Below are 144,179 nucleotides of genomic sequence, written 5' to 3' on the forward strand. Positions count from 1 at the left end.
TGACTCATTTGTTGTTTGGCAGCATATTGTTAAATCTTCATGTGTTTATGTTTTTTTGCAGTTTTTTTTTTTTTTCCCCCTTGTGGTTGATTTCTAGTCTCACACTCTTGTCATGGAAAAGATAGTTAATATAATTTTAATCTTCCCAGTAGCTATAATTATTGAAAGTTATTTTGGTCACTATGTAATTTATCATGGAGAATGTTCCATGTGCACTTGAATATGTATTTTACTGTTTTTGAACAAAATGTTATATAGGGACTTTCTTGGTGGCTTAGTGTTAAAGAAGCTGCCTGCCAATTCAGGAGACATGGGCTTGATCTCTGGGTCAGGAAGATCCCTTGCAGAAGGAGATAGCAACGCAACCAGTATTCTTGCCTGAGAAATCTTACAGTGGGAAGAGCCTGGTAGGCTACAATCCAAGGTGTCACAAAAGACTCAGACATGACTTTGTCGTTTAGTCACAACGGCTGTTTTCTGTCTGGATGATCTGTCCATTTATGTAAGCAGGTGTTAGAGTCCCCTACTAATATTGTGTTACTGTTAATTTTTCTCTTTATATTTATTAATATTTGCTTCATTCAAGTCCACTGATGTTGGGTGAATATGTACTTCCAATTGTTTATATTCTTATTGGATTGTTCTTTTATCATTTTGTAATGCCTTTTTTTGTATCTTATTGTGTTATTTTTTAAGTCTACTTTATGTGATATGTTTTGCTAGTCTGACTTTTCATTTCCATTTCCATGGAATATCTTTTTCCATCCCACCACTTTTAGCTACTTTGTGTGTCTTTAAATATGAATTGACTCTCTAATGGTTTTTTATATTATATTCATTCAGCAATTCTGTTTTTTGTTTGGAGCATTTAGTTCATTGATATTAAATGTAATTATTGATAGGTATGTATATATTGCACTTTGTTAATAGTTTATTGGTTGCTTTTGTAGTTGTTTTTGTACATTGATTCTTTTGCTCTCTTCCTTTGTGATTTGATGACTATATTTAATGTGACATTTGAATTCCTTTTCCTTTTGTGTGTGTGTGTGTGTGTATCTTTTATAGAATGGTGGTTTGTGGTTACCATGAAGTTTATATATAGTAATCTATATATGGGTAATTATTTCATGTTACTGAGATCTCTCAAGGTTAAACATTTTGCTACCCTGCATTTTGCCTGTATTTCTCAAATTAATGTTTTAACATTGTATTTCATGTTTTGTTTTGTTTGTCCCATAACTATTGTGGATATATATAATTTTACTCCTTTTTCATTTAAACTTCCCACTAGCTTTATAAATGGTTGATCTAAAAAGTTAGCAAATAGCCTTACAGGAGTTCCCTTATATATAACTTGTTACTTTTCCTTTACTGATTTTAATACCCTCACTGTACCTTTGATTTTTGGTGTTTCAATCATAATGTGTCTTGGTTTGGTCCTCTTTGGGTTGATCTTGTTTGGAATTGTCTGTGCTTTCCAGACCTGGATGTCTATTTCTTTTCCCATGTATTTATCTATTATGCTTAAAACATATTTTCTGCCCCTTTTCCCTCTTTTCCTTTTGGGACACCTATAAATGTGAATGTTAATATAGTGGTATTTCCCAATAATCATTTAAACTATCCTCATTAAAAAAAAAATCCATTCAGCTTGAGTGGTTAGGTTGATTAATTAGATTTATATTGATTGATTCCAGTTTTCTAGTTCATTGATTCACTTATTCTTGTCATTTAATGTACTGCTAATTCTTTCTAGTGTATTTTTTATTTCAGTGACTATATTCTTCAGCTCTGTTTGGTTCTTTATATTTTTTGTTTGCTTAACTTGTCAGTATGTTCATCTGCTCTTCTCACAAGTCTTTTGAGCATCTTTATAATCTTTATTGAAGTCTTTATCAGGTAGATATCTCCAGTTCTCTTAGTTCTATGATTTTATCAAGACTTCTTGTTTTATTTGTTTGAAACATATCCCTCTTTCCTCTCATTTTGCTTAGTTCTGTTTTTATTTCTATCTATTTGGTAGTTTGATTACAGTCCCTCATCTTGGAAAAGTGGCTTTAAGTAAGAGATGCCTCATGAGGCCCAGTAGTGCACTCCACTTTGGTTACCAGAGCTATATGCGCTAGGGATGCCCTCTATGTGGGCTGTATGGACCCTTGTTTTGTGGTAGGTTGACTAATTTGGACATGATTCAGTAAGTGTAGCTAGATCCCAGTTGAGTTGGTTGCCAGGCTTTGCACAGTACAGAGGCTGTTATATGCTGGTGGCGGGGGCCACTGTCCAAAGGGTCATGTGGTTAATGCCAACCCTCTGATGGAAAGATCTGGGTTCTAGAATCTCTGACCATTGGTTCTGGGGCCCTGGTGCTAGTAGTATTGACCCACTGGCAGGTGGGAACCAGTTCTCAGCCATATAGTCATTGGTTTTAAGTTCCAGGGTGACTGAGAGTTCAGATGTTACATAGTATACTGCCTACTGGTGAGCAGAATTTTTCCCCACCCAGATAACTGCTTGGGTTGGAATGTTCCAGGATTGGGGCTGATTGGCCAGTGTATGGGGCCAGGTCCTACCACTAATAATCTAAGGGAGGTACTATATTTAAAAATGGTGCTTGGCAGCACCAGTGTCCTTGTGGTAGAATGAGCTCCCCAAAATGGCTGTTTATAACCTCTATGTCCCCATCATGAGTACCAGTTACCTACTTCTTCTTTTGGAAGCTAAGGTCAGTAAGTGGGACTGACTTAGGCTCCTTTAAAATGATTACTTCTACCTTGGGCTTTGGAGCTTGTGAGAGTTTGTGTGCATACTTTGAGAGTACAGTATATATTTCATATCCTTCTTGCTATACTTCAACACCAAACATTCTGAGTGCTTTATTCTTCCAGTGAAGGAGCACCAGGCTGGTATGTCCAATGTGGGGATCAAATTTTTGCTGTTTGGGCAGAACCTCTGAAGTTCAGATTAACCTCCTATTTGTGGGTCATCCATCTGTGGTTGAGGGTCTTGACTATTCCTCATCTCTGCCCCTCCTACTCATCTTATTGTGGTTGCTTCTTTAGATTTTTGGTTGCAGAAGATCTTCTACTTGCCTTCAGTTTGTTCCCATTGATAGTTTCTCTGTTAACAGTTATACTTTTGTATGCATGTAGGATGAGATGAGCTCATGATCTTCTTATTCTTCCATCTTGGCAACTTCCTTATCTCAATTTATTCTTCAAATATATTTTATAAACTTTAGGGAAATGATGCTCCCTCGGGTTAAGAAAAGCATATTTGCCATGAGCAAAAACAGTGTAAAGGCCAAAGTAGTAAAAGCCAAAAATATTTGAATGTGCCCAATGTTTTTGGGCTCCAAAATCACTGCAGATGGTGATTGAAGCCATGAAATTAAAAGAGGCTTACTCCTTGGAAGGAAAGTTATGACCAACCTAGATAGCATATTCCAAAGCAGAGACATTACTTAGCCAACAAGGGTCCGTCTAGTCAAGGCTATGGTTTTTCCAGTGGTCATGTATGAATGTGAGAGAGTTGGACTGTGAAGAAAGCTGAGCACTGAAGAATTGATGCTTTTGAACTGTGGTGTTGGATAAGACTCTTGAGAGTCCCTTGAACTGCAAGGAGATCCAACCAGTCCATTCTGAAGGAGATCAGCCCTGGGATTTCTTTGGAAGGAATGATGCTAAAGCTGAAGCTCCAGTACTTTGGCCACCTCATGCGAAGAGTTGACTCATTGGAAAATACTCTGATGCTGGGAGGGATTAGGGGCAAGAGGAGAAGGGGACAACAGAGGATGAGATGGCTGGATGGCATCACCGACTCAATGGACATGAATTTGAGTAGACTCCAGGAGTTGGTGATGGACAGGGAGGCCTGGCGTGCTGCGATTCATGGGGTAGCAAAGAGTTGGATGCGACTGAGAGTCTGAGCTGAACTGAACGTTTAATTTCTCAGTCTAAAATGTTGAAAGATTTGCAAATTTTCTTAGTGCTGGAGTGGATTGCCATTTCCTTCTCCAGGGTAATGGAGGTTAATGTTCATTTATTTTTTAACTCTAATATACTTTTTTTTCATATTATATTTTTATGTATTTCACAAAACAGCTATCTGATGAATGTATAGTCAAATACCTATCACTAGTAATATATATATATATATATATATATATATATATATATGTGTGTGTGTGTGTGTGTGTGTGTGTGTGTATATATCTTTAGAATTATTTTATTGAATCATAAATATACAACTGCTTCATAAATCCACACTTTGAACTTTAAAGAATAATGTTTTACCTCATTACAACCTAAACCTGGCTAATAGGTTTCGAAAACCTGAGGATTGGTATGTTTTAAACCCTCAAAGTTTACTAATCAGATATGGTATAAAGTTCAAGTTTCCCACATAAAATATATATACTTTAGGTATATTTCTTTCTCTTATAGTCCCTTACTGAGCAAAACTGAACAATCCATGTTTTCCCCAATTTAGGGTACATTTTTCAGGTCACTTTTACTTTACATGTTCTTTCTCTGTGTTTGATGTAATTTATAATAGACTAAATTCTACCTTTCAAACTCTATTCCTATATATTATCATATCTGCATTTGGGAATTTGAGCCTGGTATGTATTAGGCAAGTAAAATTAATTTTTTCCAGAAAAGAAAAGACTAATTAATTAAAAAATTAGATGGCAGTAAAATATGCCATTTGCTCATAGATAAAATAATTTCTTGAATTCCTCTTTAAAATTGTGTTAGATAGCATTTTTAAATAAGTTTAAAAAATTAAGCTTATAAAGAAGCTATACAGTATTTGTTTCATGAATTAGTAATTATCTAACACCCTTTTTGAATAATTTTATGAGCAATTTAATTTTTTAATTTTCACAGAATTATCTTGTGGTATTTCAATATTCATTTTATAGATGAAGAATTAGGTTCAAAATACTTAAATAATTTGTTCAGTGTCATACAGAGAAGCAACAAGGCAACATTGGAGCATAGTTCTGGGTTCCAAGCTAATAATCTTCTGGCATTTTTGATGATGTGCATTATTAGGTCCTGAGGACAAGCTTTAGGAACAGAAACAAAGAGCCCAGTAAAGAGCTGGTTCTTTCAGAATTTAATTTATAGCAAATTATTTTTGTGAATAAATTTTAATTAAACCAGACATTGATAATGATACTTAAAATTAGCTAAAATTTTTCATTGAGTTTATGTTTTGGTTGCTGTATTAAAAAAATCAATATTTTAAGGAAGTTATTCTAGCTAAACTCTATAGATAACCTCAGCATTGACTATTATATGCTTAAATACAGTATACTGTAGCTGGATTTTTATATGATAGTTTTTCAAGTTGAATACACTCATTTTGACCTCTAAGCCTCCTTCAAAACCAACATTTTATTGGCTTTATCTATGTTGATTTTTCAATTGAAAATAACATTCCATTCATATGAAAGTTCATTTGTTACAGCTTTCCATTTATAAGCCCCTGGGCCTTGATTTAATGTTATTTTCTTGCAGACACTAAAGTTTGTAGGTCAATCTTGAAGAATGAGGATAACCACAAATATAGCAGATGCCTCATAAAATTATCTTCTACTGCTTCTCTGTGACCTCTGTCAAGGAAATAACACTCAGATCTGTGTCAGCACAAACAGCTGTGGATGCTGCTGTTAGATAGCCATGACCTATCCTCCCAAGGGTAGTGCCCAACCAGGAGGGAACAGTGATTTTCACAGAGTCAATATTATTAATGCCAACATAAATCAGAAAATACTGCTTCAAATATAAAAATTAGATGCCATAGTTCATAAAAAGAAGCAAACTTCCCTTCTAGTAAATCAAACCAAGTTCTATGTAGATGTTTATGGAAATGATAATAATGACAATTGTGTAAGGATTTTTATATCCCTCAAAACTTCATTTATACTAAATGTGTAAATGGATATATAAATTACAGATTTCTTTTCCAGAGAAGTGCATTAGAAATCATAATTTTCTTTTCAGTTGGATGATCATTTTAGCAAAACTTCATAGTGTAGGGTGGTAGAAGTAACCATTACAGCTATTTTTATTGTTTCACTGATATCCACATCTTATCTTGCTAGACTAATTCTTTGGCAGTAAAGAAAATATAGAACTAGAAATTATATTTACATGGTTAAATATTTTTACTAAAATATAAATTCCCATTTAAAAATTTTCCATTTGATTAATTGCCTTTTCTATATATAAACTAATTTATGATTCACTTATATAGAAGTATATATAATAAACTACATAAATACATCCTATATAAAATGATAATGCATATTAAAATAAATATAAGTACAATAAATACACATAATTTACATTCATACGTACATGCTCTTGAATAAACTTTGGCTTATCTTTTATTTTCTAAATTGCTTTAACTTGACACTGAATGACATTTACCATAAAATGCAACCCAAGAAAGTGTTGAATAAAAAGAAAAAGGCCATATATGTTTAATTAGTATATTTGTACTTCAGTTTAAGCATAGCAAACTCCATAGATTCCCATAAGCTTAGGAATATAAATTAAAATAACCAAATAGTTTTGCACATTAAAATGTGTAGAAACATTTTGGTTGCTAGTTAGGATTAGCAGTTCTGTGAAAATGCAGTCTTAAACTATTCACAAGTTTTTTATTTGTGATTTTGCTCCCCAGATATCCAAGGAAGCAGAGAGACTCTTAAAACATAAACAAACAAAACAGACAAAAGCATAACTCTTGGAATTTTTAAAAGTTGTGAGGAGCAACTGGCAGTGTACAAATAAATACTATTTGATGTAAACAGTAACATTGTAAAGGAATCAGAAAAGATACAAGGATAATTAGAAAAAGCTGATATTTTAGATAAGACAGGATTTTTTTCTTAATAAGGAGACAAAAAAAAAAAAAAAAGTAGAATCTAGATAGAATCTAAGTAAGGGAATTGCAAATATCCCAAATGTGTTTGCTCCATGAGTTTGAGAATAACTAAGAGGCCAATGTAATTGCTGCAGAGTGAGCAAAAAGGATTAGAGCAGGAAATGAGGTAAGAGCTAGCAGCTGAGTTACCACCGTGAACTTTCAGCCCATTGCAGCACATTTTGTTCTAGGTGAGAGAGGAAACCATTGGAGAGACTAGAACAGAGGAGTGACATGGGAATTATTAGGTTTTATAGAATTTCTTCTACTTCTCTGGGGGAAAAATAATTTAAAAGGGGCAATGTAATGTTATAGAGACAAGTTTATAAGTCCTAGTAATAAACCAGCTGAAGAAATTGGAAGTGGAGGCAGGGATAACTTATATACCTGGTATGTTTTGATGATTTTGAAAGTGTAGCTGACATGAATTGCACTAGATTGAATATGAGGTGGAAAAGAACAAAACCTTTAGTATTATCTGCTTTCCCCATAGTTCATTTATCCTCTAGTAACTCTTGTTTATTCAAATTTTTACTACCTGAACTCTGTAACTCATTTCAAATAAAAGTATAGAGCCAGCCAAGCACAAATAGAAAATAAAATGCATAATCAGTTTTGTGCTTATTCTACTTTTCCCCCCACAATTATTAATAACTCAATATCCCCATATAATCTTTCTGATAGATATTTATTTTATGAAATTTGAGAAAATAAAAAATTATCTTTGACATTATTCCATGTCTCTTTTCAAATGTCATTAACTTTGAATCCTTTCCTTTCCTAAAAGAATGGAGCGCTCCTTTTTCTATACCTAGTTACACACAGTCTCTTCACAAAGGCCACCTTGTTTAATCATATCTACTGATCTAGGCAGTTAAACAGTATATCCCAGGCATTCTTCTGTTATATAAGCCATATAACTTAAGTTCATTTTTATTCACATTTTATAGATAAGAAAACTAAGCAAAAGAGTGGTTAATTAGTTTGGCCTAAAAACCCTAGTGAGAATAGATCAGAATTCACACCCTAGTAACCTGGATCTAGAGCTTGTTCTTTTAGCCTCCAAGCAATGGGACCTCATACATAACTCCTCTCCCAATTTTACTGCCTTTAAATTCCTCCAAGTCCTAGTTTTCTCGAGGAACACAAGCTTGGTGATGCTTTTTTTAAGTTAAGTTACATGAAGTAGTAGATTATGATTTTCCAATTAAAAAGCAAATTAACAAGTGGAAAAACAAAGGAAAAGCAGTGCAACGCTAATGCACTGCAATTCAATTAAAATGGATAAACTGTCAAAACACCATTCTACTTAAAAATAGCACAGGTTATTGGATAACACTTTTTTTTTTTTTAATTACATGTCTTAATGTCTTTGTTTATTTGCAAGGAAAAAGAGCTCTTTTCAGCAAAAAGTGAGACTATATTATCAGATCAGATCAGTCACCCAGTCGTGTATGACTCTTTGTGACCCCATGAATCGCAGCAAACCAGGCCTCCCTGTCCATCACCAACTCCCAGAGTTCACTCAGACTCACGTCCATCGAGTCAGTGATGCCATCCAGCCATCTCATCCTCTGTTGTCCCCTTCTCCTCTTGCCCCTAATCCCTCCCAGCATCAGAGTATTTTCCAATGAGTCAACTCTTCACATGAGGTGGCCAAAGTACTGGAGCTTCAGCTTTAGCATCATTCCTTCCAAAGAAATCCCAGGGCTGATCTCCTTCAGAATGGACTGGTTGGATCTCCTTGCAGTTCAAGGGACTCTCAAGAGTCTTCTCCAACACCACAGTTCAAAAGCATCAATTCTTTGGTGCTCAGCCTTCTTCACAGTCCCACTCTCACATGACCACAGGAAAAACCACAGCCTTGACTAGACGGACTCTTGTTGGCAAAGTAATGTCTCTGCTTTTGAATATGCTATCTAGGTTGGTCATAACTTTCCTTCCAAGGAGTAAGCGTCTTTTAATTTCATGGCTGCAGTTACCATCTGCAGTGATTTTGGAGCCCAGAAAAATAAAGTCTGACACTGTTTCCACTGTTTCCCCATCTATTTCCCATGAAGTGATGGGACCAGATGCCATGATCTTCGTTTTCTGAATGTTGAGTTTTAAGCCAACTTTTTCACTCTCCACTTTCACTTTCATCAAGAGGCTTTTTAGTTCCTCTTCACTTTCTGCCATAAGAGTGGTGTCATCTGCATATCTGAGGTTATTGATATTTCTCCCGGCAATCTTGATTCCAGATTGTGTTTCTTCCACTCCAGCGTTTCTCATGATGTACTCTGCATATAAGTTAAATAAGCAGGGTGACGATATACAGCCTTGACGAACTCCTTTTCCTATTTGGAACCAGTCTGTTGTTCCATGACCAGTTCTAACTGTTGTTTCCTGACCTGCATACAAATTTCTCAAGAGGCAGATCAGGTGGTCTGGTACTCCCATCTCTTGAAGAATTTTCCACAGTTTATTGTGATCCACACAGTCAAAGGCTTTGGCGTAGTCAATAAAGCAGAAATAGATACTTTTCTGGAACTCTCTTGCTTTTTCCATGATCCAGCGGATGTTGGCAATTTGATCTCTGGTTCCTCTGCCTTTTCTAAAACCAGCTTGAACATCAGGAAGTTCACAGTTCATGTATTGCTGAAGCCTGGCTTGGAGAATTTTGAGCATTACTTTACTAGCATGTGAGATGAGTGCAATTGTGTGGTAGTTTGAGCATTCTTTGGCATTGCCTTTCTTTGGGATTAGAATGAAAACTGACTTTTTCCAGTCCTGTGGCCACTGCTGAGTTTTTCAAATTTGCTGGCATATTGAACGCAGCACTTTCACAGCATCATCTTTTAGGATTTGGAATAGCTCAACTGGAATTCCATCACCTCCACTAACCTTGTTCGTAGTGATGCTTTCTAAGGCCCACTTGGCTTCACATTCCAGGATGTCTGGCTCTAGGTCAGTGATCACACCATCGTGATTATCTGGGTCATGAAGCTCTTTTTTGTACAGTTCTTCTGTGTATTCTTGCCATCTCCTCTTAATATCTTCTGCTTCTGTTAGGTCCATACCATTTCTGTCCTTTATCGAGCCCATCTTTGCATGAAATGTTCCTTTGGTATCTCTGATTTTCTTGAAGAGATCCCTAGTCTTTCCCATTCTGTTGTTTTCCTCTATTTCTTTGCATTGATTGCTGAAGAAGGCTTTCTTGTCTCTTCTTGCTATTCTTTGGAACTCTACCCCAATTTAAATAATGAAGAAGCACAGTCTTTTAGACCAGATGGGACACAGGAGTGTATACATGCTAAATTACATGTTTTTATATAGTAGTTTATTAGTGTTTCTGTTAAGATACCATAAAGGTAATTTAACAGAAAACAAATTGTGCACTTGGACTATCCTCCACAAAATGTGAAACTCTTAAGTGAATTCTTAACAAAACTCTTAAGTGAAATCACAAATGGTCACAAATGAAACAAGTGAAAAAAATAATAAAAATACTGCAAAATATAGACAGAAATTAAAGGCCTGCGAGACTACCTTCCTTATTAAAAGTGGTCAAATTGCAAAGAGCATCTTCATTTCATGTATTGAGAAATCTTCAAAAAATTTAATTATAAACAATTAAAACACAGAAAATGATATTGTAGATACTCATATATTATGACACAAACATAGCAGAAAAGTCTTCTTTAAATGCTTGAATCATATTTTCATTTTAATTAATCATTTCTAATCTGTCAAGTTGCTAGTTTATAGAAAGCCATTTATATATTATTGAAATACTGCATACTACACATATGTTTCATTTAGGCATTTAAACCATACACTCAATAAAATAACATAATTGTTTTCCAATAAATTAAAGTAACCTAAAATAGATAAAATTTAAGGATTATGATTGCTAATAAGCACTAAACAGAGTGGTTTATGTGACAAATAGTGGAGTCAATCAGACGGGTTTGATATTAATACTATATTCACTTTCTTTTTAAATTATTGTTTTCAATTAATTTTTATTGGAGTATCATTGCTTTACAATGCTGTTAGTTTCTGCTGGGCTGCAAGGTTAATCAGTTTTATGTATACATATATCCACTCTTTATCAGATTTCCTTTCTATTTAAGTCACCAGAAAGCGTTGGGTAGAGTTCCTTATGCTACCCAGTAGGTCCTCATTAGTTATCTACTTTATACATTACAGTGTAAATATGTCAATCACAATCTCTCAATTCACTCCGCTTCCCTATTTCTCCCTGTGGTTACCATAAATTTGTTCTTTATATCTGTGACTCTATTTCTGCTTTGCTTTCATTCCTTATGCAGAACAGTATGATGGTTCCTTAAAAAATTAAAAATAGAGCTACCAAATGAGACAGAAATTCCACTCCTAGGCATAAAACTGGAGAAAACTAGAATTCAAAAGGCTGCATGCACCCTGATGTTCATTGTAGCACTGATTACAATAGCCAGGGCATGGAAGTAGTATTATCTCTTTATCGATTACAGAAAATTGAATTTTTCTTTTAGACATGGATATGTAACCATTAATAGCCATATATAAATTCTTAAGTTTATATGGTCTCTGTAAATAATCAGCAAAAATTAATCATGGTCTATAAACTCCACTTTTATATTTTGGAGAAATATTCTGTGATCTAAGCTAGAGTGAGGCAAACATCTACAGCATTATGTTATTTCAACATCACTATCAGGTCTCTGTGCTGTGGAAAATTTCTAAAACAAGGCTGTTTATATATATATATATATATATATAGTATGTATGTGTATATATATATTTTATACATTCTTAACCATCTTAGCCATATATTATATATATATATATATATATATATAAACACACACACACACACACACATATATATATATATATATATATATATATATATTATGCATTCTTAACTGTCTGTGGCTCAGGCGGTTAAGAATATACCTGCAATGCTGGAGACCTGGGTTCGATCCCTAGGTTGGGAAGATCCCCAGAGGAGGGAATGGCAACCAACTCCTGTGTTCTTGCCTGGAGAATCCCTATGAACAGAGGAGTCTGGTGGGCTTCAGCTCATGGGGTTGCAAAGAGTCAGACATGACTGAGTAACTAAACACAGCACATATATAAATATATAAATAAAACATATATATATATATATATATATATATATATATATATTAAAACATCATTCAAGCCCTTTATTCACACTCAAAAGTATCATGAAAGTAACTCACACTTTAAAAGCATTGCTTTTATTTTTTGATGTTTTTATAAGATTATTTTTTCTGTTAAGCCTATTTTTTTGGATGCCCTTACTGAAAAATTTGATTTAGGACTATATTTACTTAGAGAATAAACCACCATATAATTAATTTTATTTGGGTGATTTTCAAGGAAGTATTTAGCTATGTTAGCAATATTAAACAAGGAAACAAAAACTGCACTAATAAAAAACAAAATAATTTTAAAATAATGTTCATTTAAATTTGTAATGAATTGCTTTTCTTTGACTAAATTTGTTTCAAAAAGTAGAGATGGATCTCACTCAGTAATATGATATGCCTATAAGCCCCATTCTACTAATATACCAATTTATTTATGTTTCTACTATGTGGCCAAGTAGAAGTTTGATTATTTGGCCAAGTACAAGTTTGATTATTGCTAGGAATCAGAGTCATGCAATAGAAACAAGAGTACTCTGCCTTGTAATGTTTCCTGTTGTCCTGTTCTGGTTTCCAATTATTTCTTCCATTTGGGATTAATCCCATAGTAAAATATAAAATCCTTGAAAAGTGTTTTTAAATGTGAATATGATAAACATAGAGCAAAGTAATAAATGAATAACACAATAATTCTATTGATATGAATCATATTGTTTGAAGGAACACGTCTAGGAATAACTGTCATCAAATGTTTTATTAAGGTGGTAAATAGAAATATTGAAAGCCTACATTTTAACAGTGTAATGTGAAACTGTACTAGATTTTTAATTCAGTGGCATGTTACTTGCATGTAGATGGTTGAATAATGTATGTGCATACAGCTATGCATGTGTGCATGAAGTTGCTTCAGTCATGTCTGACTCTTTGTGACCCCATGACTCTGTCCATGGGATTGTCTAGAGAAGTGACCCAGGCGTTCAACCTGACTCTCTTATGTCTCCTGAATTGGAGGTAGGTTCTTTACCACTGTGCCACCTTGGAAGCCCACAGGCATATTTTAGAGACGCTCCAAGTTTGGTTCTAGAACATCACAATAAAAGAAACATCACAATAAAGTGAATCACAAGAACATTTTGGTTTCTTGGTGTGCATGAAGTTGCTTCAGTCATGTCTGACTCTTTGTGACCCCATGACTCTGTCCATGGGATTCTCTAGAGAAGTGACCCAGGCGTTCAACCTGACTCTCTTATGTCTCCTGAATTGGAGGTAGGTTCTTTACCACTGTGCCACCTTGGAAGCCCACAGGCATATTTTAGAGACGCTCCAAGTTTGGTTCTAGAACATCACAATAAAAGAAACATCACAATAAAGTGAATCACAAGAACATTTTGGTTTCTTGGTGTATATAAAAGTTATGTATCCACTATACTGTAGTCTATTAAGTCTTCCAATTGCATTATGTCTAAAAAATTTACGTACCTTAATTTGAAATACTTTATTGCTAAAAAATACTAGCCATCATCCAAGCATTCAGCAAGTCACAATCTTCTTTTTTTGCTGAAGGGTCTTACCTTGATGTTGAAAGCTGCTGACTCATCAGAATGGTGGTTCCTGAAGTTTGGCTGTGGCAATTTCTTAAAATAAGACAATAGTGAAGTTTGTCTATTGACACTACCTTTGAAGAAGGATTTCTCTGTAGCGTACAATGTTGTTTAATACAGTTTACCCACAGTAGAATTTCTCTCAAAATTGTGTCAATTTCTTAACTGCTTATGCTTTATTAACAAAGTTTACATACTATTCAAAATTATTTTCATCCCAACAATCTTCACAACATCTTTGTCAGGAGTAGATTCCATTTCAAGAAACTACTTTCTTTGCTTATCCATGAGAATAAACTCCTCATCTTTGAAAGTTTTATCATGAGATTGTAGCAATTCAACTATATTATCAGGCTCCATTGCTACCTCTTATTCTCTTGGTATTTCCACCACATATCTGTATCCAAAGTCCCTTCAGTCATAGCTGACTCTTTGTGATCTTATGGACTATGGCTTGCCAGGCTCCTCTGTCCATGGTATTCTCCAAGCAAGAATACTGAAATATGTTGTCATGCTGTCCTCCAGGGTCTCTTCCCAACCCAGGGATCAAACCCACGTCTCTTGCATCTTCTGCATTGGCAGGCAGGTTCTTTACCACTAGCACCACCTGGGAAGCCCATTTCTACCACAACTATAATCAACTTCCCCCAATGAGGCCTTGAATCCCTTCATATTGTCCATGAGAGTTAGAATAAACTTTTTCAAACTTTTGTTAATGTTGGTATTTTGATCTCTTTTCACAAATTGCAAAAGTCCATGATGGCATCTAGAATGACAAATTCTTTCCAGAAGATTTTCACTTTAATTTGCCCTGGTCCATCAGAAGAATCACTATTTGTGGTTGCAACAGCCTTATGAAATGTGTTTTTTAATAATAAGACTTAAAAGTTGAATTACTCCTTGATCCCTGGGTTGCAGAATGGATGTTGTGTTAGCAGGTATGAAAACAACATTCATCTCATTGTATATGCCCATTAGGTAACCAGATGCATTGTTAATGACTAATATAACAATATTTTGAACAAAGTCTTTTCTTCTGAGCAGTAAATCTCAGCAATAGGCTTAAAATATTAAGTGTATCATGTTGTAAACAAAAGTGTTATCATCCAGGCTTTGTTGTTTCACCTATAAAACACATCAGAGTATATTTTTGGCAAAGTTCTTAGGTGCCCTAGGATTTTAAAAATGATAAATAATCTCTGGCTTCAACTTCAAGTCATCAACTGCATTAGCCCCTAAGAAGAGAGACAGTCTGTCCTTTGAAACTTTGAAGCCAGGCATTGACTTCTCTTCTGTAGCCATAAACATACCAGATGACATATTCTGCCAATAAAATGTTGTTTTGCATGCCTTGAAATGTTGTATAGTGAAGCCACCTTTATTAATTACCTTAGCTAGATGTTCTGGATAACTTGCTGCACCTTCTAGGTCAGTACTTGCTGCTTCACCTTGTGCTTTTATGTTATGGAGATGAGTTCTTTCCTTAAGCTTCATGAACCAATTTCTGCTAGCTTGAAGCTTTTCTTCTACAGCCTCTTCAATTCTCTCAGGCTTCCTAGAATTGAAGAGAATTAAGGCCTTGGTCTAGATTAGGTTTTGGCTTAAAGGAATGTTGCAGCAGGTTTGATCTTCTGTCTGGACCACTCTTAATTTCTCCAAATCAGCAATGAGACTGTTTTATTTTCTTTTCACTTGCATGTTCTTTGAAGTAGCACTCTTAATTTCTTTCAAGAACTTTCCCTTTGCAATTGCAACTTGACTGCTTGGCACAAGAGACCTAGCTTTCAGCCTACCTTTTGACATGCCTTCCTCAATAAGTTTAATCATTTCTAAATTTTGATTTAAGGTGATAGATGTGTGAGTCTTCTTTCACATGAACAGTTAAAAGCCGTTTTAGGATTATTCAGTTCAGCTCAGTTGCTCAGTCATTTCTGACTCTTTGCGACCCCATGGACTGCAGCTCATCAGGCTTCCCTGTCCATCACCAACTCCTGGAGCTTGCTCAAACTCATGTCCATAGAGTTAGTGATGCCATCCAACCATCTCATCCTCTGTCATCCCCTTCTCCTCCTGCCTTCAATCTTTCCCAGCATCAGGGTCTTTTCCAGTGAGTTGGCTCTTCACATCAGGTGGCCAAAGAATTGGAGCTTCAGCAACAGTCCTGCAAATGCATACTCAGCATTGATTTCCTTTAGGATTGACTGATTTGATCTTGCAGTCCGAGGGACTTTCAATAGTCTTCTCCAGCACCACAGTTCAAAAGCATCAACTTGGTGCTCTGCATTCTTTATGGTCCAACTTTCATGTCCATACTTGACTACCGGAAAAGCCATAGCTTTGAATGTACAGACCTTTGTTGCAAAGTAATGTCTGTTTTTTAATAAGTTGTCTAGGTTTGTCATAGCTTTTCATCCAAGGAGCAAGAGACTTTTAATTTCATGGCTGAAGTCACCATCTGCAGTGATTTTGGAGCCCAAGAAAATAAAGTCTGTCACTGTTTCTATTGTTTCCCCATCTATTTGCCATGAAGTGATGGAACCTGATGCCATGATCCTAGTCTTTTGAATGTTGAGTTTTAAGCCAGCTTTTTTATTCTCTTCTTTCACCTTCATCAAGAGGCTCTTCAGTTCCTCCTCACTTTCTGCCACAAAACAGATTAAAATATTCTAATAACCGACCCAGAGCTTTCTAGATCAAGAGACTATTCTGGAGTGTTCAGTAATTATATTAGTCAGCTCTTGATCAACACTACTAATTACCCATTAAGATTTTCCTTTTCAGCATTTGTGTACCTCAAAAATTAAATAAATATTCAGAATATTGTTTATTTAGCAAAAATTCTAGCAAAGCAGATGGTTATTTTCATAAAAGATAAATCCTTTTCTTCAAGAGAAATACCTCCACTCTCAAATTTAATCACTGATCATGAATTTGAGTTTTTGCTTTTCTTCCTTGGAAAAAGTTGTATTCTGGACATTCACACACAGCCAACTCTTGTGAATATGTTACTTTAACTGTGCTTCCACTACTAATCATGTATTCTCAGCTGACTTTCCCTATGTATTTTTATACAGAGAAGCTTTCTTAATGGGTTCATGTGTTGTCTCAGTTTATTTCTAGGTCAGAGGAAGAATTACTATTTGGGAAATTAGTTGACAGTACCAGACTGGGCTTCTCATGCTTTTACTTGTGTCCTGCCAAAAAAAAGAAAAAGAAAGAAAGAAAAGAACATTATCTGACTAGTCAAGAAATTTACATTGAAACTCTGGCTTTGCTGTATAATTAGGTTAAATCGTTAAACTTCTCTACCATTCAACTTCCTCTTGATCAAATATATCAGTATCTAAAGTCCTCTTATTTCTAAGAAATTAATCCTCTGTGACTATTCATTTAAAAATGGCTTATCAACATCTATCACAGTGATGAAGTCACATGAAAGTAGTGTACCTAATCATAACTATTCTCTGATAATTTTTCAGCTTAGTAAAGCTTAGGAGATATTTTTTGTTGTTGTTGTTTTGTTTTCCTTTGAAGGAAAACACATTACCATTGTATATTTACTACAGAAATTTATTAATTCACAAAATTTTGTAATGATATAGGAATTTTTAAGCTATTAGGTTTATATTTTCATGTTTATTCATATTTCACACTCTTAATTCATATTTCACACTCTTTATTCATATTTCACACTCTTAATAATTCTAATATAAAGTAGTTTTATAACTTCAAAATACACTGGTAAAATGCTTTAATTCCTTGGGGAACAAACTGGGCTTCCAGAGCAGCAGGAGCATCAGTAGGAGCAGCAGTATCACCTATGAACTTGTTGGATATGCAGAATCTTGGGCCCCAGATCCACTGAATCAGATTCTATATTTTAGTAAAATATTCATTTAATTCTATACATATTAAAATAAGGCTGCACAGTTTTTATTTGTAATCTAGTATAGCAGCCGAAAAATAAATTACTACTTAAAAGAAATACAAAATTACGTTGGTAAAGCCAACCTTAACCATATCTCATATCAGAACTTCCTATTCAGTGTACTGAAGTTCAACTCAGAAATACAATAGGTATGCAGATGTATTGATATCATTCAACTACGAGTAGGTAAACCAATTGCCACAGTCTAACATTTTATTTTTACCCTATATGCTTTCTAATTGCACTGTTGCAATTTTATCTATATCCTGAGAAAGGTTACATACTGCTCTATGCTATTTATGAATTATATTATTTTATACATTATGATAGTAAATTGACATATATTATTGAAGGCTGTTTTTTTATGTGTAGAAAAAAAAGCTAAGGAATATAAAGAGTACAAATGTGACTTATCTGTTCTTTTGGTGGGCTTGATGTGGCACAGAAAATATAAGATTCTTTTTTTTTCTCTAGTAGAATAACCTTAAAATTTCAGAAAATCACAAATATAATAAAAAATATTTAAAAAGAACTGATAGTTTGTAAAGAGATATAATGATGCAATTCACATGATAATTGAATTAATAAATTATAAACTCACACACTCATCTCTGAGTAATTGTCCCTGCCTTATTCTTAGGTCAGCTCTAATGTCAACATCTTCATGTGTTGTGTAAGAAGAAAAATTTAGACATTATGCATTATAGATAATCATGTGTAATTTTTAAAAAGAGAAAATTTCCTAACAAATAGGAGATGAGTAAAATATTTGACATGTATGTATATTTATAGAATGGAATTTTAACCAAAATCCTACCCTAATCGGTTAGTTCTGAATAAATTCATTGTCTTATTCATAGTTTAGACATTAAACACTGTTGGAAGAGCTTAAGTCTATACAATTTTCTAGAATTTCTGAAAGTGAGCAATAAACATAGAAAGTTTGACTAGTCAATGCACCATCATGTTTACAAAATGCAATGTTAAATTACACAACCTATACAACTCTAATACGTCTATTTATTCATTAAAAATTTATTTTCTACTGGAGCATAGTTAATTAACAATGCTGTGTTAGTTTCAGATGTAAAGCAAAATGATTCAATTATAAATACACACGTACTTATCATTTTTTTCAAATTCTTTTCTCAGGTTATTACAGAATAGGGAGCAGCATTCCTTGTGCTACACAGTAGGTCCTTGTTGGATATTTATTTTAAATATGGTGGTGTGTGGAGAAGGCAACAGCAACCCACTCCAGTACTCTTGCCTAGAAAATCCCATGGACGGAGGAGCCTGGGAGGCTGCAGTGCATGGGGTCTCTAAGACTTGGACACGACTGAGCGACTTCACTTTCACTTTTCACTTTCATGCATTGGAGAAGGAAATGGCAACCCACTCCAGTGTTCTATGCCTGGAGAATCCCAGGGATGGGAGAGCCTGGTGGGCTGCTGTCTATGGGGTCGCACAGAGACGGACACGACTGAAGCGATTTACCAGAGACAGCAGCAGCAGCATAGTGGTGTGTACATGTCAGTCTCAAATACTCCACCTATCCCTCCCCCGGTCTTTCTCTCTGCTAACCATAAGTTTCTTTCGTAAATCTGTGAGTCTCTTTGTATTTTGTAAATAAGTTTATTTGTATCATTTGTTTTTAAATCCTGCGTATAAGTGATACTATGTGATATTTGTCTTTCTCTATTGGATTTACTTCACTTAGTATGATAATCTTCAGTTCTAACCATGCTGCTGCAATTATCATTTCATTTTTGTGGTGCTAGTTGTAAAGAACCCACCAACAATGCAAGAGACATAAGAGATGAGAGTTCCATCCCTGGGTTGGGGAGATCCCCTGGAGGAAGGCATAACAACCCACTTCAGTACACTTGCCTAGAGAATCCCATGGATAGAAGAGTTTGGGAGACTATGGTCCATAGGGTCACAAAAAGTTCCACATGGCTGAAGTGACTTCGCACACACACACACACACACATTCTTTTTAAAGACTGAGTAATATTCAATTATATATATGTACTATAAAATGCACTGGTTATAACAAACACCCTCTTCCAACAACACAAGAAAAGACTCTGAACATGGACATCACCACATGGTCAACACCGAAATCAGACTGATTATATTCTTTGCAGCCAAAGATGGAAAAGCTCTATACAGTCAGCAAAAACAAGACCAGGAGCTGACTGTGGCTCGGACCATGAACTCCTTATTGTCAAATTCAGACGTAAATTCAAGAAAGTACGGAAAACAACTAGACCATTTAGGTATGACCTAAATCAAATCCCTTATGATTATACAGTGGAAGTGAGAAATAGATTTAGGGCCTAAATCTGATAGATAGAGTGCCTCATGAACTATGGAATGAGGTTCGTAACATTATACAGGAGACAGGGATCAAGACCATCCTCATGGAAAAGAAATGCAAAAAAGCAAAATGGCTGTCTGGGGAGGCCTTACAAATAGCTGTGAAAAGAAGAGAAGCAAAAAGCAAAGGAGAAAAAGAAAGATATAAGTGTATGAATGCAAAGTTCCAAAGAATAGCAAGAAGAGATAAGAAAGCTGTCCTCAGCGATCAATGCAAAGAAATAGAGGAAAACAACAGAATGGGAAAGACTAGAGATCTCTTCAAGAAAATCAGAGATACCAAAGGAACATTTTATGCAAAGATGGGCTCGATAAAGTTCAGAAATGGTATGGACCTAACAGAAGCAGAAGATATTAAGAAGAGGTGGCAAGAATACACAGAAGAACTGTACAAAAAAGAGCTTCACGACCTAGATAATCATGATGGTGTGATCACTGACCTAGAGCCAGACATCCTGGAATGTGAAGCCAAGTGGCCTTAGAAAGCATCACTACAAACAAGGCTAGTGGAGGTGATGGAATTCCAGCTGAGCTATTTCAAATCCTGAAAGATGATGCTGTGAAAGTGCTGCACTCAATATGCCAGCAAATTTGGAAAAGTCAGCAGTGGCCACAGGACTGGAAAAGGTCAGTTTTCATTCTAATCCCAAAGAAAGGCAATGCCAAAGAATGCTCAAACTACCGCACAATTGCACTCATCTCACACGCTAGTAAAGTAATGCTCAAAATTCTCCAAGCCAGGCTTCAGCAATACATGAACTGTGAACTACCTGATGTTCAAGCTGGTTTTAGAAAAGGCAGAGGAACCAGAGGTCAATTTGCCAACATCCGCTGGATCATGGAAAAAGCAAGAGAGTTCCAGAAAAGCATCTATTTCTGCTTTATTGACTACGCCAAAGCCTTTGATTGTGTGGATCACAATAAACTGTGGAAAATTCTTCAAGAGATGGGAGTACCAGACCACCTGATCTGCCTCTTGAGAAATCTGTATGCAGGTCAGGAAGCAACAGTTCGAACTGGACATGGAACAACAGACTGGTTCCAAATAGGAAAAGGAGTACATCAAGGCTGTATATTGTCACCCTGTTTATTTAACTTATATGCAGAGTACATCATGAGAAACGCTGGACTGGAAAAAACACAAGCTGAAATCAAGACTGCCGGGAGAAATATCAATAACCTCAGATATGCAGCTGACACCACCCTTATGGCAGAAAGTGAAGAGGAACTAAAAAGCCTCTTGCTGAAAGTGCAAGAGGAGAGTGAAAATGTTGGCTTAAAACTCAACATTCAGAAAACGAAGATCATGGCATCTGGTCCCATCACTTCATGGGAAATAGATGGGGAAACAGTGTCAGGCTTTATTTTTCTGGGCTCCAAAATCACTGCAGATGGTGACTGCAGCCATGAAATTAAAAGACACTTACTCCTTGGAAGGAAAGTTATGACCAACCTAGATAGCATATTCAAAAGCAGAGACATTACTTTGCCAACAAAGGTTCGTCTAGTCAAGGCTATGGTTTTCCCTGTGTCATGTATGGATGTGATAGTTGGACTGTGAAGAAGGCTGAGTGCCGAAGAATTGATGCTTTTGAACTGTGGTGTTTGAGAAGACTCTTGAGAGTCCCTTGGACTTCAAGGAGATCCAACCAGTCCATTCTGAAGGAGAGCAGCCCTGGGATTTCTTTGGAAGGAATGATGCTAAAGCTGAAACTCCAGTACTTTGGCCACCTCATGCGAAGAGTTGACTCATTGGAAAAGACTCTGATGCTGGGAGGGATTGGGGGCAGGAGGAGAAGGGGACGACAGAGGATGAGATGGCTGGATGGCATCACTGACTCGATGGACATGAGTCTGAGTGAACTCCGGGAGTTGGTGATGGACAGGGATATCTGGCGTGCTGCGATTCATGGGGTTGCAGAGTCGGACATGACTGAGTGACTGATCTGATCTGATCTAATCTGATATGTATATGTACCATGTCCTCATTCATTCCCCTGTTGATGGATACTATGTTGCTTCCACATTATGGCTATCATAAACTGTGCTGCAATAAGCAATGCGGTGCATGTGTCTATTTGAATCATGTTTTTCTCTGAATGCCCAGTAGTGGGACTACAAGTCTTTTTTCTCCTTGGGTAGATTTATTCCCAAATACCTTATTCTTTTGATGTGATGGCAAATGGGGTTGTTTACACAATTTCTTTTTCTGATCCTATGTTGTTAGTGTGTAGGAATGCAATAGATTTCTGTATATGAATTTTGTATCCTGAAACTTTACCAAATTGATTGATGAGAACTAGTATTTTTCTGGTGGCATCTTTGGAAATTTCTATGTATAGTATCATGTCATCTGCAAGCAGTGACAGTTTTACTTCTTTTCCAACTTGGATTACTAATAATTTTATTTCTTTTTCTTCTCTGATTGCCATAGCTAGGACTTCGAAAACTATGTTGAATGAAAGGGGAGAGATTGGGCATCCTTGTCTTGTTCCTGATCTTAGAAGAGATGCTTTCATTTTTGTATGATTTAGGTCATCTATTACCTTTATCATGTTAAGATGTTATTTCTATGCCCACATTCTGGAGAGTTTTTATCATATATGAGTGCTGAATTTTGTCAACAGCTTTTTCTGCCCATATTGAGATCTTACTGTTTTTATTTTTCAACGTGTTGATATGGTATATCACATTGACTGATTTGTAGATATTGGAAAAATCCTTAAATAATTAGGTTAAATCTGAATTGATCATGTTTATGACCCTTTTGTTAAGCAGTTAGAATGGGGAAACAGGGTCCAAGACAACAGTCAGAAGAACTGGTGACAACAAAAAGAGGAGAAGCCACAGACCAGACTGAGAAACTTTAGAGGGAAAACACACTCCCTTCCCTGATTGGTTCTGGCTGTAACCAATGAAGCAAATGCTGATACAATCCTTTATTTGCATAGGGCATAAACCAATCAGACCCCTGGGATAGTGCAATCCACTATTTTCATAGGGCATAACCAATCAGGTCCCAGGAACCTGCTCAAAGGAGGAAACAAGGGATATAGAAGAGGAAAGCCAAAATGGGACAGGGTCCGCCTACTTAGGCTCATCTGCTCTCACACCTTGATGATGTACTGTTTGCTCCTTGCCCAATGAATCTTGCCTGCTTGAGCTGTAACAATTGGCCTGCCATTTCAATTCTTTGCTAAGATGAGACAGAACCAAAGAAGAAGAGCCAACTTGGCATCTTGGTGCAGCGACTCAAATCACCTAGCTTGCATCAGCGAAGGTAAGGGTCTTCACCCCTATGGCTTGAAGGACCTTAACCTCCTTTCCTCCTTCTTCTCCACAGCCCCTGCCCCCCACCCCACCGCCCATCTATCTACCCTGTGTAATACATTGGGAAGGTTTCTGCATCTAATGCCTCCACCACAGGTTTTCATCGCTTGTCTCCTTGAAGCTTCTGCAAATACACGAGTGGCAGTGGGAGTGATTGAAGAACTCTAGCCAGGGTTACTCTCTGATGTGTTCTCAAGTCCCCTGTAGCTACTGCCCAAGTAGATGAGGGTTCTCCTTTTCTTTTTTCTGTTTCTTCTTTAAACTGAAGATTAGAGCAATTGAAATTGTACAGGAATGGATCATGCATTTAACAGCACTTAAGTTGCCTACTGTTGAAAGATTCCTGTGACAGGAAAAGGGGGGCATGGAATGTACCAAACACTTAATGTCTACCCCCAGCAAGGCAACTTCCATGCAGCTGAGGCACACATTGGTTTAAGCAAAACACTGAGACCACTTCCTCTTGGCCTCCATCTTCTGCATAGGACTACAAGTTGGAGTTCTTAGTTTCTTTTCCCTATCTGGTTTGACTTTCTGCTCAGCATGTCTTGGTCCCCTGCTCCTCCTGCTTCTTCTTCCCTCTATGCTATGTTGCAAGTGATTTGGGGAAGTTGGACAGTATTTTCCTAAAGACCTGTATATTCCAGGAGGCCTATGGAAATGCATGTTGCTGTTGTGGTTTCTTTGGAGGTCAGCTGGACAGGTGGCCCCCAGGAACTTCATCTTAGAAAATTCTCCCAGGCTGCAGGGTCTCTATTGTGCCTAACAGGTCAAAAACCTCAGTCCTCCACCTCCCATATCTCTTAAGACACTTGAGAGCACAATGTATGCCATGCTGCAAATCCAAATGATCCACAGGCACACAAACAATCCTAGAAATTCACCTATTGAAAGCCTCTCTGAGGGGGCAATTCTGCTCATCCGAGCAGCCCTCATCACTTTGGGAATTCTGCCTATGTACCATTTAGGTCCAAGTTTTACAGGTATATCTCTTACACCTGGGGAAATTTCCCCTAGACCAAAATGTCTCCCTGCTACTTTGAGCCTCCAGAGCACTTCTCATATTCCTTTTGAGTAAATCCCTTTCCCCTGGTCTCTGAGAATCCTACTGACAAACCTGTCGTGGACTTGGACATGCACCCTTTGCAGACAAGGACTCTTTAACCAGGTAGAGGCAGTTCTCGGGCCTTTAAATGAGTCAACAAATTTGTTTTTCTATCACTATTTCTGTTATCAATTATAGTGGACTCATAAATGGGATTTGATGAATAAGAACTTGAGCAAACTCTGGAAGACGGTGAGGGAGAGGAAATCCTGGTCTGTTGCAGTCCATGGGGCCATGAAGAGTTGTGCATGACTTGGTGATTGAACAACAGCATAAATGGTATAATCCCACAATTGAAAATACCTGGCCTGCTACTATGTCGGGTTTTGGGATCCCCATGATATAGTACAGATGGACCTCCCAGTTTATAGATGCTGTCTTGGGTGGCTCTACACCATGGCATTTATTCCCACTATGGCTGGATGGCCCTGATTCTTACCCAATTAAAGACTCATCACCACTAATGGATGGAGAGCACTGTACTCTGACAAAGAGGCCTTAAGAAGCTTGGGCTGTCTTGAGTCTGGCATCATTCTGACCCAGGACACCAGCTTTCAGTTTGCAACCAAAATGGGCACCTTCACTGACCTGGGGAAGACCAACTCTCAGTCATTGTATACAGTTGGGAAGGCCTCTCATTCGGATTTACCTGATATTGACCATGGTAGAGACTCCAGGGATGTCCAGCTTTAGTCAGGGATCCCAGGAGTCTTTCTAGTTGCCTTGGGATCTGCACCATCTGCATCTGGAGATGCCCAACTCTTAGGATGCCAACCTTAATTTGTGTCAGGGAAGGCTCACCCTGGAATCCATTCTGGGGCTGAGAAGACATCTAATATTTTTTCTGCTATCTTGGCTATCTTTTCAGATGGGAAACAACCAATCCACTTATCAACAGATGACCTTAAGATGTATGCTTAGTAACTGGGATCTTTTCGACCCTCAGACTATGAGGCAAAGGTTTTTAAGATTCTTTTGTAACTCTGCATGGCCACAAAATCCTCTGCAGGATGGGGAACACTCACCCCAAAATGGAAGTTTAAATTACAATACCGTCCTACAGTTAGCTCTATTCTGTAAGAGACAGGGGAAATGGGAGGAGATTCCCTATTTTCAAATGTTCTTTAATTAAAAGACCTGAAGGTATTCTGCCTCAAGTGCAGAATTAATGTATGCCTCCAGTGTGAACCTTCTAGATGTTAAGTGCAGGCTACCAAGAAAAAGAAGACCCCCTAGAAGGTTTGCCTCTCACAGATCAAAAACCACCTAGTGTACTCCATTGATATATCCAGAATTACCCCCGTGTCCCTGAGCTTCCCCTTCGTTGGTTCCAGCATGTCCTTTAGTTAAAACTGGAGAGGAATTTGGGCCAACTTGGATCCATAAACCCTTCTCCCTCCTAGAGCTAAGGCAACTAAAATAGGATTTGGAAAGTTAGAAGGATGACCAGGGTGAATACATATATAGATACATTTCACCTTGGCTTTTGACATAAAATGAAAAAAATGTCATGGTCATATTTAATCAAACCTTATCTGAACCCAAGAATGCCAGGATCATATGAGAGCCCCCCAAAATATGCTACATATCAGCTGGGGGAAATAGAAGTACGCTTGTTGGATCCCAATTGGAATTATAATGAGATCAGATTTGGGAGAGAGACCATGTTCTAATCTGCATAAAGAAAGGCAGGATTACAAGGAGCTCAACAGAAAGTGATCAGCTATGCTCAAGTCTCAGCAGTAACTTAGGAGCCAAACAAAACCCCATCTCCTCTTTAGAAATATTAAGAGTCTCTCCAAAATTTCACCAAGCTTGACTTAGACTCTTATGAGGGACAAGTGATATTGGGACAAATTTCTGTGCCAATGTGCTTCAGATATAAAAATAAAGCTGCAGAAATTACAAGATCTGATGGTCTCCCTGGATGAAATAGTCCAGATGGCAATCCATACCATTTATAATAGAGAACAGGAGAAGGAGGTCAAGGCCCAAGAAAGAGAAAGAAGGAAGGAGACAAGGCATGCCCAGGAGCACCCAGTAGCCATTCCTGAGTCCTTGAAAGACAAGACATGAGACAAATATCTAATCTGTAGACTGGCAGAGCATTGCACTAAGGAATGTCTGAATTGTGGCACACCTAAAATGGCCTTTCACAAATGCCACCAATAGGGGCATTGGGTGGCACTCTGCCCTTGGGGCTCTAAAGTCCTGAGGTCAAATGCCAAGCCCTCCCCTATGATGGTCCAGCAGGACTGAAGCATCCCACACCAGAAAACCACTATGCCATCATGGGGCTGGAGCCAAGAGTGCAACTGGATGTGGCAGATAGGTCCAAAAGTTTTTGATGGACACTGTGGCTGCCTACTCCGTCTTGACCTCCTAGTCTGAAGACTTTCTCCCCCAAACATTTACCATTTGGGGTGCCACAGGAAAAACAGTTACAAAACAATTCACCTAGGTACTTCCCTGTTGCTAGGATGGTCAGATATTTTCCCATCAGTTTCCAGTGGTTCCTGAGTATCTCCTCTATTGGGAAGAGACATAATTGCCAAACTGGGAACCACTCTTATGATGGGGAACTTTTTAACCCATCCTCCGACCCCAAGATCTACAACCCCCAAATAGAGAGGAGGAGCCACAACAGCACCTCCAACAAAAAGGGATCAGAGACCATGGGAGGACAGAGCTAACCCCCAGGTATGAGACTAGGGGACTCTAGGATGAGCACACTGAGCTGAACCATTTGTCATAACTCCCTGGGATCCCACTCACTTCCCTAACTGGAAACAATATTCCCTCAAAAGAGAGGCTAAGGAAAGACAACCTATGATAGACAGATTCTTTGCCTGCAGGCTATAGGTCACCACTAATGTGCCATGTAACACCCCAATACTCTCTGTAAAGGAAAAGGATGGGACCTGGTGAATGGTTCAAGACCTCTGGATCATAAATGAGGCCGTAATCCCCCTCCATCTGATGGTTCCCAACTCCATGTCATCCTGGGTGAAATCGCATCCAAGTCTTAGAGTTCTGGACCTTAAGGACACTTTTTTTTTTTTTTTTTGGGGGCATACCACTGGCCAAGGAATCCCAGCACATTTTTGATTTTTACTGAAGGCTCCAGAAGATAACCACCAATAATTACCTTGGATGACATTACCTCAGGGATTTAGACAGCCCTCACTTGTGAAGACAGGCTCTGAGCTGGGATCTCTTGGACCTGAACCTGGGTCCAAATGAGAAAATATTGTAATATGTAGATGATCTGCTAATCTGCTCCACAGACAGAGGGGAAGCCCAATGACAACTGATTCAGATACTAAACTTTTTGGCAGAGCAGGGATATAACGTTTCTTGTGCCAAACCACAGAGAGCCCAGACTGAGGTCACTTACCTGGGAGTTCAAATTATCCAGGAGACTGTCATCTGACTGAGTACAAGGTAATTATCTAGTTGCCTGTCCCTATGATTCAAAAGCAATTGCGGACCTTCTTAGGATTAAACAGGTTTTGCGGAATCTGGATACCCAATTATGGCCTAATTGCCCAGACCTTATATGAAAGCCTGAAAGGATGAGATAATTCAATTCCATTGGCACAGGGAAATCCTCAGGAGAAGGCTGAAGTTTCTCTATAGTAGGTCTTAATCCAGGTGCCCGAGTGAAAGTTGCTTGAGGCAGAGAAACCATACCAAATGTATGTTCACAAGAGAGAAGAGATAGCCTTAAGAGTGCTGACTGTATGGCCTTAGGAAGCATCACTATGAACAAAGCTAGCAGAGGTGATGAAATTCCAGTTGAGCTGTTTCAAATCCTAAAAAATGATGCTGTGAAAGTGCTGCATTCAATATGTCAGCAAATCTGGAAAATTCAGCAATGGCCACAAGACTGGAAAAGGTGTTTTCATTCCAATTCCAAAGAAAGGCAATGCCAAAGAATGCTCAAACTACTGCACAATTTCACTCACCTCACACACTGGTAAAGTAATGCTCAAAATTTTCCAAGGCAGTCTTCAAAAGTACATGAACCATAAACTTCCAGATGTTCAAGATGGGTAGAAAAGGCAGAGGAACCATAGACCAAATTCCCAACATCCATTAGATCATTGAAAAAAAGAGAGAGTTTCAAAAAATAATCTACTTCTGCTTTATTGACTTTTATGCCAAAGCCTTTGACTGTGTGGATCACAACAAACTCTGGAAAATTCTTAAAGATGTGGAAATACCAGACCATCTGACCTGCCTCCTGAGAAATCTGTATGCAGGTCCAGAAGCAACAGTTAGAAATGGCATGAAACAACAGACTGGTTCCAAATCAGCAAAGGAGTACATCATAGCTGTATATTGTCACCCTGCTTATTTAACTTATATACAGAGTACATCATGAGAAATGCTGGGCTGGAAGAAGCACAAGCTGAAATCAAAATTGCCAGGAGAAATATCAATAACCTCAGATATGCAGATGACACCACCCTTATGGCAGAAAGTGAAGAGGAGCTAAAAAGCCTCTTGATGAAGGTGAAAGAGGAGAGTGAAAAAGTTGGCTTAAAGCTCAACATTCAGAAAACGAAGATCATGGCATCTGGTCCCATCACTTCATGGGAAATAGATGGGGAAACAGTGGAAACAGTGTCAGACTTTATTTTTGGGGGCTCCATAGTCACTGCAGATGGTGATTACAGCCATGAAATTAAAAGATGCTTACTCCTTGGAAGAAAAACTATGACCAACCTAGACAGCATATTAAAAAGCAGAGACATTACTTTGCCAGCAAAAGTCAGTCTAGTCAAAGCTATGTTTTTTTCCAGTAGTCATGTATGGATGTGAGAGCTGGACTTTAAAGAAAGCTGAGTGCCAAAGAACTGATGATTTTGAACATCAATTCAAAACTGTTGGAGAACACTGGTGTTGGAAAAGGTGTTGGAGAAGACTCTTGAGAGTTCCTTGGACTGCAGGGAGATCATAGCAGTCAATCCTAAATGAATTGACTGAATGTTCATTGGAAGGACTGATGCTGAAGCTTAATCTCCAATACTTTGGCCACCTGAGGTGAAGAACTGACTCATTAGTAAAGACCCTTATGCTGGGAAAGGTTGAAGGTGGGAGGAGAAAGGAATTACAGAGGATGAGATGGTTGGATGGAATCACGGACTCAATGGACATGAGTTTGAGTAAACTCCAGAAGTTGGTGATGGACAGTGAGGCCTGGTGTGCTGCAGTCCATGGGGTTGCAAAGAGTCAGACACGACTGAGCAACTAAACTGAACCGAACTGAACTAAAAGTGTTAACACAAAGGCTGGGACCTGAACCCTCCTAGTGTTTTACTTCTCTAAGAGGGTCTATTCAATTGCCTGTGGCTGGCCTCCCTGCCTTTGAAACCTAGCTGTCATAGGAGTCCAAGTAGACAATGCCTAAATGCTTTTGCTCAGAGGCAAGGTAACTATTTTTAACCAGTCACCATGTAAAATGTCTCCTAAGTGGAAATGGCCAGTTATGACTGTCAAATCGAAGGGTCCTCAGATATCAAGTAATGCTAAGTGAAAACCTGGGATTGACCATAGTCCTCTGTGGGACACTCAATCCTGCTACTCTCCTACCCCTGCCAGAAGATTCTTTCCCCTTTCACTCTTGTTTAGCAACTTTAGACCATTAGACTAGCCCTGAGAGGGATTATTGGAAAACATTCTGACCAATCCTGAGGAAATTTGATACACTGATGAAAGCAACTTTGCTTTAGGTGGGAAAAGGAGAGAAGGGTATACCGGTAGCTCCAATCACGAGACCATAGAGGCTAAACCTTTACCACCAGGAGCTTTAGCCCAATTGCCTGAGGTTGTAACTCTGATATGAGCTTTAAAACTGGGGAATTGGAACAAAGTAGCGGCACCAGACTCAAATTATGACTTTCTGGTATTATACGCACTCCCTGCTAATTGAGAAAGAAAAGGGGTCACCTGACCACTCCAGGGTCCCCAGTCAACTATGATGGCCAGATCTTTAGGCTCTTGGTGGCAGTTCATCTGCCTGCTGACGTTTTAGTCTCCCACTATAGAGGACAGCAAAAAGGGAGTACAGAAGTGGCACAGGGGAACCAAGCAGATGATCAGGCAGCTAAGAGAGCAGTACTCAGAATAATGACATAACAGTGGTTACATCTTAGTTCCATAGACTATTTTTATAGGAAACTGCTTCTTATACTGAAGATGAGACCTTCAAGGTTACAAATGAGGGCTTCTGACAACACTATATGGAGTGGTTCCAGAAGGAAGGACGGTTCTTTCTGCCTGGATATTTGCAATGGAGTTTGGATAAGTCCCTCAGTTCAGTTCAGTTCAGTCGCTCAGTCATGTCTGACTCTTTGCGACCCCATGAATCGCAGAACGCCAGGCCTCCCTGTCCATCATCAACTCCCGGAGTTCACTTAGACTCACGTCCATCGAGTCAGTGATGCCATCCAGACATCTCATCCTCTGTCGTCCCCTTCTCCTCCTGCCACCAACCCCTCCCAGCAACAGTCTTTTCCAATGAGTCAACTCTTCGTATGAGGTGGCCAAAGTACTGGAGTTTCAGCTTTAGCATTATTACTTCCAAAGGAATCCCAGGGCTAATTTCCTTCAGAATGGATTGCTTGGATCTCCTTGAAGTCCAAGGGACTCTCAAGAGTCTTCTCCAACACCACAGTTCAAAAGCATCAATTCTTCGGCACTCAGCCTTCTTCACAGTCCAACTATCACACCCATACATGACCACTGGAAAAACCATAGCCTTGACTAGATGGACCTTAGTAGGCAAAGTAATGTCTCTGCTTTTCAATATGCTATCTAGGTTGGTCATAACTTTCCTTTCAAGGAGTAAGCGTCTTTTAATTTCATGGCTGCAGTCACCATCTGCAGTGATTTTGGAGCCCCAAAAAATAATGTCTGACACTGTTTCCACTGTTATCCCATCTATTTCTCATGAAGTGACAGGACCAGATGCCATGATCTTCGTTTTCTGAATGTTGAGCTTTAAGCCAACTTTTTCACTCTCCTCTTTCACTTTCATCAACGAGCTTTTCAGTTCCTCTTCACTTTCTGCCATAAGGGTGGTGTCATCTGCATATCTGAGGTTATTGATATTTCTCCCAGCAATCTTGATTCCAGCTTGTGTTTCTTCCAGCCCAGCATTTCTCATGATGTACTCTGCATAGAAGTTAAATAAGCAGGGTGACAATATACAGCCTTGACATACTCCTTTTCCTATTTGGAACCAGTCTGTTGTTCCATGTCCAGTTTGAACTGTTACTTCCTGATCTGCATACAAATTTTTCAAGAGACAGGTCAGGTGGTCTGGTATTCCCATTTCTTTCAGAATTTTCCACAGTTTATTGTGATCCACACAGTCAAGGGCTTTGGCCTAATCAATAAAGCAGAAGTAGATGTTTTTCTGGAACTCTGTTGCCTTTTCAATGATCCAGTCGATGTTGGCAACTTGATCTCTGGTTCCTCTGCCTTTTCTAAAACTAGCTTGAACATCTGGATGTTCACGGTTCACGTATTGCTGAAGCCTGGCTTGGAGAATTTTGAGCGTTACTTTACTAGCATGTGAGATGAGTGCAACTGTGCATTTGAGCATTCTTTGGCATTGCCTTTCTTTGGGATTGGAATGAAAACTGATCTTTCCAGTCCTGTGGCCATTGCTGAGTTTTCCAAATTTGCTGGCATATTGAGTGCAACACTTTCATAGCATCACTTTTCAGGATTTGAAATAGCTCAACTGGAATTCCATCACCTCCACTAGCTTTGTTTGTAGTGATGCTTTCTAAGGCCCACTTGGCTTCACATTCCAGGATGTCTGGCTCTAGGTCAGTGATCATACCATCATGAGTATCTTGGTTGTGAACATCTTTTTTGTACAGTTCTTTTGTGTATTCTTGTCAGCTCTTCTTAATATCTTCTGTTTCTGTTAGGTCCATACCATTTCTGTCCTTTATTGAGCCTATCTTTGCATGAAATATTCCCTTGGTATCTCTAATTTTCTTGAAAAGATCTCTAGTCTTTTCCCATTCTGTTGTTTTCCTCTATTTCTTTGCATTGATCACTGAGGACAGCTTTCTTATCTCTTCTTGCTATTCTTTGGAACTCTGCATTCAGATGCTTATATCTTTCCTTTGCTCCTTTGCTTTTCGCTTCTCTTCTTTTCACAGCTATTTGTAAGGCCTCCCCAGACAGCCATTTTGCTTTTTTGCAATTCTTTTCCATGGGGATGATCTTGATCCCTGTCTCCTGTACGATGTCACGAACCCCAGTCCATAGTTCATCAGGCACTCTATCTATCAGATCTAGGCCCTTAAATCTATTTCTCACTTCCACTGTATAATCATAAGGGATTTGATTTAGGTCATACCTGAATGGTGTAGTTGTTTTCCCTACTTTCTTCATTTTAAGTCTGAATTTGGTAATAAGGAGTTCATGATCTGAGCCACAGTCAGCTCCTGGTCTTATTTTTGTTGACTGTATAGAGCTTCTCCATCTTTGGCTGCAAAGAATATAATCTATCTGATTTCGGTGTTGACCATGTGGTGATGTCCATGTTCAGAGTCTTTTCTTGTGTTGTTGGAAGAGGGTGTTTGCTATGACCAGTGCATTTTCTTGGCAAAACTCTATTAGCATGGCCTTTCCAATGAGAGCAGTACTCAGGATTTCACACAGCTAGTGGCTGCGACCGGCGCACTTAGTGCAGCCTAGAGGAGCTACCCCACATCCGAGGTCAGGGACAGAAGCTGGGAAGACCCCATGCCCAAGGGGCCACGGCCAAGTGGCGTTACCCCATGTCTGAGGTCAGGGGCAGCAGCCGAGAGTGCCAGGCTGCGGCGGCACAGAAACAGCTGAGAGCAGCTACCCAAGTCCAGGGTCAGGGGCGGCAGTTGGGAGGAGCCATCTCACGTCCGAGTCCAGGGGCGGTGGCCGAGAGGAGCAACCCCACATCCAAGGAGCGGTGGCTGCCCGGGCGCAGGAGGGCCTAGAGGAGCTAGTCCACGTTCAAGGTCAGGAGGGGCAACAGTGAGGAGATACCCCTCGCCCAAGGTAAGGAGCAGCGGCTGCACTTTGCTGGAGCAGCCGTGAAGAGATACCCCACATCCAAAGTAAGAGAAACCCAAGTAAGACAGTAGGTGTTGCAAGAGAGCATCAGAGGGCAGACACACTGAAACCATACTCACAGAAAACTAGTCAATCTAATCAAACTAGGACCACAACCTTGTCTAACTCAGTGAAACTAAGCCATGCCTGTGGGGCCACCCAAGATGGGCAGGTCATGGTGGAGAGGTCTGACAGAATGTGGTCCACTGGAGAAGGGAATGGCAAACCACTTCAGTATTCTTGTCTTGAGAATCCCATGAACCGTATGAAAAGGCAAAATGATAGGATACTGAAAGAGGAACTCCCCAGGTCAGTAGGTGCCCAGTATGCTACTGGAGATCAGTGGAGAAATAACTCCAGAAAGAATGAAGGGATGGAGCCAAAGCAAAAAGAATACCCATCTGTGGATGTGACTGGTGATAGAAGCAAGGTCCAATGCTGTAAAGAGCAATATTGCATAGCAACCTGGAATATCAGGTCCATGAATCAAGGCAAATTGGAAGAGATAGCAAGAGTGAACGTCAACATTCTAGGAATCAGTGAAATAAAATGGACTGGAATGGGTGAGTTTAACTCAGATGACCATTATATCTACTACTGTGGGCAGGAATCCCTGAGAAGAAATGGAGTAGCCATCATGGTCAACAAAAGAGTCTGAAATGCAGTATTTGGATGCAATCTCAAAAACGACAGAATGATCTCTGTTTGTTTCCAAGGCAAACCATTCAATATAACAGTAATCCAACTGTGCCCCAACCAGTGTCCATGCCCCAACCAGTAACGCTGAAGAAGCTGAAGTTGAACAGTTCTATGAAGACCTACAAGACCTTTTAGAACTAACACCAAAAAAAGATGTCCTTTTCATTATAGGGGACTGGAATGCAAAAGTAGGAAGTCAAGAAACACCTGTAGTAACAGGCAAATTTGGCCTTGGAATACGGAATGAAGTAGGGCAAAGACTAATAGAGTTTTGCCAAGAAGATGCACTGGTTAAGTCCCTACACACCACCAATCATCTGGGGATAAAGCCCTTTCAAACAACCCAAAGGCAGGAAATCTCTTCATGTCCCACTTACCAACTAAATAAACCCCAAGGAGCTCAAAAACCATAGTTGGCCCTACCTCTCCAGTGGTGGGGAGCATACCCAGGGGAGGACTGGCAGATAGACTTCATCTAGATCATGGCCTTTCAAGGATATAAGTATCTACTTGTCATGGTAGATACCTGTATAGGGTGGATTGAAGGCTTTCTCATCCAAACTGAAAAGACTGAAAAGGTAGTTAAAAAAAAAAAAAAAAGCTGCTCCATGAAATATTCCAATATTTAGTTTACTCAGGGCTCTACAAAGTGACAACGGTACATCATTTACTTCTAAAGTGACCCAAGGGGTTTCCAAAGCATTGGGTATTATCTATCACCTTCACTGTGCAAGGAGGCCTCAGTCTTCAGCAGAAATATAAACAGCTAACCAATTTTTATTTTTTTTTATTTTTTTTTGACTATCATATTTTGCTTTCCTGAGGATTTTAAAAGTATTTTCTTTTTTTTTTTTTCTTTTTAACCCTCCTCCCTCCTCCCTCCCCATACCATCCCTCTGGGTCGTCCCAGTGCACCAGCCCCAAGCATCCAGCATCGTGCATTGAACCTGGACTGGCATTATAAAAAATAAAAAGAAAGGAAAATACAAAAACTAGTCTTCACCTCATCCTTCAGGAAATCAGGAAAGGTAATTAAAACAAAATAACGGATGAGAAAGTCTTGGAAATCTACCTTGGAAATCACATATGTACGCATGCACGCAAAGTGGCACAAATAAATTCAGTGAAACTAGAAATGGCCCAAATGATTGGAACTTCCTCTTCCAAACAATGAAACTATCCTTGTTAACCAAAGACTTGCATCAGCACCCAAGACACAATCTTAAAAATGACTGGAATCCCTGAAGAGTAAAAAAACAGCAACTAGAGCAACTGATGTTATTTAAATTTTAATTAAAGCCACAATGATTAAACCTAAAAAAAATAAATAAATAAACAGCTAACCAATTTTTAAAATCATCAATAAAAAGATAGCCCAGAAACCTTCTCTCTGATGGAAAGAGACTTTGCCAGTTGCCCTCTTCCACACTTGCATTGGTCCTAAAGAACAGATAGGTCTCAGCCCCCTGTGAGATGCTATATGAGAAATGTTTTGTCTATGTTAATGACCACTTCTAGACTTGGAGACTTGGGCCCTTCAGTCTTACACTGTGGCCATTGGACAATTCCAACAAGAAATACACTTGTGGGGTGTCAACCAGGACCCAGAGGACTCAGGGATTATCTTTATATGACCCCAGGGGCCCAAGTCCTAATCAAGATGTGGAAAGATGGATCCCCAAAGGCTCAACTCCAGCCCATATAGAAGGGGTCATACTCTGTAATACTTTCTACCCCTACAGCAGTCAAGTACCAGAGTATGACTCCTGGATACACCACTCTTGAGTCAAGCCATGGAAGGAAAAAAAAAAAAAAAAAATATATATATATATATATATATATATATATATATGTATCCAGTATACCTGCAAGCCCTTGGGAGACCTTCAATACCTATTCAAAACTATATATAACTGTTAAGTGCCATCCTGATGAACATCCAGAGAACTGAATTTCTTGTAAGTCTACTGCTCTGCCTATACTTTATTAGAGTCACATTTGTTGTTTGCTTATTCCAAGGGAACTTGTTCTATGTTTGTTTTTTTTTTTAATATAAATTTATTTGTTTTAATTGGAGGCTAATTACTTTACAATATTGTATTCGTTTTGCCATACATCAACATTCAGATCCTTATAAGCTCCATATGCTAGATGCCATGATGTGGTACTTCTTTCTGGTCTGCCTCACTGGTTTACATACACCCCTTGAGCCTGGCCATCACTGAGGTCACAAAGTCCCTCAACAGGTCTGACTGTTAGGTGTGCCCTGATCCAGGCATCAGAAATGTGATGATGTAGCATGATGACTTACTTAAAGACCCCTTAATGGCTATCCCTGTACCCTTTGCTGATCTAACACAGGTCAATGTTAAGTTCTGTTTACTCAAAAGGAAATAGTATCCCAAATGTTGGAAATGTTGAAACAATGTATGGTATTGTCCCTATACACTTTATGAGTCATCCCTGGCAAAATGGAAAACCACTCATGAAGATGTCTCATGATCTCTTCAATGGGGCCCTTGGTTTATCTGTCCACTGTAACTGGACTATGGAGATATGGATCTCTTCCTGACTGTGTGGCTCCAGGTTCAGAAACACCAAAACAAGAACCTGAACTCTCAGAGGGTTCATCCCAGATGGAAAGATGAGAATCAGAGGAATAAATTTATACCAAAACTAGACTGTCAACTCCTGGGGCTGGGCACTCCTTGTCGGGGGAGATGCAAAAAGTCATACATATGTATAGGATTTTGTGACCTACAACAAAATTAATAGATTCTCTAACAATAATGATGGAACCTGGTTTGTAGATGCCAGCATATAACTACATAGATCTGTCCAAGTTGAGATTGGGGATGGATCTGGGGGCATATGGGGAGCTAATTCCCATAACTCTGATCAAGCTTGTGGACCTGGGTACACAGCAAAACATTGGCACTCTAACCAATACATACATCACTCCAGAAACATTATTTTACTCATTTTCTGAAACCCCATTTGTCAAAAGAAGACAATGCTTCACGCATACAAAAAATAGCCCCCAATAGTGACAGGGTATACCAAATGGGGGTACCATCACCCGGTCCAGGTCCACATTCAACATACAGGATGAAGTCTCACCCAAACAAGGCATAACCTAAAATCTCAGGTCAGCTCACATCTAGAGGAAATCTTGGTGGGAACAAGATATTATTTTCAATGTGGGAAGACTCTATACCTCATAACCCAGTTCATTGGTATGGGATCTGTGCAATAGTTCTGACTGTTTTGAGAGTCTTGTTTCTGCTCCAAGTTGTTTAGCTTTAGCTAAACAAATTGAACCAATTTCAGGGGCACTCTCAAATCTGAGTTCATTCCTAGAATGGGTGATGGGAAAAGCCACATATCAGCACAGGTGCTCCTTCCCCTTTTACCCATTACCATCTGATTTGAGATGACATGTCCATGATAATCCCATCCTAGAGAGATGGCGGTAGGATATATTATAGCCACACTATAGGAACACACCATAGGATTCACTTGGTTTATGGGAATCCCTCTTCTCAAGAAGTAAGTGAAAGTCATTCAGTTGTGTCCAACTCTTTGCAATGCCATGGACTGTAGCCTGTCAGGCTCCTCTGTTCATGGAATTCTCCAGTCAAGAATAGCTGTTCCTTTCTCTAGAAGATATTCCCAACCTAGGATCAAACCCAGTTCTCCTTCATTGCAGGCAAATTATTTACCATCTGAGCCACTAGGGAAACTCTCTTCTCAAGAGGTCAGTAATAAATATTTCATTGATGATGCAACAAGGATGGAAAGTGACGCTGTCACTGCCAGAGGAACAACAAAAATCCACTGATGGTTTGACACAGGTAATACTCAAAAATAGGTGAGCTATAGATCTTTGGACTACAAAACAAGGAAGAACCTGTGCTATCCTAAGTGAGATCTGCTGATTTTGGGTGAACACCTTGAATAAAGTAGAAGAAAGTCTTTTGGTTCTCGAAAAGAACATACAGATTATCCAAGATCTCTAAGATCAAGCAGGGAAGCCTCCAGATTTCTATGGGCTCTCCTCTTGGAGGGGAAGGGTTTGGAAATGGCTATTGACCTTGCTGACCCCTATTGTCACCATACTAATTCTGCTTATGATTGCTCTGTGCATTATCAGTTGTTTAATCCATTTTATTTCTGCCTTGGTCACCAAATTATAAAATAATGTTGCTGAGGTGATACACATAACTACAGCTAACTAGAGATGGGATCTACTGCTATTCTCTAGATGGACACTGCCATGAGGACCCTGAGGCCTAAAGATAGCGAGAGGAGGAGGGCCAACACCCCTTGCCATCCCAGCTAAGCAGGAAGTAGCCAGAGAGAACTGGGCACCTCTATTCTGAAAGGACTGGACCTAGCATCTCTTGAGGGGGAAATGTTAGTTAGTTAAAATATGGTAACAGGTTCCAAGCTGGTGGTCAGAGGAAGTGGCAACATAGAAGAGGAGGGGAAGTCATGAACAGGAGTAAGAACCTCTGATGGTAAACCGCCTTCTCCTATTGCTCCTGGGCATAATCAATTGTTAGGTGAACAGTGTTGGATTTGTGACCTCCCACGAGAAGAATTTAGCTTCAGGACCAGAGATGAGGCTTGATCACTCAGAACTTTTGTGTAGCAGAATTTTATTACAGTGAAAAAAGGGATAGGGAAAGCTTCTGACATAGACATCAGAAGTGGGCAGAGAATGCCCCACTCACTAGTCTTATCAAGGCCTTATTATACTTTTTACAGTTGGTTACTAACAATAGAAATGTCTTACCAGACCCAATCCTACAACAAATATCTTAAGATAACAGGACTGGAACTAACAATAGAAAGGTATTACCAGATCCACTCCCACAACATACATTTTAAGATAGTAGGATTATTCAGAAGGTCACTATTAAGGAGAAACATGTCCTCAAGCAAGATACATTGTTGTTATACAATCATTAGTACAGATCTTAAGGAAATACATCCCTTGAACAAAATGTGTTGTTTTGTTGTGTAATCATTAGCTCTGGGGTTAAAGAAAAACTGTTTTATGTGACTAAGACTAAAGAATGTATGAAAAAAATGGTTTGTCCTTTTCTCCTCCTCAAGGGACTGGGACCCCTTTCTCCTCTTTGAGGGCCTCAGACTCCTTATCAACCTATCTAAGAATTAACTCCCTCATTTCTCCCTTTTTCTTTTAGGAGAATATGGCTGCCAGGGAAAGGGGCATCATTCCCATTTTGTAGCCACTTTCTGATGGCCAGGGGCACAGACCCTAAATTGTTGAGGCAGCATATTCTCCTCACCTTCATATTGAGGGTATCTAATCCAGGGCCCCAGGTAATTGTTGGAGGAAGCTGTAGAAATCATAGAGTCATGATCAATCATCTGTAACCTAAAAGCTTTTAGATTGTTAGAAACAAATCCAGCTACACACTTACTGATGTAGGGAGCATGCAGCAACAATAAAAAACATAATCAAAATTAAAAGTCACATTATGCCCATAGAAGAGCCTCTTGATGAAGGTGAAAAAGGTGAGTAAAAAAGCTGGCTTAAAACTCAACATTTGAAAAACTAAGATCATGGCATACAGTCCCATCAATTCATGGCAAATAGATGGGGAAATAATGGAAACACTGACAGACTTTCCTTTCTTGGGCTCCAAAATCACTGCAGTTGGTGACTGCAACCATGAAATAAAACACGTTTGCTCCTTGGAAGCAAAGTTATGACAAACCTAGACAGCATATTAAAAAGCAGGGACAAGACTTTGCCAACAAAGGTCTGTCTAGTCAAAGCTATGTTTTTTCCAGTAGTCATGTATGGATGTGAGAGTTGGACCATAAAGAAAGCTGAGCACCGAAGAACTGATGCTTTTAAACTGTGGTGTTGGATAAGACTCTTGAGAGTCCCTTGGACTGCAAGGAGATCAAACCAATCCATCTTAAAGGAAATCAGCCCTGAATATTCATTGGAAGGACTGATGCTGAAGCTAAAACTCCAATACTTTGGCCACCTGATGTGAAGAACTGACTCCTTGGAAAAGACCCTGATCCTGGGACAGATTGAAGACAGGAGGAGAAGGGAATGACCGAGGATGAGATGATTGGATAGCATCACTGACTCAATGGACTTGAGTTTGAACAAGCTCCTGGAGTTGGTGATGGACAGGGAGGCCTGGTGTGCTGCAGTCCATGGGGTTGCAAAGAATTGGACACAACTGAATGACTGAACTGAACTGAAGTGAAGGTACTCTCCATTTTAGGATTGCTGGATGTCATCTGATTAAGAGGAGGCATTACATGTGATTGCTTTTTGTGAAGGTATTCAAGAGTCGAAGAAAGTCCTGTCCCTGAAGTGGAGATATCCACTATGTTAAACCTTCAATTGATATGGAGGTGAGTACTCCAGAGACCCAGAAATTATACCGACTATAGATGGAGTTCTTGCAATGTCTGTTGAAAGGCTCTAAGTTGAGTCACATAGCTAGTTAATTCTAAGGCTTCAGGATCTACGGCAATATCTGCACAAAATCGGTGTGCCATAGAGACATCCTCTGAATAATGTCATTAGACTTTTTAATCTTTCCTGAAGATTGGGTTCTCCAGGAACAGTATAAGTGATATTCTATTCCTTGAGCTTTTGACACCACTTGAGTTACAGCACCTTTAAAGGTGGAGCCACTGTCACTCTGATCTTTAGAATTTAAGATTCTATCCACATCATGAGAAATCAGTTAAGATTTCACCCATCAATAGACTTAAGAGCTTCAAGCACTAGTAAAGCAATAGCAGTAATTACCCTTAAACAATGTGGTCTGCTCCAGGCCACTATATCTAATTTTCTACTTAGGTAAGCTATAGGTTGCTGGTGAGGCCCTCAAGGTTGTGTCATGACTTCCAAGGTCATACCTTTTCTTTCAGTAACACACAGATTAAACTCTAATCCTGTGGTCAGGCTTAAAGTAGGGATATGTGAGAGAGAAGGCAATGGCACCCCACTCCAGTACTGTTGCCAGGAAAATCCCATGGATGGAGGAGCCTGGTAGGCTGAGTCCATGGGGTTGCTAAGAGTCAGACATGACTGAGTGACTTCACTTTCACTTTCCACATTCATGCATTGGAGAAGGAAATGGCAACCCACTCCAGTGTTCTTGCCTGGAGAATCCCATGGACGGAGAAGCCTGGTAGGCTGCAGTCCATGGGGTCGCACAGAGTCAGACACGACTGAAGTGACTTAGCAGAAGCAAGAGCCTTTTGAGTCTCTGGTGACCAAATAAGCCTATCAGTCTTGGCCTGTTGAGTTTAAGTTATAAGTTTATATAAAGGACCACAAAGTCCCCCATAACCCAGAATTCAAATGTGGCAATAGCCTGCAATGCCTAGGAATCCCTTCAGTTGTCTTAAAATCATAGCCAGGGGATGATGGATTTTAACCCTTCTTTAACCTCGGGCTTTAGTGGATACTTCATTTGAAGTGGAAATAGGTGAGGGTCTTTGAACTTGACAATAACAGGAACAGCATTTTGTGCTCAATCCACAGTTTTTCCATCACCCCACACTCTAGGATTTGCGTTCTATCCAATTAATGGGAGATAAAGAGCAGGTTCCATATTCATGAAAACAGAAGCCTGGACTTTGCTCAGTATATCTCTGTGCAGAAAAAGTGAGAAACTCCTGAGAAAATAGCACAGAGTTCCAGTTGTAGCTTAGAGGACAACCGAAATAATAACATTTGGCTCATCCAGATAGCCCCATTATGGTAGAGAATTGGGAGCAGGGCAGATGAGGGACTATAGTGAGCACTGAGAAAATTTTCCTGGTGTCTAAAAGGAAATAGACAGATTGGCCCCGCCACAGTTATTAATACTTGGGGTTCCTTGAGTGTAATTAGGACAGGAAATGGCTGGTTGTTGCTCAGTTGGCCAGTCATGTCCAACTATTTGCAACCCCATGGACTGCAGTACACCAGACCTCCCTGTTCTCCCATCTCCTGAAGTTTGCCCAAGTTCACGTCCATTGCATTGGTGATGCCATCCAGACACCTCATCCTCTAATGCCCTCTTCTCCTTCTAACCTCAATCTTTCCCAGCATCAGGGGCTTTTCTTATGAGTTGGCTGTTCACATGAGATGATGAAAATACTGGAGCTTCAACTTCAGCATTAGACATTCCAATGAATATTCACAAGGATTCAGTGTTGATTTCATTTGGAATTGACTAGTTTGATCTTCTTGCTGTCCATAAGACTTTCAGAAGTCTTCTTCAACACCACAGTTTGAAGGCATCAATTCTTTGGTGTTCTGCCTTCTTTATAGTCCAGCTCTCATGTCCATACATGACTACTAGAAAAACCAGAGTTTTGACAATGTAGATGTTTGTTGCCAAACTGTTGTCTCTGTTTTTAGTACACTGGGTTTGTTATAGTTTTCCTTCCAAGGGGCAATCATCTTTGAATTTCATGGCTGAGGTCACCGTCCTCAGTGAATTTGGAGCCCAAGGAAATAGAATCTGTCACTGTTTCCACTTTTTCCCTACCCATTTGTCATTAAGTGATGGGACTGGATGCCATAGTCTTTGTTTTTTTGAAAGCTGAGTTTTAATTCAGCTTCTTCACTCTCCTCTTTCACCTTTATCAGGAGACTCTGTCCCTCTTCATTTTCTGCCATTAGAGTGGTTTCACATGCATAACTGAGTTTGCTGATATTTCTTCAAGCAATCTTGATTCCATCTTATGCTTCATCCAGCCTAGCATTTTACTTTATGTACTCTGTATATAAGTTAAATAAGCAAGCTGACAATATAGAGCCTTGACATACTTCATTCCCAATTTTGAACCAGTCCATTGCTCCTTGTCCAGTTCTAACTGTTGCTTCTTGTCCTGTACAGATTTCTCAGGAGACAGGTAAGTTAGTTTGGAATTACCATCTCTTTAAGAGTTATCCAGTTTGTTGTGATGCACATAGTCAAAATCTTAATGTAGATAATGGAGCAGAAGTTTTTTTTTTTTTTTTTTTTTAAATTCTCTTGCTTTTTCTATGATCCAACAAATGCTGGCAATTTGATCTCTGGTTCCTCTGCCTTGTTTAAATCCTGATTGTACTTCAGGAAGTTCTTGGTTCAAGTAATGTTGAACCTAGCATGAAGGATTTGATCATAACCTTGCTATCATGTGAAATGAGCACAGTTGTGTGGTATTTTGAACATTCTTTGGTGTTGCCTTTCTTTGGGATTGGAAGGACTACTGACCTTTTCCACTCCTATGGTCATTACTGAGTTTTCCAAATTTGCTGGCATATGAAATGCAGCACTTTAGCAGCAGCATCCTTTAGTGTTTGAAATAGCTCAGCTGGAATTCCATCACCTCCACTAGCTTGCTCATAATAGTGCTTCCTAAGGCCAACTTGACTTCATATTCCAGGATGTCTGGCTCTAGGTGAGTGACTACACCATTGTGGTTATCTGGGTTATTTAGACCTTTTCTGTATGAGTTTTCTGTGTGTTCTTTCCATTCTTCTTAGTCTCTTCTGCTTTTGTTAGGTCCTTGTTGTTTCTGTTCTTCATTGTGCTCACCTTTGCATTAGATGTTCCCTTCATATCTCCAAATTTCTTGGAAGAGATCTTAACTACCCATTCTATTGTTTCCCTCTATTTCTTTGCATTGTTCACTCAATAAGGCTGTCTTATCTCTCCTTGCTCTTCTCTGGAGCTCTACATTCAGTTTGGTACATCATTTCCTTTCTTCTTTACCTTTTCCTTTCTTCTCTTCTTCTTTCAGCTACTTGTAAGGCTTCTTTAGATAAGTACTTTGTCTTCTTGCATCTCTTTCTCTTAGGGATGGATTTGGTCACCACCTTCACAGTTGTTATAAACCTCGTCCATAGTTCTTCAAGCACTCTGTCTACCAGATATTATCCCTTGAACTTCTTTGTAACCTCCACTGTATAATCATAAGGAATTTAATTTAGGTATTACCTGGATGGTCTAGGGATTTTCCCTATTTTCTTCAATTTAAATGTGAATTTTTCAATAAGGAGCTCATGATCTGAGCCACATTCAGCTCCAGGTCTTATTTTTCTGACAGTATCGAGCTTCTCTATCTTCAGCTGTAAACAATGTAATTAATCTGATTTCAGTATTGACCATCTCTTGATGTCCACATGTAGAATAGCCTCTTATGTTGTTGGAAGAGGATGTTTTCTGTGACTAGTGTGTTCTTTTGGCAAAACACTATTAGCCTTTGCCTCCTTCATTTTGTACTCCAAGGCCAAACTTTCCTGTTACTTCTTTTATCTCTTGCCTTCCTACTTCCGCATTCCGATTCTCTATTATTAAAAAGACATTTTGTTGTTGTTGTTGTTAGTTTTAGAAGGTCTTGTAGGTCTTTCTAAAATTGTTCAATTTCAGCTTCTTTGCCATTGGTGATTGGGACATAGACTTTAATTACTCTCATGTTGAATAGTTTGCCTTGAAAATGAATTGAGATTATTCTGTGATTTATGAGGTTGCACCCAAATACTACATTTTGGACACCTTTGTTGACTATGAGAGCTACTCCATTTCTTCTCAGGGATTCTTGCCAGCAGTAGTATATATAATGGACATCTGAATTAAATTAGCCCATTCTCATGCTTTTTAGTTCACTGATTCCTAAAATGTCAATGTTCACTCTTGCCATCTGCTTGACCTTGTCTCATTTATCTTAACTCATGTATCTATCATTCCATGTTTCTATGCAATATTGTTCTTTACAGCATTGGGCTTTACTTTCACAACCATACATATCCACACATAAGCTTCATGTCTGCTTTGACCCAGCCTCTTCATTCTTTCTGGATCTTTTCTTCCTCTCTTCCCCAGTAGCCTACTGGCCACCTACCACCCTGGCAATGTCATACCTTTTTGCCTTTTCATACTTTTCATGAAGTTCTCAAGTCAAGAATACTGAAGTGATTTGCCATTCTCTTCTCTAGTGGACAAGATTTTGTCAGAATTTTTCACCATGACTCATACATTTTGGGCAACCCCACATGACATGGCTCATAGCTTCATTGAGTTACACAAGGCTGTGATACATGTGATCATTTTGGTTAGCTTTCTGTGATTGTGAATGTCAGTTATTTAGTAACATATTGTTTAGACTCAATGTGCTTGTGGTTTTTTACAGTTTTTCTCCCCTTGCAGTTGACTTCTAATCTCATAGTGTTGTGCTCAGAAAAAAATGTTTGATAATTTTTTTTTTAAATTTTCTTAAATTTACCAAAGCTCACTTTGTGATCCAGCATGTGATTAATTCTGGAGAATTTTCCATGTGCATGTGATAAGAATGTATATTCTGCTGCTGTTGGATGAAATTCTCTCTAGTTTGAAATTAAGTCCATTTGATATAATATTTCATTTAGAGTCTGTGTTTCCTTTTGATTTTCTTTCTGGATGATCTGTCCATTGATAAAAGTGGGTTGTTAGCCTCCCCATTATTATTGTGTTACTAGTGATTTCTCCTTTATGCTGTTAGCATTTGTTTTATATAATGATGTGTTCCCTTGTTGAGTACATATATGTTTATAATTGTTATATCTTCTTAAAAATCATTTGATCATCACCACATTGATTATGTGGTATTCTTTGTCTCTTTTAATGGTCTTTATTTGAAATCCTATTTTTTTCTGATATGAGTATTTGCTACTCCATATTTCTTTGGTTTCTTTTTTCATGGAATACCTTTTTACATCCCCTTCCTTTCATTCTGTATGTTTCCTTATATCTCAGGTTGGTTTCTTGCAGAGAGCATTTATAGGGGTCTTATTTTCTATCCATTCAGCAAGGCTTTGTCTTTTGGAGCGTTAAAACCATTTCCATTTAAGATAATTATCATTGTCTGTATGTGTGATAGTAGCTCAATGTTGTCAGACTCTTTGGAACCCCATGGGCTGTTGCTCTCCATGTTCCTCTGTCCATGGAATTCTTCAGGCATGAATACTGAAGTGGGTTTCCATTCTCATCTCCAGGGGATCTTTCCAACCCAGGAATCGAATCTGAGTCTCCTTCACTGCCAGCAAATTCAATATGTATATTTTATTCTAATTTTGTTAATCACTTTGGATTTGTTTTTGTACATCTTTCATCTCCCCTTTCTCTTTTGTGATTTGATGACTAAATTTAGTGTTGTATTTGGATTCCTTTTGCTTTTGTATGTGTGTATCAATTGTAGATTTTTGATCTGTAGCTACCATGAGATTTTTTAAAATAGCAATCTATATAAAAACAAGATTTTAAGTTGTTGTTTTTTAAATTCAAAAGCATTTCCAATATCTTACATTTGTACTCTCTTCACTCTTACTGGTTTACATACTACATTTATATGTAGGTGATCTCCTATATTTACTTTATGTTTGCCTGAGCTTTTCCATCCATTGTTTTCAGTCATGGCCTTTTCTTTTCTGCTTAGGGAAATTCCTTCAGCATAAGCAAAACACTCTCTGACATAAATCAGAGCAGGATCCTCAATGACCCACCTCCCAGAGTAATGGAAATAAAAGCAAAAATAAACAAATGGGATCTAATTAACCTTAAAAGGTTTGCACAACGAAGGACACTATAAGCAAGGTGAAAAGGCAGCCTTCAGAATGGGAGAGAATAATAGCAAATGAAGCAACCGACAAAAAATTAATCTCAAAAATATGCAAGCAGCTCATGCAGCTCAATACCAACCCAATAAACAACCCAATAAAAAAATGGGCCAAAGAACTAAACAGACATTTCTCCAAAGAAGACATACAGATGGCTAACAAATACATGAAAAGATACTCAACATCATTCATTATCAGAAATGCAAATCAAAACCACAATGAGGTGCCATCTCATGCCAATCCATATATGGCTGCTATCAAAAAGTCAACAAACAATAAATGCTGGAGAGGGTGAAGAAAAAAGGGAAACCTCTTACGCTGTTGGTAAGAATGCAAACTAGTATAGCCACTATGGAGAAGAGTGTGGAGATTTGTTTAAAAAAATTGGAAATAGAACTGATATACGACCCAGCAATCCCACTGCTGGGCATACACATCGAGGAAACCAGAATTGAAAGAGACACATGTACCCCAACGTTCATAGCAGCACTGTTTACAATAGCTAGGACATGGAAGCAACCTATCCGTCCATCAGCAGATGAACGGATAAGAAAGCATGATACATATACATGATGGAATATTACTCAGCTATTAAAAAGAATGCATTTGAATCCGTTCTAATGAGGTGGCTGAAACTGGATCCTATTATACAGAGTGAAGTAAGTCAGAAAGAAAATCATCGATACAGTATATTAATGCATATATATATGGAATTTAGAAAGATGGTAACGATGACCCTATATGCGAGACAGCAAAAAAGACACAGATGTAAAGAACAGACTTTTGGACTCTGTGGGAGAAGGGGTGGGATGATTTGAAAGAATAGCATTGAAACATGTATATTGCCATATGTGAAATAGATTGCCAGTCCAGGTTTGATGCATGAGACGGGAGCTCAGGGCCAGTGCACTGGGACGACCCTGAGGGATGGGTTGGGGAGGGAGGTGGGGTGGGTTCAGGCTGGGGGACACATGTGCACCCATGGCTGATTCATGTCAATGTATGCAAAAAACCACTGAAATATGTAAAGTAATTAGCCTCCAATTAAAATAAATAAATAAAAATTTTTTTAAAAGCTGATATGGTGTACTGATTTCTCTTAGCTTTTTCTTATTCATAAAGCTTTTTATTTCTACATTGAATCCAAATCAGAGCCTTGCTGTGCAGAGTATTCTAGGTTGTAGATTCTTCCCTTTCATCACTTCAAATGTATTATGCCACTTCTTTTGACCTCTAGATTTTCTGCTGAAAAATCAACATAAAGCTTATAGGAATTCCTTTGTATGCTATTTGTTTCCTCTGAATGTGATTTCTTTTTATGTTATTTTCTTCTTTTTCCTTATTGTTTTCCTTATTTTTTCTTTGTCTTTAATTTTTGTCAGCTTGCTTACTATGTGTCTTGGCATGCTTCTCTTTGGGTTTATCCTGCCTGGGACCCTCTGTATTTCCTGAACTTGTTTTCTGTTCCCCATGTTTAGGAAGTTTTCAGCTATTATCTCTTTAAACACATTTTTTAAAGTTCTTTTCTTTATTTTCCCCTTCTAGGACCCCTATAATGATTATAATGCAAATGTTGTTGCTTCTAATATTGTCCCACAGGTGTCTGAAGCTGTCCTCATTTTAAAAAATTCTTATTTTTTTCTTTGTTCTGTAGAATGATGTCTACCATTCTATGTTTCAGCCCACTTTTCATTCTTTTGCCTTAATTACTCTGCTATTAATTTCTTCCAGTATATTTTTCATTTCCATTATTATATTTTTGAACTTTATTCTTTTTTCTTTGTTAAACTTTTTAGCACCTTCTTGATCTGTGTCTCCATTCTTTTTTTCTTCATCTACAAACTTGTTTCCCTTAATTGAAATTTGGTAGAATGTCAAAAGTGAGATGAATATGTGGGCAGAGAGAAAGGAGGGAGGAAAGGAAGAATAAAGAGAAAGAGACAGAAAGAGAGTGAGAGAGCTGTTTTTGTTGAATTACGATATATATATATATATATATATATATAAAGATTTAAAATAATAATTTTGACACTTCTCTTCATTGTATTAGCTTTGCTGTTGTTGTTTAGTTGTTAAGTACTGTCTGAATCTTTGTGACCCCATGGACTGTAGCCAGCTAGGCTCTCTGTCCGTGGGATTCTCCAGGCAAGACATTATTTTTCTTAGATCTTGGATCATCTTCACTATCATTGCTCTGAATTATTTTTCCAGTAGATTGTCTATCCCCACTTCACTTGCTTGTTCTGGGGTTTTATTTTATTCTTTCATCACAGACACATTTCTCTACTGTCTCATTTTATCTAACTTTCTGTAATTGTGGTTTCCATTTCACAGGCTCCAAGATTGCAGTTCTTCTTGCTTCTGCTCTCTTCCCTCTTGCAGGTGAGGCTGTCTAATAGGCTTATGTAGGCTTTTTAGTGGAAGCTTCTTGAACCTACCTATTGGTGAATGGAGCTGTGTCTTGTCCCCCTGATGGGGCTATGCTTAGGGAGACTTTAAGCAGCCTGTCTACCGATGGATGGATATGAGTTTCAGTCTTGTTGGTTGTTTGGCCTGGTGTGCCCTAGCACTAGAGCTTAGAGGCTGTTGAATAGAGGTAGGTCTTGTGAAGGAAATAGCGGTTTCCAAGAGGTTTCACACAATTTGTACTAGACAAAACTGTTGCTGCCAGTGTCTTTGTTCATGCAGTGAGCCATAGCCACTCCCTACCTCTTACGGAGACCCTCAAATATTAGTAGGTATGTCTGAACCAGTCTCTTATGATATCATTGCTTTTTCCCTGGGTCCTGGTATGCATAGGACCATGTGTATGCCCTCCAAGAGTACAGTTTATATTTCTCAGTCCTCAGACTTTTTGAAATTAAGGCCCACTGGACTTCAAAGTCAGATTCTCTGGGGGCCCCTTCTCTTGCCAGATCCCCAGGCTGGAAAGCCTAATGGGAGGCTCAGAACTTTCACCTCTATGGAAGAATTTCTCTGGCCATAATTATTTACCAGTTTGTGGATTGCCTATCTGTTGGTTATGGAGTTTGATTTTATCATTATTGTGCCTCCTACCATCTTGTTGCCACTTCTTTGTCTTTGAGTGAGTGCAGGATATCTTTTTTGGTAGATCTTTGATGGTTGTTCAGCAGTCAGTTTTGATTTTTGTGTTTTTGTAAGAAAAACACAAAGACTACTCTGCCATCATGCCAACCAATCTCATAACTCATATTTAGAGGTAAAGTTTATTTATCATGAATTGGTGTATATTTTTATGTTATATAGTGTATCACCATCAAAGTAAATAGTGCAGCAATATCTCAAAGTGTTTTACTTTAGCTCTAGTTCCATTTCCATTGACAAGGACTGTCTAAGTAAAGCTGTTGTGAATTTCCTTATCATTTTTACTTCATTTCAGGTGAAGTATCTATATTTCATATTTGACATTCTTCTTTACCAACATCTCAGGCCTCATTTGTGGAGCTTGTTCTGATCTACACTGAAATGTATTTCTCTCAGGAGAAAAGTTATTTTAGGAAATGCTAACAAGACAAAAATGCTAATTTGTATGATTTAACCCCTTTTTGAGACCAGTGAAAAATCTTGGGCCCTGTACTTTGATGAGGTCTAATCCTAAGTGTCACCACTATGCTACTTATGTGCTTAAAATAACTTGACATACCACCTAATTCAGATATAAAATAATGTCCTCTTGGCATATATTAGATACTTTAGACATACAGTCTTGGTTTTCTTGTTAATTTTCTTTATCATACATTGTCTGTTTGGTGCTTTATTTTTATTTGTTTTTTGCTCTCACCTCATTTCCCAGAATAACTTATTAGTTTCGAGGCTAAATGAAGGACTGAGACTAGTGAAGAACTAATGAAAATTGTGTTCTTTGAGAAAAGCAAAAATATGTGAAATCTTAGAAAATTTAAAGGTGTCTTCTCTCCAGTTCTTCACTTTTGCCCTCCTCTCTCTTCTGGAGTTCTTTATCTGTCATACTTGGAAAGACAGAGGGTGGGTCTTCCTTGGTGACTCAGTGGTAAGGAATATGGCTGCCAATTAAAGAATTATGGGTTTGATCCCTGATCTAGAAAGATCCCACGGGCTGTGGAACAACTAAGCCAATGTGCCACAACTGTTAAACCTATGCTCCAGAACTCATGAACTGCAACTACTGAAGTCTGCACACCTTAGAACCCATACTCCACAATAAGAGAAACCACTGCTATTAGAGGCCCACACACCTCAACTAGAGAAGTGGCCCCACTTGCTACAACTAGAGAAAGGCCCATGCAGCAATGAAAACCCAGCACAGCCAAAAATGATATAAATAAATGAAAGAATAAATAAATAAAAAGACAAAGAGCAACTCTGGGAATTCAACACTATCCAAAAAGTCAAATTAAATACATCACTTAAGCATTTAGCACTCCCACATAAATTAGCCAACTTCCTGCCATAAAATCCCCAATACTCCTGATATTGTTAGAAAGACAATCTGATTAAACTTATCAGTTCAATCACTCAGTCCTGTCTAACTCTTTGCAAGCCCATGGACTGCAGCACGCCAGGCTTCCTTGTCTATCACCAACTCCCAGAGGCTGTTCAAACTCATATCCACTGAGTCAGTGATGCCATCCGACCATCTCATCATCTGTCATCCCCTTCTCCTCCTGCCTTCAATCTTTCCCAGCATCATGGTCTTTTCCAACGGCCACCTTCGCATCAGGTGGCCAAAGTGTTGGAGCTTCAGCTTCAGCATCAGTCCTTCCAATGAATATTCAGGATTGATTTCCTTTAGGGTTGACTGATCTAATCTCCTTGCAGTCCAAGGGACTCTCAAGACTTTTCCAGCACCACAGTTCAAAAGCATCAATTCTTTGGTGTTCAGTTTTCTTTATGGTCCAACTCTCACATCCATTCACGACTATTGGGAAAACCATAGCTTTGACTGTATGGGCCTTTGTCAGCAAAGTGATGACTCATCTTTTTAATATGCTGTTTAGGTTGGTCATAGTTTTTCTTCAAAGTAGCAAGCATCTTTTTATTTTATGGCTTCAGTTACCATCTGCAGTGATTTTGGAGCCCAGGAAAGTAAATTCTGTCACTGTTTGCATTGTTTCTCCATCTATTTGCCAGGAAAGTATGGGACTGGATGCCATGATCTTTTTTTGAATGTTGAATTTTAAGCCAGCTTTTTCACTCACCTCTTTCACTTTCATCGAGAGGCTCTTCAGTTCCTCTTCACTTTCTGCCATAAGTGAAGTCTGTGGTGTCATCTGCATATCTTTAGTTATTGATATTTCTCCTGGCAATCTTGATTTCAGCTTGTGCTTCATCCAGCCTGGCATTTTGCATGATGTACTCTACATATAAGTTAAGCAGGGTGACAATATACAACCTTGATGCACTCCTTTCCCAATTTGGAACAAGTCTGTTGTTCCATGTCCGGTTCTAACTGTTACTTCTTGACTTGCATACAGATTTCTCAGGAGGCACGTAAGGTGGTCTGGTATTTCCATCACAGTTTGTTGTGATCCACAAAGTCAAAGGCTTTGGCATAGTCAATAAAGCAGAAGTATATGTTTTTCTAGAACTCTTTTACTTTTTTAATAATCCAAAGGATGCTGGCCATTTGATCTCTGGTTCCTCTGTCTTTTATAAATCCAACTTGAAGATCTGGAAGTTCACGGTTCATGTTCTGTTGAAGCCTTCCTTGAAGAATTTTGAGCATTACTTTGCTGGCGTGTGAGATGGGTGCAATTGTGCAGTAGTTTGAACATTCTTTGGCATTGCCTTTCTTTGGGGCTGGAGTGAAAATTGACCTCCCTTAACACTCTCAGTAGTATGTGATTATTCATTAGATACTTTGTATAATATGTGAATATTTGGATAAAAATTCTAGTTTCAAAAATATTTTCCTTATCAATGTAGGTATTCAATAGTGTTTGCTTAATCTTTGATTAAATCTATAATTAAAGAAAACAAAATTTAACAGAACAACCTCTAAGAAACCTCAAGCTCTCCATAGAATTCTGACTTTGCTGTACGCAAATCAGATCTATATTTAAATCCTTGAAGAATCAATAATCAGGAAAGAGTTCATCAAAATTCTACAGGTCTCCAGTTAGAAATTAAAACTCATTTTTTAATAGCATGAGTAGGTATGGAGACCACTCACATTTTCAGGTAACTTAGACCTTCATGATTCTTCCAAATTAATGAATCATATGGGAAGCAGTTGAACATTTCATAAGCAGGTGGGGGTGGGTACTGAGTGCCAAATGAGTGGCTTTTGTTCATCTGGGAAAGGTTTAGTTTTGAAACATGTGAATGTCAGCCAAGAGCTTTGTGGAAATCTTTGCCCTAAACTAAATTAAGCAGAGATTTCAAAGATCAATATGCTCAATTTTCCCATTTTCTATTCTAAGTATTTTAACTATTCATGGTTGCTCAGCTAATTGGTTATAAATACTATTTTCTCTTTGATTTCTCATCTTCACATTTTCTCTTTTGGAGAGAAGAGTTAAGAATTATGCCTCTTTTGTGTGTTTCAGCTCATCGAACCCTCTATATAGTAAATGATGTCAATAAGCAAGTGAGAGAGGATTATGAGATGATTTGTTGCATACAGAAGGGGATTACAGTCTGGAAGTAGAAGAAAAAAACTCAAAGGGAAGTTGAAATTATTTTTGTGCACTATGAAAATAGATTTCCATCACCCAAGGGGCCTGAAATAGATATCCTCAGGGTCCTTACAGTGACAAATAGACATTTTTGCTTGAACACCAAACAAGTACTGATGTAACTTAGTGAATTGGGAAATAGAAACAAAATAATTCATGGAGTAAAAATATAGATCTTTTTTAGTAATTTAAATTTGAAACGTTTTCTAAATAATTTAGAAATATGAGATTAGAAAGTAAGGGGTGAGGTTTTTACTACAAATATAAATTTTGGTGTTACCAGCATATTGATGGTGAGTAGAGTTGTGGTGGTAAAAGAAATTTTTAAAATATTTCAGAATAATAAGAAGTAACACGAATCAGGATCTTAATAGGTGTCAAGGGCCATTCTGTATAATTTTACTAACATATTTCAAAAAGTAAGCCTAAAAAGTAGACATTATTATTGTCTTCATTTAGAGGCAAGAAAAATTAGATCCAGAGAGATCAGCTATCTTGCCTATTTTTAATAACAAATGATCAAACCCAGATCCCAATCAGGGCAGTTTGGCTCCTGATCCCATGCATAGTATCTCTATATGTCAATTGTTATGTGATAAAGATTAAAATAAATTATTTTTAAAAATCCTCAGAATAAGCTTTTAAGTACTTAAATATTCTAAAATTAGAGATGAAAGAAATAACCAATAAGGAATTCTTAGAATAAATGACCGAGAAAAGGCAATAAATAAGGAAAATACAATATTCTGGAAGCCAAGCAAAGGACTTGTTTTAAGAACAGTAAAATGATCAGTTGTGTTAAATGCTGCCAAGAAATTGGCAAGAGATGACAATAAGTAAATATGTACAGATTTTACAAAGAAAATTTATTTATTTTACTTGATAATACCAGTTTCATCAGAGTTGTGTAAATGAAAATTTTTGGATTGCAGCTCAAGACCTGGAAGCAAGAAGTGACGTCAGTGAGTATAAACAACATCGAGGAAGATATATTTCTAAAGGTGAACAAGATGGTTTTTATTTTGCAGAAGAGCAATACAAAGTTAAAGAAGATTTTATTTATGATGGAAATAGAGTATGTTTGAATGCTGTTAAGAAAAATATGAAAGACGTAAAATGCCTGATGGTGCCAGAAACTTAGAGGATAGTTTCAAGACTGAAGTCATGGAATGAACAATAGAAGTATAACTTCAAATGTGATTTGATTAGATTAACATCAAAGCCAGGATGATTTGTAAGAGGGAGAAAGAAAGACTACATGAGCCAAACTTTAGAAAGGATGATAAATTTAGATTAAAAAATATTCTTTTCATGTTCCTATTTTTTCAATTGTATTGGAATCAACAACTTCAACAAAGAATGAGAGAAGGGAGTAATGCTAAGTATTTGAGAAGGAAAGTATAAAATAGAGACCTGAGAGATATGGAAAATAAATTTCTCAGGAAAATATAGGAGGAAATCTTGATAATAATGAATGTTTTCAATCATGAATATAAAGTAGTGATATTACCATAGATATGTAATTTTCTTTAGCCGTGGTCAGCTACTGTTTGTAAGTGAGGAGTATGCCAATATGCTGAATTTAACCAATGTTGGGATTTACAAGAAAAGGGAGTTGAAGTTTTAGGAAAGGAGACTTATTGGTATTTTATTTCTTCTGTAAAAACTTTCCACAAATTTACCAACTTAAAATAACATCTATTTATTGTTTAACAATTTTGTAAGACTGAAGTCCAGAATTTTCCAACGGATGTTTTGTTTAGGGTCTCACAAGGCCACTAAAAGTGATGTCTAGTCTGGGCTCTTATCCGGATGCTCTGGAGTCTCAGATGCCCTTAAGTTGTAGGCAAAATTCAGTTCTTGGAAGTTAAAAGACTGAGGTGCTCATTTCTTTGTTGTCAGCCAGGTGTCATTCTCAATATTTAGAGTCAATCTCCATCTCAAAACTTTTGATGCCAGAAACTTGTGGCATGGAAGTTGTCACTCAGAAATGGAGCATGGCAAGGGAACTGCTGAGGAAGAGAAGAATTAGAGAGGAGGCTTGTGTGTGAGGTCACTCAGAAGGATGTTGGAGAGTCTCTGGGTCAGAACTTTGAAGGGCCGCAGTACTTTGGGGTCTTATAACTACAAGATTCCATCTTATCCAAGGGTAACAGCTTTTGGGTGAGGTTTCTTGGGATGTGCAAATTAAGTAGGCTGTAAGTGCCTAAAATCTTCTTGTTTTGGCTATTTTAAAAATAATTGGATGTATAAAAAAATTAAGTTTGGCTCTAGCAGATTTTTAACTAAAAATTATCAGCTTGCAGTGAAGAAATAAGCAACTTAGAGGTCAATACCCAAAGTCGATCTTTGGCTTATTTATGTAGCAATCTATTCCATGGCCTTGGGTTCTATTATAAACTCAATTATATGTTATTTCACAATGCTTGCATTAGGGGTCAGTGATAAAGCATTTTTAAGACTTAGAATTCTTTCAACACACAAGCTAGAATTTTAAGGAGCATTTGTAGCTTCATGGGGGGAATTTAGCCAAATCTATAACTTTAGACCATTTGTCCATGTTATTTTGAATGTTACTTGTGAAGACGATGAGACGTATTAGAATTTCTATAATAAAATAAATGGAATTTAGGTGTTTTTTTTTTTTTTATCTTATACAGTTAGCATCCACTAGTTAGTAGTGGTTTTAAGCACAAGTCATACCATGGAACTTAAAGTTGAAATGGTTATCATCTTTATCACTTTTTAAAACTCAAGACAGCTATGATAGACCATAATCCTTCAGTGCCTTGAATTAGCCAGTATTGTTGTATATTTATCGCCTGACTCTGTAAGGGAAAGTTGACTGGTTCACACTATGCAGTATCCACTTAGAATACGAGGTTACATGTGACTGAGGAGGTTTCTTCAATTTTTACAATGATTGAAAGGGATAGTTTCAGGATTTAACAATCAAGAAAGAAGCATCTTCTAGCAAAACTCGACAAATATTAATAGTTAAGCAGGTACAATGGTGAAAAATTGAAAGCATTTACTCTAAAATCAGGAACAAGAAAAGGGAACCCACTCTTGTTACTACTATTAAGCATAGTTTTAAAAGTCCTAACCACAGCAATCAGAGAAGAAAAGCAAATAAAAAGAATTTGTATTTTGGAAAAGAAAAAGTAAAACTCCCAGTGTACCCTAAAGATGTCCCCAGAAAATGACTAGAGAAAAATCAATTAAGATAGTAAAGATGCAGGGTATAAAATTAATACACAGAAACCACTTGCACTCCCATATACCAGCAATAAAAAATCAGAAAATTAAAGAAGCAATCCTATTCACCATTGCAATGGAAAGAATAAAATACTTAAAAAGAAATTAACCTAAAGAAACAAAAGACCTGTACAAAACACTATAAAACACTAATGAAAGAAATCAAAGGTGACGCAAATAGATGGAGAAATATACCATGTTATTGGATTAGAAGAATGGATATAGTGAAAATGAGTATACTACTCAAAGCAATCTATAGATTCAACAGAATCCCAATCAAAATATCAATAGTATTTTTTCACAGAATTAGAACAAGTAACTTCACAATTTGTACGGAGACGCAAAAGAATTCGAATAGCCCAAGTAATACTGAGAAAGAAGAATTGAACTGGAGCAATAAACCTTCCTGACTTCAGATTATACTACAAAGTTGCAGTTGTCAAGACAGTATGATATTGGCACAAAGACAGAAATAAAGATCAATGGAACAAAACAGACAGTCCAGAGGTAGGCCCATGAACCTATGAACACCTTATCTTTGACAAAGGAGCAAAAATATACAATGGAGTGAAGACAATCTCTTCAACAAGTGTTGCTGAGTAAACTGGTCATCTACATGCAGAAGAATGAAACTAGAACACTTTCTAACACCATCAGATCAGATCAGATCAGTCGCTCAGTCGTGTCTGACTCTTTGCGACCCCATGAATCGCAGCACACCAGGCCTCCCTGTCCATCACCAACTCCCGGAGTTCACTCAGACTCACGTCCATCGAGTCAGTGATGCCATCCAGCCATCTCATCCTCTGTCGTCCCCTTCTCCTCCTGCCCTCAATCCCTCCCAGCATCAGGGTCTTTTCCAATGAATCAACTCTTCGCTTGAGGTGGCCATAAACTCAAAATGGAGTAAAGACCTAAATGTAACATCAGAACCTATAAAACTCTTAGGGAAAATCATCAGCATAACACTCTCCTGCATAAATCACAGCAAAATCCTCTATGACCCACCTCACCTACTAATGGAAATAAAAACAAAATAAACAAATGGGACATAATTAAACTTAAAAGCTTTTGCACAACGAAGGAAACTATAAGCAAGTAGAAAAGGCAGCCTTCAGAATGGGAGAAAATAATAGCAAAAGAAGCAACTAACAAATAATTAAGCTCCAAAATATACAAGCAGCTCATTCAACTAAATAACAGAAAAAAAAAAAAAAAAAAATGAACAATCCGATCAAAAAGTGGGCAAAAAACCTAAACAAACATTTTTGTTTTCCCAAAGAAGACACAGATGGCTAATAAATACGTGAAAAAAATGCTCAATGTCATTCATTATTAGAGACATGCAAATCAAAACCACAATGAGGTATCATCTCTCACCAGTCAAGATGGCCATCATCAAAAAGGTCTACAGACAATAATTGCTGGAGAGTGGGGAGAAAAGGGAAACCTCTTAAACTGTTACTGGGAATAAAAACTGGTACAGTTATTATGCAGAACAGTGTGGAGATTTCTTAAAAACTTGGAATAGAACTGCCATATGACCCATCAATCACACTACTGGGCATACACCCTGAGAAAACCAGAATTGAAAGAGACATATGTACCCAGTGTTCATTGCAGCTCTATTTATGATAGCTAGACATGGAAACAACTTAGATGTTCATCAGCAGATGAATGATAAGGAAGTTGTGGTATATATACACAGTGGAATATTACTCAGCTATAAAAATGAATGCATTTGAGTCAGTTCTAGTGAGGTGGATGAACCTGGAGCCTATTATACAGAGTGAAGTAAGTTAGAAAGAGAAAGAAAAATACTGTTATCAATGCATATATATGGAATTTATTTTTTTAATTTTATTTTATTTTTAAACTTTACATAATTGTATTAGTTTTGAAAAGCAGTAGTGAAGCAGCAAAGGAGACACAGATAAAAAGAACAGAATTTTAGACTCAGTGGGAGAAGGTGAGGGTCAGTCAGTCAGTTCATAGGATGATTTAAAAGAATAGCACTGAAACATGTACCTTACCATATGAAAATAGATGACCAGTGCAAGTTCCATGCATGAAGAAGGGTACCCAAAGCCAGTGCTCTGGGGACAACCAGAGGGATAGGTTGGGGAAGGAGGTGGGAGGGAGGTTCAGGATGGGGGACACATGTATACCCGTGGCCGATTCATGTTGATGTATGACAAAAACTATCACAATATTTTAATTATCCTCCAATTGAAATAAATAAATACATTTAAAAAATAGTTAACTTTTTAATTAATCTTTATTCCAAAGCAGTCAGTTTATGGACAGGGCATGAGGGCAGGATTGGAAGGAAGATGGGGAGAGGAAGATAGTTTCTCCTTTATATTAAATTATTTTAAGTTGATATGAGGATTAAGGTTATATATGGTGACATCAAGGCTACAATTAGCAATTTTAATTACATCTGAGAAGTGTCTTTTGCCATATAAGTCAATGCAATCCCATAAGTAATTAGAAGTGACTTTTATAGGGGCAAATATATTGTCTACCTCAGAAAGTAACTGTGACTGTGGACACAGAAGATTTCATTAATAAACATAACAAGAATATAATTCATTACACATGCAATGCCTTTAGGTTGAAATATTATAATATTTTCATTTTTAATGTCTTTCATGTGAGAAATAAATCTGGTGATAAATCTGGTAATTTATAAATTTCTTAAATGTTAGTCAGATTAACAAATGAAATAAGATATGTATTAAAGATTTTAACTAAGTTAACTCTCTGTAGATAAGGTCAATTATGCCAATTTTTTCACAGCAGGGGGATGTTTATCATTGTTGTTCAGTTGCAAAGTCATGTTCAACTCTTTGTGATCCCATGGACTGCAGCACACCAGGTTTCCCTGGCTTTCATTATCTCCCAGAGTTTCCTCAGACTCAGGTTCATTGAGTCAGTGATATTATCCAATCATCTCATTCTTTCCCTGTGTCAGAGTTTTTCCAGTGTGTTAGCTCTTCTCATCAGGTTGATAAAGTATTGGAGCTTCAGCTTAAGTATTGGTCATTTCAATGAATATTCAGAATTGATTTCCTTTAGGATTGATTGGTTTGGTCTCCCTGCATCAAAGGGAATCTGAAGAGTCTTGTCCAACACCACAATTCAAAAGCATGAATCTTCAGTGCTCAACCTTCTTTATGGTCCATATCTCACATGTATACATGACTACTGGAAAAGCTATAGCTTTGACTATAAGGACATTTGTCAGCAAAGTGACAGCTCTCCTTTTAAAATCACTGTCTAAATTTATCTTAGCTTTGCTTTCAAAGAGCAAGTGTATTTTAATGTCATGGCTGCAGTCACCACCTGCAGTGATTTTGGAGCCCAAGAAAATAAATTCCGTCACTGTTTCCACTTTTTCCCTACCTATTTGCCATGAAGTGATGGGACCAGATATAATGATCTTAATGTGTTAAGTGTTGAGTTTTAAGCCAGCTTTTCCACTCGCCTCCTTCATCCTCATAAAGAGGCTCTTTAGTTCATATTCCCATTTTGCTATTAGAGTGTTATCTTCTATATATCTGAGGTTGTTTATATTTTCCCCAAAATCTTTTTTCTTGATTAATTTATTTTTTAATTGAAGGATAATTGCTTTACAGAATTTTGTTGTTTTCTGTCAAATGTATACAAGAATCAGATCATAGGTATAACGATGTCCTGACAATCTTGAGTCCAGCTTGTGAATCATCCAGCCTGGCATTTCATGTGATGTGTTCTGCATATGAAGGGGCTTCCAAGATGCCTCAGTGGTAAATAATCCAGGATGACAATATACAGCCTTGACATAGTCTTTTCCCAATTTTGAACCAGTCTGTTGTTTCATGTCCAGTTCTAACTGTTGCTTCTTGATCCACATGTTGGTTTCGCAAGAAACAAAGGTGGTCTGTTATTCCCATCTCTTTAAGAATTTTCCACAGTTTGTTGTGAGCCACACAGTCAAAGGCTTTTGCATAATCAATGAAGCAGATGTTTTTTCTGGACTTCCTTAGCTTTCTCTATGATCCAATCAGTTCAGTTCAGTCTCTCAGTCTGGTCCAACTCTTTGAAAGCCCATGGACTGCAGCACGCCAGGCCTCCCTGTCCATCACCAGCTCCTGGAGTTTACTCAGATTCATGTCCATTGAGTTGGAGATGCCATCCAGCCATCTCATCATCCATCGTCCCTTTCTCCTCCCACCCTCAATCTTTCCCAGCATCAAGGTATTTTCCAATGAGTCAGTTCTTTGTATCAGGTGGCCCAAATATTGGAATTTCAGCTTCAGCATCAGTCTTTCCACTGAATATTCAGAATTGATTTCCTTTAGGATGGACTGGTTGGATATCCTTGTTGTCTAAGAGACTCTCAAGAGTCTCTTGAGTCTCAAGAGTCTCAAGAGTCTCACCACAGTTCAAAAGCATCAACTCTTTGGCATGCCAATGATCCAACGAATGTTGGCAATTTTATCTCTGGCTCCTCTGCTTTTTCAAATGCTTAGAGGTGTAATTTTTGTGATTATCTAACCCATTTGGGTTTCCCATATATTTTTATTTGTTTAATGAAATTTCAAAAGAAAAACCTAAATGTTGTATTTAGTATACATTTAAAATGTTGTCTCTAGTCTTGTGATGATGATCTTAATTGTCAACTTGACTGGCTAAGAGTTTCTCAGACAGTAGGTAAGACACTATTTCTGGGAATGTCTGTGAAGATATTTGAGGAAGAGATTAGCATTAGAATTGGTAGAGTGAGTAATGAAGATTCCCTCATTAATGTGAGTGGGCATCTTCCAATTCACTCAAGGTCCAAAAAGAACAAAAAGACAGGGGAAGGGAAGGAAATTTCTTCTATCAAATTGAACTGGTACATCCATCTTTACCTGCCCTTGGACTGATGCTACTGGTTCTCAGATCTTTGAACTCAGACAGGCACTTACCCTGTTGCTGCTCCTGGTTCTATCTTTTGGATTTGGACTGGTATTATGCTATTGGCTTTGCTGGGCCACCAGCTTTTGGAGAGAGGATCATGAGCTTTCTCAGCCTCCAAGATCACATGAGCCAATTCTTCATGATAAATGAATCTTTTCCTATATCTATTCATATATCTTTTATTGGTCTGTTCTTTTGGAAATCTCTCCTACATACTTGTTATAAAATAGAAAAATGAGATAGGGGTGATGTAAAAAATTGCTTTCTCTCTTAAAGACTATAAGATATTTTCTCAGCCAATGACTTCTTTTTATACTTACAGGAGATTAGAACCCTTTCAATATTTCCTGGCTCTAAAATGAGGAAATTTCACAGGAAATACAAATAAATAGCATTTTTATTTTTAAATTTAATTGCAAATATATTCATTGGAAAAGATCCTGATGCTGGGAAAGATTGAAGGCAGGAAGAGATGGTGATGAGAGAGGATGAGATGGTTGGATGGCATCATGGACTTGATGGATATGAGTTTGACCAAGCTTCAGGAATTGGTGATTGTCAGGGAAGCCTGGCGTGCTGCAGCCCATGGAGTCACAAAGAGCTGGACAGGACTGAGATGCTTACTCCTTGGAAGGAAAGTTATGGCCAACCTAGACAACATATTGAAAAGCAGAGACATTACTTTGCCAACAAAGGTCCGTCTAGTCAAGGCTATGGTTTTTCCTGTGGTCATGTATGGATGTGAGAGCTGGACTGTGAAGAAAGCTGAGCGCCAAAGAATTGATGCTTTTGCACTGTGGTGTTGAAGAAGACTCTTGAGAGTCCCTTGGACTGCAAGGAGATCCAACCAGTCCATTCTAAAGGAGATCAGCCCAGGGATTTCTTTGGAAGGAATGATGCTAAAGTTGAAATTCCAGTACTTTGGCCACCTCATGTGAAGAGTTGACTCATTGGAAAAGACTCTGATGCTGGGAGGGATTGGGGGCAAGAGGAGAAGGAGATGACAGAGGATGACATGGCTGGATGGCATCACTGACTCGATGGACATGAGTCTCAGTGAACTCCGGGAGTTGGTGATGGACAGGGAGGCTTGGAGTACTGCAATTCATGGGGTCACAAAGAGTCGGACAGGACTGAGTGACTGAATTGAACTGAGAGACTGAACTGACAAATGTATTAGCAATATAATATTTTTATCAACTCAGTAGATTAATAATAAAATCAAAATTTGAATTTTTATTTAGAAAGGTTATCACAAGGTTCTAGTCATTTCTTATGTTAGTAGCGAGAATCCTTGTGTGCTGCTCAACTTTTAATATCTACATACTTAATCTATCTTACATTGCCTTATCAATCTTGCAGTGCTGTTTGCAGGAAGATCTGATCCATGATAATTCAGACATGAGAACATCTCATGTGCACAAAGCTTGATATTTCTGTTGTGACTTGTACTAGCTGACCATGGAATTTTTTAGCCCAGAAGCACCTTACTGGTACTACTCTGGCATACAGGAAAAGTCATGCTTTTACTACATTTTAAAATTACACAAATATAATTTAAGTTTTTCATTTAGAGTATTATATTAATTGCAGAGTAATAGTTAAGGTGTTTTGATGCCTAATGCATCTTCTTGATTTTTTTAAAAAAATATTTATTTTTAGTAGAAAGATAATTACTTTACAGTAATTTGTTGGTTTCTGCCAAACATCAACCTGTATTAGCCATAGGTATACATATGTCCCCTCCTTCTTGAACCTCCCTCCCATCTCTCTTCCCATTCCCACTCCTCTAGGTTGTTGTACAGAGTCCCTACAGCCTATTATACATAGTGAAGTCAGAAAGAGAAAAACATATATCATACACTAATGCATGTATATATGGAATCTAGAAAGATGGAACTGATGAAATTATTTGTGGGGCAGCAACGGAGGCACAGACACCATCTTGCTTTTAAAAACTCCAAAAATTGATTTAGGAAAAAATACAATAATAATTAATACCATTATTTCACTTTTATCCTACAAATGAATGTACACTTCATGTGATTATAGAACAGAATAAGTATAAAGTAATAAAATAGGGTTTTAATGTAGTCAACAATGTTTTGTTTTTCCAAATTAGATACATTTGAGTGGAAAGACAAAGTTGGAGGATATTCATACATACATACACACAGTTCTATCAGTCTGAAAAATGTATATGAAAGCTAGGCAGAATATAAAACTCACGTCTATTACTTCTTTATAAGAGCTGGATAGATTAACTCTTTGTAACTTTGACATTTATATTTATGCTGTAGAGGGGATAAGGCTCTTGGAGAAATCTAACAGCATTCATAAAGCATGGATTTGCTTAACACTAGGAAAGTATCTGGAACATACTCAGATCAGATCAGATCAGATCAGTCGCTCAGTCGTGTCCGACTCTTTGCGATCCCATGAATCGCAGCACGCCAGGCCTCCCTGTCCATCACCAACTCCCGGAGTTCACTGAGACCCACGTCCATTGAGTCAGTGATGCCATCCAGCCATCTCATTCTCTGTCGTCCCCTTCTCCTTTTGCCCCCAATCCCTCCCAGCATCAGAGTCTTTTCCAATGAGTCAACTCTTCGCGTGAGGTGGCCAAAGTACTGGAGTTTCAGCTTGAGCATCATTCCTTCCAAAGAAATCCCTGGGCTGATCTCCTTTAGAATGGACTGGTTGGATCTCCTTGCAGTCCAAGGGACTCTCAAGAGTCTTCTCCAACACCACAGTTCAAAAGCATCAATTCTTCGGCGCTCAGCCTTCTTCACAGTCCAACTCTCACATCCATACATGACCACAGGAAAAACCACAGGCTTGACTAGACGAACCTTTGTTGGCAAAGTAATGTCTCTGCTTTTGAATATGCTATCTAGGTTGGTCATAACTTTCCTTCCAAGGAGTAAGCATCTTTTAATTTCATGGCTGCAGTCACCATCTGCAGTGATTTTGGAGCCCAGAAAAATAAAGTCTGACACTGTTTCCACTGTTTCCCCATCTATTTCCCATGAAGTGATGGGACCAGATGCCATGATCTTCATTTTCTGAATGTTGAGCTTTAAGCCACATTTTCACTCTCCACTTTCACTCTCATCAAGAGGCTTTTTAGTTCCTCTTCACTTTCTGCCATAAGGGTGGTGTCATCTGCATATCTGAGGTTATTGATATTTCTCCCGGCAATCTTGATTCCAGCTTGTGCTTCTTCCAGTCCAGCGTTTCTCATGATGTACTTTGCATACAAGTTAAATAAACAGGGTGACAATATACAGCCTTGACGAACTCGTTTTCCTATTTGGAACCAGTCTGTTGTTCCATGTCCAGTTCTAACTGTTTCTTCCTGACCTGCGTACAAATTTCTCAAGAGGCGGATCAGGTGGTCTGGTATTCTAGAGGTCTTCAAATGAGGATCAACATATTTACTGATTAAATAAAGTATGTTCATTGTGCTGTACTTAATGGGGAAAATCAGCCAAGGAGCAACTAGTATACATATTTTGGAGTTCCACCCTTAAGAGATTGTAATTCAGTTGTTGAAGGATACTGAAACTTTGCATTTTTCACTGATGTCCAATTAATTCTGTTTTACATCCAAGTGTGAAAACCATTGTTCCATATTATTTGTCAATTTAAACATTTGTATTAAAATTTTGTAATTATGAGTTTTTAATTTGATTTAGTTTGAATTTATAAACTACAAGAAACTACATGTTCCCTTTAAGTCTTATTCTTATCTATTACTTTTTTTCAAATTACATAGGATTATTCATTGAACTTATCATTCCCTAACATCGTGACTTCAATAACTGAGAAAGACATACTTAAGTATGTTGTGATAAGGCATGATGCATTTGTAAATTATTTTCATGTATATCTATATATTCTTTCCATTCAAAGCCAAAACAAATATCATAAACAAAGTTAAAAGAAAAGATCATGTTACAAATGAGTGACAAGGTTAAATATTAAATTTTTCTCAAAAAGAATATATAGTTCAAAATGAAGGGAAACTATCCAGATTGTTAGATAAATATTATGAAGAAAGGTTCATTACATGTTGTCTCATCTAATTCTATGATTATGTCATTATTTTATATGAAAGATATTATTTAAAATGTGTATTACATTTTTAGGATGCAGTATTTATGAAAAATATAGTATTTCTAGCTTGAGAATATATATGGAGGATGAGAAATATATATATAATAAAAATTAAAGCACAGCAAGCAAATCGGTTTAGGCAAAAATGAGTTACAATAGCCAAGAATTTCCTTGATTTAATTCCTGCTTCTCTCCTTTGTGTCCACATCTGGCACTGATTCTTTCTGAAAGCACTGCCAAGAAAGCTAATGAAATGCTTCTCTGAATAGGTATTATTTTCATTTTCATAGATAAGCAAATTGCTATGTGTTTCATATTGCAAAGAAGCTCTACCAAATTATGCACATACTCTCTGAATATGCAGTGATTATTATTAATATTTAGGCACATCTGTGTTCTCCAGTCATATCATCCTCAGTTGAAGAAATGCTAAAGCACATAAAACAGAAGTATTTTTCACCAGTTCAGAAATTAGCCATCATTCAAAATTGTGACAATAAGCATATTGAATTTTTCTTTAAAAACGTGTTTTAGATTCTTTCTTATTAAGGAATTCCTTAGTAGAAATGCTTAGAAGAAATGTTCAAGTAAATGAAACTTGAAAGTAAACATTTACAACATTCTTCAAGGAAATATAATACTTTTGTTGAATGAATGTATTGGAGATTTTAACTAAAGACAAACACTCATGGAAATACCTTACAAAAGACTACATCTTAAAATTTAGAGGAAATTTTATCATTTTGTGAAAACTTCTCCAATTTTTAAACAGTTCAATTGGATTGTAATTGGAGAATCTCTGGCTTGTGAATTTATGGTAATAAATCAAACTTAGACTAAAAAAAAAAAAAAAAACCCTCTGGCTTTATAGATATGCTTAAATTCTGAATATATATTAAGTAAGAATTTCATCTTGACTTGAGGTTAATTATTTTCTACTATGTTTATGTTTTCATAGAAGTCAAAAACAGTAACACTTAGACTTCTCTGGTCGTCCAGTGGTTAAGAATCTGCCTGTAACTGCAGGGGACATGGGTTCCATCCCTGATTTGGAAAAATTCCACATGCTGCAAGGCAACTAAACCCATGCACCACAACTGTTGAGCCCACACCTAGAGCACACAAGCTGCAACTACTGAGCCTGTGTGTCACAACTACTGAAGCCTGCATGCCTAGAGCCTGTGCTCCAAAAAAAGAGAAGCCACTGTGATGAAAAACCTGTGCACTGCAATGAAGTCTAGCCTCTATTCATTATAACCAAAGAAAATCTATGTGAAGAAATGAAGAACCAGAGCAGCCAAAAATTAAAAAACCAAAACAAAAACACCAAATTTGGACTAACATATAAACCAAATATTAATCTATAATATATATCTATATGTATTATGATTACATATATATGCAATATATTATAATATATATGAGTATATATATAAATGTATTTATATTTAAGCCAAAACTCAATCCATACTTACACAATTTTCTTTATATCTATAGCTAAGTTTACATTGTTTTTCAAACAATTCAGAATTCATCTGCTAAGAAATTCTATAAAACTTGAAAATATGATCTTTTTAATAGTAAACCTATAAATTTTTAGAGGAACTAAACTTATTGCATTGCTTCTTTTTTATTAAGTAAGCAATGTTTGATTTTGTGAAATAGTATTGCTTGCTTATAGTATGCCAGAAACTATGTTAGGTTTACTGCTTTCTAGGTATTTATAATCTGTTAAAATATTTTGACACAGAAACTAATTACTTTAAACATAATATAATAAGGTTAAGAGTTATTCTTTGCGGTGAAGATGCAGAAGCTCTATACAGTCAGTAAGAACAAGACCTGAAATTGACTATGACTCAGATCATGAAGTCCTTATTGCAAAAGTCAGGCTTAAATTGAAGAAAGTAGGGAAAAAATCTAGACCATTCAGGTATAACCTAAAATAAAATCATTTATGATTATACAGTGAAAGTGACAAAGAGAATCAAGGGATTAGATCTGGTAGACAGAGTGCCTGCAGAACTATAGATAGAGTTTCATAACATTGTACAGGTTGTTCAGTTGCCAAGCTAAGTTGTGTCATACATTTTGCAACCACAAGAACTACAGGACACAAAGCTTCCCTGTCCCACCTTATCTCCTGGAGTTTGCCCAAGTTCATGTCCATTGAATCAGTGACATCCAACCATTGTATAGGAGCAGTGACTAAAACCATCCCACCAAAAAGAAACGGAAGAAGGCAAAGTGATTGTCTGAGGAGGCTTTTCAAATAGTTGAGAAAAGAAGAGAAGTGAAAGGTGAGGCAAGGCAAATAAATTGCAGAATTCCAATGAATAGCAAGCAGAGAAAAGCTGGCTTTCTTAAATGAATCATGTGAAGAAAGAGGAAAACAATAGAATGGAAAAGACTAGAGATGTCTTCAAGAATATTAGAGATACCAAGGGAGCATTTCATGAAAGCATGGGTACAATAAAGGACAGAAATAGTAAGGAACTATAGGAAGCAGAAAAAATTAAGAAGAGATGGAAAGGACACACAGAAAAGACAGAAATAGTAAGGAACTATAGGAAGCAGAAAAAATTAAGAAGAGATGGAAAGGACACACAGAAAAACTCTTCAAAAAAGATCTTAATGACTCAGATAACCACAATGGTGTGGTTACTCACCTAGAGCCAGACATCCTGGAGTGTGAAGTTAAGTGGACCTTACGAAACATCACTACAAACAAAGTGATGGAATTCCAGCTGAGCTATTAAAAAAAAAAAAAAAAAAAGGCACTGTTAAAGTGCTGTACTCAATATGCCAGCAAATTTGGAAAACTCAGTGCTGACCACAGGACTAGAAAAGATCAGTGTTCATTCCAACCTAAAGAAAGGCAACACCAAATAATGTTCAAACTACCATACAATGGTGCTCATTTTATGTACTAGCAAGATTGTGTTCAAAATTCTTCCAAGAATTCTTCTAAGCTTCAGCAGTATGTGAACTGAGAACTTCTAGATGCATAAAACGGGTTTTAAAAAGGCAGAGGAACCAGAGATCAAATTGCCAACATTCACTGGATCATAGTGAAAGCAAGGGAATTCCAGAAAACAAACAAACAAACATCTACTTTTGCTTAATTGACTATGCTAAAACCTTTAACTGTGTGAATCACAATAAAGTATGAACAGTTTTTAAAGAGGTGGGAATATCAGATCACCGTACCTGCCTCCTGAGAAACCTGTATGAGAGTCAAGAAGAAACAGAACAGGACATGGAACAACTGACTCATTCAAAATTGGGGAAAGGAGTACTACAAAGCTATATATTGTCACTTTGCTTATTTAACTTAAATGTAGACTACATCATGTGAAATACAGGTCTGGATGACTCAAGCTGGAATAAAGATTGCTGGGAAAATACAAACAACCTCAGATATGTGGATGATAACCCTCTAGTAGCAGAAAAGTTACAGGAACTAAAGAGTTTCTTCATGAGGGTGAAAGAGAGTGAAAAATTGGGCTTGAAGCTCAATATTAATGAAATGAATAAACAAGCAAACAAAGATCATGGTATCTATTCCCATCACTTCGTGGCAAATAGAACAGGATAACAGTGACAGATTATATTTTCTTGGTCTCCAGAATCACTACAGATATGGACTGCAGTCATGAAAATAAATGACACTTGCTCCTTGGAAGAAAAGCTATGACAAACCTAGACAGCATATTGAAAAGCAGAGATATCACTTTGCTGACAAACGTGTGTATAGTCAAAGCTATAGTTTTTCCATTAGTCATGTATGGATGTGAGAGTTGGACAAGAAAGAAGGCTGATTGGCAAAGAATTGATGGTTTTGAATTGTGGTGCTAGAGAAGACTCTAGAGAGTCCCTTGGACTGCAAGGAGATCAAACCAGTCAACCCTGACCATTCATTGGAATGACTGATGCTGAAACTGAAACTCCAATACTCTGGCCACCTGATGTGAAGAGTTGACTCATTGGAAAAGACATGATGCTGGGAAAGATTGAAGGCAAAAGGAGAAGGGGCCAGCAGAGTAAGATATCGTGAGATAGCATCATGGACTCAATGGACATGAATTTGAGAGAGAGTGTGGAATAGAGGAGCCTGGTATGCTTCAACCCATGGGGTCTCAAAGTGTTGTACACAACTTATCAACTGAACAACAACAAGGATTATGATAAGCATTATTTAGGAAAGAAGAGAATTACAAAATTTAGAGGAATTGGACTAGAAAGTCACAGAAGCTATAGCTTAAATTGACTACTGATATAAAATTTGCAATTGACTAGTCTGCACAAATTTAGAGAGAGGGAGAATTTTAGTGAGCAGAAGAAGGTTGCACTAGAACAAGATGATGTCACTGGTGGGACTAACAAAGCTCAGACTATGGAGGCCATGAGTACTAAGAGGAATGAAATATCACTAAACATTTGGAAACTGGAAAATGACAAAGCAAAATCAGAGATTTAGATTGCTAGTAAAGTGTCAAGTAGCTCAAGGCTATGAACAAGGGAAGGCAATGTAGAGTCTATGCAACAGCCTAAGTGACATGTTACTGTATTTTCAAACAAACACAAGCAAGAAGAATTTTGCCAAAGAGAGACACAGAGGAAGGCAGGAATGAAGAAACAGCCCAAGTATTGATTTGTTATAGGAAGTAAGCAAGAAGAAAATAAAAATGAAACACTTCTAGATTTCTGCTTTGGTTGGTTATGCAGATGTGATACATAGGAAATAGATATTCTCATTAAAATAACTCTATATGGGAAATAAGAGTGGAGATGCTGTTTTGTATTTTGGACTTGATTGTGTGTTTTTTTTGGGTTTTACAATGTTAGAGTAGAAGTTTTCATCAGATCATATTTAAGAATAATGGAAACATTTAGAAACAGTATGATACAGTACTGAAAGTATAAGAACTAATTATTTTCTCTTAAGTAAGCTCAGCATCTTATATTGAAGGAAAACATTATATTCTGCCTCTTTTACATGCTGGGAACAGTTATCTATATGACTGTGGACTTGTATTACATCTCAGAGAATAAAGTAAATTAGTATTCTCTACTCTCTAAATCTGATGGCTTCCATGGTGGCTCAGACTGTAAAGAATCTGCCTTCTATGCAGGAGACCCAGGTTCAATCCCTGGGTTGGGAAGATCTCTTGAAGAAGGGAATGGCTACCCACTCCAGTATTCTTGCCTGTGGTGTTCCATAGACAAAGAAGCCTGGTGGGCTACACTTCATGGAGTTGCAAAGAGTTGGACATGACTGAGCAACTAACAATTTCAGTTTTTTCTCAACCTATTTGTGCCTCAGCTGCCTCAACCTAAACCTTGAGGACAATTTAATAGGATCAAATAAATTAATATAGTGTATAAAAACAATATATTAAATATTAAGCAAATACAGCTATTGCAATAAAAAGAGTAAGAAGGTGTTGCTGTTGTTCAGTCACTCAGTTATACAATTCTCCATTAAAAAGTTGCTTAAGAAGCAGACATTCTATTTCCTTCTTTAAGTGAGAGTTTCCCCTTTTCCTGGAAGTAGGAAAAAGAATAATTTTTCTAATCACCAATCTGAATTCTTTCCTAGACATACATTAAAGTATAAGGGGCAAGTGTCTGGAGGAAGTCACATTCTGCTTATACACAGTCAGGAAGCAAGAGCAAAATCTATCCATGCTTAATGTGAGTAGTGTCAGTCTTTTTTGTGGAAAGGAAAAACAATTACACCTTGAATAATTATGAAAAAACTCATTGCATAAAAGCATATTTCTCCTCCTTTGCCATATAAGAATTATCCATTCATATGTGATTGGTAAAGCTAAAATCGATAATGCATTTGTAACATACTTGTCTATGTTCCATTTGATCCTGAGTGACGAGATGAAGAGAAAAAAAAAATGTGTTCTCTTAGGGTTTAACAATTTTCCAAGATCGATATAACATGTATTTAACTGTTTTCTGAAACATTCTGTCCTGATGAGTGTTACTGATTGATTGTTGGATTTTCTAATACTTCCCATGTCTTTGAACTAAGCTGTGTGATAAAAAATTATGAAGACTCACAATTCAAGTATTTCTGGAGAAAAATACAACACCAGCATGAGACGTTCATATTTATCAGCCAATACTTTTTGATTCAATGGCTTTTAAAGAAGGATCTTTAACCTCCAATTAAAATAAATAAATTAAAAAAAATAAAGACCAAAAAAAATCTAAGAGATTGCAGTTCCATTGACTTAAAATTTAAAAATATGTTTTATCATCTCAATATTTGCATATAACATTTCACTCTTTATAGTGAAGGATGAATTTTAATTATAAAACACCCTATATTTACCAAACCAAATGCACTTAATTGATTTTCCCATTCTAACAAGTGTCCATAAATGATAAGAAAGAGAAGAAAATTAAAATAAAAAGCACTTAAAGACAAAATAAGAACATCAGAGATTTAAGATCTGTCTAAAAATGTTAAAATTCTCCAAACAAGGCTTCCACAGTACTTGAACTGAGAACTTCCAGATGTTCAAGCTAGATTTAGAAAAGGCAGAGGAACCAAAAATCAAATTGCTAACATCTGTTGGATCATTGAAAATGCAGGAGAGTTCCTGAAAAGCATCTACTTCTTCTTTATAGACTATGCCAAAGCCTTTGACTGTGTGGATCACAACAAACAGTAGAAAATTCTCCAAGAGGTGGGAACACCAGACCACCTGACCTGCTTCCTGAGAAATCTTTATGCAAATCAAGAAGCAACAGTTAAACCAGGCATGGAACAAAGGACTGGTTCCAATTTGGGAAAGGCATATGTCAAGGTTGTATATTGTCACCTTGCTGATTTAACTTATATGCAGAGTACACCATGTGAAATGCCAGACTGGATGAAGCACACACTAGAATCATGGTTGCTGGGAGAAATATCAATAACCTTAGATATACAGATGACACCATCCTTATGGCAGAAAGTGAAGAGGAACTGAAAGCCTCTTAATAAAAGTGAAAGAGGTGAGTGAAAAAGCTTGCTTAAAACACAACATTCAGAAAACTTAGATCATGGCATCTGGTCCCATCACTTCATGATAAATATACGGGAAAACATTGGAAGAGTGATAGACTTTCTTTTCTTGGGCTCCAAAATCACTGCTGATGGTGACTGCAGCCATGAAATTAAAAGATGCCTGCTCCTTAAAAGAAAAGCTATGACAATCCTAGACAGCATATTAAAAAGCAGAAACATTACTTTGCCGACAAACGTCCTTATAGTCAAAGTTATGGTTATGGTTTTCCCAGTAGTCATATATGTATGTGAGAGTTGGACTATAAAGAAAGCTGAGCACTGAAGAATTGATGCTTTTGAACTGTGGTATTGGAGAAGACTCTTGAGAGTCCCTTGGGCAGCAAGGAGATCAAACCAGTCCATCCTAAAGGAAGTCAGTCCTGAATATTCATTGGAAGGACTGAATATTCATTGGATGTATTGAATATTCATTGGATACTGAAGCTCTAATACTTTGGCCACCTGATGGGAAGCACTGACTCATTAGAAAACACCCTCGTGCTTGGAAAGTTTGAAGCCAGGAAGAAAAGGGGATGACAGAGGATGATGGTTGGATGGCATCCCCGTCTCAATGGGGCATGAGTTTGAGCTAGCTCTGGGTGTTGGTGATGGACAGGGAAGCCTGGTGTGCTGCAGTTCATTAGGTCACAAAGAGTTAGACATGACTGAGCGACTGAAGTGAACTGAAAATGTTCTTAGCAAAGCTAATTTGTAGAAGTATTTAGCCACATGTTGACTAATATGCCCTCAAGCATTAGCAAAAGAAAAATGGAAATGGGTAATTGGTCTCTTTGCATCAAATATAACATTACATTTTTTTTTACAACTGAAATATTTCCTCAAAGTATGTTCTGAAAGAAAATGGAAATATTGTCATTGCCACAGAAAGATTGTAAATGATTTTAGGAGCATTATTATATACATATTCTTAACAAAGTAGCCAATATTTTAATTAGTATATTATATATATATATATATTTTTTTTCTGATGAAAAAGGCTAGAGCTGTTCAGGTTAATAAACTGAAGGTAGAATTAGATTTTATGAAGACAATATCAAAGATGCATATCTTATATTGACAGTCAATAAATTCAGTTTCCATCAGGTTTGGATAGATGAGTTCAAGAATTTAATGAAAACTCTTATTCAATTTGCACTGAGTTTGTCTTTCTGTTAAATGATTATATAAGTTAGAAGAGGGGAAGGTGAAAACAAATCCTGTAGATAATCTGTGTATAAAGAATGTAAGTGTCTGCTAAAAATAAGCACTGGTGTTGTCCAAAGATCTAACAGGAAGCAGGGAGCATGTCAGAGACCTCATAAGGCACATAGCATAGCAAAAGCTGTGGGAGATAACACAAGTCATGTGTAGGCAGTAACCTGGTCTAAAATGGATATGCTGCTGCAGCTGCTGCTGCTGCTGCTAAGTAGCTTCAGTCGTGTCCAACTCTGTGCGACCCCATAGACGGCAGCCCACCAGGTTCCCCCGTCCCTGGGATTCTCCAGGCAAGAAAACTGGAGTGGGCTGCCATTTCCTTCTCCAATGCATGAAAGTGAAAAGTGAAAGTGAAGTTGCTCAGTCGTGTCCGACCCTCAGCGACCGCATGGACTGCAGCCTTCCAGGCTCCTCCTTCCATGGGATTTTCCAGGCAAGAGTGCTAGAGTGGGGTGCCATTGCCTTCTCTGCTGAAAATGGATATAAGGAGTCAGCAAATACAATTACTAAAAATGATGTTTTGCTAAGGGGATAGGTGAAATCAGAAAGCCAAGGTTAGGCTAAGCAGTGAAGCTGGTCTGTGAGATAGAGTGCTCTGGTTGACGGGACTAGAGATAAATTCATTTAAAGCAGTCTTCCCCTAAATACATGACCCTTTAATAAAAAGGAGATGTTCTGTCTATCTGGGTAGAGACTGAAAGTAGCCACAGATATATTGAGTTGATTCAATTTTCTGGTTGATAAAGCATCTTAAAAAAAAAAAAAAGTATTATATATGGATGGAAGAGAGGTGGTCAGGCTAGTGCACATAAAGGTAAAGAGTCGCCAGTCCAGGTTCGATGCACGATGCTGGATGCTTGGGGCTGGTGCACTGGGACGACCCAGAGGGATGGTATGGGGAGGGAGGAGGGAGGGGGGTTCAGGATGGGGAACACGTGTATACCTGTGGTGGATTCATTTCGATGTTTGGCAAAACCAATACAATATTGCAAAGTTTAAAAATAAAAAAAATAAAAAAAAAGAGTCATAGCTTCTAAACTTAAAGTGCTGAAAGTTCAGGCCCTGGAGATGTAATTCTGGATTGCTGGTCCCAGGAAAGTAGCTTTCTCCTTGGTTAGGGTAGTGGCATTTCCCTGGAGAAGACTCTAGCAAATAAATCTCATGATATTTTCTTTGCATTTTCTTTGGTTGGATTAGTCAGTCATTATGAAACATGAAGTTTATTGAGGAGGATAACAATGTACGTACTCAGGTTGGTTAAATATGGCTTAAATAGGTAGAATTAGACAATGTGTATTTTTAAACAAAATTTAATACTCCAGGTTTAGTGATTTTTGAAAACTAATTTCCAAGGTAATTTGGAAAATTATTGATTAAGTGCAAAATCTGAACTGCAATTCGAAGAAAGATTAAAAGTGAACAATAGTAGAGGTAAAGAAGATTGGTTAGTATATATAAATAACTTCAACTAGTACTAAAGTTGAATCTAGGCCACATTAAGTACATAAAATGAGCATAATTAATATATAAATACACCATAGGGCTATTGACTACAAAGTAACTTGCATATAAAAAAGGTTTCAAGGTGCGAAGAGAAGAAAACAAACCACAACCGAGAAGTTTAAACTGAGACTGGAATAAGGGCCACAATTCAGACCTTTATTTCTGGAATGGAAATAATTGCATGATGCCATATATACGGTAACTTTTCTGGTATAGAGGAGTATGCATAAACACAGCAATAATCATTAGAAAAAGATTTCTCCCTTCAGCAGTATGGTATTTCACTGACTCATTGAGCTAATAACTATGCAACATCTATATCAGTGTACACTTCAACAATTTGTCCAAGTCAATAACTTAGAGGTATATATTATATTAAATAAAATATTTTCTAGCTCATGATGTTTCCATACTACATTTGCTAAGTTTTGTGCTTAGTCACTCAGCCATGTCTGACTCTGCAATCACATGGACTGTAGCCCACCAGGCTCCTCTGTCCATGGAGCTTCCTCAGGCAACAATATTAGAGTGGGTTGCCATATCCCCCTCAAGGGCATCTTCCCAACCCAGAGATCGAACCCAGATCTCCTGCATTGCAGGCAGATTCTTTACTGTCTGAGTCACCAGGGAAGCCTCCATATATTTTATTAAATCAAATATTTTCTAGCTCATGGTGTTTCCATCCTACATCTGCTAAGGTACCAATCAGCAAAGGCAGAGATGTATTTTCTACCTTTAAACTCTTGAAAAGCAATATTTGCAGCCTAATCATTGTTGTATCCCCATTGTGTGAACTCGCCTAGTGCAAAATCAGTACTTCAAAACTATCTGTGGGCTTGAATTGAAGACTCATTCAACATTTATTTAGAACATATGTTATTTCTTCATATAAAAGTACAATAATGACCAAATAGTCTCTTTGCCCTCAAGAAATTAATACCTTAAGTTCATGAATTAAATAGTAAGCAAATAGTTTTATGGGCCTCCCTCATAGCTCAGTCAATAAAGAACCTGCTTGCAATTTAGGTGACATGGGTTTGATTCCTGGGTCAGGAAGAAGGGTTGATTCCTGGAGAAGGAAATGGCAATCCCCTCCAGTATTCTTGCCTTGAGAATTCCATGTAGAGATGTGTGGCAGGCTATAGTCCACGGGATCACAAGAGTCAGACACGACTTAATGACTAAACCGCCACCAAATAGTTTTATGAATATAATGTGAAAGCATATTTAAATTTTCATAGAAATTATATTAATCAATAAATACAAAAGTGGTTTGTACAGAATATGCTCACTAAGCTTGGAAATTCATAATTAAAAAAATAATAATCTGTGTATTTAAATATATCTCTTCATTCATGATCATGTAGGGTCAAGTTATCAACCTTTAGTATATTCCAGATTTAGGACTGGATATTCATTATGTTTCCAAGTTCAGACAAGTACTTACCAAAACTGCTAGCATACTTGGAATGGCTCTAACATCCTGTTCTTTCCTTGACCTAATATTAAGTTTTTGCTCATTTGAATTTAATACTGTACAATATGGGTTGTTTCTTGTACATAGAAAGTGAAGTCTACAATTTTTGTTAGGTTTCAATAATTTAAAAACCATGAAATTTACTCATAAAAAGGAGACCAGAAACTAAATAATTTAATGCAGGACATTTTCCTCTATACATTAAAAGTCTGTGTGGCCACATCTAAATCAATTGGCCTCAGATTAATATACATTTTTAAAGTTTGTAAATGAAGGGAGACTGAGCTTTCAACTTTTATGTCACATAGTATAATATCTCATGTATCGACACCAGAATTAATAAAATAGTAATATTACCAATGAGTTTAAAAAAAGGTGCATGTTATGTTCTGAAAAAAATATCTTTTTAAAGTAACATTTAAATAACTATTTACACAACATTTTATTTTGAAAATTGGTAGTTATGAAACTGTTAGGTGGGATTTTGAGGGGCTCAAAAGTTCTCTTTTTGTTTAAGTTTCAGCACAGAAAGAATCTACTAGGAAGCTAAGTGATAGGAAGGGGATTTATTTGAATAGGAGTCTTGTAAGGTTTGCAAGAGCCAGGCAAGAGGGTTTCATGCACCAAGAACTTAGTGGACTACTACTGTTTTACAACCAAATAAATAGTGAGAGGGAGAAAAGACCATCTTCTTCCTCATTATTGAGTAAATGTCACACTTATATCATCAGCTCCTCCTCCAGTTGGACAGGAGGGTTTTTTGTCCCTACAGGGACAAGCCAGGACTATTATGGCACTATGGAAAAACTGTTTCAGGTCTTGGTACAATGAGGGTGTTTACTTTGAAATGTTGCGTTTCTACAAATTATTGTTTTCTATTGTGTGCAGAGAGCGTGTCTCATGGGTCACTAAATTACTGAGATCACTGGGCAGGATGTGGGTCTTATGTCACCATTGTTTTAATGTTATGGGGCATGTTACATGCTTCTACTACATGTCTTTTTTTGCTAAGCAAGCTTGGCTTTGTGGTTAAGAAAACCTGCTTTCTTGAGTAATCATTAGCTTACAATGGTCTCTCGTATTTTTTTCAACTTATAATACCCTAGTGGGATTAACTATTTAATCACCTACTTTGTCCCTTTACTCTGTCCCTATCAGTTACAGGAAAAAAACAAACATTTTACTATTTTCCACTTTACACCCTTTTTTACTATGAATCTGGAAAAGTATTCCAAGATCCTGACTGTTGAGCTACCAACTAGTTGCACCATACCTGGCACCTCCCAAAATGTAAATGCACTACACTCTTCTATTCTGTAATTTATCATATTGATATTTCAAATATTCTGGTCTTTTAAAAATGAATTAGACGTAATTTTGTTTTGCTTATAGCCAAGAGCACTTAACCAATACAAACTTTCTATACAGATTTTCATGTTTACATTAGGTATACTCTTCCTGCCCCCAAAAAGGATTGTAACTAAATAGTTGAATACCAGTCTGTATTTTAAACTGTTCATGAGAATTTTAGCCATTGAAAAATCCAATAATTACTTCATGTAAATCAGTGGCATGTGCATCATTTATTACAGCAATTTAACTCAAAATTTTATTGTTTAAATTTTTTTTGCTCTTTTTTCAAAGATTATAATCTCTTTAAACTATATTCTTCCTTAAATTTTAGGGGTATTGTTCTGAACATCTGGATGATAGATTACATAGTGATACATATCAATAGAATGAGTCAGGCAAAGAGAATTTTCCTGAAACTTTATCAGTTGACTTGAATATTATAAAAACTTCAAACATGTATTAGAGGAATTAAGAGTACATAACAAAGTTATTTCTTTAGGCTTGTTAAACACTGTTCTATCTCATATTATTGCTTGAAAGTGAAGTTGCTCAGTCATGTCCGACTCTTTGCGATCCCATGGACACCAGGCTGCTCCATCCATGGGATTTTCTAGGCAAGAGTACTTGAGTGGGTTGCCATTTCCTTCTCCAGGGAATCTTCCCAACCCAGGGATTGAACCCAGGTCTCCCACATTGCTTAGGTTTCCACAGTTGTTCTTGAGAAGAAGTTATGACAGACTGAAAAAAATGGTAGACAACATTGTGATCCTTCCTAAATCTAGCTAATATTAGCACTTTGTTATAAAATAAATTCTAAATATATTTATGGAGAAGGCAATGGCACCCCACTCCAGTACTCTTGCCTGGAAAATCCCATGGGCGGAGGAGCCTGGTGGGCTGCAATCCATGGGGTCGCAAAGAGTCGGACACGACTGAGTGACTTCACTTTCACTTTCCACTTTCATGCATTGGAGAAGGAAATGGCAACCCACTACAGCGTTCTTGCCTGGAGAATCCCAGGGACAGGGGAGCCTGGTGGCCTGCTGTCTATGGGGTCGCACAGAGTCAGACACAACTGAAGTGACTTAGCAACAAATATATTTAAATATATTTTCATTATACAGGGTTACAAATTATGTATTTTCTAAATAAATCATATAAACTGTGTGCCCCTAACTAAATGATAATCAGATTCTAGTTTATATATTTCATTTTACAAATCAAATTACATAGAAAGTCTGTCTTCATATTGAATAAATTGTCAGCATAAAGAATTAAATATATTTGTGTTTTTATATGAATATAATCACCAGGCTTCCTTGGTGGCTCAGAGGGTAAAGCATCTGTCTACAATGTGGGAGACCTGGGTTCGATCCCTGGGTTGGCAAGATCCCCTAGAAAAGGAAATGGCACCCCACTCCAGTACTCTTGCCTGGAAAATTCCATAGACTGAAAAGCCTGGTAGGCTACAGTCTTAGTGTATTAAATGTATTTTATATACACTGCAAATATATATGCATACAATTACACATACATTAAGGATGAGATTTGATCAAAATAATGCATGTTCTAATTAATGACAGAGTTTCAATTCAGTTCAGTTACTCAGTCATGCTCAGCTTCTTACACTCCCACGGACTGCAGCATACCAGGCTTCCCCAACTTTCACCAACTCCCAGAGCTTGCTCAAACTCATGTCCATCAAGTTGGTGATGCCATCCAGTCATCTCATCATCTGTCATCCCTTTCTTCTCCTTCCTTCAATCTTTTACAGCATTATGGTTTATTCCAGTGAGTCAGTTCTTTGCATCAGCTGGCCAAAGTATTGGAGCTTCAGCATCAGTCCTTCCAATTCAGGACTGATTTCCTTCAAGATGGACTGGTTGGATCTCCTTGCAGTCCAAGGGACTCTCGAGAATCTTCTCCAACACCACATCTCAAAAGCGTCAATTCTTCAGCGCTCAGCTTTCTTTATGGTCCAACTCTCACATACATACATGACTACTGGAAAAACCATAGCTTTGACTTAAAACTATAGCTTTGACCTTTGTTGGCAAAGTAATGTCTGCTTTTTAATATACTTCTAGGTTTGCCATTGATTTTTTCTCAAGGAGCAAGTGTCTTTTAATTTCATGGCTGCAGTCACCATCTGCAGTGATTTTGAAGCCCAAGAATGTAAAGTCTGTCACTGTTTCCATTGTTTCCTCATCTATTTGCCATGAAGTAATGGGACCAGATGCCATGATCTTAGTTTTTTGAATGTTGAGTTTTATGCCAGCTTTTTCACTGTCTTGTTTCACTTTCATCAGTTTAAGGGTTGATATATGAATAGATTAATTTTTGTTCAACTTTTGGCTTATTACAATTAGCTTAAAAATGTTTTAGCCACTTTAATAGTCCATATTTATAATGTTCATAATATTTATATTTAGTAGCCCATTTTAATAATATTCATCATATCGATAGCATATTTATAATGACCCATATTCATTTGCTCAGGAACTGTGTTGAAAAAGATAAAATGAAAACTGAAAATAATTCCTTTGAAAAACATAGTCTAATATAGGGTTTTTGTTGAAATATTAAATACATCTCTTCCCTTGGACAAATTTTGCCTTGGTTACACCTTGTACCACCCATATAAATAAAAATTAAATCGACTAGTTCATTTCAAGAAATATTTTGAAGTATGTTTTTCCCCTATGGTTCTGTCTTGGAGCAATAAAGTGACATTGCTGTTAATCTCAACCAATTGATGATCAGTATTACCAATTTATACATTGATGGTATAATTTTCAAATCCATAGCTAAATACTTTCATTAGATGATAAATGGAAGGGGTATTTATATATGTATATATGACATTAAAAATAAAATTTTAGTAGAAATACAGTAAAATCAACTATTTATTTTAAATTAGGTTAGCTTTATTTATGGCTATTTTTCACCAAAAGCATATCAACATATTGTCACAGCAAAAATTTCCCTCTACAGATTTAAGCTGGCAAGGAAGACTTTGTACATGACTATTATAACAGAGGAAAGAAACCAGAAATGAGATTGAGCTCAACTGTATTGTAAAAAGGGCAGGAAAAGATTTTAAAGAGCTAGAATGAGCTACTGCAAAGTAGAGAAAAGTCCTGAATTGGGGGGGGGTTGATCAATGGGATGTATCTAGAACCCTGAATTATTATTCAGTTTGCAGTATATTTCCCTATGGTTATGCCACCTGAGTTGCTAGTCGGCACCATTCAGTTAGGCCTCTATCCTTTGATAGAAACTGGAAGATAATTGTGGTGTCTTTCTTGATGGTCATATTTCAAAGAGACAGTTTTCAGGACCTTAAGAAAGACATTCCTGGCTTGTAAAACTGAAAAGAGACTTTAAAAAATATTTATATCTTAAAGGAACAGAGAAAGAATGTATTTCTCTATACATTCTAAAGTAAATGCTTTAAGAAAAGAAAGATCAGGGGCCCAGATCTAGTCAGGAAAATTCCAGCGTGAAGTTCAGTTAGTCAAGCTGAGAGGAGCTTTCAAGCTGTCTTGGTTAGTATCTTAGAAAATGCAAGAATGAAGTTTTAATTCATTAAGCCTTTTATTTTACATCATAGACTCAGTTAGATTCAAAAATTCAATGTGCAAACAGTTAATATCCATGCATAGAGTCTTATCAATCCAAAATTTTATTGATTAACCATAAAGTATAACATAATGAATATATTTTCTGATTTAATAAGTATGTTTATTGAGTATCTAGCATGGTAGAGATGCTAGTTTTCTCTTGCTCCAAGTGGGTGCCCAGTACAGATAAAACATGAGGAGAATATGGATGATTTGGGTTGAGTTAAAAAGAAAAAACTTACAAGACAGAAAAAAAAATCTATTAATTCTAAACTTATTTATTGTGATGTATGATATAATAATTTTACATAGAAAATGTGAATATTGCATATATAAGTGGCATGAAGCCCTTTTCTACCAGCATTCAGGATTTTTGAGAATCCGATATTGTGATATATATTGTGATATTGTGATATATATATAATCTGATATATATTGTGTCACAATATATAAGTGGTGAGGAGCAGCATAAGTCTGGAAAAGTAGAGCATGTAAAGTGTTGGTCTATATACATACACAATTCCAGTTAATTCTAACCAAAACTGATGAAATTAGGCTTGACTTTGTATATAACAAATAAGAAATTGCAAATGTGAGTTTTAATTCCAAGGTCATGTAGCTTATAACAGAGCTAAGATAAAAACACAACCTATTTAAATGCTAAATCTGTGTTTCTCCCTCTACACAGTACTGTCTCCAAAGATTGGTTCCATTATGAACACTAAAAACTCATTCAGTTAATTGCTTTAATATTGAAGTCAACTGTGAAGTGAACTAATGACTCTTTATGAAAGAAAATGTCAAGATTTAAAGATTATTTTTTCTAACTCTTCATCAGATAGCTTGAGAAATAATGACTAAAACATAACTCATCATAAAACCAAGGCCTGATACAGAGTTACTATGTTCACTTCAGTTTGGTTCAGTCACTCAGCCATGTCTGACTCTTTGCGACCCCATGGACTGCAGCACACCAGGCTTCCCTGTCCATCACCAACTCCCTGATCTTACTTATATTCATGTCCATTGAGTTGGTGATGCCATCCAACAATCTATACTCTGCGACCCCTTTTCCTTCCTTCTTCAATCTTTCCCAACATCAGGGTCTTTCCCAAGGAGTCAGTTCTTCGTGTCAGGTGGTTAGAGTATTGGAGTTTCAGCTTCAGCATGAGTCCCTCCAGTGAATTTTCAGGACTGATTTCCTTTAGGATGGATTGGTTGGATCTCCTTGCAGTCCCTTGGACTCTCAAGAGTCTTCTGTAACACCACAGTTCAAAAGCATCAGTTCTTCAGTGCTCACCTTTCTTTATAGTCCAAGTCTCATATCCATACATGATGACTGGACAAACCGTAGTTTTGAATAGATGGATCTTTGTTGGCAAAATAATGTCTCTGCTGTCTAGGTTGATGATAACTTTTCTTCCAAGGAGTAAGCATCTTTTAATTTCATGGCTGTGGTCACCATCTGCAGTGTCATTGGAGCCCAGGAAAACAAAGTCTGTCTCTCTTCCATTGTTTCCCCATCTATTGCCATGAAGTGATGGGACTGGATGTCATGATCTTTGTTTTCTGACTGTTGAGACTTAAGCCAAATTTTTCACTCTCCGCTTTCACTTTCATCAAGAGACTCTAGTTCGTTTTTGCTTTCTGCCATAAGGGTAATATCATGTCAGAAATACCAAGTTTATTGATATTTCTTCTGGCATACCAAGTTTATTGATTTATTTCTTCTGGCATACCAAGTTTATTGATATTTCTTCTGGCATACCAAGTTTATTGATATTTCTTCTGGCAATCTTGATTCCAGCTTGTACTTCATCTAGTCCAGCATTTCTCATGATGTACTCAGCATATAAGTTAAATAATAAGGGTGACAATATACAGCCTTGATGTAATCCTTTCTCAATTTGGAATTAGTCTATTTTTCCATGTCCAGTTCTAACTGTTGCTTCTTGATCTGCATACAGATTTCTCAGGAGGCAGGTCATGTGGTCTGGTGTTGCCACCTTTTGAAGAATTTTCAACTGTTTGTTGTGATCCACACAGTCAAAGGCTTTGGCATAGTCAATAAAGCTGAAGTAGATGTTTTTCTGGAACTCTCTTGCTTTTTCCATGATCCAACGGATGTTGACAATTTGATCTCTGTTCCTCTGCCTTTTCTAAATTCAGCTGAAACAATGGATGTTCAGAGTACACGAACTATTTATGTCTGGTTTGGAGAATGTTGAGCATTACTTTACTGCGTGTGAGATGAGTGCAATTGTGCGGTAGTTTGAGCATTCTTTGGCATTGCCTTTCTTTGGGATTGGAATGAAAACTGACCTTTTCCAGTCCTGTGGCCACTGCTGAGTTTTCCAAATTTGCTGGCATATTGAGTGCAGCACTTTCAGAGCATCATCTTTTAGGATTTTAAATAGCTCAACTGGAATTCCATCACCCCCACTAGCTTTATTCATAGTGATGCTTCCTAGGGCCCACTTGACATCATGTTCCAAGATATTTGGCTCTAGGTGAGTGATCACAGCATTGTGGTTATCTGGGCCATTAAGATCTGTTTTGCATAGTTCTTCTGTGTATTCTTGCCACCTCTTCCTAGTATCTTCTCCTTCTGTTAGGGCCATACTGTTTCTGTCCTTTATTGTGTTCATCTTTGGATGAAATATTCCCTTGGTATCTCTAATTTTCTTGAAGATATCTCTAGTCTTTCCTACTCTCTTATAATATATTTTTTAAAGACTCCAAGATAGTGGAGTAGAAGGATGTGCACTCATCTTCTCCTGCGAGGACTCCAAAATTACAACTCACTGCTGAATGTCCATCAACTGAAGAATGTTGAATCCCACCAGAAAAAGATACCCAATGTCCAAGGGCAAAGAAGAAGCCGCAGCAAGTAAGTATTAGGGGTTAAATCTTGTTTAGAATCAAACCCATACCTGCCAAAGATACTTGGAGGGCTCAAACAAAGCTTGTGAACACCAGGACCCAGAGAACCCATGGAGACTGAGCCAGAACTGTGTTTGAGGTAAGAGTCAGCAGTGGACTGCTGCAGGGGCAGGGCCTCTGGGTATGGCATAAGCCCTGTTGAAGTCTGTCACCATTACCCCACTATAGAGCTGCCAGAACTTACACAGGACTGGGAAAACAGACTCTTGGAGGGCACAAACAAAACCTTGTACACACCAGAACCAGGGATAAAAGAGCAGTGATCTACAAGACACTGACCCAGACTTGCCTGTTAGTGTCCAGGAGTCTGTAGCAGAGGCGTGGGTAGGTGGTGGCCTGCTGCAGGGTTGGGGGCACTGAATGCAGCAATGCAGGCACAGAACCTTTTGAAGGAGGTCATCCATATCTTCATTACCTCCACCATACTTTGGCCTCAGGTCAAACAACAGGGGGAGAACACAGTTCTATCAGCAAAAAATTGGATTAAAGATTTACTGGGCGTGGCTGCCCCCATCACAGAAACACCCAGCTTTCCCCTCGGTCAATATCTCCCATCAGGAAGTTTCCATAAGCCTCATATCTTTCTCTATCAGAGGGCAGACAGAATGAAAATCACAATTACAGAAAACTAACCAATCTGATCACATGGACCACAGCCTTGTCTAACTCAGTGAAACTATGAGCCATGCCCTGTAGGGTAACCCAAGATGGACAGGTCATGCTGGAGAGTTCTGACAAAACGTGGTCCAGTGGAAAAGGCAATGGCAAGCCATATCAGCATTCTTGCATTGAGAATGAGAGCCCATGAACAGTATGAAAGGGTAAAAAGATAGGGCACTGAAAGATGAACTCCCCAGGTTGGTAGGCACCCAATATGCTACTGGAGATCAGTGGAGAAATAGCTCCAAAAAGAATAAAGAGATGGGGCAAAAGCAAAAATAACATCCAGTTGTGGATGTGACGGGTCATGGAAGTAAAGCCCAAAGCTGTAAAGAGCAATATTTCATAGGAACCTGCAATGTTAGGTCCATGAATCAAGGCAAATTGGAAGTGGTCAAAGAGGAGATGGCAAGAGTGAACATTGATATTTTAGGAATCAGTGAAGTAAAATGGACTGGAATGGGTGAATTTAACTCAGATGACCATTGCATCTACTACTGTGGGCAGGAATCCTTTAGAAGAAATGGAGTAGCCATCATAGTCAATGAAAGAGTCTGAAATGCAGTACTTGCAAGCAATTTAAAAAATGACAGAATGATCTCTGCTAGTTTCCAAGGCAATCCATTTATTATCACAGTAATCCAAGTCTATGCTCCCACCAGTAATGCTGAAGAAGCAGAAGTTTACTGGTTCTATGAAGACCTACAAGACCTTCTAGAACTAACACCCAAGAAAGATGTCTTTTTCATTATAGGGGACTGGAATGCAAAAGTAGGAAGTCAAGACACACCTGGAGTAACAGGCAAATTTGGCCTTGGAATATAGAATGAAGCAGGTCAAAGGCTAACAGGTTTTGCCAGGAGGACACACAGGTCATAGCAAATATCCTCTTCCAACAACACAAGAGAAAGCTCTACACATAGACATCACCAGATGGTCAATACAAAAATCAGTTTGATTATATTCTTTGCAGCCAAAGATGGCAAAGCTCTAAACAGTCAGTAAGAAAAAGACCAGGAGCTGACTGTGGCTCAGATCATGATCTCCTTATCGTCAGATTCAGATTTAAATTGAAGAAAGTAGGGAAAACCACTAGACCATTCAGGTATGATCTAAATCAAATCCCTTACAATTATACAGTGAAAATGACAATTAGATTCAAGGAATTAGATCTGACAGAGTGCCTGAAGAACTATTGACAGAGATTTCTAACGTTGTACACAAGGCAGTGATAAAGATCATCCCTGTTATGGTTACCGAGACCTGGGGACTGGAGTCAATGAGAGGAGGGATGCAGGGGACCCAAGTCTCGAATGAAACAAGGGTGCTTTATTTGCAGAAATGCATGTTCATATATCTTCATACAAGGCAGTAAAAAAATTGAGAAAAAAACAAAGCCAAGCAAATAACAATCTTCAAAGGGCCAGAAAGCATTCCATATCCTGAGTAAGAGGGATATAACTGAATAGATTACCTTTAAGTAAAAGGTCACTGAAGGGAGTCACTGAAGTGAGTCCAAGCAGTTTCTGAGTCCTTAGAACTGCGTGCAGCTCTGCTCTTTCCAGGAACTGATAAGAAACAGAGAGTCCTTGAGAAACGGCACACAAAAGAAGAAAATAACACATTGGATCCCTTAAAGTTGAATGTCCCCTGACACTTCCCCAAGAAAAACAAATGCAAAAAGGCAAAATGGCTGTCTGAAGAGGCCTTACAAATAGCTGAGAAAAGAAAAGATGTGAAAGGGAAAGGAGAAAAGACGAGGTATACTATTTGAATGCAGAGTTCCACAGAATAGCAAGGAGAGAAAAGAAAGCCTACTTCAGTGATCAATTGAAAGATATAGAGGAAAACAATAGAATGGGAAAGACTTTAGATTTCTTCAAGAAAATTAGAGATTTCAAGGGGATATTTCGTGCAAAGATGGGCACTATGATTTGATTCCTAATTTAACAAACTTTGTATCAGTTATTTGTATCAGATTTTATATTTTTGAAAAAATATTTTATACCATCTTATCATGTAGGAGTACTATATAATATAAGATTCTCTTTTATATGATGCAACAATTCTAAATTAAGGTTTTGCCATTGCAAAAGATATATTTGGCTATCCAAATCATGTAAAATTATCTGTCATTTAACCATTCAACAAATACTTTGTTTTAATCAAATTAAGTATTATTCTCGTCAGTGCTATCAAAATGTCAGTGATAATGTTACAAGTTGTACCTTCTGGAATAAACTTCAAAAGCTACTAGATATGACTGATGGAAGTTTTTCTTTTTAAATAATTTCTATTAGTGGTGCCATAGGATATAATAGCAAGTCTCTACAAGTCAGTTCTAAAGGAATATCTTACTAGGACTGAGAGTTTAAATTATGTGACAATCTGTGCAATGGAATACATGCAAGCATGAAGTAATTTGTGTACATGTTATGTACAGTAGTTATAGAAACATAAATGTAAACCATGTTATAGTCATTATACTGGAAGTACACTAAGAATTCCTCAAAAATTTGAAGCAAAATTGATGTAGTCTGAGAGTCAAACTTAGATCAGACAAGAAATTTTCTGTTATTTTACTGTAGTTCTTTAATTTTCAACACCTCACTGGGTGAACCATTATCCAACATCAAGTTGTCACAAGAGTCCACTTTCTAGTAAACAATTCCTGTTTATAGAAACCAACTTTAAAATCCTAGAGAAAACAATAAATTATTGGGTATCATAAAAATAAAATTATAATGAAGTATACAAAACAGTAGAAAAATGAAAGATTATTTGCTGTACAAAGACAAAATCTTCAGAGCTTCAGAAATGAAATGTAAATATGACAAAGTTTCTTAATCAAACATGGTATCAATATTTACCTGCCTGCTTGTCAGTCATGACTTGAACATAGAAAACCTTTGTCTGCATTTTAACTGACATAATTATTATGCCTACTGGAATGTTCTCTAGTGATAAGAGCTTACATTATCTAATTTTCAAGACAAACTGCAATTACAGGAAGTAGACTCTTTCTCTCTGCAGCCTCAGTTTTCTAATATAAAGCCACAATTTTATGAAAGCAAGTTTTTAAAATCTATTCTAGTTTTTTAATAATCTAACACTTCACATCATTTTTATAAATATGTGTAAAGCCTAGTCAATAATGGCAACAGCACAGAAAATAAAAGTAGATCTGTGCCGGCGTCCAGCCCCAGTGGATCCAGGGAATTCGAAGCAGGGACGGCGTCGGCGAGGATCAGGAAACAACTGCTTAATTAAACATTAATTAAGGATATAAAGAGTAATAGAATAAGGATAGCTCAGTGAGGAAATTCAGTGGAGAAAAGAGGCTGAAATAAGGATAGCTCAGTGAGGAAATTCAGTGGAGAAAAGAGGCTGAAATAATTCAGCCAGAAGGTGAGAGAAAGAATGGCATGGGGAGACCAAGTTTCGGTGAACAAGGCCCACACTTTATTTTCCAAAGTAGTTTTTATACCTTAAGTTATGCAAGAGGATAGTGGGGGAAGGGGTAGAGTCATGCAGAGTAAGCCAGGCTTTCTTCCTGAAAACTTATCATATACAAAAGTTTACATGATTTGCATCCTCTTCTGGCCTGGAGGCCTGTTGACATTTTAAGACCCTTTCTTCAGAAACTTATTTTTCTCTAAAGGTGATTAGTCAGGTGCCGCCCTCCAAAAGCATTAAAGTTGCATTCCTATAGAGCAAAGGTGTGATGGGCTATAACAAGACAAATAATTAACTCAAGGGTCCAACGTTACAAACATTAAAGCTACTACTTACACCAATTATATTAATCAATACACTGCCAGGGACATAGCAGGTAAGGGATATGGAAACTTAGCAGCAAACATTGGCCCAACAACTGAAAAACCCTTCACCAATACAATTTCTAATCAATCTTTTAACTGCTCAAAGGAATCTGTATTCAGACAGTTTAGAACGTCTCATGCCTCTCACAGTTGGGAGGCTCTGAACAATCACATGTGGCCGGAAAAACCTATTCAGGCAGGCTAAAGGACTTCCAAAGGAGTTTGTAGGTTGAAACACTATCACACCCAGAAACTTTATTAACTGGAGCTATAAGTTAACTCTTTTTTCAGAGAGAGGTAGTGGGGACAGCCCCCCGTAAAGTCAGAGGTGTAGGTGAGAGCACAAAGCAGAAAGTAGGCAGACTCTGGTTTTGGGGGTAGATGCTCGAGAATTTCCAGGGGGACTCCTGAGGCTCGATCCCGCCTTTGCGTATGTCGAGCCTCCTTCCTCATGACCTTTGCCACGGGCGGAGTTCCTCACGCTGGCTCCTGGCAGTGATAGACTTCCAGTTGAGCTATTCCAGATCCTGAAAGATTATGCTGTGAAAGTGCTGCATTCAATATGCAATATGCCGGGAGATGGCTCCCGGCAGATCTGTCCTGATCTATGCCTTCCCTACTCTTTAATTTGTGAAGCACTGATCAACATGTCCAGAGACTGGCTATTCTAAAACAAAATAGTGAAATTTAGATTTTATACAAATCATCTATTTGCTTAAATGATAACTTTAAAATTTTTTAAACTAAGGTATTATAAAATGAATTCCTAAACTTCAATTTATGTGAATTTGAAATGGTCACTTTGGAAGTGATAAAATGAGCATCAAATAGCTTTTGATCATGACAAAGCAATTGCCTAAAGTTTATAATTAAAATCATTTATTTCCTGGAATTTTCTTTTCTATATTAAATTAGAATACATTTTAATTGAGAATAACTCAAGTCACAAAACTTGGCTTTTATTAATTGACTCCTCTGTTGAAAAATTACTTAAGTTCCCCCAATAGAATAGAGACTTCTATCTTAAAAATATATGTTAAAATAAATAATAACATTATTTTAATACAAATTACTGGACTATAATAATTCTTATTCTCTGAGTTATCAAAATCATTATTAAATTTCTTAGCTGAAAATACCTTTTTCACTTTTATTTGAATAATATTTTAAAATAATAATTTTATTTGAACAATATTTCATATTTTAATAATTTTCATGAAGACACTCTCGGCTGATCAAAAGGTAATTTCCTCCAGGCTTACCCAATATTGAAATACAAATCACATCCTTCTTTCTTATAATTACCATTTCTAACAATGCCACTTTATTCCTTTCACTGCAATTAATGTTGCAAAATATTATACAATAGGTATTGGTATGGTGATAGACAGCCACAAAAAATAATAAGATAAGGACAGAGTCTCCAAAATACTCAGAGTCTAGTAATTGGAAACAAAAGAGTGTTGATGAACATCAGGTTGCTTCCATGTCCTGGCTGTTGTAAATAGTGCTGTAATGAACTTTGGGATATGTGTGACTTTTTGAACTATGATTCCTTCATGGTATATGCCAATTAGTGGGATTGTTGGGTCATAGGGTTATTTTATTTCTAGCTTTTTAAGGACTCTCCATAGTGTTCTCCATAGTGGCTGTATCAATTTATATTCCCAACAGTGCAAAGGGTTCCCTTTTCTCCATATCCACTCCAGCATTTATTGTTTGTTGATTTTTTTGATGATGGTCATTCTTACAGGTGTGAGGTGATACCTTATTGTAATTTTGATTTGCATAAGTAATAACCTATATAGTTATAAATTATAAATATAGTTTCCATATAGTATACTAGACAAAATAAATACTATAATGTTGCACAAGTAGAAAAAGTGGCTGACTTTTTAAGGGAAAGGACAGAGATACCATTACAAAAAACAAGGACATCAGCTAAATTTTGAAAGCCCACTGATATGAGCATAAGCACATTATGAGAAGAGGCAATAGCATGTTTCAAAGAATAGAGGTATGAACTAGTGCGGTGTATTCAATGAGTTCATATATAGAAGTGGGTGAATTACATGTGGTCTTGAAGAGAGTGGATGATGATAAATATCAGTTCAATTCAGTTCAGTTCAGTAGCTCAGTCGTGTCTGACTCTTTGCGACCCCATGAACCGCAGCACGCCAGGCCTCTCTGTCCATCACCAACTCCCGGAGTTCACCCAAACCTATGTGCATTGAGTCGGTGATGCCATCCAACCATCTCATCCTGTGCTGTCCCCTTCTCCTCCTTCCCCTCAATTTTTCCTAGCATCAGGATCTTTTCAAATGAGTCAACTCTTCTCATCAGGTAGCCAAGGTATTGGAGTTTCAGCTTCAACATCAGTCCCTCCAATGAACACCCAGGACTAATCTCCTTTAGAATGGATTGGTTGGATCTCCTTGCAGTTCAAGGGACTCTCAAGAGGCTTCTCCAACACCACAGTTCAAAAGCATCAATTCCTCAGATTTCTTTATAGTCCAACTCTCACATCCGTACATGACCACTGGAGAAAACCATAGCCTTGACTAAATGGACCTTTGTTAGCAAAGTAATGTCAATTACTGCTTTTGAATATGCTGTCTAGGTTGGTCATAACTTTCCTGCTAAGGAGCAAGCGTCTTTTAATTTCATAGCTGCAGTCACCATCTGCAGTGATTTTGGAGCCCCCAAAAATAAAGTCTGTCACTGTTACCATTGTTTCCCCATCTATTTGCCATGGAGTGATGGGACCAGATGCCATGATCTTCGTTTTCTGAATGTTGAGTTTTAAGCCAACTTTTTCACTCTCCTCTTTCACTTTCAAGAGGCTCTTTAGTTCTTCACTTTCTGCCATAAGGGTGGTGTCATCTGCATACCTGAGGATATTGTTATTTCCCCCGGCAATCTTGATTCCAGATTGTGCTTCATCCAGACCTGCATTTGTCATGATGTGCCCTGCATATAAGTTAAATAAGCAGGGTGACAACATACAGCTTTGACATACTCCTTTCCCCATCTGGAACAAGTTTGTTGTTCCGTGTCCAGTTCTAACTGTTGCTTCTTGACCTACATACAGATTTCTCAGGAGGCAGGTCAGGTGGTCTGGTATTCCCATCTCTTTCAGAATTTTCCACAGTTTGTTGTGACCCACACAGTCAAAGGTTTTGGCATAGTCAATAAAGCAGAAGTATGTGTTTTTCTGGAACTCTCTTGCTTTTTTGATGATACAGTGGATGTTGGCGATTTGATCTCTGTTTCCTCTGCCTTTTCTAAATCCAGCCTGAACATCTGGAAGTTCACAGTTCACATACTGCTGAAGCCTGGCTTGGAGAAATTTGAGCATTACTTTCCTAGCGTGTGAGATGAGTGCAACTTTGGTATAATCTGAGCATTCTTTGGCATTGCCTTTTTTTGGGAAGGAAGAAGGTATAGTTAGTATTTATTCTAATATCTCTCATTGGTGGTGGTGGCTTCCCCAAACTTGGACCAAATGGTGAAAAGAGAGAATGATAAATCAAGTAACAAGAATTCTTTTCATTTTCTTCCTTAACAGGGACTCACATTCCCAGCTTCCCCTGTAGGAGGAAGAATGCATTGCTGCTACTGCTCCTGGATAAACAGATGAGAATGGAGGTAGAGTCTGAAGAGACTCAGGCACAAAAAATGAACAAGGAATTATCTGCCCTCTCTCTACCCAAAACCCTTTTATCCACTAATCAGATTCTTTGACATTTTAAATTGGTTATATATATTCTTGTTTTAATATATCTTTATCAAACACAAAATTAAACTCTATTCTCCAGATTCCAGTATTATAACTACTAGCTTTATATGTTTCCTAATCCCTTGCTTCCTTATATTCAGTTAAACCACAGCAGGGGTAATAGCACATTTTGCCTACATATTTTGATTTCTGATATCTTAATGTAGATAAAATTTCAGAGTATCTGAAAGAAAGTCTTTTAACTTTATTTATTTATCAGAGCACATGCTTTATCACCTACTCAATGACTTTGCACCACAATTTCCCATATTATTTTACATCATCTATTTATCATGCTGTTAGTGGTATACTTTTTACCTGAAAAGCTTTTAATTATCCTCTCCACCTTTAAAAAAAAGAAAGAAAAAATTTAAAAAAGCTATATATTTTTGTCAATTTCTACCTCCTATCCTTATCAGGAAAAAAATCCTCAAAGAGTCTCTCATTCATTTTTTAACTCACTTTGCCAACCAGAAATTAGTTCAAGCTATTTCCACATTGATTAATTATCAGTCTTTATCTTATGTAACCTAAAGTAGTTTTTGACACTTTTCTTCTTCTTCTTCTTCTTCCTCCTCCTCTTCCTCCTTCTCCTCCTCCTCCTCCTCCTCCTCCTCCCTCTTCTTCTTCTTCTTCTTCTCTCTCACCCTCAGTTTCAGATTAGGTCCTGGTTCATTAGAATGAGATCTGTGGTCTGTGCAGTCACACATGACCTTGGGCCTAGAAGAGTTCTATACATGATTTACAGTTCTGCTGTCACTGACTTGAAATTTTAAAAACAGCTTTAACAAAGTTTCACATTTTGTGAACTGGATCCATAATTGTTGCCAGTCCTGCTTCTAATACTCTACTGTGGTTTATTTCTATATTTCTGATTGTCTCAGTGCTGTGTTCTTACTCTTCTTCCATTCTTAGAATTTTGTCTCCTCTATTTATAGTCATCTCCTTCATTATCTCACCTCTTTCAATGATGTCATATCATCTGCTTGCTGACAATTTCAAAGTGTATATTTCCAAACCAGTCTGACTAACCCCTCACAGTCCAGAGTTTTCCTCTCACACATTCTTTTTCCCTTGAAAAATAATTATTGGAGTTAACTTGAGTGAGAGCAAGAGTGTGTGAGTGATAAATAGGGCAAGCAAAGTATTAACTATCTTGTGATGAAGGGGAAAGTCAAGAAGGAGCCAAATATGGCAGCAACTGATACTAAGTCAAGACCAAATAGAAAGGTGGCAGATGAAGGGTAGGGTCAATTAAGAAGGCAACAAATTCAGTAGCTGTCTGCACTGAGTTAGGTCAAAGAGCCACTGGTGTGACTACATAAGAACAGCCAGAGAGATACACTGTTAGTGGCTTTCAAAATGGTGAAAGGAAGCTAACAAGAGGATGTAGATCATCTCTAAAATTTGGAAAAAACAAAACAAAGAAAAAGCAGAAAATCCAGAATGACAACAAGAGCAACAGAGACACGGTTCTTCACAACAATCTTCAGAAAGAAACACAGTCCTACTGACACCTCAATTTTAGCCCAATGAGACCTATGCTGCCCTTATAACTTCTAAAACAGTAGCATAATACATTTGTGTTGTTTTAAGCCATGAAGCAAGAGGCAATTTGTCATAGAACCCATAGAAAACTAATATGAAAAGACAGGTTTTTCATTATCAAAAAAGTTACACAGATGGAAAGGGAGAATTCTAAAATAAACCATGTATGTTAGATTGAAATTAGAAGAGTGGGGTGAGCTCATATATATTTCAAAATACATATATAAATATAAATATGACTATAGATTGATATAGCTATGAATTCCTGCTGTATGTTTGCATGTTTATTTGTGCATGTGTACAACTGTTTGTATATGTGTATGCTTACACTTTTTACTTCAGTTCATTGTAAGGCCTGGGTGTAGCAATATACTATTGCTGTCCAGCAGGTCTTGGCTTCTAAATATCACTTTTTACTAAAAGGTACCAGAATTTTTAAATTCCAGGACTGGGGAAGAAAAATAATAGCTGAGTCTGGAAAATCTTATGCCAGGAAGTAAAATAATATCAAAAGAAGAATGGGTCTTGTTAAAGGACATAAAAGCTAGCTTAAAGAGGCTCCCACTAGCCAAACCCAACACAACTTGAACATGAAAACAGAAAAATAAATGTATAACATAAATAATGTATGTTTATGATATAAAAATGAAGAAATCAGAAGAAAATATATCTCTGACTTGTAGTCAGGTAACTAAAAATCTGGAAGAAATGATAAAATATTATAGCATTTCAATATTCTAGATAAAATTTTTATCAGTGGATGTTAAAAAATATAACAGGAAAATAGTACTTTCACAGCATCAAGAATCTCCCTATGAACTTCTTATTAATTACAATAGGGAATCTGGGAAACTTTACAGTGAAGGAAGATATGACCTCTATCAGCTGATCTTAGTCAACATTTCCAGTGACTACACAAATTGTCATGTGTCATGAGCTGTAAAATGTGTTAAGAATAAGGATTAAAATCGTGATATTTATGATAAAAATGCATACCCTGAATCTAATTACAAAGCAACATTCAGTTCAGTTCAGTCGCTCAGTCATGTCCGACTCTTTGCGACCCCATGAATCGCAGCACGCCAGGCCTCCCTGTCTATCACCAACGCCAAGAGTTCACCCAGATTCACGTCCATCGAGTCAATGATGCCATCCAGCCATCTCATCCTCTGCCGTCCCCTTCTCCTTCTGCCCCTAATCCCTCCCAGCATCAGAGTCTTTTCCAGTGAGTCAACTCTTCGCATGAGGTGGCCAAAGTACTGGAGTTTCAGCTTGAGCATCATTCCTTCCAAAGAAATCCCAGGGCTGATCTCCTTCAGAATGGACTGATTGGATCTCCTTGCAACCCAAGGGACTCTCAAGAGTCTTCTCCAACACTACAGTTCAAAAGCATCAGTTCTTCGGTGCTCAGCCTTCTTCACAGTTCAACTCTCACATTCATACATGACCACAGGAAAAACCATAGCCTTGACTAGACTAAACTTTGTTGGCAAAGTAATGTCTCTGCTTTGGAATATGCTATCTAGGTTGGTCATAACTTTTCTTCCAAGGAGTAAGCGTCTTTTAATTTCATGGCTGGAGTCACCATCTGCAGTGGTTTTGGAGCCCAGAAAAATAAAGTCTGACACTGTTTCCACTGTTTCCCCACCTATTTCCCATAAAGTGATGGGACCAGATGCCATGATCTTCGTTTTCTGAATGTTGAGCTTTAAGCCACATTTTCACTCTCCACTTTCACTTTCATCAAGAGGCTTTTTAGTTCCTCTTCACTTTCTGCCATAAGGGTGGTGTCATCTGCATATCTGAGGTTATTGATATTTCTCCCAGCAGTCTTGATTCCAGCTTGTGCTTCTTCCAGTCCAGCATTTCTCATGATGTACTCTGCATATAAGTTAAATAAGCAGAGTGACAATATACAGCCTTGATGCACTCCTTTTCCTATTTGGAACCAGTCTGTTGTTCCATGTCCAGTTCGAACTGTTGCTTCCTGACCTGCATATAGGTTTCTCAAGAGGCAGGTCGGGTGGTCTGGTATTCCCATCTCTTTCAGAATTTTCCACAGTTTCTTGTGATCCACACAGTCAAGGCTTTGGCATAGTCAATAAAGCATAAATAAATGTTTTTCTGGAACTCTCTTGCTTTTCCATGATCCAGCGGATGTTGGCAATTTGATCTCTGGTTCCTCTGCCTTCTCTAAAACCAGCTTGAACATCAGGAAGTTCGCGGTTCACATATTGCTGAAGCCTGACTTGGAGAATTTTGAGCATTACTTTACTAGCATGTGAGATGAGTGCAATTGTGGTGTAGTTTGAGCATTCTTTGGCATTGCCTTTCTTTGGGATGGAATGAAAACTGACCTTTTCCAGTCCTGTGGCCACTGCTGAGTTTTCCAAATTTGCTGGCATATTGAGTGCAGCACTTTACTCAACTGGAATTCCATCACCTCCACTAGCTTTGTTAGTAGTGATGCTTTCTAAGGCCCACTTGACTTCACAGTCTAGGATGTCTGGCTCTAGGTCAGTGATCACACCATTGTGATTTTCTGGGTCGTGAAGATCTTTTTTGTACAGTTCTTCTGTGTATTCTTGCCATCTCTTCTCATTATCTTCTGCTTCTCTTAGGTCCATACCATTTCTGTCCTTTATCAAGCACATCTGTGCATGAGATGTTCCCTTGGTATCTCTAATTTTCTTGAAGAGATCTCTAGTATTTCCCATTCTGTTGTTTCCCTCTATTTCTTTGCATTGATAGCTGAGGAAGGCTTTCTTATCCCTTCTTGCTATTCTTTGGAACTCTGCATTCAGATGCTTATATCTTTCCTTTTCTCCTCTGCTTTTCACTTTTCTTCTTTTCACAGCTATTCGTAAGGCCTCCCCAGACAGCCATTTTGCTTTTTTCATTTCTTTTCCATGGGGATGGGCTTGATACCTGTCTTCTATACAATGTCACAAACCTCATAATCAAATTGAAAAAATTTACAAAATAACAAACATATAATTTAGTATTATAATAGAGTGAGGAATAGTTTTAGATTGATTGAATTAAGAGATATGGAAACCTGATGATAATCCTAAGTCTGGATTGGATCATTTTGCTTTAAAAATGGCAGCATTTGCAAATATTTATGTATTTATTTTAAAGGATAATAGTATAGAAGAGAAGGTCTTTGTTTTCAGAAAACACACACATTTAATTTGAAGGGGACATTAATCTGCATATAAACAAATATATGAAAGCAAATGAATGATGTAGCATTGATAAAATATTTACTATTTAGATGAAACATATAAAAATATAAGGCATTTTTTCTATCTTTTATAAATGTTACTTTTTACTTTTTTAAATAAATTTTTAGTTATTGTGAACATTTTTTCAAATAAAAAGTAAAGGAAAATGACTTTATCAAATAGCCACCATGAATAACTTTACTCTCAGTTTTATATTATTGGTAGAATACCTTCTTTTTAAATGTTTTTTATATTTTATTTATTTATTATTATTATTTTTTTTACTTTACAATATTGTATTGGTTTTGCTATGCATCAACATGAATCCACCATGGGTGTACACGTGTTCCCAATCCTGAACCCCCCTCCCAGCTCCCTCCCCATATCATCCCTCTGGGTCATCCCAGTGCACCAGCCCCAAGCTTCCTGTATCCTGCATCAAACCTGGACTGGCGATTCGTTTCTTATATGATATTATACATTTTTCAGTGCCATTCTCCCAAATCATCCCCCCCTCCTCCCTCTCCCACAGAGTCCAAAAGACTTCTATACATCTGTGTCTCTTTTGCTGTCTCATACACAGGGTTATTGTTACCATCTTTCTAAATTCCATATATATGCGTTAGTATACTGTATTGGTGTTTTTCTTTCTGGCTTACTTCACTCTGTATAATAGGCTCCAGTTTCATCCACCTCATTAGAACTGATTCAAATGTATTCTTTTTAATGGCTGAGTAATATTCCATTGTGTATATGTACCACAGCTTTCTTATCCATTCATCTGTTGATGGACATCTAAGTTGTTTCCATGTCCTGGCTATTATAAACAGTGCTGCGATGATTGGGGTACACGTGTCTCTTTCAGTTCTGGTTTCCTCAGTGTGTATGCCCAGCAGTGGGATTGCTGGATCATAAGGCAGTTCTATTTCCAGGTTTTTAAGGAATCTCCATACTGTTCTCCATAGTGGCTGTACTAGTTTGCATTCCCACCAACAGTGTAAGAGGGTTCCCTTTTCTTCACATCCTCTCCAGCATTTATTGCTTGTAGACTTTATGACCCATCTCCCAGAATATTGGAAATAAAAGCAAAAATACACAAATGGGATCTAATTAACCTTAAAAGCTTCTGCACAACAAAAGAAACTATAAGCAAGGTGAATAGACAGCCTTTTCACCTTGGGAGAAAATAATAGCAAATGAAGCAACTGACAAACGACTAATCTCAAAAATATACAAGCAACTCCTGCAGCTCAATTCCAGAAAAATAAACGAACCAATCAAAAAATGGGCCAAAGAACTAAATAGACATTTCTCCAAGGAAGACATACAGATGGCTAACAAACACATGAAAAGATGCTCAAGATCACTCATTATCAGAGAAATGCAAATCAAAACCACAATGAGGTACCATTTCACACGAGTCAGAATGGCTGCAATCCAAAAGTCTACAAGGAAGTATCTTTAGTAATGAGAAAAATCAACGACTTTAGGATATTCATATTAGAGTATTTGTGCATGTATTCCCCTCCTCTTAATAATGTTAAAAAACTCTGCCCATGTTGACAGCAAACTCCATGTACACAATTTTAATGCAACAATACTCTGTAAACGTATTTTCTGAATAAAGTTTTATGATGAGAACATAATATATTTTTATGCTGAAGGTGAAAGTGAGTCACTCTGCCCTGTCTGACTCTTTGCAACCCCATGGACTATGCTGCTGCTCCTGCTAAGTCGCTTCAGTCGTGTCCGACTCTGTGAGACCCCATAGACAGCAGCCCATTAGGCTCTTCTGTCCCTGGGATTCTCCAGGCAAGAATACTGGAGTGGGTTGCCATTTCCTTCTCCAATGCATGAAAGTAAAAAGGGAAAGTGAAGTCGCTCAGTCGTGTCCGACTCTTAGCGACCCCATGGACTGCAGCCTACCAGGCTCTTCTGTCCATGGATTTTCCAGTAATGGAATTCCCTAGGCCAGAATACTGGAGTGGGAAGCCCTTTTCTTCTCCAGGGGATCTTCCCAACTCAGGAATCTAAACCAGGTCTCCTGCATTGCAGGAGGATTCTTTACCAGCTGAGCCGCAAGGGTAAGTCCCACTTGGAATTAATTAAAGACCTTTACTTTTCCTAAAACAAACAACAACAACAAAAAAGACAGTGGAAAGCATGGCTGGTTATCTGGTCCCTAAATCATTGGTTTTTTACCTTTTTCCTATCCTTTGGAAGTAGGCATGAATGAAAATTGGAGTACCTCTGAGAAAACAGAATATAAACAATTACAAAAAATTTAGGAATACATTATTTGATCACAAGTACTGAAAACAATCAAGGAATTGAACCACAGTTTATCTTCTAAAATTGTTCATCAAATAATATATATTTAAAATAAAAGACTGATAAATGACATCTAAGTAGTTTAGAATTTTGTGCACGCTGTGAAATCATAGTGTTTATACAGCTCATGTTCACACATACACACACATTCATGCTAAATTTAAGAAAATGAATAATATACAACAGATCATTTAAGGTAGCAGTGGCATTTATATCCTAAAGGAAAAACATAAAATATCAGATGGCCTAACAAAACAAGTAAAATAAGTTTCTTTGTGGATTTTGATTTATTTTAATTTTATTGTCACGGTTTGGAGTTAGTGCAAATGTTTCCAAAGCTATTTGTAAATCAGAACAATTGTCAACTTCTAGAATATGTGTGTGTGTGTGTGTGTATTTGTAAAGACAAGAAAATGTGGAGAAAATGGTCCTGATTCTTTTTTATTATCTTAATGGAGATTTTGCATATACACACACAGACTCTACACACCTGTTGGTTCAGAAAAACTTACTATACAGCATGTGTAATTTTCACTTTTGTGTGAACAAATAAAATGAGATTGGTAATAGAGTGTTAAAGAATTAATAAATTTCCTGCTATAGCCAAAGGGGTTCAAAAAATTGATCATTTAGAATCACTTTTAGGAATCATTCACTGTTACATTCTGCTCTCTTGTATCAAAAAGGATACATACCTCTTTTATTAAAGCACTGATGCTGGGAAAGATTGTCAAAGGACATGAACTTGGGAAATCTCTGGCAGATGGTGAGGGACAGGGGGGCCTGACATGCTGCAGTCTGTGGGGTTGCAAAGAGTCAGATATAACTTGTCGACTGAACACAACATACAAAAGGAGAATATATATATATATATATATATCCTCAATTATTTGTAGGTTATTGCTGTGCTGATGGGTAAGTAGTAAAATTTTCCAAGTCAAAAATTGATAGGAGGTGGGTCATAGAGGATCCTGCTGTGATGTATGTCAGAGAGTGTTTTGCCTATGTTCTCCTCTAGGAGTTTTATAGTTTCTGGTCTTATGTTGAGATCTTTAATCCATTTTGAGTTTATTTTTGTGTATGGTGTTAGAAAGTGTTCTAGTTTCATTCTTTTACAAGTGGTTGACCAGATTTCCCAGCACCACTTGTTAAAGAGATTGTCTTTAATCCATTGTATATTCTTGCCTCCTTTGTCAAAGATAAGGTGTCCATATGTGCATGGATATATCTTTGGGCTTTCTATTTTGTTCCATTGATCTATATTTCTGTCTTTGTGCCAGTACCATACTGTCTTGATAACTGTGGCTTTGTAGTAGAGCCTGAAGTCAGGTAGGTTGATTCCTCCAGTTCCATTCTTCTTTCTCAAGATCGCTTTGGCTATTCTAGGTTTTTTGTATTTCCATACGAATTGTGAAATTATTTGTTCTAGCTCTGTGAAGAATACTGTTGGTAGCTTGATAGGGATTGCATTGAATCTATAAATTGCTTTGGATAGTATACTCATTTTCACTATATTGATTCTTCCAATCCATGAACATGGTATATTTCTCCATCTATTAGTGTCCTCTTGGATTTCTTTCACCAGTGTTTTATAGTTTTCTATATATAGGTCTTTAGTTTCTTTAGGTAGATATATTCCTAAGTATTTTATTCTTTCCGTTGCAATGGTGAATGGAATTGTTTCCTTAATTTCTCTTTCTGTTTTCTCATTATTAGTGTATAGGAATGCAAGGGATTTCTGTGTGTTGATTTTATATCCTGCAACTTTACTATAGTCATTGATTAGCTCTAGTAATTTTCTGGTGGAGTCTTTAGGGTTTTCTATGTAGAGGATCATGTCATCTGCAAATAGTGAGAGTTTTACTTCTTCTTTTCCAATTTGGATTCCTTTTATTTCTTTTTCTGCTCTGATTGCTGTGGCCCAAACTTCCAAAACTATGTTGAATAGTAATGGTGAAAGTGGGCACCCTTGTCTTGTTCCTGACTTTAGAGGAAATGCTTTCAATTTTTCACCATTGAGGATGTTTGCTGTGGGTTTGTCATATATAGCTTTTATTATGTTGAGGTATGTTCCTTCTATTCCTGCTTTCTGGAGAGTTTTTATCATAAATGGATGTTGAATTTTGTCAAAGGCTTTCTCTGCATCTATTATATTGGAAATAAAAGCAAAAATAAACAAATGGGACCTAATTAACCTTAAAAGCTTCTGCACATCAAAGGAAACTATTAGCAAGGTGAAAAGACAGCCTTCAGAATGGGAGAAAATAATAGCAAATGAAGCAACTGACAAACAACTAATCTCAAAAATATACAAGCAACTCCTACAGCTCAACTCCAGAAAAATAAATGACCCAATCAAAAAATGGGCCAAAGAACTAAATAAACATTTCTCCAAAGAAGACATACAGATGGCTAACAAACACATGAAAAGATGCTCAACATCACTCATTATCAGAGAAATGCAAGTCAAAACCACTATGAGGTACCATTTCACACCAGTCAGAATGACTGCGATCCAAAAGTCTACAAATAATAAATGCTGGAGAGGGTGTGGAGAAAAGGGAACCCTCTTACACTGTTGGTGGGAATGCAAACTGGTACAGCCACTATGGAGAACAGTGTGGACATTCCTTAAAAAACTGGAAATAGAACTGCCTTATGATCCAGCAATCCCACTGCTGGGCATACACACTGAGGAAACCAGAAGGGAAAGAGACACGTGTACCCCAATGTTCATCACAGCACTGTTTATAATAGCCAGGAAATGGAAGCAACTAGATGTCCATCAGCAGATGAATGGATAAGAAAGCAGTGGTACATATTCACAATGGAGTATTACTCAGCCATTAAAAAGAATTCATTTGAATCAGTTCTAATGAGGTGGATGAAACTGGAGCCTATTATACAGAGTGAAGTAAGCCAGAAGGAAAAACACCAATACAGTATACTAACGCATATATATGGAATTTAGAAAGATGGTAACAATAACTCTGTGTACGAGACAGCAAAAGAGACACAGATGTATAGAAGTCTTTTGGACTCTGTGGGAGAGGGAGAGGGTGGAAAGATTTGGGAGAATGGCATTGAAACATGTAAAATATCATGTATGAAACGAGATGCCAGTCCAGGATCGATGCACGATACTGGATGCTTGGGGCTAGTGCACTGGGACGACCCAGAGGGATGGTATGGGGAGGGAGGAGGGAGGAGGGTTCAGGATGGGGAACACATGTATACCTGTGGTGGATTCATTTTGATATTTGGCAAAACTAATACAATTATGTAAAGTTTAAAAATAAAATAAAAAAATTGATGAGATTAAAAACATAAATTGTTTTCTTGCTGAAAATGAGCAAAAATTTTCAATTATTTTCCCAGCAGGAAATTTAATTCATCATAGTACCATCACCTAGTCACACCATTTTGATTTTCTCTCTGATGCTAGAACTACAGGTCAAGACAGAGGCTAATCTTTCCTCAGGAAGACCCATGAAGCACAACCGCAGCTGACTCTAGCCAACATGTAACAAAAGCAAGAAGTAAAACTTAATCTTGGAAATAATTGTGCTTGATTTGTTGTTTCACCACAATATAACCTGTAAAAAAAATTAATAATATATAAAGTATATTTTTGAAATAGCTTTCAGTTCAGTTCAGTTCAGTTGCTCAGTTGTGTCCGACTCTTTGTGACCCCATGAATCGCAGCATGCCAGGCCTCCCTGTCCATCACCAACTCCCGGAGTTCACTCAAACTCAAGTCCATCGAGTCGGTGATACCATCCAGCCATCTCATCCTCTGTCGTCCCTTTTCCTCCTGCCCCCAATCCCTCCCAGCATCAGAGTCTTTTGCAATGAGTCAACTCTTCGCATGAGGTGGCCAAAGTGCTGGAGTTTCAGCTTTAGCATCATTCTTTCCAAAGAACACCCAGGACTGATATCCTTTAGAATGGACTGGTTGGATCTCCTTACAGTCCAAGGGACTCTCAAGAGTCTTCTCCAACACCACAGTTCAAAAGCATCAGTTCTTTGGCACTCAACTTTCTTCATGGTCCAACTCTCACATCCATACATGACCACTGGAAAAACCATAGCCTTGACTAGATGGACCTTTGTTGGCAAAGTAATGTCTCTGCTTTTGAATATGTTGTCTAGGTTGGTCATAACTTTCCTCCCAAGGAGTAAGCGTCATTTAATTTCATGGCTACAGTCACCATCTGCAGTGATTTTGGAGTCCCCAAAAATAAAGTCTGACACTGTTTCCATTGTTTCCCCATCTATTTTCCATAAAGTGATGGGACCGGATGCTATGATCTTTGTTTTCTGAATGTTGAGCTTTAAGCCAACTTTTTCACTCTCCTCTTTCACTTTTATCAAGAGGCTTTTTAGTTCCTCTTCACTTTCTGCCATAAGGGTGGTGTCATATGCATATTTGAATTTATTGACATTTCTCCCAGCAATCTTGATTCTAGCTTTTGCTTTTTCCAGCCCAACGTTTCTCATGATGTATTCTGCACATAAGTTAAATAAGGAGCGTGACAATATACAGCTTTGATGTACTCCTTTTCCTATTTGGAACCAGTTTGTTGTTCCATGTCCAGTTCTAACTCTTGCTTCCTGACCTGCATATCGCTTTCTCAAGAGGCAGGTCAGGTTGTCTGGTATTCCCATCTCTTTCAGAATTTTCCACAGTTTATTGTGTTCCACACAGTCAAAGGCTTTGGCATAGTCAATAAAGCATAAATAAATGTTTTTATGGAACTCTCTTGCTTTTTTGATGATCAAGTTTCTGTTGGCAATTTGATCTCTGGTTCCTCTGCCTTTTCTAAAACCAGCTTGAACATCAGGAAGTTCACAGTTCACGTATTGCTGAAGCCTGGCTTGGAGAATTTTGAGCATTACTTTACTAGCGTATGAGATGAGTGCAATTGTGGTATAGTTTGAGCATTCTTTGGCATTGCCTTTCTTTAGGATTGGAATGAAAACTGACCTTTTCCAGTCCTGTGGCCACTGCTGAGTTTTCCAAATTTGCTTGCATATTGAGTGCAGCACTTTCACAGCATCATCTTTCAGGATTTGAAATAGCTCAACTGGAATTCCATCACCTCCATTAGCTTTGTTTGTAATAGCTTTGGAAGTCAAAAAATTGGTCAAATGTGTTACCAATTACCTCATTACCAAGTAATGAGGAAATACTTGATACTACTATCAAAAGAAATAACATGGAATAAAGTAATATGTAAAATGAGCTTCAGGTGGCACAGTGTTAAAGATTCCACCTGTCAATGCAGGAGAAGCAAGAGACGAGAGGTTGATCCCTGGTTTGGGAATACTCCCTGGAGTAAAAATAGTAACCCACTCCAAAGTTCTTGCCTGGAAGATGCCATTAACAGAGGAATCTGGCAGGTTTCAGTCTACAGAGTCACAGAGTCAGACATGCCTGAACATGCACACATTCATGATATAGGTTGCATTTAGCAAGGTACTATAAAAAGAGATAAGTTGAGATAACAATTGGCAAATGGACAAACAAAAGAAAATATGAGAAGTTCTAATACTTTAGGATTGAAAGATACAATTGTTGTTGTTATTGTTGTTCAGTCACTAACTCGTGTCCAACTATTTGTGATCCCATGAGCTGCAGCATATCAGGCTCCTCTGTCTTCCATTATCTCTCTGATTTTGCTCTAATTCATGTCCATTGGGTCGGTGATGCTACCTAAACATCTCATCCTCTGCTGCCCCTTTCTTCTCCTGCCTTCAATCTTTTCCAGCATCAGAGTCTTTCCCCATGTGTCAGCTCTTTGCATCAGGTGGCCAAAGTATTGCAGCTTCAACATCAGTCCTAATGAATATCCAGGGTCAATTTCCTTTAGGATTTACTCATTTGATCTTGCAGTCAAAAGGACTCTCAAGAATCTTCTCCTGCACCACAATTTGAAAGCATCAATTCTTCAACACTCAATCTTCTTTATGGTTTAACTCTCACACCTGTACATAACTACTGGAAAAACCATAGCTTTGACTATATGGACATTTGTTGGCTAACTGATGTCTCTATTCTTTAATATACTTTCTAGGTTTGTTATATCTTTCTTTCCAAGGAGCAAACATCTTTTAACTTCCTGGTGGTGATCACCATCCACAGTGATTTCAGAGCCCCCCAAAAGAAAAGCTGTCACTACTTCCACTTCCCCCTCTTCTATTTGCTATAAAGTGATGAGACTAGATACCAAGATCTTTTTTTTTTTTTAATATAGTTTCAAGCCAGATTTTCAGTCTTTTCTTTCACCCTCATCAAGAAGCTGTTTAATTCCTCTTCACTTTCTGCCATTAGAGTGGTATTTTCTGCCTATCTGAGGTTGTTGATATTTCTTCTGACAATCTTGATTCCAGTTTGTGATTCATTGAGCCCTGCATTTCACATGATGTACTCTGCATAGAAGTTAAATAAACAGGGTGACAATATACAGCCTTGCCATACTCTTCTACCAATTTTGAACCAGTCAGTTGTTCCATGTCCAGTTCCAAATATTGCTTCTTGATTTTCATACAGGTTTCTCAGGAGATAGGTAAGGTGGTCTGGTACTCCCTTCTCTTTAAGAATTTTCCACAGTTGTTACTTGATGTAAACTAATTAATGACAAAATCTAGTGTCAGAAGGTCACTATATGATCAGTTTCATGGAGTAGACAAAATCTAACGTCTGATCATGGAATCCTTTGTTCAATCTCAAATTTTGTTTAGTTGACTCTCAGAAAGTTTTTTAACAAGACATGAGATTTAAAGAAATGAGACTATAGATGTTGCACTTCTATCAGATCAGATTAGTCGCTGAGTCGTGTCCAATTCTTTGTGACCCCATGAATCTCAGCACGCCAGGCCTCCCTGTCTATCACCAACTTCCGGAATTCACTCAGACTCACGTCCATCAAGTCAGTGATGCCATCCAGCCATCTTATCCCCTGCCGTGCCCTTCTCTTCTTGCCCTCAATCCCTCCCAGAATCAGAATCTTTTCCAATGAGTCAACTCTTCACATGAGGTGGCCAAAGTACTGGAGTTTCAGCTTGAGCATCATTCCTTCCAAAGAAATCCCAGGGCTGATCTCCTTCAGAATGGACTGGTTGGACCTCCTTGAAGTCCAAAGACTCTCTAGAGTCTTCTCCAACACCACAGTTCAAAAGCATCAATTCTTCGGTGCTCAGCCTTCTTCACAGTCCAACTCTCACATCCATACATGAACACTGGAAGAACCATAGCCTTGACTAGATGGACCTTTGTTGGCAAAGTAATGTCTCTGCTTTTGAATATGCTATCTAGGTTGGTCATAACTTTCCTTCCAAGGAGGAAGTGTCTTTTAATTCATGGCTGCAGTCACCATCTGCAGTGATTTTGATGCCCAGAAAAATAAAGTCTGACACTGTTTCCACTGTTTCCCCATCTATTTCCCATGAAGTGATGGGACCGGATGCCATGATCTTCGTTTTCTGAATGTTGAGGTTTAAGCCCACTTTTTCACTCTCCACTTTCACTTTCATCAAGAGGCTTTTTAGTTCCTCTTCACTTTCTGCCATAAGGGTGGTGCCATCTGCGTATCTGAGGTTATTGACATTTCTCCTGGCAATCTTGATTCCAACTTGTATATCTTCCAGTCCAGCGTTTCTCATGATGTACTCTGCATATAAGTTAAATAAACAGGGTGACAATATACAGCCTTGACGTAGTCCTTTTCTTATTTGGAACCAGTCTGTCGTTCCATGTCCAGTTCTAACTGTTGCTTCCTGACCTGCATACAGGTTTCTCAAGAGGCAGATCAGGTGGTCTGGTATTCCCATCTCTTTCAGAATTTTCCACTGTTTATTGTGATCCACACAGTCAAAGTCTTTGGCATAGTCAATAAAGCAGAAATAGATGTTTTTCTGGAACTCTCTTGCTTTTTCCATGATCCAGCAGATGTTGGCCATTTGATCTCTGGTTCCTCTGCCTTCTCTAAAAGCAGCTTGAACATCAGGAAGTTCATGGTTCACATATTGCTGAAGCCTGGCTTGGAGAATTTTGAGATGACTGATAAAGTAACTAAAAATTAATCTGGCACAAGGAGCATGTCTACAAGAAAATTCTATGAACTATTGATATGTTAATCAGAAACAAGATCTCTATTAAACTGTATCTCCCCAAAAGCTATGTTGAAATCTTATTGGTGCCTCATAATGTGACCTTGTACAGGAATGGGCTCATTGCAAATGTAGTTAATTAAGATGAGGCTATCCAGGAGTATAGGAGACCCTTAATCTGGTTTAAGGGCTATTTCCTTATAAGGAGAGTGAAATTTAGACACACAAACCAAGGCAAGACACAAGTGTGTAAAGACAAAGGCAGAGACTGGACTTATGCTGCCACAAGCTGAGAAACATAGGGTTACTAGAAGCTGAAAGACACAGGGAAGGATCCTCTCCTACAGCCTTTCCAGGGATCATGGCCCTGACAATACCTTAACTTGGGGTCTAGACTTTATAACTGTGAAAGAATACATTTCGTTTGTTTTAAAATGCCCAATTTATGTTTCTTGTTATAGCAACCCTAGAAAACCAATACACTCACAAAACCTGACTAACATACTGGCACTTGACAGTGTCTAGCTGAAATTTCAGTACTAAATATTCAAAACTCTGTATTTTAAATCCAGGTATTTCAAATCAAATATATATTCTCAGTAAAATACATGGTATTCCCCCTAAAAATATTTAATCACTTGCATACTTTTCTCTTACTACTACTACTACTACTAAGTCGCTTCAGTCGTGTCTGACTCTGTGCGATCCCATAGACAGTAGGCCCACCAGGCTCCCCATCCCTGGGATTCTCCAGGAAAGAACACTGGAGTGGGTTGCCATTTCCTTCTCCAATGCATGAAAGTGAAAAGTGAAAGTGAAGTCGCTCAGTCGTGTCCGACTCTTTGCGACCCCATGGACTGCAGCCTACCAGGCTCTTCCGTCCATGGGATTTGCCAGGCAAGAGTACTGGAGTGGGGTGCCATTGCCTTCTCCGTACTTTTCTCTTAGTTTGTGGCAATACTATCCAGTTATCATGCAAACAATGTCTGGGATTAAGTCTCAATTCGTCTCCCTACTTTTTCTCACTCACATATAATACACTTATGTGAGAGTTGGACTGTGAAGAAGGCTGAGCGCCGAAGAATTGATGCTTTTGAACTGTGGTGTTGGAGAAGACTCTAGAGAGTCCCTTGGACTGCAAGGAGATCCAACCAGTCCATTCTAAAGGAGATCAGCCCTGGGATTTCTTTGGAAGGAATGATGCTCAAGCTGAAACTCCAGCACTTTGGCCACCTCATGCGAAGAGTTGACTCATTGGAAAAGACTCTGATGTTGGAAGGGATTGGGGGCAAGAGGAGAAGGGGACGACAGAGGATGAGATGGCTGGATGGCATCACTGACTCGATGGACATGAGTCTGAGTGAACTCCGGGAGTTGGTGATGGACAGGGAGGCCTGGCGTGCTGCGTTTCATGGGGTCGCAAAGAGTAGGACACGACTGAGCGACTGATCTGATCTGATCTGAATATCACAGCTTAAAATTACATTAAATCCATAACTGCAAATTTTACTTTGGTTTCTGAGTTTATCCTCTTACAAATGGGCAGTTAACTTGATATATTAGATCATTCCAATCTTTTCTCTTAACCATCATTACCACACTTTAATCCTCTGAGAGTTTATTCTCATTTTCTTTTAAAGTCTTCTCTTCTCTTCTGTTGCTTGTCACATTAAGTTCAATAATATCTAGGTTTCCACCCCCCCCTTAAAACCTACAATTTTATTATCACATGCATGATTACTGGGTGATTTCACTTACTTTCACAGTAATTTTCATATTTTGTACACTTCCTACCTGCTGTTTAATACTCTGGAACAAAATAAACACAGACGATAAAGGACCCTTTACTATTCAAATTTGCAATATAAAATCTCACTATTTAGTCTGTCTCAAGAGAAAGTCAGAAATTGTAACTCAGATAATTGGGGTAACTTGCTAACATTCAACAGTCTTATGGACTCTGTTGGAGAGGGAGAGGGTGGGAAGATTTGGGAGAATGGCATTGAAACATGTATAATATCATGTATGAAACGAGTTGCCAGTCCAGGTTCGATGTACAATACTGATGCTTGGGGCTGGTGCACTGGGACGACCCAGAGGGATGGTATGGGGAGGGGGAAGGGAGGAGGGTTCAGGATGGGGAACGCCAGTATACCTGTGGCGGATTCATTTCGATATTTGGCAAAATTAATACAATTTTGTAATGTTTAAAAATAAAATAAAATAAATAAATAAAGAGAAACAAATAAAATCTCACTATTTAGTCTGTCTCAAGAGAAAGTCAGAAATTGTAACTCAGATAATTGGGGTAACTTGCCAATATTCAGCAGCAAATTATTTTCTGAGCTCAAAAACCACTTTTTCAGCTGCCTCTATGGTCTCTACAACTGAATGGGTGAAGACACCTTTAGTTTAGTATGTTCCAAAATGGACTTCTCTAATTTCCTATTTGCTCATTTATGATTCCCCTCATTCCAAATAATCTTTTGAATTAATGGATATTTAACTATCTTGTTACTAAAGTGTAAAGCTTTAGAATTATTCTTTATTATTCCTTATTCTTAACCTCAATATTAAGGTCTTTACCAAGTTCTTCATATTTTTCTTTCTAATAATCTGAATTTGTCTTTTTAAAGAAAGTTCCAAATTTATTAATTAAGTTGAAAGAACCTAAATGATCTGGATCTAATTTAATTTCTTAATAATATTCAATCACTTACACCATATCCACTCAAATATGTTTTGCTTTGTTTTGTTCTGTTTTTTTTTTTTTTTTTTGCTGAAACTTGTCACTTATGCTACCTCTCTCATTTTTGAAACAAGTTTTTTTGATACTGGTTTATCAGTTGGCTATTCTTCCCAATATATCAAATTTTTGGTTTGGTTTGAATCTCTTGATTGAACTGTTTATAATGATCTCACTGTATTATTTTCTGTTTTTATTATTTCCTACTACTCCTTTGGTTTAACTGGTTGTCATTTTTGCTGCTGTCTTGATATGGATGTATATATTATTTAATTCCATCATTTATTTTCTTCTAATGCAAATATGCAGGCTGTAACTTTAGCTCTAAAGATGGCTTTAATTATAAGACGTTTTGCCACTATTAATTAATTTTATTGAAAATAAACTATTTTCTATTTTTATTATAACTTTCTTGTTTGTTTATCAGGTAATATATTTTAACATTCATTATTTTTGATAATCATTGTTAGCTAAATAATTTTATGTTCATAGGACATATTCTATGTCTTCTCAATGTTTTGAAAATTTCTAAAACTTACAGTATTTGATATGTTAAATTTTTGTAAATGTTTAATGTGAAATGAAGAGCCTGTATTCTGCAACTTAAAGTATTTTGTATATGTAATTAGATCAAATATTTAATTGTGTTATACTAGTCTTCTGCATCTTCTCTTAATTTTTATTCTCTTCATGATGCATCAGTTACAGAGAAAAGCATTAAAAATCTTCCACAGTGATGATGTGTTTGTCATGTTGTCCTTGAAGATCTTTCAATTATCATGTTATATATACTTGAGGTTATATTGCTAGATACACAGCACTTTTGAACTGCTATATTTGTAATGAATTGCAATTCTATCAATACGTATCTGTCATTTTCCCCTAAGCATATTTTTCATTTTAAAGTTTAAATTTTTGCTGAGATTAGAGTTATAATTTTTTTGTTTATGTTTTGCAATATATATATATATACATATGTGTGTAGTTCATCTATTCTATATGTTCTTATGAACAACAAACAATTTGTTCTCTTTTGTTGTATAATTGGGATATTTGACAGTTTTCATTTAAGACATTTTTTATATGGCTGGATTTTAATCTACTATTTGACTTTTTCCTTCTTTATTGTATTCTATTTGTTTTTATTTCCCTTTGTTGTAGAAAAAATATTGTTGGTCCACAAGATCCCACTGTAATGCACATAATCTATATTGTCCCTACCCAGTGAGTATGAGACAGACCAGTGAAAATGAATGGATATCACTTCCATCATGAGATTACTATTATTAAATATATTTAAATTAATCCAAAAAGAGATTATTTTGGATTAATCTCTCTCAATTAGATGAGATTTAAAAGAAGGTGAGCAGAAATGTTCTTTATAGTGAAAACTGTCATATAATGGAGAGAACCTCAGGGCAAGGATCAGAAAATGGTCTCCAGAAGTGAGTGATCTTCAAGTGCTAAGAAAACTAGAACCTTAGTCATAGAGGCACAGTGAAATTTATTTGATGGCAGCATGAGAGAGAATGCAAAAAGATCTTTCCCTAGATAATCTCTAGATGAATATGCATCTGGCCACCACCTTGTTTTCAGCCTGTGTAACTCTAAGCAGAAGACCCAGTTAAAACGTCAGGCTTCTTAACTTTGGTAATTATGATATAATGAAGTTGCATTGTTTAAACTTCTAAGTGTAAAATAATGTGTTATAGTTGTTGTTTAGTCACTGAGTTGTGTCCAGTTCTGTGACCCCGCATGGACTGCAGCAAGCCAGGCTTTCCTGTCCTTCATTGTCTCCTGAAGTTTGCTCAAACTCATATTCACTGAGTCAGTGATGCCATCCAACCATCTCATTCTTTGTTGCTCCCTACTCTACCTGCCTTCAATCTTTCCCAAGTATCATAGTCTTTTCCAATGATCCAGCTCTTTACATCAAGTGGCCAAAGTATTGGAGCTTCATCTTCAGCTTCATTCCTTCCAATGAATATACAGAGTTGATTTTTTTTTTTTTCTTTAGGATTGACTGGTTTGATCTCCTTGCAGTCCAAGGGGCTCTCAAGAGTCTTCTCCAGCAACACAGTTTGAAAGCATCAATTCTTGGTGCTAAGCCTTCTTTACGGTCCAACTCTCATATCCATACATGACTGCTGGAAAAATCATAGCCTTGACTATTCAGACTTTTGCCTGCAAAAAAATGATGTCTCTGCTTTATAATACATTGTCTAGATTTTTCATAGCCTTTCTTCCAAGGAGCATTTCAATAATGTGTTATGTAGCAAAAAAAAAAAAAAAAAAAAAAAAAGAAGAAGAGAAAGAAACTAACATTTTTCTACAGTATCCTTTTAGATTGACTTTCTTAAAAATTGTAATTATTCATTTTTCTACACTTTTCACAAAAATCTGTTTTGCTTTTTCAAAAAAAATTTATTTGAAAGTCAGCACTGAAGATATATTTGTTAAATATATGATTCCAGTTGGGCCAGAATTTCCAAGGCTGTATTTTTTTGCCTTTATCTCATGAGTCTGACAAAAGTTCTCCTCATTTTCACAATGCAGAAGGAAATGGCAATCGACTCCAGTATTCTTGTCTGGGAAATTCCACTGATAGAGGCTCCTGGTGGGCTACAGTCCATGGGGTCACAAAGAATCTGACATGATACAGCAATTAAACAACAACAACATGTTCACAAACTTCCATCTTCCTCTGCATGGATGGCCAAATCCTTAACTGGAAGATGGTTCCAAATGATAAGTTCATTTCTCTGAATTTTGGTTTCCCTGCAATGCTGCCTCTTAACTTTGTGGTCAACAAAATTATTTTAAATATTTGATTTGCATTTTCTGGACATTCTCAGGGGAAAAGCTTGGTCTAAACCATCTAAACCATCATTTCATAAATGAAAATAATTCTTTCAGGGATTAAAGATAGCTCTTAACTAAGCAGATTCAACCATATAATACCAAGTCCTAGTATTCCACTTGGTTAGGTCAAGAAAAAGAGAATCACGTAAAAAGTCTTCTGTAAATTTGACCTAATATTTGTCATGTCACCCATTGTACTTGCTTACGGTAGTTGTACTGCAAATGTTAATTTGATAGCATTTGAATGTTCTAAATATTTTTTTTGCTAATATGTCATTTATATAATTTTTGTTCCAAGAAATTCTTCTACAAGTACCTTTATTTTAAATTATTTATATTGTTTAATTGATTGCAATATTGTAAAATTCATGAAATATCCCTATAATTAATATAATCTACTTTTAAAACTAAAAGCATTGGATAAATGATATTCATATCTTGATTGTTATCACATAGTCCATGAAGTACATTTCTTAGTAGGGTAATAGTAGAGTCTTATTTTGAAAATACTTACTTTTATTCACCTCACTTCAGTACACATAAATATTTTTCAACAGATCATCTAACTATACTGATTACTGCTTTCCTACCTCCATGTTTAGCCTCATTTACTGTGTTCAGCCATCTTGTAATGATTGCTTAAACCTACTAATTAATCTGTTTATAAATTAATTTCAGTTCAGTTTCAGTTCAGCCGCTCAGTTGTGTCCGACTCTTTGCGATCCCATGAATCAGAGCATGCCAGGCCTCCCTGTCCGTCATCAACTCCCGGAGTTCACTCAGACTAACGTCCATCGAGTCAGTGATGCCATCCAGCCATCTGATCCTCTGTCGTCCCCTTCTCCTCCTGCCCGCAATCCCTTCCAGCATCAGAGTCTTTTCCAATGATTCAACTCTTCTCATGAGGTGGCCAAAGTCCTGGAGTTTCAGCTTTAGCATCATTCCTTCCAAAGAAATCCCAGGGCTGATAATGTAGTGACCATAAAATATATATCTAATGCTTTCTGTGTGTCATGACACACTCTAATTTTCTCCTCTATTACATATTCCATCACATTCATACACCTTTCACCCATCATAACAGATGTCATCTGCACTTGGTTAGTTCTGTTGGATATTATTATAGTTCACATGAGACTTGAGGCATGATTCCTTAGTGGAGATCTTTCCTCTTCTCATGTTTTTGTTAGGTCTCAATATTGTTGCTTATAATTTATTTCCTTCATCTTAGTCACTGGCTGAACTTGTTCTAAATATGCTTAACAGTAATATCCATGCCACCCCTAACCTTCTTGTTTGGTATATTAATGCAATCTCTATTGACAGCCACCCTATTAAATAGTATGGTTAACAGAGGGAAGTTATTTAACTTTTCTAGGTTCTTGTCTCTTCTCTCTAAAATTGTGAGAAAAAAAAATACCTACTACAGAGCATTATTAGGAATTCTAAATAACATGTGACTTAAAAGAGTAATGGCAATGCTGAGACCTAATTCACACACTATCATTGTTATGTTATTTTGATAATATATCTAAGGAATATTGAGACAGGATGGGACCTGGAACCTGGGTCTTTTACTGGAGTGCTTGCTCATAGATGAATGTCCCCTCTAGCAATAGAATGCAAAGAACCTATAAGGCCCTAAAAGCAACTCCACCCATGTTTATTCAGAGAAATTATGAATAAGATACAGAGACCAAAGCTCAACTGACAATTCTGAGGTGCTGGGAACAAAACCATGGGACTGCTCATGATTCCTGCATACAGCACCACCAGAGAGGTGGGAAGACCACTTAAGTTACCCCTCAATGGGATAAGAAAGGGTAAAAAGGTAAAAAAAAAAAAATATCCTTTGTTCATTTAACAAAATGCTTTCCCATTCTGTTCTGGTTCCCATTCTAATTGTGCCAGAGGGAGCAAGGGCACCTGTTACTTGTTTTCACTTCCTCAGGCTTCATTATAGCCTTGCTTAAATTTCTTCTCTGGCTTCAAATTAAATTATGTTGATTAAAGAATCCAAGAACGCAGTTCAGTAACAATATTATATAATGATGATTATATCTTAATCTTGGAAATGCATTTGCTTATTAAATATTCCAAGACACATTCTCCACCTGCTTCTATCTTTTGCTTTATAAAATGTATTTTTAGATACTGTGGGTAAAGTTGTTAGTTGGGGTTTTGTAATTTTGTTTGAAACTTAAGCCAAATGACTGAGGGATGTGAATGAAAAAGCAGTAACAGTAAACAAGTTAAAACATATTTCCATAACATTTTAAAATAAACCATGTGTAGTTCTATTATAAACTCAAATTCTTTTGAAGTTGTTTGAAAATAATGAAGCACCATACTGCAAAAATAATAAAAGTTCTAAGTAATGTTGAGGTAAAATAATCAAATGCAAATTTGAGATATTTTTCTTAAGTTTGGATAACTTAATGTCCAAAGTTATAACCTGCACATTGAGTGTTGTCCTATGAATGTTCTTCTGAGCTCTGAATCACTATGTGTAGATGCATTTATAGTATCCATTTGGAAAAAAGAAGTGCTCAGTTAGCCCCCAGATGTTTAACCAGTCCAGGTAAAGCTCTAAACATGAAAAAAGGAGCCATCTTCAACATTCTAGATTTATCAGACACCATCTGTGTCTAACCTCAATTGTAGAATAATGCAGAACAAAAATTTGTTATTTTAGGTGTTTAATATGAGGTAATTTCATGAAGAAATTGGCAAATTAATAAGAAATACAATTATTATTTTATAAGCAAATAATTATTTATGTTTATCTACATTTATACTGATTTATTTGGGCACCTTTAAAAAACTTTATCATATTCCCTTTTCTTATACAGTATTTTTTCTTCTTCATGAAATATATCTATTTGGATATCCTGCAGTAAAGTTCTCTCAGATTTTGTTGAATAAAAGTGCTTTGATTTTTCTCCCTTTCAAACTGACAGTTTATGTTGACCATTTTTTATTGCCATCACTTGGAAGGGGATATTTCACTTTCTTTGTGATTTTGTAATACTACTAAAGGTTGCTTTAAGTATAGTTGTCTTTTTTGTTTGTTTGTTTTGGTAGGTAAGTTTCCCTTATTCACTATTTTATATTAAGCTGTCATATTTTGCATTTCTATTTTGTAGTTTTACCATGATATGACTGTGTATATTTTTCTCTTTTTTGCTTGGTATTTTCTTTTTTTCCTCCATCTAAAAGTAATGTTCAAATGCTCTGTGTTAGGCTTCAATGGTACATGAACAAAGTACTTTCAGATTTTCAAGCTGGATTTAGAAAATTCAGAGGAACCAGAGGTCAAATTGCCAACATCCACTGGATCATAAAAACGTAAGAGAATTCCATAAAAAATCATCTACTTCTGCTTCATGAGTGCTGTAGAACTGATGCTTTTGAAATACAGAGTTGGAGAAGACTCTTAAGAGTCTCTTAGACTGTAAGGAGATGCAACCAATCAATACTAGAGGAGATCAGTCCTGAATATTCATTGGAAGGTGATGCTGAAGCTGAAGCTGCAATACTTTGGCCGCCTGATGTGAAGAGCTCATTCATTGGAAAAAACCCTTAAGCTAGGATAGATTGAAGGCAGGAGGAGAAGGGGATAACAGGGGACGAGATGGTTGGATCCATCACCAACTCAGTGGACATGAGTTTAAACAAATTCTGGAAGCTGGTGAAGGACAAGGAAGTCTGGTATGCTGCAGTCCATGTAGTTGCAAAGAGTCAACCTTTACAGGACAGGGCAACTGAACAGCAACAAACTGGCAGTTCAAGGAAATCTTTCTGTTTTTTTTTTTTTTTCTTCTTTTTAGTAAATTGTCCTTGTATTCTCTTTCTTTTTATTTCAGCTACATTGAAGTACCACTTCCACTGTATAATCATAAGGAATTTGATTTAGGTCATACCTGAATGGTCTAGTGGTTTTCCCTACTTTTTTCATTTAAGTCTGAATTTGGCAATAAGGAGTTCATGATCTGAGCCACAGTCAGCTCCCGGTCTTGTTTTTGTTGACTGTATAGAGCTTCTCCATCTTTGGCTGCAAAGAATTTATTCAATTTGACTTTGATTTGACCATCTGGTCCATGTGTAGAGTCTTCTCTTGTGTTGTTGGAAGAGGGTGTTTGCTATGACAAAAATCACTACAGATGGTGACTGCAACCATGAGATTAAAAGAAGCTTGCTTCTTGGAAGAAAAGATAGACAGCATATTATAAAGCAGAGGCATTACTTTGCCAACAAAAGTCCACCTAGTCAAAGCTATTTTTTTTTTTTTTTTTTTCTTTCCCGTAGTTATGTATGGATGTGAGAGTTGGACTATAAAGAAAGCTTAGCACCAAAGAATCTATGCTTTTGAACTGTGGTGTTGGAGAAGACTCTTGAAGATCCCTTGGACCGAAGGGAGATCCAACCAGTCCATCCTAAAGGAAATCAGTCCTGGAATATTCATTGGAAGGGCTCATGCTGAAGCTGAAACTCCAATACTTTGGCCATCTGTTGTGAAGAACTGACTCAATGGAAAAGACCCTGATGCTGGGAAAGATTGAAGGCAGGAGGAGAAGGGGACAGCAGAGGATGAGATGGTTGGATAGCATCACCTAGTCTATGGTCATGAGTTTGAGTATGCTCTGGGAATTGGTGATGGACAAGGAAGCCTGGCATGCTGCAGTTCATGGGGTTGCAAAGAGTCAGACATGACTGAGTGACTGAACTGAACTGAAGCACCACTGGCAAATAAAATTGTAACATATTTAAAGTGTACAATAAGATAATGTGATATACACTGTAAAAGGATCCTCCCATCGAGTTAATTAACACTCCTCACCTCATATATTTTTGTTCAGCTGCTAACTTATGTCCAAATCTTTGTGACCCCATGAACTGTAGCCCACCAGACTCCTTTGTTCATGGGATTTCCCAGGAAAGAATACTAGAATTGGTTGCTGTTTCTGTCTCTATATTTATCTCTTTTTTATGTGTTAGATAACCTAACTTATTCTCTTTTATTGAACTTCAATTATACAATACTGTACTATCAACTGTAGCCATCATTCTATATATTAGATCCTCAGATTTTCTTTGTCTAAAAGGGATTGTCTTGAATTTTGATTTTGTGCTGTACATGGTTAATCTAAATATTTGGAAACACTAATGGGCTTAGAAAGGTATGCTTTTCTTCAAAGAATGCTTGTTTTGCTTAGGTTTGGAAACCTTCTACTAGAAACTGCCTCAGTTTAATATTTAATGTTTGAGTATTCCAGACTGGGAGAAGGCAATGACACCCCATTCCAGTACTGTTGCCTGGAAAATCCCATGGATGGAGGAGCCTGGTAGGCTGCAGTCCATGGGGTCGCTGAGTCAGACACGACTGAGTGACTTCACTTTCACTTTCCACTTTCATGCATTGGAGAAGGAAATGGCAACCCACTCTTCCAGACTATGTAAGTAATATATACTTTCAACACTTGTCTATCATGAAAGGTATTTCCACCTAACAAGAGCTGTGGCTGAAATCATGGAGATTGTCTATCATCTATTTCTTACTTGGAACTTTAATTTTCTGTTACTGTTCCCCTTCTAGCAGATGGGCAAAATTTTGTCTTTTATCCTCCTCATAGATGGGAAAATATTTCTCTTTTTCTGTATGGCTAATGCCATAAAGCACTGTTTGCTGTGTTTTGCTTTGTATGTTTTTGAGCCTTGGTTTTCTTATCATTCTGGTTGTCTTTGTAGTTAAAGGCTCTGGATTTCTTTTTCTTTTCTTTTTGTCAACTCTGCTAATCAATTAAAATTATTAAAATTTAGCCAGTGTCTAGGTGTTTTGTACCAAGACGTTTTTTGTATGGCTGACCATATTGATCGAAGTATGATATTTTTGTTTTTCCTTCCTCCTCTTATATCTCAGTCTCCTTATTAAAATTTAAATTTTCAATAGTTTAATCGTTTTTCTCTTATTTTTTACATATGGCTTAGGTAACTTCTTTAATTCTTAGAGTACTTATTTGTCATAAACCTTTTGGTCTTACAATTTAGACCCATAATCAATCAGTATCTTATTAATGTATTTATATTATCTGCATTAGTTTTCTAGGAAATCAATGCATTTATTTTTGTACTTGTTGCTATCATTTTAATTGTCAATGGAAATATGAAGCATTGCCCGGGTAGCTTATTTGAGGCATGCAGTCGTTTCAGTAATGTCTAACTCTCTGGGACCCTAGGGACTGTAGCCTGCCAGGCTCTTCTGTCCATGGAATTCTCCAGGCAAGAATACTGGAGTGGGTTTTCATGCCCTTCTCCAAGCTTAATCAAAACATTTGTATTATTTTGTATAACAGGGAGTCTGAAAGTAAGCTGTTCCAAGATTAATGATTTCAACCATAAGGTAGCATCAAGACCCTAATGTTCTCCATTTTTCGCCTCTGTCAGTTTCTGTGCACTCACTATGAACTTTAAGTCTGTATAATCATTAACAATTTTTGATAAGAACTGGACTTATTATTGGCTTTCCTTTTGCATACTTTTATGTCAGATACCCAATGACAAAGTTCTAATAACTATCAAAATTTTAGAAATGTATTATTTACATTTTGAAGATTTCTTAAATATATAAGCATCCACTATTATGGGGGCTTCCCAGGTGGTGCAGTGGTAAAGAATCTTGCCAATGCAGGAGACTTCTTGCAAGAGACTTGGGTTCAATCCCTAGGTCAGAAAAATCTCCTAGAGAAGGAGATGGCAATCCACTCCAGTATTCTTGCCTGGAGAACTCCATGGAGGGAGGAGCTGGGTAGCTACAGTCCATGGGGTTGCAAAGAGTCAGACACCACTGATAGACTGAGTAAAGCTATGGAATGATAGTCTCATTATAATGTGAATAATTAATGGAATCTGACAGAAAATCCTTTATATATGGTAAATGTTTTGTGAATGTTATAGTCATCAACCTTTTTATAAATTATATATATACAGACATATATGTAATTTGCATATTTCATTAAATATATATGTGCATTTCACTTTTTATGTATGTGTGTGCTGTGCTTAGTCACTCAGTCATGTCCAACTCTTTGTGACCCCATGGACTGTAGCCCACCAGGCTCCTCTGTCCATAAGGATTCTCCAGTTAAGAATACTGGAGTGAGTTGCTAAGCCCTGCTCCAGAGGATCTTCCCAACCCAGGGATCCAACCCAGGTCTCCTGTATTGTAAGTGGATTCTTTACCTTCTGAGCCACCAAGGAAGTCCTTATATATATATGTTTATGTGTATAAACATATATATATATATATACACACATATATACACAGACATGTGTTTATATGTGCATATATATATTTATGTGTGAAATTACTTACATTCTACTCTCTTAGTAAAATTCAATTAAATAAATGCAAATCATTCTTGACTATTTTATGCTAAGGCTGTGCTTTCCCATGGAAGTAAGAAATAGGTAACACTCAGGACAATATATTGATTGCTTCAGGTTAACACAGCCTCAGATTGCTAACAAAAGTTTGGAGCAGTCAAAGCTCTTGAGGTGAGTCATCATTTGATATATAGCTCTGCTATTAACTTGAGTGAACCACACAGACTATAAAATCCTATGTGTTGAGGATGCCTTAAAAAATGAATCAAGCTAAGTCTTGCTGAACTTATTAACTACTTATATTCAGTTTTTAGTTTATTTTATCTACCTGAACTTTTAAATACACTCAATAAAATCTTATTTAATATATTTTCACAGTCTGCAAATATTTAAATATTAAAATTTTTTGTGCACAAAAAATTTTGTGCAGTCTAAACTTATATAAATATTTTGAAATATCATATTCTATATTCTTTCAGTAATCTTTGCTAAGTCGTTTAAGTCGTGTCAGACTCTATGCAACCCCAAAGATGGAAGCCCACCAGGCTCCCCTGTCCCTGGGATTCTTCAGGCAAGAGTACTGGAGTGGGTTGCTATTTCCTTCTCCAGTAATATTTAGCTACATTTAATTTTTCTCAGTTCAATTTAGCATTATGATGTATAAAATATCAGTAAAATTTATTTTAAAAATATTTTATTTAAATTATTTATGATATAAAAATATGCCTGAGTGTATAACTGCACAATGAAAGACAGTAAAGTTTTTCTGTATCTTAAAGAAAGCTAAAAAGCTCACAATTATAAAGAATGCTTGACTTTGCATTCCTAAAGAGAATTTAGTGAAACAACTATATTCAGTGAACTATGATAATACATGGGAGATAACAGAGTAACAGGTTGAGGAAAAAACACAAAAAATATTCAGAAATAATACATATAGATTTATGTAACTGTTTTATAGTTTCCCTGACTTTTTTTAAAAACAAGGGGAAAATAGTTATTCTTTGAATTAAAGGTATTGTTAGGTAAAAATAAAATTGAAGACAATAGAATTTTTTCTCCAAATAGCAACATTCTACTTTGCAACATAGTGTGGTATAAGAATAATGTATGGGACTTGATGTTAAGAAACATTACGGTTTATTCTAACTTTTCTTAATTTAATAACTATCTGACTTTGGACAAATAACTGAAAAAAATGACATTTTTTCTATGAGAACAAGACTATGTATAGTTTGCATATGTAGGAAAAAAAATCTTATAAACTTGCAGATTCACTATAATCTATTTCCTAAAGAAGGATAAGTCATAAGAAGGATGAAGGGTGACATAGGCCTGAGAACCTTGCCTGTACTCTAAGAGGGAAACTAAGTATACAAACTCAGCCAAATATTCCAAGGAAGCTAAAAGGCAAGAAATTGAAACAAGAATGAATTATGAAACATCAGTGTCACACTTGACATTAGAGACAAGAAGCAAGTGGTCTATACTATAAAAGTCATTGGGAAATTCCTAAGTCCTAATGTCAATGTTTTTTGGGAAAAAATGAGCCCAACTTATATTAAATTATATAAAGAAATTATACTAATCAGATCAAGTTGCCATAACAAAATACCATAGACTGGGGATTCTTCACACAGAAGTTTACAGAAATTTATTTTTGAACACAAGGCATACCATATACTACAACCCACTAAATAAAATAAGAATCAATGAATACATGTTTGATATAAATAAATAAAGGAGAAAGTAATGCTGTTCCTTAAACTATGAACCATCATATAAATTTAGAATATATGACAATATTATTAAATGACTACATGACAATATTCACAATAACAATTCAAGCAAGAACTAACACTTGATAAAACTAGTGAATAAATGTTTAATGAGTAATGGGTTAATTACATGGTTTCAGGGGATCTACTTATATTCTTTACAAGGGGAAGAAATTGACATAATGTGCCTCCTGATATAACACACTGAGAACACAACATCTTTTCTGTCTTGCTGTCATGTTTTTAAATGTATGAAAAATTTCCTCTCGGCGAAACATTATACAAACCAACATTGAGAAACATGCCACATGATAATTGATCTGTACTCTCAAAATTATCAATTTCATAAGAAAAAAGAAAAACAGAGAGCTTGTTCTTTAATAAAGGATACTGTTGAGATGGTTTTTCCTGTAGTCATGTATGGATGTGAGAATTGGGCTATAAAGAAAGCTGAGTGCTGAAGAATTGATGCTTCTGAACTGTGGTGTTGGAGAAGACTCTTGAGAGTCCCTTGGACTTCAAGGAGATCCAACCAGTCCATCCTAAATTAAATCAGTCCTGAATATTCATTGGAAGGACTCATGCTGAAGCTGAAACTCCAATACTTTGGCCACCTGATGCAAAGAAGTGACTCATTTGAAAAGACCCTGATGCTGGGAAAGATTGAAGGCAGGAGGAGGGGATGACAGAGGATGAGATGGTTGGATGGCATCACTGACTCAATGGACATGAGTTTGAATAAACTCCGGGGATTGGTGGACAGGGAGGCCTGGCATGCTGCCGTCCACTGAATTGAACTGTTGAGATGTTATGTAATACAGAATTTTCATTTACTACAACATTACTGAGAAAATAGAAAACTGAATAAATCCAATAGATTAGATAATATAATAGCATTTGTATATTTGTTCTGTGGTTCTGCCAGTTTTTCTTTCTTTCTTTTTTTTTTTTTTTTTTAGGAAATACACACTGAAACTTTTAGGAATAAAGTACAGTGATGTTTTTTTAATCTCAAATATTTCAAAAATATGCAGAGAAAGAATAATGAAGCAAAAAATGTTAAAGGTTAACATTTGCAAAACCTGAGGGAAAAGGAAGTTGGAGTTCTTTGTATTATTCTTATAACCTTTCTGTGTCTGATATGATATCAAAATAAAAATCTTAAAGAAAATAAAGTATTCGTTTTCATCATTTTTAATAACCTTTCTCCTGTTTCAGTTTTCTATTTCTACACAAGGCAAGTGACATTTACAAAAGTTTAAAACCTTGATTTTAAAACTGTTCTGCATCTGTTAGGAAAATTAAGATAGAAGTAGCCTGGGTCAGGCTTCAGAGACAGTATTAGACCTCTGATCAATTCTTTCATGACTTTTCTTGGACTACATGCCTGTTCCTAAACTGTAGCTAGATAGTCTGGTGCATTCAAGATAAGAGAAAGGAGTGAGTTATGAAATTCTTGAGCCTTGGGAATCTGCTAATTCTCTGGAGTCTGAAAAATCTTGACACACAAGGTAAAACAAACAGCATTGTTGGCAAAAAAGCAGGACTGCACACTTGCATGCAAATTGTTGGTATCAGTTTGCAACCTGGTATTATAAACAAAACTCCCCCTAATTGCAATTTGATATCTCACCCATGGAGTGGACACATTTCCTGGGATTTTCCCAGTTAGGACTTCAGATCAATGTTTTTGGGAGTTCCCAGAGCTCTTCAAGACTGTATGTAGGTGTCTGTCAGTCCAATTTGGTGATGTACATACTTTTACTTTTCTACTCCTCTTTCACTTCTATTTCTTGCCTTCTGATAGTTTTCTATTAAAATTAAGGTAAACATTCATTTGGGTAACAAATGGTGTCTTTTGCCAACAAATCCTTTGAACCTAAAATGAAAGTTAAATTTTTTGGCAAAGTAGCATCTAGAAAATGGAAGGTCACTTCTGGTAATGGACTTTATAGCTTCTTGCAGGAAAATGTATGACTAGAGAGTAGAAAATTTGGATTATATGATTTTCCCATACAATATATCTTTCACTTATTTTTGTTGATCTAGAAATACTTGGTAAGGAAGAAGGTATATGAAACTCAAATCTCCTCAGTGGTTTTACTTTCAGAATGAGAGAGTTGTGCTGTGTGCTGTGCTTAGTTGCTTAGTCATGTTTGACTGTTTATGACCTGATGGACTGTAGCCCACCAGCCTCCTCTGTCCATGGGGATTCTCCAGGCAACAATACTGGAGTGGGTTGCCATGCCCTCCTCCAAGGGATCTTCCCAACCCAGGAATCGAAAAGGAGTCTCCTACATTGCAGATGGATTATTTATCAGATGAGCTACCAGGAGTTAGTTGATACCAGCTGCTAAAATTAGCTTTAGAGATTATCCATAGCTGTTGCTGCTGCTGCCAAGTCACTTCAGTTGTGTCCGACTCTGTGGGACCCCATAGAGTATAGCCTGCCAGGCTCCTCCATCCCTGGGATTCTCCAGGCAAGAATACTGGAGTGGGTTGCCATTTCCTTCTCCAGATTATCCATAGATAATCCCTTAAGTCCTCTGTTATTAATACTATTATGAAATCACTATTTATATGTCATTCAGAAATAGGATTATTTTTACTCATCTTTCTCAGTCAAAAATTCTTAGTTTCCAAACTATTTTTTTCCTTAAAGCTTTCTTTATTTTATATACATTCTTGACTTCATGGTTTCCTTCCATTTTTTAAACCACTTTTTTGAGGTATGACAGACCTGTAGAAAGTTTTACATATTTAGTATATACAGCTTGATGAGTTTGGGGATTGAGGCATGATTTTCTTATTAAGAACATACAATCTCCCTCTTTTTCTTATTGGTCAAGTCCAGTTTCAAAACCTCCATTTATGTGATCCCATCACATCTGAATTGATAAACTGCTTACAATAGAAATGGAAGCTTTCTCTTTCTTTCTCTCTCTCTCTCTTTTTTTTCCTGGTTTACCTTAGTATTATTCAATAACTTGATTGAAAAAAAAAATAAGGCACAAGTCCTCTACTTGTAGTAGCTTCATGTACTCAACATTAAGAAAATATTTGTAAAATAGTAAATATTCATTAATTTATTTAAATAAAAATAAGAAGCACCTTTTGTATACCAGCCAATGTTTCTACATTCATTATATTTGATACTAATCCTTTTACTCTTATCTTGCAAAAGGAACATAGAGGTAAAATTCAATTGAAAATGCACTTTAAACAAAATATTTTAGACTATGGAAAATGCTATGAAGAAAATTAAAGAATGATTGACTGACATGTGACTAGGCAGAGAAAATCGACTTAGACTAGGTGTTTCTGATAGGCCTTACTGAGAAAATGACATTTGAACTGAGACATGGATGGCTAAAAGAGTCAGCTCTGAGCAGATATAGTCACCTAGGTTTGGTCAGAGTTAAAGTATGTGCACAAGAGCAATGTGAGAAAGATTTTGATATATTGGAAGACAAATATTACTGCAACTTATTGAATGAGGAATAAAGGTAAGTTGAGAGACATATTAAGTAAGAGTACAAACTTTTTCTTAAAGCAATGGGAAGATAGTGGTAGTTTTCATCTTAGGACTGTCATAGATCAATTCTTCTTCTTTTTTTTTTAAATGACTTCAACTGGATGAAAATAGAATTCTTATTGAAGAAAATGAATTGGGATAATCTTTACTGTAAAATTTAATTACTTGAATAATAAAAATTGGAATAATTTTGATTATCTTAAGACAATTGTAATAATTCAGGTTAATATTAATTGGCTAGGTCTGGGTTTATAGTAGAGATTCTGAAAAGTATGACTTTGAACTATTAAGAGGACTAAATGGATTTGATTTGAACATTGTGGTAAAAGTCAAGGGATGAATCCTAAGTTTTCAACTTCAGCAAGCAGATTCAAACAAAAATTGGGAGATACACAGTATATGTGAATATAAGAGTACTGAGGAGGTCAAGGCTACTACCACAGTTGAGTTAAATTTGAACTGTCTATTGATTGACATGCAGGGTCTTTTCCTATGGTTCAGCTGGTAAAGAATTCACCTGCAGTGTGGGAGACCTGGGTTTGATCCCTGAGTTAGGAAGATCCCCTGAAGAAGGGAAAGACTACCCACTTCAGTATTCTAACCTAGAGAATTCCATGGACTGTATAGTCCATGAGGTTTCAAAGAGTTGGACACAACTGACCAACTTTCACATATATATATACATTGACATGGAAACAGTGACACCAAAGCAAGTGGTTTGATATATGAGTTTGATTCACAATGGAAATATCAAGGTTGGAGACATAATTTCATAAATTGATAAGTAAATAATATTATAGTAACTTTTAATTTCCTTACATAAGTTGTTAAACATCAAAATATTTTAATGATTTATTATAAACAGAGCTTGATTCTACTGTATTTTCATTTTTACACTTACATTGCTAACTTCCTTCAGTAAGTACAATTTATCGAAAGCTTTATTTCAAAATTAAACTTATTTTTAGATCCTACAGTCTGTCTTTAAAATAATATTTTGATTGTGGAAGTTTTTTCCACAATAATAATATTTGAAAAAAAGTATTTTAAGATTATTTTAGTGCAGAAAAATGTGAAGTACACCTTCATTTTTTTGCAAATGAATATTTATCACAAGATAGTAACTTTATTTTGGGGGGATTACTTTTTTAAATTAAGATGAATCACAGATAAGCAAGAAATAAGTGTGAAGTATGGTAACTTTTTTTTTTCAGATCTTTTAAAATATCGACAGATATCAAAGTCAGGATTCAGAGACTATTCTAGAAGTATTTCTCTCAAGTCCCATTGGTTGAATTGTGGCTGGTAATGGTCTGTCAAAGGAAAGTCAATATGCCCCTTGATGGAGGTTACTGTACCAACGTAGTAAAGAGCTTAGAAAACTCTATTCAGCAGTGTAGGAGTCCATTAGTTTCTAGTTTTTCTTTTTGTGCATTGGAAAAAAAGTCTTGTTTATTAATTTTCTTTAATTTCTCACATCAGTTTCCTGGCATTACTGTTTATTTCTTAATCTGCACACTTGTCTTTAAGACAAAGTATATGGTTGCAGAGAATAGAACACGAGTGAGTGACTAAGCACATAGCACATATAGTTCCACATGAGTTCTAACTCACTGATAAACAATTAGTTATTTTTAAAAACTTTATTTGTGATGGTAAAAAACTTCAAAACTAAATTTAATGATATTTATAAGTATTTTTGAGAAAAGAAATAATTATTTCTTTAAAATTCCGAAATTTCTCAGTCTTCATTACTATGACTTTTTTTTCCTAGACTGAAATTTCTTAATAATTAGCTGGTCATGCTATAGCCATCCATATAGTTAGTATTTATGAAACGTGTCCTTTATTTTTAATGCATCATAACAGAAAAATATAAAATACACTTGCTATATATAATCATTTTATTTATAAACCTAAATCAACAGGCAAATTGTGGAGTTGAAACTTATCTTTTCCAACTTTATACACACTTTAATATATCCATTTTGTACTTTGTATCTGAAACAATTACATTTTAATTAAATTATTAAAGCAGTTATGTGAATCATCCTCATGTTAGAGATGTCTTTTAAGCAAATAAATAGTTTATATAATTGAAAAAGGTTGGACTTACTGTATAATTCTTACAAAATACACTTTAAGTCTAATCATTACTTATGTATTTATTCTGGGGAAAAAATTGAACTTGATAAATATAAACTTAAAACTATGTCTCTAAAAATGTCAATGTTAAAATATGGAATCTTCAGAGATGTCATATTTTGTGTACTCTCATACAGCTTTCACGGAAACAAAATAGGTTAGAAATGTGCAAAAATATTTTAATAATTAACAGATATTTTATATATAGAACATTTCTTTTTTTTAAAATTAATTTTATTTTATTTTTAAACTTTACATAATTGTATTAGTTTTGCCAAATATCAAAATGAATCCATTTCTTATAGCAGGGGAGAGCACTGTAATTTTATGTAATTTACTTTGAAGTTTATATAAGATTAATATCATCTTAGAATAATATAAAATTCAGATTGTGAGAAAAAGTGAGGAGCTAGGAGAATTCAGCTTCTTTATCACTTCATAAATCAATGATTGAACAGCTATCCACAAACAAAGCATCTCTGGAAGACCTCTGGAATCTATGTAAATATTTTACCAACACCATGAAACAAAAAATCCTGAGCACAAGAAGAGAAGGGGAACATCATCCCTTTCCTCAGGCTAGCATTGTTTAGTGACAAGAAGGAACACCCTAACTAGAAAGAGTTCTTACCAGGAAAGAAAGACAAGGGTGAGCCATAAGTTTTTTAGCCTTTGAGGGCACTTCACAAGAGTCCCATCTGTTTTACCTCACCCAGACTGGTAAAGTTTAGATGTACTGAGCCAGCTAGGAACAAGATGACATTCCTTAGATTTGGGATAAATCCCAAGACACAAATTCAAACTGCTTGGAATTGAAGAACTCCTGACAGATGTGAATACTAACCTTGAAAATGTGCAAATCTCCTGAAGGTAGTATTTCATAAGAGCGTTTACTTCAGTCATTGAGCATGGATCTATTGAATATCTCCTCCACATAAACACTGATTTAGGCACTGGGCAAACAACAAATTACATATAATCCATATGCAGAAGACTGACCACAGGTGAAAAAATACTGTATTTCATAGCAAACTATTCATGGGGGACAGGGAGCACAGATTCCATGGAGAAATATCACTTACCCAGAAAGTATTCCACATGTAACACTTGAGCCATGAATGAAGAATTTGCTAATACTACAAGAGAGGCAGAAAGGAAAAGAATGAACAAATACACAGGGATATAAATAGGCACAATATTCAGGGGAAATTCAAATACTTATCCATTGTTGGTTTATAAGATACTCAAACAAGAACAATAATATTGAAGATGTAGTCAAAGACAACGTCATGTTGGGCTTATGTTATTTTCTCAATTTCTCAATTTCCACCTGAGACTATTACTTTTAGAAAGCATTCCTTATGATATTGGTACATGAGTAGACAGATTAATAGAACACAAAGTTCAGAAAGAGAAATCACTATTGTGATTTAAAATATATTAAACTGGTATTCAGATGACTGAGCTGAAGATAGACTTAAAAATAACTAGAACTGTGAACACTGATAGTAACTGCACAGTGATAACTGTATGTTATGTTGCATGCTGGGATAAACACCAAAAGGATCAAATATTTAAATGTGAATAATTGCATCATATTAGAACTAGAATAAAAGCTGAATATTAGTGAATTCAGGGTTCAGGTTGGAGAACACATGTACGCCCGTGGCAGGTGCATGTTGATGTATGGCAAAACCAATGCAATATTGTAAAGTAAAAAATAATAATAAAAAATAAATAAAAGTTTAAAAAATTGAGTGGAAAAAATGTAAAGCTATTACTTAAAATATTAAATTATAGTAAAAAAGAATTGATAAATTGAACTATATTGAAAATCAAACACAAGGAAAAATTCCTGATATATTTGATAAAAAACAACATGAATAACAAACTTGTGTGGGAAGCATAAGCAATATCAAAGAGAAATAGTTATTGTAAAATTCCTATATCAAGAAAAATTGTGTTATCAAATTTCATATGTTGAAGACTTAACCCTCAATTCTTCAGAAAGCAATCTTTTTCAGATTGGGTCTTTAAAACATTAACTAAGAGTTAAGCCTTTTGAGAATTAGGTGATTAATATAGATTCTAATCTATTCTGACTAGTGCCCTTGGCGTTTAGGGCATATAGAGAGCTATCAGGATTCTCCACACAAAGAAAAAGTGCATGTGAAGACATAGGATGAAGGCAGTGGCCTGAAAACCAAGGAAAGGAATCCCAGTAGAAACTAAACCAACAAACCTTGACCTTGGATGCCTAGCTTCCAAAACAATTAGGAAAAAAAAAAAAAATTCCATTGTTTAAGACTCTCAATTTTGAGATATGTTGTTATGTCAACTAAAAAAAAATATATATATATATATATATATATTTCCTCTCTCTTACATAAAAAGTGAGAAAGAAAAAAAAAAAAAAAAAAAAAAAAGGTTCCAAACCTAGCTGAAGAATGAGCAAAAGACATTAAAATACAGTTTACAGAAGATGTACACATATTACTTAAACTGATGAAATGTAGTTTAGGCTTATTCATAATAAAAAATAATATACATAAGGTTACAATCAAGTTAACAAGAAAAATCTCCCCTCTACCTTTCTTGAGTTTTTGTGGCTGGACTCATAATGAAATTGACACAAGATAGATAATAGGGGGGATAATTTGTGCTTATGGAAGTCTCATAGACATGACACCTAAGATGTGACCAAAGCAGGCAGCTTTTATAAATTTTAGACAACAAAACAAATTTGTGAGGGGACAAATTTGTGTCAGGACAACAACACTTTGGTTTTGGAAGCTTAATTAGTGAAGAATCTAAATAGGGGTTGGGCTTTGGGTAGTGAATTAAAGTAAGATTTGTGTATCTATCCTCCTCTCCCAAAATGCCATCTTTGTGGTGTCCCCTGCCTCCAAAATGAAGAAAATGCACTTTCACAAGAGAGATTTTGCTTTCAGGTAAACAGAGAGGCCATTTCTTAAGTAATTTTAGTGCAAAATAACCAATATGCCATTGAAGACTATTTTGGGATGGCCTACCCTGGGCCCCAACAATGTTGTTCAGATTAGCAGAACCACTAAAAAGTGGGGAAACTTTGGTTTCTCTAACAAAAGTCATACCCATACAAAATTATGAGGATTCCTTACTATGCTTACAAACCACCATAGGCATGTCTGGCAGTTCTAAAAGTAAAGTTTATTTAAACTCAACTTGCTACTTTATGGCAAATAAGTGGGTAAAAAATGGAAACCGTGGCAGATTTTATTTTCTTGTGATCCAAAGTCACTGCAACCAGTGACTTTAAATTAAAAGATGCTTGCTCTATTAAAAAATAGATGTCACTTTGCAACAAAGGTCCATGTAGTCAAAGCTATGGTTTTTCCAGTAGTCATATATGGTTGTGAGAGCTGGACCAAAAAGAAGGCTGAGTACTGAAGGATCGATGTTTTCGAACTGTGGACCTGGAGAAGACTCTTGAGAGTCCCTTGGACTGCAAGGAGATCAAATCAGTCAATCTTATAGGAAATCAACCCTGACTGATGCTAAAGCTGAAGCTCCAATACTTTGGCCACCTCATGTGAAGAGCTAACTCATCAGAAAAAACCTTGATGCAAAGATTGAGGTCAGGAGGAGAAGGGGGTGGCAGAGAATGAGATGGTTAGGTAGCTTCCTCAACTCAATCAACATAAAGTTGAGCAAACTCTGGGAGACAGTGGAGGACAGAGGAGCCTGATATGCTGCAGTCCATGGGATCACAAAGTCAGATATGACTCAACAACAACAGTAACTAGGCACCACCTTTATATTTATTGGAAAAAAAAACTTATAAAATATATTATATTTGAAATATATTATCAAGAGTATGGCCTTCCTTGGTGGCTCAGCTGGTAAAGAATCTGCCTAAAATGTGGGAGATCTGGGTTTGGTCCCTGGGTTGGGAAGATACCCTGGAGAAGGGAACGGCTACCCACTCCAGTATTCTGGCCTGGAAAATTCCATGGACTGTATAGTTTATAGGGTCGCAAAGAGTCAGACATGACTGAGGGACTTTCACTTTCTTTCATCAAGAGTATAAAGCAATAGCCTATATTTGGACACCAAGAATTCCTCAGCATCAAGATATATCTTTGTTATCGAATGCCCACTATTTAGTTCACTTATCTACACTATCACTTATGGTTATCCTGGCCTTGCACTTGAAGTCCTAATAGTTGTCTTGTTATTATATTACTGCAATTCTTACCAGCTTTTCAAAACTGTCCTCCAAAGCAGGAAGATCCCCTGGAGAAGGAAATGGCAATCCACTCCAGTACTATTGCCTGGAAAATCTCAAGGACAGAGGAGCCTGGTAGGCTACAGTCCATGGGGTCGCACGATTGAGTGACTTCACTTTCACTTTACTTTCAATCTTTCCAAACCCTACTAATATCTCATCATCAGGATACTTTGTTCACTCATTCCCTAGGGCAAGCCCTTTAGAAGCATTATCTTGCGCTTGGAGGCAGGCAGTGAAATCTTTTCAGATTTGTCGCAGTGGAACTACCATCTCTCCTTCCCTCTCTTTCTCAATTCATTCTCCTACTGTACTTTTCTTTTCAAAGGAATCACCTGAAGGAGGAAAAAAAAAAAAAATGAATGTCAGAATACCAGCAGAAGTTCAAAGCCTTGGTTCATCTTACTGAAAAATTCACTGGCTCCAGCCACAACTCTCCAGGGTCACATCCTCACAGATTTGATGATTCTCTGCATATCCCTTCCTCAATTTGCTTGATATTTTAGACATATAGTTAATAGATCAAATGGACAAAGTTTGTCTTCTCTCTGATCATAAAATTAAAAGTTTACATTCATAAGTGTATACATTCATAAAAGTTTACAAAAACAAAAAACTACTTCAATGAAGAGTCAATGATATCTTGTGGCTTCTAGAAAATTATCAACTCTGTAAATGACTGTGTCCTTCTGTTGAACTTTATTTTCAACATAAGAGTAACCATGTTATTCCTCTGTACAAAACATTGTACATTTCAACTATGGCAAATGTGAAGATTACTATGAAGTTAGTTCCTTCACACATATATATGCATTTAAACACACAAATATAAGTAGGCCATGACAACTGAGTGAGGAACAAATGTCATTTTATTTTCAATTGTTTTTTTTATACCTCTTAACATACATATTTTATTTAAATACAATTGACTTACAATGTTTCAGGTGAGCCTCAAAGTGACTCAGCTATATATACACACATATAGTATTTTTGAAAATTATTTTCCATTGTAGGTTATTACAAGATCTTGACTATAGTTCCCTGTACTATATAGCAAAACTTTGCTGCTCATTTCATATCTATTTATTCTTAGTTAGAAATCTAACATTCTACTCATACTGAGCCAAACAAGTGGAAACAAAACGTCATAATTTTTTTAGTTAGGAAAAAAATCATATTTTCAAATATATAGATATAATGCATATATATACATGTATACAAAAGCTTTTCTACTATGCTTCATAAAGACTTGAGAAAGACTAAAAAAAAAAAAAGTTGGAGAAATTGGAAAATATAAACTAAATGAAATTGCAGCACTGAATGTGAAAAAAAAAAAAAAAAAAACCTAAATAAAAGACCATCATAGAGTCCAGTTTTTTTTAAACATAACTACATCTATTTCTGCTTTATTGACTATGCCAAAGCCTTTGACTGTGGATTACAATAAACTGTGGAAAATTCTGAAAGAGATGGGAATACCAGACCACATGACCTGCCTCTTGAGAAACCTGTATGTAGGTCAGGAAGCACAGTTAGAATTGGACATGGAACAACAGTCTGGTTCCAAATAGGAAAAGGAGTACGTCAAGGCTGTATATTGTCACCCTGCTTATTTAACTTATATGCAGAGTACATCATAAGAAATGCTGGGCTGGCAGAAGCACAAGCTGGAATCAAGATTGCCAGGAGAAATATCAATAACCTCAGATATGCAGATGACACCACCCTTATGGCAGAAAGTGAAGAAGAACTAAAGAGCCTCTTGATCAAAGTGAAAGTGGAGAGTGAAAAAGTGGGCTTAAAGCTCAACATTCAGAAAACTAAGATAATGGCATCTGGTCCCATCACTTCATGGGAAATAGATGGGGAAACAGTGGAAACGGTGTCAGACTTTATTTTTCTGGGCTCCAAAATCACTGCAGATGGTGACTGCAGCCATGAAATTAAAAGACGCTTACTTCTTGGAAGAAAAGTTATGACCAACCTAGATAGCATATTGAAAAGCAGAGACATTACTTTGCCAACAAAGGTCCATCTAGTCAAGGCTATGGTTTTTCCTGTGGTCATGTATGGATGTGAGAGGTGGACTGTGAAGAAGGCTGAGTGCCGAAGAACTGATGCTTTTGAACTGTGGTGTTGGAGAAGACTCTTAAGAGTCCCTTGGACTGCAAGGAGATCCAACCAGTCCATTCTGAAGGAGATCAGCCCTGGGATTTCTTTGGAAGGAATGATGCTAAAGCTGAAACTCCAGTACTTTGGCCACCTCATGCGAAGAGTTGACTCACTGGAAAAGACTCTGATGCTGGGAGGGATTGGAGGGCAAAAGGAGAAGGGGATGACAGAGGATGAGATGGCTGGATGGCATCACTGACTCGATGGACGTGAGTTTTAGTGAACTCCAGGAGTTGGTGATGGACAGGGAGGCCTGGCGTGCTGCGATTCATGGGGTTGCAAAGAGTTGGACACGACTGAGTGACTAATCTGATCTGATCTGATCTGATTGATATGTATGATGTTATTACCTTTTTCTTAATTGTTTTGGGTTTATTTTCTGTAGGTCTTTTCCTTGTGTTATGCTTCCAGCCTACAGAAGTTCCTTTAGTATTTGTTATAACGCTGATTTGGCAGTGCTAAATTCTCTTAACTTTTGTTTGTCTGGAAAGCCTTTGATTTCTCCATCAAACCTGAAAGAGAGTCTTGCTGGGTAGAGTATTCTTGGTCATACATTCTTCTCTTTCATTTCCCTAAACATATCATGTGTTCTCTTCTGCCCTGTGGAGTTTCTGTTGAGAAATCAGCTAATAGCCTGATGAGAGTTCCCTTATTTGGTATTTGTCATTTTTCCCTTGTTGCTTTTAATCATTTATCTCTGTCTTTAATTTTTGTTGGTTTGATTACTATATGCTTCGGTGTTTTCTTCCTTGGGTTTATCCTGCCTGGGACTCTCTGTGCTTCCTAGACGTGGTTGACTATTTTCTTTCCTATGTTAGAGAAGTTCTTAGCTGTTATCTCTTTGAATAGATTCTCAGGTCCTTTTTCTCTCTATTCTTCTTCTGGGACCCCTATTATGCAAGTGTTGGTGTGTTTAATGTTGTCCCAGAGGTCTCTTAAGGTGTCTTTAATTTCTTTACAATTTTTATTTTCCCTACATTCTGTTCTGTGACAATGGTTTCCATCATCCTGTCTTCAAGCTCATTTGTCCATTCTTCTGCCTCAGTTATCCTGCTATTGATTCCTACTAGTCTATTATTCCAGAGAAGGCATTGGCACCCCACTCCAGTACTCTTGCCTGGAAAATTCCATGGATGGAGGAGCCTGGTAGGCTGCAGTCCATGGGGTCACTAAGAGTTGGACATGACTGAGACTTCATTTTCACTTTTTACTTTCATGCATTGAAGAAGGCAATGGCAACCCACTCCAGTGTTCTTGCCTAAAGAATCCCAGGGGCGGTGGAGACTGGTGGGCTGCCATCTATGGGGTCATACAGAGTCGGACACGACTGAAGCGACTTAGCAGTCTATTATTCATCTCTGTTTGCCTGTTCCTTAGTTCTTGCAGGTCTTCGGTAAACATTTTTAGCATCTTCTCCATTGTTTCCCTGAGATTCTGGATCATCTTTACTATCTTTATTCTGATTTGTTTTCCTTGAAAGTTGCCTATCTCCTCTTTATTTAATTGTTTTTTGAGGGTTTTATCTTGCCTTCTTCTAGGACATTTTTTCATCATGATTAACTTTCTATAATGTGATTTTTGCTTTAGCGTCTGTAAGACTGTGGTTCTGGCTTCTTCTGTCTTCCCTCTGATGGGGGAGTATAAGAAGCTTGTGTAAGCTTCCTGATGGCAGGGAACGAAAATGGGAAAAAACTGAGTCTTGATCTGCTGGGCAGGACCTTGCTCAGTAGAGGTTTAATCCAACTATCTGCTGGTGCGTCCCTGGTAGTTGTTTGGCCTGCTTGCTCTATGGTAGGGTTCATGGTGACCTTCAAAAGGGTTCATGCGAAGGGGAACTTTTCCAGCTTGCTGCTGCCAGTGACCTCATCACTGTGGTGAGTCCCTGCTGACCTATGCTTCCACAGGAGCTCTTCAAACACAAGTAGGTAGTTGTGCTTCAGTTTCCTATGGGGTGGCTGCTCCTTTCCTCTGGTTTTTGGTGCATATAAATTTTTGTTTGTGCCCTCCATGGCTAGAGTCTCTGTTTCCCCCAGTCCTACAAAAGTCCTATAATCGAATCCCACTGGCTTTCAAGATCAGATTCCCTGGGGATTCCCAGTCCTTCTGTCATATTCCCAGACTGGAAAGACTGATGTGGGGTTCGGAACATTCACAACAGAGAGAGAAGTTCTTTGGTACTATGTTTCTCCAGTTTATTGGCCAGCAGGTATGGGGTTTGCTTTTATCAAGATTATGCCCCTCCTCCAGTATCACTGCAGCTTCTTCTTCATCTTTGGAAATGGAGTATCTTTTTTCACTGGGTTCCTGTGTCCTCCTGTCAATGATTGTTCAACAGCTAGTTGAAATTTTGAGGCTTTCACAAGAGGAGATGGGTACATGTCCTTTTTCTCCACCATGTGGAATGAGAAGTCTCATTAATGTCATTTTACAATCATAAAATGGACTTTGTTTTAATTGTTATATGTGCAAACACCAATTTTCTAAAAGTGTTTACCTTTACATTCTAAAAAAAACTATCTTATGACATAGTTTCTTTAAAAACTTGCTTTCCTGGTGACTCAGACAGTAAATAATCTGCCTGCAATGTAGAATAACCAGATTCATCCCATCAAGAACAGAATGGCTACCCTTTTCAGTATTCTTGTCTGGAAAATTCCTTGGACAGAGGAGCTGAGTGAGCTACAGTCCATGGGGTAACAAAGAGTTGCATATGGCTTAGCTACTAACATTTCCACACTTTAGATCTCTTATCTAATCTTTAAAGTCTTATTTTTCTTCCAAAAGTGGCACACTCATGGTCTTTCCTTCAGTTCAGTTGCTCAGCCCTGTCTGACTCTTTGTGACCCCATGCGCTACAGCACGCCAGGCTTCCCTGTCCATCTCCAACTCACAGAATTTACTCAAACTCATATCCATTGAGTCAGTGATGCCATCCAACCATCTCATCCTCTGTTGTCCCATTCTCCTTCCATCTTCAAACTTTCCCAGCATCAGTGCATTTTCAAATGAGTCAGTTCTTTGCGTTAGGTGGCCACAATATTGGAATTTCACCTTCAACATCAGTCCTTCCAATGAATATTCAGGACTGATTTCCTTTAGGATGGACTGGTTGGATCTCCTTGCAGTCCAAGGAACTCGCAAGAGTCTTCTCCAATACCACCTTTCAAAAGCATCAATTCTTCGGCACTCAGTTTTCTTTATAGTCAAACTCTCACACCCAAACATGACAACTGGAAAAACCATAGATTTGACTAGATGGACCTATGTTGGTAAAGTAATGTCTCTGCTTTTTAGTATGCTGTCTAGGTTGGTCATAATGTTTCCTCCAAGGAGTAAGCATCTTTTAATTTAAATGACTTCATCATCATATGCAGTGATTTTGGAGCCCCCCAAATTAAAATCTGTCACTATTTGCATCATTTCCCCATCTATTTTCCATGAAGTGATGGGACCAGATGCCATGATTTTAGTTTTCTGAATGTTGAGTTTTAAGCCAACTTTTTCACTGTCCTCTTTCACTTTCATCAAGAGGCTCTTTAGTTCTTCTTCATGTTCTACCATATGTGTGTGTCATCGTATATCTTAGGTTATTGATATTTCTCCCAGAGATCTTGATTCCAGCTTGTACTTCTTCCAGCCCAGTGTTGCTCATGATGTATTCTGCATATAAGTTAAATGAGCAGGATTACAGTATACAGCCTTTACGTACTCCTTTCCCTTTTTGGAACCAGTTTATTGTTCCATGTCCAGTTCTAACTGTTGTTTCCTGACCTGCATATAGATTTTGTAAGAGGCAGTTCAAGTGTTCTGGTATTTCCATGTTGCCGGGAGCCAGCGTGAGGCACTCTGCCCGTGGCAAAGGTCATGAGGAAGGAGGCTCGGCATACACAAAGGCGGGATCGAGCCTCAGGAGTCCCCCTGGAAATTCTCGAGCACCTACCCCCCAAACCAGAGTCTGCCTTCTTTCTGCTTTGTGCTCTCACCTACACCTCTGACTTTATGGGGGACTGTCCCCCACCACCTCTCTCTGAAAAAAGAGTTAACTTACAGCTCCAGTTAATAAAGTTCCTGGGCGTGACAAGAGTGTTTCAACCTACAAACTCCTTTGGAAGTCCTTTAGCCTGCCTGAATAGGTTTTTCCGGCCACATGTGATTGTTCAGAGCCTCCCAACTGTGAGAGGTATGAGATGTTCTAAACTGTCTAAATACAGATTCCTTTGAGCAGTTAAAAGATTGGTTAGAAATTGTATTGGTGAAGGGTTTTTCAGTTGTTGGGCCAATGTTTGCTGCTAAGTTTCCATATCCCTTACCTACTGTGTCCCTGGCAGTGTATTCATTGATATAATTGGTGTATAGAAATGTAAGTAGTAGCTTTAATGTTTGTAACCTTGGACCCTTGAGTTAATTCTTTTCTTGTTATAGCCCACCACACCTTTGCCCTATAGGAATGCAACTTTATCTAATGCTTTTGGAAGGTGGCGCCTGACTTTAGAATAATCACCTTTAGAGAAAAATAAGTTTTCTGAAGAAAGGATCTTAAAATGTTAACAGGCCTCCTGGCCAGAAGATGATGTAAATCACCTAAACTTTTGCACATGATAAGTTTGAAAGCCTGGCTTCGATTAGGATCAAGGACTGCTGTCCTTGCATGACTCTACCCCTTCCCCCATTATCCTCTATGCACAACTTAAGGTATAAAAGTACTTTGGAAAATAAAGTGCGGGCTTTGTTCACTGAAACTTGGTCTCCCCATGTCGTTCTTTCTCTCACCTTCTGGCTGAATTCCCATCTGGGGTGGGGAGGCTCGTCAAGCCTACTAATTTTGCCTGGGCTTCTAAGATCTGACCTAGGAGGCCTTAGTGTCTCCTCTCCTTCGGGAGAATGGGAGGACACCTGCGGCCTACGTAGGTGTCACAAATTCCTTATTTTGGAATTTTATTAGCTTTCCACGTAAATGAAGTTATTCAGCCTCTTTTCTCCACTAAATTTTCTCACTGAGCTATCCTTATTTAACCACTCTTTATATCCTTAATTAACGTTTAATTAAGCAATTGTTTCCTGATCTTCGCTGATGCCATCCCCGCTTCGAATTCCTGAATCCACCGGGGCTGGATCCCGGCACCATGTCTTTAAAGGATTTTCCACAGTTTGTTGTGATTCACACAGTCAAAGGTTTTGGCATAGTCAGTAAGCCTGAAGAAGATGTTTTTCTGGAACTCTCTCACTTTTTCAATGATTCAATGGACGTTGGCAATTTAATCTCTGATTCCTTTGACTTTTCTATATGGACCTTGAACATCTGGAAGTTTTCAGTTCATGTACTGTTGAAGTCTAGCTTGGAGAAATTTGAGTATTGTGTGTTAGTGTGGGAGATGAGTGCAATTGTGGGCCAGTATGAACATCCTTTGGCATTGTCTTTCTTTGGGATTGGAATGAAAACTGACCCTTTCCATTCCTGTGGCCACTGCTGTTTCCCAAATTTTCTGGCATATTGAGTGCAGCACTTTCATAGCATTGTATTTTAGGATTTGAAGTAGTACAGCTGGAATTCCATCACCTCCACTAGCTCTGTTCATAGTGATGCTTCCTAAGGGCCACTCGACTTCACACTCCAGGATGTCTGGCACTAGGTGAGTGATCATACCATCATGATTATCTGAATCATGAAGATTTTTGTGTATAGTTCTTTTGTGTATTCTTGCTATCTCTTCTTAATATCTTCTGCTTCTGTTAGGTCCATACCATTTCTTTCCTTTATTAAGCCCATCTTTGCATGAAATGTTCCTTTGTATCTCTAATTTTCTTGAAGAGATCTCTAGTCTTTCCAATTCTATTGTCTTCCTCTATTTCTTTGCATTGATCACTGAGGAAGGCATTCTTTTCTCTCCTTGCTCTTCTTTGGAACTCTGCATTCAAATGGGTATATCTTTCATTTCCTCCTTTGCCTTTCACTTCTCTTCATTTCACAGTTAGTTGTAAGGCCTCCTCAGAGAACCATTTTGCCCTTTTTCATTTCTTTTTCTTGGGGATGATCTTGATCCCTGCCTCCTATACAATGTCATGAACCTCTGTCCATAGTTATTCAGGCACTCTGTCTAACAAATCTAATCCCTTGAATCTATTTCTCGCTTCCACTGTATAACTGTAAGGGGTTTGATTTAGGTCATACCTGAGTGGTCTAGTCGTTTTCTCTACTTTCTTCAATTGAAGTCTGAATTTGGTGATAAGGAGTCCAAGATCTGAGCCACAATCAACTCCTAGTCTTGTTTATGTGGACTGTATAGAGCTTCTTCATCTTTGGTGTAAAGAATGTAATCAATCTGATTTCGGTATTCACAGTCTGATGATGCCCATGTGAAGAGTCTTTTGTGTTGTTGGAAGAGTGTGTTTGCTATGATCAATGTGTTTCTTGGCTAAACTCTGTTAGCCTTTGCCTGCTTCATATTGTACTCCAAGACAAAAGTTGTCTTACTCCAGATGTTTCTTGACTTCCTACTTTTGGATTCCAGGTCCTTATAATGAAAAGGATCTGGAATCCAAATACAATATACTAATGCATATATATGGAATTTAGAAAGATGGCAACAATAACCCTGTATACGAGACAGCAAAAGAGACACTGATGTATAGAACAGTCTTTTGGACTCTGTGGGAGAGGGAGAGGGTGGGATGATTTGGGAGAATGGCATTGAAACATGTATAATATCATATATGAAACGAGTTGCCAGTCCAGGTTCGATGCATGATACTGGATGCTTGGGGCTGGTGCACTGGGATGACCCAGAGGGATGATACGGGGAGGGAGGAGGGAGGAGGGTTCAGGATGGGGAACACATGTATACGTGTGGTGGATTCATGTTGATATATGGAAAAACCAATACAATATTGTAAAAAAAAAAAAAAAAAAAAAAAAAGATCACCAACAAAAGAATAAAAAGAAAAAAAAAACTACAAAAAAAAAAAAAAAAAGGACATCTTTTTGCGTGTTAGTTCTTGAAGTTCTTGTAGGTCTTCATAGAACAGTTCAACTTCATCTTCTTCAGCATTACTAGTGGGGGGATAATCTTGGATTACAGTGATATTTAATGATTTGCTTTGAAAATGAACAGACATCATTCTGTTGTTTTTAAGATTGCATCCAAGTACTGTATTTCAGACTCTTTTGTTGAATATGATGGCTACTCCATTTCTTCTACAAAATTCTTGCCCATAGTAATGGATATAAAGGTCATCTGAGTTAAATTCACCCACTCCTGTTCATTTTACCTCATTGATTCCTTAGATGTAGACATTCACTCTTGCTATCTCCTGTTTGATCACTTTCAATTTGCCCTGATTCATGGACTTAACATTCCAGGTTCCTGTGCAATATTGCTCTTTACAGTATTGGACTTTACTTCTATCACTGGTCCCGTCCACAACTGGGTGTTATTTTTGCTTTGTCTCTGTCTCTTTATTCTTTCTGGAGTTATTTATCCACTGATCTCCCGTCCACAACTGGGTGTTATTTTTGCTTTGTCTCTGTCTCTTTATTCTTTCTGGAGTTATTTATCCACTGATCTCCAGTAACATATTGGGCACCTACTGACCTACTATTCATGGGGTTCTCAAGGCACAAATACTGAAGTGGTTTGCCATTCTCTTCTCCAGTGGACCACATTTGTCAGAACTCTCCACCATGACCTGTCAATCTTGGGTGGCCCTACATGGCATGGCTCATAGTTTCTTTGAGTTAGACAAGGCTGTGGTCCATGTAGTCAGACTGGTTAGTTTTCTTTCCATAGATTTAATTTTTTTCTTGCATTTCTTTATTGACATCAGTTTATTGCAGGTGTGACAATGCAAAAGTATTAGAAAAATATTTTCAATAAGGAAGCCATGATTCTCACTCGAGTGAATATTTTTATATTTTTTATTTTAAGTGGAGGAGATAAAAATATAGACTTATAAACATCTTATTTTGGAGTATTATCATTGTTTTGCCAAGAATTCGGAATTTAAAGAAACTTCTTGTTTTGGATACTTTGTCAATTTATATTAGTGCTTATGGTCTGCATAAATGTTAAAGAAATTTATTTTGTATCCAGTGTGTTGAGAATGTGTAAATTCAAAGCCAGTGAACCTCTGAACATTGTCACACAATGGTATTATTTTGTAACAACCTGTTTTAATCAGAATGAAATATGTAATGATTTGGTCATAAATTCACTTTGATTCTTAGAAGTTTCAGAATAGAATACTTTGACACTTGCTAATGTTTAATAAACAGCTACCTTTTGTTTCATTGGTGAGTAAATACTGTTATTTTTGTAAATGAAAATGAAATTGTAAAATGTAACATTTCTATTATTCTTTCTTTGAAATACGGTGGTTCATATAAATACTTAGATGCTGTGCACATTAGTTACAGTCATGATAAAATAGTAATAAGTAAAATTAAGCATTCTACATTTTCAGCTTATGCAGTTACCAAAAGTGTGAGCAACCACTTGAAGCACACCTTCAATCTTAACTGGACTGACTTCTTTTCTTCACCTGCACTCTGCCTCATACCTGTGGATGTCCTCCTCCATATAGACCCCTCTCTGGGACACAGCATCTCTCTTCTGCACTCCAGAACACATACACTTTATTTTCTTATGAAATTAAGAGTTCAGAAATGGGAGGGAGGGAGAGGGAAGGTGAAGGAAGGAAAAGGAATGATGAAACAAGAACATGTTGAAA

The 144,179-nt window shown here is 37.2% G+C and overlaps 1 pseudogene; it reads right to left on the bottom strand.

The window, feature by feature from the left end:
* Positions 1 to 13,888: 13,888 nt before the first annotated feature.
* LOC138990239 (tigger transposable element-derived protein 1-like) lies at positions 13,889 to 94,059 on the bottom strand (annotated as a pseudogene).
* Positions 94,060 to 144,179: the final 50,120 nt, after the last annotated feature.

Source organism: Bos mutus, chromosome 12 (assembly GCF_027580195.1).
Source record: "Bos mutus isolate GX-2022 chromosome 12, NWIPB_WYAK_1.1, whole genome shotgun sequence".
NCBI classification, from domain to species: domain Eukaryota; kingdom Metazoa; phylum Chordata; class Mammalia; order Artiodactyla; family Bovidae; genus Bos; species Bos mutus.